Raw genomic sequence first — 144,179 nt, forward strand, 5'->3', positions numbered from 1 at the left:
AATAAATAAATAAATGTGGAAAAAAAACTGATTTTTTATTATACTTTTCTGATTTATATCTGCGACAAAAAAAAAACATTTTTTTTGTCCAAGTTTCTACTGCATTGTAGTGCTATTGGACTCCTGTTGATAAAGATATTGGAATCGCGTTTAACTTTAAATTTTGGTAAGTTATACCACGGCTTTAATTACTATTAAATTAAAACTCATGTAATGTTTCCTACGTTATATTTTCAGCCTTAATCATGATCTATTAATTTTGTCGGCTGTTTCGTCAAGTAATCAGTTACATGATTTCAATATAATTAATACATGATAATATTAAAATCTTTTTCTTTTTTTTTCAAAATTAATGTGAATATTTGTCTATCGAACGCATTCGGATGCTGCGTACATGTTCATCTTTTATGCCAACAATACTAGACAGTACGGGAACCGACGGAAGTATGTTTTTATTTACGAAATAGAGCGAATTTTACGTTAACTTACACAATGCACAATTTTTAAAGAATAAAAAAAAACATGCTTTAAAACAATTAAAAATTGTTCGCTATTTGCGGCAAAATTGGATCATTCTATCAGGAGAATTATCATTTTGCATATATGGAAAAGCCTACTTTACCTGTACCTGATTGGGTGTTTACTCAGCATCCAGTCAATGGGTGAATACACTTTGTAAAAGGGGTAGCAGGATTGTCGAAATTCTCAGCGAGTTAGTTCCACGCTATCTTTGGCATATGAAAGTACCGCAAATTAGTAGACTTTATGTAGCACTTTACGATTATATAAACATGTGTATTTGATAAGAACCTTTAGATTGTTCTGAACATTTGATTTTTATTACTACGAATTCAAAGGAATAATTGTCCCTAAAATAAATGTGCTATTCCAATTAGGACAAACTTCGGGATACTTTTAGACTTTTCGTGCAGGGGTTTTAGTGCTTTCCAACATTCCAAATAGTTGCTTGGACTTCTTACACTCTTTTTGGGACTGTTTCGTTTATTTCCAGGTAAGGAATTTGTGTTTTAAGAATAGAACGAGTTCATTCTAGGCTTACGTGAAATTTTCAGAACCGTAGGTAAATAAACAAGTCTGAAATTAACAGATAGCAGACGTCAATTTGGATCTTCGAGTATGCCATTTTGTTTTTGTACATGTCTTATTGATCGTTGGTGCTGATAAGCCTACGTACTTTCCACAAATTGGTTCACAGGATAGGTCAAGGCTGTAGGTAGGTATTTCTAGAAGTTCTGTATTTACGCTTTGTGTTATTTACAATACTAAAAACATCAACGCAGAATTGTGAGTGTTTATAAGATCTGCGTATTTAAGCCTTGTTTTACGTATTTACTAAACAACTATTATTAAGAAAGAAACTTGTTTTTCACGGCACATTTTAACACTGCGCTTTGTTCAGTCTCACAAAGAGGATTTGATATAACATCAATTCTGTACTTTTTTTGTCAACTTGCTTTATTTATATCTAAAGATATATTTATATCTGCTGCTGTGTTTTGTGAATTGTTAGAAGTGTTGTTTGTTGTTTTCAGATTTCATTGTTTTGTCTTAACAATTCAAGATGTCAGATAATGAAGACCAGTAAGTATTTTAAATGTTGTATCTTTTCAGCATGTCTGTTACCTTCAGTATATGTTAAATTAACCACAAATAGGACCTTTCCTGTTGCCTTCATTCTATATAATTATGTCTGTTGCCTTCAGTATTGTTAAATTAATCACAAAAAGGACATTTCCTGTTGCCTTCATTCTACATAATTATGTCTGTTGCCTTCAGTATTGTTAATTTAATCACAAATAGGACATTTCCTGTTCCCTTAATTCTATATAATTATGTCTGTTGCCTTCAGTGTTGTTAAATTAATCACAATGAGGACCTTGTCTGTTGCCTTCATTCAATATAATTATGTCTGTTGCCTTCAGTATTTGTTAAATTAACCACAAGTAGGGCTATCTCTGTTGTTCATTCTATATTTTTCCTTTTCAGTTTGCCTGTTGCCTTCAATATTTTACATTTTATTAACCACATTTTTTTCAAGGATTTTGGGAACATAACCCATACCCATGGAATTGGGAATTTAAGCACTGTTATGTTAAAAAAAGCTTTCTTACTCATATTAGAATCACATTTATTCTGTTGCCTTCATTCTTTGATTCACCTTTTTAGTGTATTTCTGTTACCTTCAGTACATGCATTGTTTTTACTTTCTATAACAGAGCAACAGATAAGCTTTTAAAGTGAATTGGGTATTACTCCATCATTTCCTTTGGAATTGGGTATTAGCTCCATTTAATTGGGTATTCCAAAACTCAATACCCTATGATTTCAAGATCAATTGGGTATTCAATTATGAAGATATGAATTTTATGGTTTCAATATCAACAAATTTAAACTGTTTTAAAAAGAAAATAGGATTAGCAATTTACTAGAACTTTTCACAATTGTTTTATTTTTTATATAAAATGCTCATGTTATATTTCATAATATTTTTAACAAGTTTGTTTTCTGACTGATTTTTGATTATTTACGACTGTTTTGTTTTAAATCATTTTCCCTTTTGTATGACGCAATAATGCTTTCTATTGATACAGCTGGGACCTACTTATTGACGGTCTCCGCAAAATCAACTGTCTCTGCCGGTCTGTACAGACCGTCGACCTGAGAGATAAATCGACGGTCTCATGCTTAATTGATATAGCTAAGTCGGTCTTTGGAGACCAGGGACCGTCGAAGACCGGAGACTGTTGATTAGTTAGCATTAATTCGGGAATATTCTGATACTGCATGCATATCGATATAATTTGTCGAGAACTACGACAGATTAATTTTGCGGTGATGAAAATGAAAATACGCACAGGTTTTTAAGACAATTGCGTATTTTATTTTTTTTAATGGGTTTTGATACGCATTCTTAAAAAATCAATTGCGTATTTTATAAAATTAATTGCGTAAATACGCAAATACGCACCTTATCTGTTGCTCTGTATAAAATCACAATGACTCTGTTGCCTTCATTCCTTGCTTAATCAGTCTTTTTTAGTATGCTCCTGTTGCATTTAGTATTATACTTATTTACGAACTGTTAAAAAAACCAACTACTATTTTACTTTGTTGCCTTCAATAGCTACCCAACACTCATACAGTATCATATTTATTGAATTTTTTATAGTCTTTTACTTTCAGTAGTGTACTCATTTTGTATTTATCACATCAAGTACTTCAATATTTAAAAGTAATTTTTCTTTACCTTTTTTAAAAAGTCAAATGTAACTAATTAATACGAAGGTGAAGGAAATGGGGGGTAGAAATTAGCAAAGTTTTTACCTGTCTGACTGTCTGTCCTTGCACTAACTGGTCAATGCAGTGGTTTTTTTTTTATTGACAAAAAGCAGAACATATACCCAACTTGCTTTCCTTGGCATTTTGATAGATATTTTATTGTCTGACTATTCCTGCAGGATGGGCCTTTACTTACGGGGTTGGGGGTAAGGGTTTTTGATAATCCAAAAGTCCCAGCTATCCCCATTGGGGTGTGGCGTAATTGACTGGGGTAAAAAAAATACACATGCAAAAATGTAAGCTACGTTTTACTTTAGGGTGAAAAGTGCTTAAATAAAAATTTATGATTAGCATTACCAGGTTAAATTCATTTTTGATTCAGTCAAAAATTGGCATTTCCAGGTTAAATATGGATTCTGGCAAAAATTGGCATTGCCAGGGTCAATTTGGATTCTGTTAAAAATTGGCATTACCAGGTTAAATAAAATTATGGATTCTGTCAATAATTGACATTGCCAGGTTAAATATGGATTCTGTCAAAAATTGGCATTGCCAGGGTCAATTTGGATTCTGTTAAAAATTGGCATTACCAGGTTAAATAAAATTATGGATTCTGTCAATAATTGACATTGCCAGGTTAAATATGGATTCTGTCAAAAATTGGCATTTAGATTCAGTAAAAAATTGGCATTACCAGGTTAAATATGGATTCTGTCAAAAATCGGCATTACCAGGTTAAATATAGATTCTGTCAAAAATTGACATTTGGATTCAGTAAAATATTGGCATTGCCAGGTTTAATATGGATTCTGTCATAAAATAGACATTACCAGGTTAATTTGGATTCTGTCAAAAATCGGCATTACCAGGTTAAGTATGGATTGTCAAAAAATGGGATTACTAGGTTCAATTTAGGTTGATTCAAAAATTGGCATTACCAGGTTAATTTGGATTCTGTCAAACTTGCCTTCTGTTATTTTTTTATTGCATTTAAGCAGTATTCAGCATACAAGTCAGTTTGAAGTAAGGTATATTTGCATGAATGTAGACAATATTCTATAGATGCAAGCATCATCAGGTCTTTTTCATCATTTTACGTTTTCCTCTGATGAGTGCTTATGGAATATGGGAAGAAGAAAAAAAAGTTGCTAAAAGTAATAATCAAAACTTTTCTTAATATATGTTAAAGAATTTGTTGATTCACCTTAATTGTCTGTTTTCTTTTTTTTTTGTCAATTTTTTTTTGTATTAAATGATACCCTAAAAAATGGCTGCTTCTTTTGTCACGGGAATTCCTTCCTTATTTCATATAAATTACTACAATTTTGTGGTCAACCCTCAAAATGTTCTTTGTAATATCCCTAAAGTTAATAAATTGGACCATTCCTAAACTGAAGATGGACAAGTCCATTATAGAAATTCTGCAGATTTAGGATTTGATATAGAACATCTCTAAGAAATTTTTAGAAATAAAGGTACATGGTATTATAACATACCATTGGAAGTTTAGAAATTCCCCCCAAAATCTTCTAGTTTTCCAATATATACATAGCATGAAGTCTGGCAGATCTATAAATACACTCACACACCCACAGACTATGTGGTGTAATGTAGGAGAGAAACAGTTCTAGGTAGATTAGTAAATGATTACTGTCTTTAAGGAACATGAGGAATGGCTATATCATGTGATGATTTCTGTAATACTGTATGCTGCTAACCAATCAATAATCTGTTGTAAATATCAGTTACATATTAATGATGCAAAACTTACACACACACATTGATTTATTTATGCCCTGCATGAAACTAAATTTTTGTTGTTAAATCGTTAAGGAAAAGAGAAATACAGCGAAATTCATTATATTCATCCCACTTTTAATTAATGCCCCATCCATATTTCATTTTTTTTTCAAAAATAAAATTGAAGAGGCAGAGCCTCGTTACCACCGTAAACAGTTACCCTCGAGCTAGATATTTCGGTCTGTACCGGCAGCCAGTGTAAGATTCTTATAATATTATATGATGTAATAAATTAGATATAAAATTAATTGCAGTAAGGGCTATAGATTGATCAGGGCAGCTGTACCCTGGCCTACTATGACAAAATGTTTTATTAATGTGCTTGTATTTATTGGAACAGTTTCAGTCATTTGAAAAAAACGAAGGAATTAGAATTTAAATTGAAAAGTTTTGGAAAAAAGACACTATGTGGATATTATCAGTCTACTCTTGAAACAAAAGAAGATCAAAACTTCGTCAAATTAGGAATGCCTTCTTTTCTGAAGGAGATGACGTTATAGTTGAAGCATGCATGATAATTGATATTAAAGAATTAAATTTTTCTTAAGTTATCTTTATTATTCAACATCTCATTTTTCCACGGAGGTTATTTTAAATATATATATATAAAGGTCTGAAACTGTTCTTGACTGTTAATGTTTATTGCTAAAATGTTAATTGCTTTATTTATATATCAGTATGCATGAATGACATTGTTTAAGTTAATGGATATTGTATGTTCAATATATAATTATTCATATATATATTATTGTTTGCTAATTTGCATAATAGAGGGCAGGCTGAAGATGGGGGCGGAGAGTAAGTATTCTATATATAGTAACAGCTTTAGTTTAGATAGAACCCCTGGTCTTATAGTCTTTATTTTTAGAGTAAATGTTTTTTAGCAGTGCTGCAAGTTTTTATGCATTTCTGGCTTGAACATTTTTTTCTCAAAGTATTTCCAGAAATAAAAGTATACTAAGCCAGTCAAGGTTTGTTTATTTAGACCACACAAGATGGGAAAATAGGCAGATTGGATAAAAAAAATCAACATCAAGATTTTTTCATTGAATTAACCCTTAAACTGCTGGAATTTAAAGTAATTAGCCTTAAAGTCACCAGTATCAGGCCAGGCCAGTCTGCTCATCCATGCAGTCTGGCAAGGCGTGTTACTGTGGCTCACATTTTGCATTTTGATATTTTTAATCTCTTTAACCTTGAATGGACTGATTGGCTCCTTGTCTAAGTTGTAGTCATCATTGAATTCTTTTTCTTCTATTACTTACATAAAATTTGATATTTCATTTTGGAAAATATAATATAATTTCCTGGAATTGATAAATGATGTAAAATAATATGAAATACATAAACCCATATATTGAAAAGTTTCAAAAATAAGTCTAAGGTGTAGTGTTATTGATTTTTTTATAAATTAAATTATTATGTATACAACAATATAAAAATGTTTCATGTTTACTATAAAGATGGATTGGAATCATAAGAAAGGAGAAAGATAATAAAATCTGTTCTTGATATCTTATTCAGCATATGTTTTCAATAAGATAATAGTTCGTTGTTCCTGAGACAGAAAAACAGATAGATAAGGAGGGCCCTGGGAGAGGGGGGGGGGGGGATGATGGAATAGCTGTGAGTAATGACTTTAGTAATTAGAAACATGCATAATAAACAATGCCATAAATCTATATCTGATTTATTTACCTGTACAACAGCTATTAACCAAATATTTTAGCAAGGTTACTATCAGTGCTTCTCAGAGTAATATGCCATTTATACCACTGTTGAAAATATTTCAGATGTACAACTGTAAACTAATGACAATCCAGGATATGTCCTTTAGAATATTCGAGATAGATTTGTTTACCAACTCATGACTTAAGAATATGCCAGATATACCACTGTAAACTTATGACAGTCCAGGATATGTCCTTTAGAATATTCGAGATAGATTTGTTTACCAACTCATGACTTAAGAATATGCCAGATATACCACTGTAAACTCATGACAATCCAGGATATGTCCTTTAGAATATTTGAGATAGATTTGTTTACCAACTCATGACTTAAGAATATGCCAGATATACCACTGTAAACTTATGACAATCCAGAATAGTGTCCTTTAGAATATTCGAGATAGATTTGTTTACCAACTCATGACTTAAGAATATGCCAGATATACCACTGTAAACTCATGACAATCCAGGATATGTCCTTTAGAATATTTGAGATAGATTTGTTTACCAACTCATGACTTAAGAATATGCCAGATTATACACTGTAAACTCATGACAATCCAGGATATGTCCTTTAGAATATTTGAGATAGATTTGTTTACCAACTCATGACTTAAGAATATGCCAGATATACCACTGTAAACTCATGACAATCCAGGATATGTTCCTTTAGAATATTTGAGATAGATTTGTTTACCAACTCATGACTTAAGAATATGCCAGATATACCACTGTAAACTCATGACAATCCAGGATATGTCCTTTAGAATATTTGAGATAGATTTGTTTACCAACTCATGACTTAAGAATATGCCAGATATACCACTGTAAACTCATGACAATCCAGTATATGTCCTTTAGAATATTTGAGATAGATTTGTTTACCAACTCATGACTTAAGAATATGCCAGATATACCACTGTAAACTCATGACAATCCAGGATATGTCCTTTAGAATATTCGAGATAGATTTGTTTACCAACTCATGACTTAAGAATATGCCAGATATACCACTGTAAACTCATGACAATCCAGTATATGTCCTTTAGAATATTTGAGATAGATTTGTTTACCAACTCATGACTTAGAATATGCAGATATACCACTGTAAACTCATGACAATCCAGGATATGTCTTTAGAATATTCGAGATAGATTTGTTTACCAACTCATGACTTTAAGAATATGCCAGATATACCACTGTAAACTCATGACAATCCAGGATATGTCCTTTAGAATATTCGAGATAGATTTGTTTACCAACTCATGACTTAAGAATATGCCAGATATACCACTGTAAACTCATGACAATCCAGGATATATCCTTTAGAATATTCGAGATAGATTTGTTTACCAACTCATGACTTAAGAATATGCCAGATATACCACTGTAAACTCATGACAATCCAGGATATGTCCTTTAGAATATTTGAGATAGATTTGTTTACCAACTCATGACTTAAGAATATGCCAGATATACCACTGTAAACTCATGACAATCCAGGATATGTCCTTTAGAATATTTGAGATAGATTTGTTTACCAACTCATGACTTAAGAATATGCCAGATATACCACTGTAAACTCATGACAATCCAGGATATGTCCTTTAGAATATTTGAGATAGATTTGTTTACCAACTCATGACTTAAGAATATGCCAGATATACCACTGTAAACTCATGACAATCCAGTATATGTCCTTTAGAATATTTTGAGATAGATTTGTTTACCAACTCATGACTTAAGAATATGCCAGATATACACTGTAAACTCATGACAATCCAGGATATGTCCTTTAGAATATTTGAGATAGATTTGTTTACCAACTCATGACTTAAGAATATGCCAGATATACCACTGTAAACTCATGACAATCCAGGATATGTCCTTTAGAATATTTGAGATAGATTTGTTTACCAACTCATGACTTAAGAATATGCCAGATATACCACTGTAAACTCATGACAATCCAGGATATGTCCTTTAGAATATTCGAGATAGATTTGTTTACCAACTCATGACTTAAGAATATGCCAGATATACCACTGTAAACTCATGACAATCCAGTATATGTCCTTTAGAATATTCGAGATAGATTTGTTTACCAACTCATGACTTAAGAATATGCCAGATATACCACTGTAAACTCATGACAATCCAGTATATGTCTTTGTAGTGGCACTGGGCTCTAACTTGCTCTAACTTGCTGCACTTTACACTATTGCTGCTAATCAGAACTAAAAGTTCAGTATGAATTCAGTTTCCTTTGTCAATAAATATAAACACTGGTTAAGATTACTTTTAAAATTTGCTCTGTAGCATCCATTTGTCAGTCAAATTTCAGTTTTCTCAAATTAAACATCATATTATTGTCCTCATTTACACAACACCATAGCCAAAAAGTAAACTTTAACATCTTCCCCTGATTAAACCATGGGTTGATCCTAAAATGGTCTTCTATCAAAATTGATCAAAGCTAAATTGTTAGGACAGCGCAAATGTGCCAGGTGATCTTGGCCTGCATTGGTCACTTGGATCAAATTTGTTTCTAACATCAGGCATAGGCTAAAGTTTAGACTAGATTATATAAATTTTGTGTGAAAGATATTATTTGTTGCAATTACTCACATATAAGAAACTTGTTTTATTGTTAAAAACCCTACTGGTCAGAAATTATTAAAAACTTGCAGAGAAGTGTATATAGATGTTGTAGATGATTTTAATCTTTATATTTCAGAGGTAGAAAAATAGTCAAAATCAATGTCTGATTCTAGTTTGGTCTATAACAAGAACGGCAATTAGAATTTTGAAATATACTATTTCTGGATGGAATAATGGTTGATTGAGATCATTATTTAGCCATGCCAACATGCACAGTAAAGCAGTTTTACCAAGCTTTAAACTGTTGGCTTCTGAATCTTAAAATTTGTTATTGTCCAGTTTACAAAAAAACTTCCAAATAAAGATACTCTGGAACTCTGCAAACATGTGTTTACCCCCATCTTATCCAGGAGTACAAACAAATTTTACTGGATAATATAATAGTGATAAACACTCTTTTGTGGATGGATAATAAATAATAATAATAATAAAAATAATAATAATAAAAGTAAAGACTTTATTTATAGAGGCAAGGCAGTTTAGGCAAGCCTAGTCTTCCCTATGAGCCTCTATGGTGAAGATATAACAGTGAAAGAGTGTTCGTACCCTGGATTAGATAGGGATAACCCAATTTGCGGAGCAGTTTTGGATAACCTCTGGAATGTTTTAAGGATGGACACAAGTTTGTAACATTATTTAGCACAGAAATTAAACATTATAATTTTTTTCTTGGAATTCTAGTTTCCCATCCAGAATAAGAATCTTAGAAAATTATTACAATTTTTTTTTTAATCAATTACAAGAAAATAATAGAGAATGTATCTGGTATTGTTATCAACATAACATTTGTAAGGTGCTTTTGACATGCCAGAAATATCTTGATGTAGGAAAAGTAGAAACAGACAGTTTTTATGACTTAACAAAAAGCATGTAAATTTACATGTATGTTGTGCTTTCAGTAGTGAATAGTCGTTTAGATTTATGAACTAATGTATGTCTTTCATTTTTCTGTCTTTATTTTTCAGTCTTTTTGGTCAGAAATTGAAAACGCAATTCAAAAGTTTAAGTTTTTATGTTTTAATAGATGTTATTCAGTTTAAGATATTTGAACTTTGAAGGGATAAGGAAAGAAAGAAAAAAGAACCAGGTCTTATTCCAATTAAAAGTTTAAGATTTTTATCTTTGTACATCTCTGAATAATAATATGAGGAGAGGGACACAAATCTGCTGCTTTTAATCTTAGAATGGTGCTGAAACATGAAATAACTTTAGTTCAGTGTGGATTATTACAGTTCATAATGACTATAGGATAAATTTACTTTTATATAAACACAGTCGAAAGATTAGTCGGTTATTTGGCAAGAGTTTGTACAAAACAGATCACATGGACCGATAAATACACAAGAGTATAATTACTTCTGATAGAATTAACATGGAAACAGACAAAATACAAGAGTCTTTAAACATATTTTCAGAAATTTCTTGGTTTTCTTCTAGCCGTTTTCTTGTTTACTTACAAGACATTGTTGAGATTTAAGTATGATGGGATATAACAGTTTCCTGACAGCAAGCACTGATGGCATGCGTAAACATTTTTATACCTGACTAGCTTTCATTTATGTTTGAGCCGCGTCATGACAAAATCAACATAATGGGTTTGCGACCAGCATGGATCTAGACCAGCCTGCGCATCCGCGCAGTCTGATCAGGATCCATGCTGTTCGCTATCAGTTTCTCTGCTTGTTATAGGGTTTCACCATTTGTAAGTGAACAGCATGGATCCTGATAAGACTGCACTGATGCGCAGGCTGGTCTGGATCCATGCTGGTTGCAAACCCATTATGTTGGTTTTGTTGTGACGTGGCTCATTTATTTTTTACCTTGTCTTTTTTCCCCCCTTCCCCAATTTTTATGTTTGAAACTTTTTTATAAGAGAAGGGATTTTATTCAATTATGTAGTTACACTAGGTGTGAAACATGTTGGTAGGAGTGAAATGTTGATTTTGAGAGGTTAAAGTCAGTGTGATTCATTAGAGTTCAAATTGCATTTTGTCATAGATTTTTTCTCCTTTAACTTTTTTTCAGCTAAAGTAAATTTTGAATTAAGGCTGTTTCATTCACCAAGTGATTATTAATTCAAATGTTTATATCATGCTTATTATTATAGCATATGATAATTTTATATACATTGAACTTTAGTATAAATTTTACCACAGAATCGATAGTGGAATTTGGTTATGATTAAAACATCTTTTAGATGATTGATGTATAACATAAAAAAATTACATCAGTGATTAAGGGGAGGTAATGACTTGATGTTGACTATCCCACCAGTACCATGTCTAGTCAGCCAACATCTTCTTGAAGTATGACCAGCTGATGAATTTGTTCAATTTTAAAATCCCTTAAGTGATTATGGACTGTTCCAAATTCAATATTGTTTAAGTCTATTATCTATGGTTTGTAATAGAATTTTAGGAAATATTTTTTCTTCATAGGAGAAATATAGGGAAAAAGTTCTAGAGGTTTTCTGATGCTTTTTTTTTTAAATATATAAAAAATGCAATTTATAACTGTGAATAGTGAATATTATGTTTGTACTGTTTTAGAGGGGAGACCTTCCAAACGTTTGAAGAGCAACAAAAACGTAAAGAACAGAAACTAGCCGAAGAAATGGAAGAATACAAGGCTATGAGACAGTCAGAAAAGGAGAAGGAGGCCCATGATATCGAGGAACTTAAAAGGAAAAGGGTGAGTAGTAAAGAGGTGTTTCACTGTTTGTCTCATTTTTGGCTCGATTATCCTAAGTATTGTACTTACCCCGACATGAGTGTCGCCATTGCACTCTGGTTCAGAATATACTATGCTCACCCTTAAGTAAAATATTTTAATCACAGAAATTACTTGAAATCTATGATATACTTACTCAGTTTGTCTAAAATTAATGAAAGAATGAATAAACTATGTATGGGAAGCAGTGTTCCTTATTATAGGTCAAGAAAAGTTGGTATTCTCTTTAAAAAACTGCCAGTTTTTCAAATGACACAATATATTTTTATATTGTGACCACCTATAGTGTGTAGAATTTTAAACATAATATAATGTATCTATTTTGTGTGAAGTGAAAACATGTTTATTTTATATTTACAAAGAGACTGTGACTGTAGCAAATACATGTATCAATACTTTCTAATAACAAATTTGAGCACAGTAAATCTATTAGATTTGAGTGCAAGTTGGTATCTCAAAAAATTATGAATGGAATTTTTTGAAAATTAACACACTTGTTTTCTGTATATAAAAGGATGGGCACAGGTCACATAACTCTGAGTTACCTTTTACAGAGTTATTCCCCTTTTTAATACTGCCAAGCATATAGAATAGTCAGACATCTCACTGTATATCCATGTTGAGATGTTTAACATAATTGAAGAAATGCTTTTACAGTTAACATTTAATTTATTTATTTCTCAGACTATGATAAATAGTTATTTGAAAATGTGAAGATATTTTCAAATTCAAGTACAAAATGTTATTAGATATTTTCAAATAATGATTGATCACAGTTTAAGAAATGAGCCGCGTCATGACAAAACCAACATAATGGGTTTGCTACCAGCAAGGATCCAGACCAGCCTGCACATATGCACAGTCTGATAAGGATCCATGCTGTTCGCTTACAAACCCTATAACAAGTAGAGAAACTAATAGTGAACAGCATGAATCCTGATCAGACTGCACGGATGCACATGCTGGTCTGGATCCACGCTGGTCGCAAACCGATTATGTTGGTCTTGTCATGACGTGGCTCAAATAAAGGCATTATTTCTTTTTCCTGCCATTATTTATTACACAAAATAACAAGAGATACACCTGTCCAGTTCTTTATCAATCTATCAATGATACTGTTTTCTTACCAATTGTCCTCCATCAAGCATCCCTCCCACCCCCTCCACCCCATAAAAAAAAAAAAAAAAAAAAAAAAAAAAAAATCACATTGGTAGATTTTTTAGCAAACTTCTCTGTCAATTAAATTTATCAACTAGCTGATATAAGTCAGCTGCTGTTATGTCATAGTTCTGGTGAAGAATTTTCACAGTAGCGTTTCAGGTGAAAATATAACCTTGTTAGGGGACAATAAACATATTTTGGCCACTGGGGAAGCAGCCTATGGCTGTAAAATACAGGGGGGAAATCACTGTTTTCAACCACAGACTTTGCCTATCATTGTAGTGGAATTCAAAGGTCGACATGTTTACTATTTGTTTTGCAGAAAGAGAGACAAGTTGAACGAGCAGAAGAAGAAAAAAGAATGGCAGAACAAAGAAGGGAGGAAGAAGCTCGTAGAAAAGTTGAAGAGGTATTTTTATATGGCTTAAAAATGAAGAAGTTTATTTCAATCTGTTATCAAATGATAATTTGAATCATGAGTAAACAAACCTTGTTTATGATGATAAACAAACTTTGATTTTTTTTGGCTCACTAGAATCAAAGATTTTAAGAAAGGCATTTAGTGAAGGTCAAATGTTTTGGCAGCATATGTGGCCAGGTTTTATCCTCAGATTTTATTGCGTGATTACTTGCTGCAAAGTAACCTTTCGTTCAATTCAAGTAGATTGTCTCCTAGTTTTTTGACAACTTGAAAACTGTTCTAATGAGTGAAAATGCTGTCAAGTGTTTAAATAAAGCAATTGAGTCTTGCCTTAAGCTCTTACTGCTACAACTTTGCAATTTATGCAGAGAAATTTCTCTTATTCCGTTAGAAACGAGGTATAATTTTGGCAATGAAATAAGTATTAGAACATACTTTTGAAGTTAAAAGGTATAAAAATGAAATTAAGAATAGTTATATACAATTGTCAGTTAAGATTTGTCCTTTCGTTACAGGAAGAAAGAAAGAAGAAGAGGGCTGAGGAAGAAGAAAGGAGAAGGAGAGAGAAGGAACGCAGGAGGTTGGAGGCTGAAAAGAGAAAAGGTCCAAAGACCCCAAATTTCACAATCGTAAAGAAAGAGGGTGGAGATGAAGATGAGGATGTAAGTATATTTTTTATCCTGCTACTGCCTATATTATCAGCTAGATAAAGTCTTGCCGGATAAACTTATCTATCTCCAGTCATTACGTCATATGATGACGTCACATGGTTAGCAGCAAAACAAAAAAGCTAAAGCTTGCAAAGATACACTTTCTCGCTCACCGGATAAACCTTCTCCATCCCAACATGAACCATGTATTTTCTATATATACATGTATACATTTACGTCATACTTTCTGTCAGAGATATACCAGTTTTTCATTTGTATTGGAGGAACAAAAAGCTAGTAATTAGCTGGACTGTTTGAAAAATAGGGAGAACTGTTTTACTCAGCAAGGTGTCGGCATAACACTTTGCTGAAGTTTTTCCATGCAAGTTGGAATCCCCAAAACTATTGAAGGGAATGGGTTAAAACTTCACACACTTAATTGAGGTCACTATCAAAGAAAGATAACATTGACAGAACTATTGCCTTTTTCTCACTAAAATTCTACAAAATCAGAGCTCTTGTTTTGTTATCAAGCTCTGAGAAAAGTGGAGCACACTGTACTACCAACAGCTCTTGTTTTTCTGATGGAACTATTTGGCCTTCCACAATGTAGCTAGATAGGTTCCCGACTTAAACAAATTAATCTTCTATAGAGGGATTAAGCCCACAGCTTAAATAATAAGAAGAATTCTTGTTATATTAGTAGAACAATTCTGGTAAAAAGATTTAAGGTTCATGTAATATTTACATTTTATGTTCAGTGAAAAACTAATGTACGTGGATTTTAAGTGCAGTTTGCAATGTGTAAATTACCTTCTTTCACTTCACAATATTTTACTTTTAAATATATGTTTTTTTTAAAAATGTTCATGAAAATTAGCAGAAATCTGGAGGCATGCTGCTTTAAGTAGAATAACAAAGGAATGCTTGCATTCAGGTTCATTAATTTGATGAAATATGTTACACTTCAGTAGACAATATGCAAAATCTGTACTTTTATTTTAATGAACTATAGTAATCTTTGTTAGAATGTGGTTAAATTGGAAGACAATTTTCCAAAAGACTGCTGCAATTACTTAAACCAATTCTTTCCAAAACAGGAGGAGAAGAAATCTCCACAAAAGACAAAGGAGGAACTGGAGAAGGACAAACAGAATGCACTGACGTCAAGAATCACACCTCTGGCCGATACCTCTAGTATGAGCACTGACCAGCTTACAGAACTGGCGAGAAATTTACACGAACAAATCAGAATACTTGTCACAAGTATGTATGATACAGAGGACCGCTATAAGAGGCAACAGTATGATGTAAGTTGATTGGTCTATACTTGAATAACCTTAAGTCTGCTGACAGCATTTAATTCTACCGGTGTATGCTGTCTAATCATTGTTTGCACTGGCACCTATTCAAGCAGTACTTATTGTGAAATATCCCCCTGCAAAATAATTAATGCCATTTCCCCTAAAAATGAATGGTTATACCCAGATAAAAAAATGAACAAGTCTGTTTAAGATATTTAGCATGTTCAGGGTTAATTCATGTATTCAGTAACTGCTTGAATGTCTCTTTCAAGATAGATGAAAGATTTCTTATTAACCAGGTTTTTAAATTTTTAAAAATCCTGTATATTAGGTTGTGTAGGCAGATGGGCTAATGGGCAGGTGGGCATAAAACAAGATGTTTTCCAGTTAATAAAGTTTAGTTTTACTTGCTTTAATTTAAGTTTGGAATGAGATATTTTAAGGAATCTTGGGTGTGTAGCATTGTCATGTTTTCTTGTTATTTAACGTGTCTATTTAATCTAAACCTATATTTACCATCTGTTTATCTCTTTAGCCAAAATGTACAGTCAAACGTGTATTAAGCGACCAGGCAAGGGAAACACCCAAAACGGTCGCTTAATGAAACGGTCTCTTAAGACAGTCAGCGTGATATAAAAGTCAAAATTTATAAATGACATCTTTTTTATTCGGTGGGATTGTTTTTCAACTTCATTTTTATATAAATGTTGAAACAAGTACGCCCTGATAATCTAAATGGATGCAAATGTAAAAAATAACTTTCTGATATTTATTGACAAAACAGTTTCAAGATCCATTACGTACATGTTTGACATTTTTTCCAGAATTTTTTAACTTCTCCGTTGTTTTTCCTTGTCTCCAACACGAAAACCCTATTAGTGAAGACGTTTTCGGTTGTGCATTTTTTTTCATTTGAAATAAACAAGCTACATCTATTTGTTACGATTAATTTAATGGCTGATCAAGTTCAAGGTCAATTCAAGTCTAAATGTCAACAAGCGAAGCGTATACACCATCTCAGTATGGGCGGAGCTTTGCATTGTTTATCCGATATTATTGGATAATACACGTCACGCGTATACTTAACTTCATTTGCATACGCTAAAATGGTATGGGAAATACCAGAGTTTTTCACACGTTTATTGTTGTGTTTTGATTGTTGACACTTGTGACTTAACGAGGTGGCGTTCTCTAAAAACACAATTACTTGACAGGTAAAAGTGGTCGTTTAATGAAAAGATTGATGTCAATTAGGTGACTATTTAGCGGTCGCTGGTCGCGTTGAGCAAAAGTCGCTTAATACATTAAAGATATAGAGAGAAAATGATCGGGGGGAATTTAAAGTGGTCGTTTAAGACAAAAGTCGCTTAATACACGTGGTCGCATGGGCAAGTTAGACTGTAGATAATAGATTCAGAAATTGTTGTATGACATACAATATAGCCTTATAAATCTGTATTTCCTCTATAATTGAAGAGTTTAGTTAAACTGAACATGCTTAGATAATTATATTACTCCATTTATATAGAAAGATATTTTGTTCTGTATTTTAGTTCTTTAACTATCTATGTTTGAAGTTGATATGAAACCATTTCTTTTTGCTTGTAGATTGTTGAGTTACAAGAGAGAGCTAGGGCCATGAGTAAAACGTAAGTCTTAATCATTGGTGGTATTTAGAAGTGTTTTTATGGCTAATTTTGCGCAAAAATTTGACCCCATTGTATTTATCAAAAAGTATCTATATTTCTGTTTAGTCACCATTAAAATCTCTTTCATAAGTTGAAAATTAAAAAGTAAATGTATTTTTATAACTAAAGTTTGATTTAGATTTAATTTGTAGTTTTATAAAGAATAAAAACAAGAAATAAATGATTTTCCTGGGTTTTTGAAGCCCTTGTCTATCAGTTATGCTGTACAGTTGTCATGCTTTATGAGTGTATGTAAGTATACTGATGAATCAGTGGAATGTGGGGACATCCATGTCTTATTATGCCCCAGAAAAGCTTTTATTTTTATTTTTCAAAAGCTTTTTAATTTTGGTGAAATTTTTTAGTTTCCAAAACGTTACTCATTGGCTAATACCTGAATCATCTTTTTCATCTGTTGCTTTACATTCTTCAGGTAACAAGCATCTAAGATTCTAAATCAATTATTTAAACATTAAACAATTCATGTTTACCTTTTCAAAAAAAGTAAAAAAGTTATTTGTTTCTAAGGCATAATGTGCCTTAACAGTGAGATTTTTTTCCCTTCTCCAAGGAAGTTGTCAATATAGAATGTGAAATTCTTTTAAGGCAAAACTCAGTGCTTTAATATCGATTCCAAAATCTGTTTATTTATGCCCTTTGAAATGTTATATTTTACAGCAAGAAGAAGGGAATTACATGTGTCCAGTACGACGATACGTAAGTAGTCTTTGAAATTTATTTAATAGATATCTACATTTTATGTAACACTTTAACATTTAGGTCATTCTGCCATGTGAATAAGTCGTAATGCTTACGCAAATTAGCACATTTTCGAATAAGCCTGATACTGACCAGAACTCGGTACCCGTTGGGAGTGCTATAACTTACTTGCATCATTCACATTTCACTACAAATCAAACAGTTGTAAATTTTTACAAATAGAACATTTTTGGTAACTCGATATTAGTACAAATACTATCACATGCTTAAGAAAGTGTAGTTAGCTACCCTACTAGTGTATGAGGCGTGAGGTTGTTGGTTATACTCTGGTACAACTTGAAATTCTTACCTTGATATTCCCTAAAATTGATAATGGACAGTTCCAAAATGGAAATTGGAAAAGTCCATTTAAGAAATTCAGCAGATGAAGGGTTTTAGAATAAAATCATTGTTGTATATTGTTATATTTTTAGATATGACAGAATGAACGACAGATTTTCCAATGCTCCTGTAAGTATAATAAATATTTTCTTTGATTTTTTTTATAAAGTCAACTTAAGATTATCGTTATAAGATAAATAATTATACAACATGTTAGTTATAAACAAAGTTGTTGGTTTCTGCCTGAGTGTATTTCTTGTCACTGACTAATGGTTTAAACACTTTATCCTGCTGATTTTGTATTTAACAGACTAGTTCAGTTTGAATTCTTTGATTTGTGAGCTTGAGGGATTTTCAATATCAAAGTATTGAAATTTTGTAGCTAATAGTATAAGATGTTAGAGTGCTAAGGCTAGCCAGTGGTGTAGATGTCATAGGCTGGCCTGGGTCAACATTCGAACCAGTGGTATAGATGTGTACGCTGGCCTGGCTCATGATCCACACTGTTGGTAAGGGCAGTGGTGCCCTTGTGGTTCAGGTGTCTGTCTCTCAACCCAGACATCATGGGTTTGAGCCCTACTTGGTTCACAACCATGTTTCTTCATATGACACCAGTACTGGTTGGTTCCAGGAAGTGGACTCGAAAGTGATTAATATAATTTCAGGGCTCACGCTGTCGGTCGCCATAGTCGCCATTTGCGATTATTTTATAAGATTGGCGATTATTTTTGCATTTTGGCTACAAAATCTGGCGATTATTTTTTTCTTCGAACAGTGTTAATATAAGGTGTAAAGATCGATAATGAATGCAGTAGACCCAATTAACACCAGCGGGGTGCATTTAATTGAGTGTCAACTTTTTACCGGTCACGTGCTGCTAACTATATTGCCCGAGGTGAAAAAATACATGCGAGATGTATAATTGTATAAGTACTTTAAAGATATTGTCCAGCATTTATAATAGCCATCAAATATCCATCAATTCGCCACAAAAAATCGTTTTAAAATTGATAAACTGGATATTGACTTACCCAAAATTTACCGTGAAATGCATTAATTGCTGCAAATTTTGATTTTTTTTTGTTTTAAGCTATTTGACTAAATCGCAAGTTGAAAACAATGGTAAAATATTTAAAAAGTATTAACTTCCAAACAACTATTTGCACAACAACCAAAATTGTGAATATTTCTTCAGAAAACAGGAAAAATCCGATTGTCACATATTTTCGCGACACCGATAATTTTGATATTTATTTAAAAGTGAAATAAGCTATGTTCTGTTTAAAAATCTTTACTTCTATGGCAGAAAATTTGTATTACATTGGTGATGATGATATTTTTCAGTAAATTATTCAGAAAAAAGGCTGCATTCTGTGAATGAGTTTGCAAACTCGTGTTATTTCTATAGGCTAATATGACCTAGATCTACTCCAGTTCTGTGTGAAATGTGGAAATTGACAGTGGTTATAGCTGACAAAATTTGATAAGAACAAACAACACAAGTTGTCTGATAACAGCATTATGTAAAGTTATAATGAATCTTTAATATTGTTGTTATACAGTAATTATACTAATTATAACGTTTTTATTCTGTTCTATAATAACAATTAAAGTTGTGGTTCTATTTAAAAAAAGGTAGTTATCAATATACACAAATGCATCAGTTTTTTTGAGAATCCTTATAAAACTAAAAAAAATTATATCTGTAATGTTTATTTAATCAACTGTTTATGTTGTTAATCGCTTATTCGTGAATAGTCCGCTGAACTTTTGGCTATTATTTTTTTAAGTTGAAATTATTGGCTATTATTTTATTTGAGCCAGTGTGAGCCCTGTAATTTGCAAGAACTTGTTTTGCAATCGAGCTTGAATAAATATGTTTAAAACCACACTGTTGGTAAAACGTGTAGGCTAGCTTGGCTCAACATCTGAACCACTGGTATAGATGTCATAGGCTAGCCTGGCTCAAGAATAAACCTGTAGTACAGAGTAGTAGTCTGGTCTGGCTTAAGACCTCAAGACATTGTTGTCACTGCACATAGTACTGTAGTAAAACATCCTTTGTTTATCTTGACTATGTTATATATAAATATGTATCATTCTCAATTTCTAATATGATCTTTTAGTAAAATTGCCATAATTGATTGTGTGGTATATATTTAAATGTTAATATTAATATTGTTCACCAATAAAAGTGTGGTGTTAAAAGATACTCGACATTATCCTGCTATCGTAAGAAACTATTCTAATATTGTTCTGATTTGCAGGGAATAATTTTTGAAAGAAAACTTTCTTTTACCATACAAATTTGGCACAAATGACTGGAGCAGTTAAATATGTTCTATGATATTTTCCTAATTCATTTGGAAGATCCTTTTGTAGACTAGAAATTGAACACTGTATTTTTTTTCTGCAAATTTTGATCTTTTCAGCCTAAAATTCTTGTTGCAAATAAATATGAAGCAAATACGGACCGCAGGACATGGAAAGAAAAGCTTGATAGTTTTGGCAAGGTAATTTTGTGTGTGAAACCATTCATCATTTACCATCCATCATCATGTTTAATAAATCATGTTTTATTTTTCTCTTCTCTTTCACTCATTGATCAATGGGTGTGCCCTTATCCACACCGATCAAAAACCGAAAAATAGCCCAAAATTCTGCTGTGTAGTAAATATGAAAGGCACACCGACGATCGATCGTTCGACCAGCGCTACAAACTTTACGAGGAGCTGTCCGCAGACAAACCACTTCCAGAGCTGCTGAGAATACAGGCGTTTGGTGTGGAGCGAGCCTACGATGAATATTAATCTGTTACCATAGCAACGTGTCAAGGGTCAAAAGGTGATTTTTGGATGGCATGAGATACATACACAAAAAGCAAACATCAGATACAAAAACAAAAATGTGACCTTGACCCTATTCTGCATGTGAGATAAAAACATGCTTGATAACTCACTTACGACCATATATAATAGATACTTTTAACTTAATTCTGTATCTGTGAAAGAAATGGGTCAGCCTCTACAATGTTTTTTTTTTTAAAGAATTTAAGTACAAATTGAATTATTAAAAAAAGTTTGATATTCCGGGGGGTGGGGGGGGATTATTAAATGATTATGTCATGATGTGTTTTTCACATTTAGGCTTTCAAAAACTTTTGTTAGAAAGTTAAAACTTTTGCTTTGAATGTCACATTCAATATGACTTAAAACTGATCTTTATAAGATAAATTTGGTTTGTTATGATTTGCAGAAATATTGAACAAATTTGAAAATTATAAAGAAAATTTCTTGTATATCGGGTTTGATGGGGGTGATGATTGTAAAGAGAAAAAAGCTAATTATATGAATGTTACTTTTAAGTTCTTTTGTTTGACCACATTTATTTCTTGATAATGTTGTTACGATGAAATAAAACTGAAGGCTGGCCCATTTCTACTTTCTTTCCTCTGATTATTATTCATTATATTGTAAAAAACACGTCTCGTTTAGAATGGAAAGTGTTTCTATATCTTCATTTTAACATTTTCATCTTTTGTAGTCAATCGATTTACTTAACAAAAAAGTATGATTATAATTTTAATACCTAAAAGAAACTGGACTCTTTCATAAATCAGTATTTTGTCAGTAAGATTCTATTCTACGATGTGTATAATTTGATTATTATACTTTGTAAATACAGTGGATGATTTTAAATAATTTTTCGATGACAAAACCAAGACTTTAGTTTAAGTTTAAAACTTTATTTAATAATTTGCCCATTTTGTTCAAAGTATCTTCTTTTCCTAAATGTATATTTATTTTCTTCCTCTTAACTATAAAACAGATTTTTGTCAGACATTTCATGCTTATTTAATGAACTCTTAATTTACATGTATAAAGGTATTTCTAACTTGCGTTTCTTGATCGTTAATTCTTACTTCAACTTCTGGCACATTTTTAAGGCTTTTTGCATATTAAAATTGAAGTTTGATACAACCCAAGAACTTATATAATTAAAATTGTAACAAAAACAGTTTTTCAATATAGCGTGATTTTTGTCTAATATTTAATTCATTTTGTCAGAGCTTCAAGCAGCTGTCTTTAGGCTTTTTTTACCCTATTCCCTGTTAAGGCAGCTCCACCCTATATATAGATAGTTCCACCCCTTTTTCTATGCAGCTCCACCCCTTTTATAGAAATCCCACCCTTTTAAGTCTACAAGACTATCCCCTTTATTAGGCAGCCCTCCAGTATGTTTCTGGAGCTAATTTTCCTCTCATTTTCCCCCTGCATGGCCTTGCCCTATACATCCAAACCTATGTTATTTTTTGTTAGAATTGCATAATTTGTATTTCATTGAATTGGCATAGGAATTCCTAATTTCATTAGACATTTCAAGAATCATTCTTTAGTATAGTTGAGGCTGGAAATAGAGATTTACCATTCTAGTTTATTGTGTGATTATTCTGTTTCGTTCTTTGTATTTATTTTTGAACACTTTTCTTCTGATTTCTGTATGTACATATTAACAGTTTATGTTTTTTATTTTGAAAATTAAAGAAAAATTGATGCACAAAATTAATGAGAAAGATTGGCTGAAGCACAAGAAATTGCTGTCTGGCAATAAATGGCTTACTTTACTGTATATAACAAAATTAATATGATAAAAAGCAAATTTGTTTTAAGTTTGGTTTTTTTTTCTGTTTAACTTTCTTTAAGTTTTGCTTTAATTTTAACATCAGTCATTATGTATAACGATAATAGACTTAGCGGATATGTTTGCATTTTGCCATATATATTTCTTTCTATATTTATCTTTTTCACTGCTTAGATTTGATAGACACATTCTTACTCCAACTTAAAGCTATGCATGCATACAACCAAAATGTATTTTATGGATTTAAAACAACACTGTCATAACTATATGAACCTTAAGGACAAGTTACAACATGGTCATGTCTAGAAACAACCTAAAGAGCAAGTTGTAACATGAACAAAGCTCAATGAACCTATAGAGCCAGTTATAACATGGTCATTTATCAATGAATCTATAGAGCTAGGTATAACATGATAATTTATCAATGAACCTATAGAGCCAGTTATAACATGGCCATTACTCAATGAACCTATAGAGCCAGTTATAACATGGCCATTACTCAATGAACCTATAGAGCCAGTTATAACATGGCCATTTATCAATGAACCTATAGAGCCAGTTATAACATGGCCATTACTCAATGAACCTATAGAGTCAGTTATAACATGGCCATTACTAAATGAACCTTGGAGCCAGTTATAACATGACCATTTATCAATGAGCCTATAGAGCCAGATATAACATGACCATTTATCAATGAACTTATAGAGCCAGTTATAACATGGCCATTGCTCAATGAACCTATAGAGTAAAATAAAACATGGCCATTGCTCAATGAACCTATAGAGTAAAATAAAACATGGCCATTACTAAATAAACCTAAAGAGCCAGTTTTAACAAGGCCATTACTAAATAAACCTATAGAGCCAGTTATAACATGGCCATTACTAAATGAACCTATAGAGCAAGTTATAACATGGCCATTACTCAATGAACCAATAGAGCAAGTTATAACGTGGCCATTACTCAATGAACCTATAGCACCAGTTATAACGTGGCCATTGCTCAATGAACCTATAGAGTAAAATAAAACATGGCCATTACTCAATGATCTAAAATGAAGTCATTACTCATGAGTTGTAACAGTGTTGTCCCAAAATAATTTTTTTTTTATCAAGTTAGATATTTCTTGTCTTACATAATAATTACATTTATGTAAGTTTTAAATCAAAATATTTGGTTGTTCATCAAAGTATATGACCATTAATTTAAACAAAATGTGCAATTTGCGATTAATATCAAGGTTTTATTTATTTGCAAACATTGAAATTATGTGGTTTTAAGGTATTCAAATGGCTCATTTCTAAATATAGATCTTTTGAAATTTGAATAAATTATGCAGATTTGTTTTGATGACTTAATTTTTTGGATCATGTTTTTTTTTTCTTTTTGGGTCATGAGAACGATTATATCAAACTAATGTAAATTGCACATTTAGAATATTCTAATGAACCTACTACCCCACGAATTGCTGCCTCACACACTGTTTAACCTCTACAAGGGTCAGGGTACAGTTGGTGCATACAGGGTTGTCCTTATATCTAATATAGCTTGTGCAACTAAACCTGTCATTATTTTTTTGAAAGTAAAAGCAAATAGGTACCGGTATATCAAAACGTGTGTATTATACATGTTTTAATTTGTGTTGAAATTGTTTTTGAGTTTTTCTTTACAGACAGTGCATATAGAACTGTCTTGAGTTCATTTACAGTTAGTGCATAATGATGTGTCTCAAATTCTTAAAATAAAATCAAATTTTAAAACACTGTATGCGTCAGTTTGTATGATGTTTTATTTTTGTGGAACATTATGCTATTGTATACATGAAGATATGTGTATCGTATATTCTTGTAATCAGTAGAGTTCTGGTGTCCCTAATTATTCCATCTCCAAACCTTTTTTATTTCCTATTTCTTAAATATTCAAACAATAATGGAAGCTAAACCATGTGTTATTATTTAAGAGCATGAATTTTACGATTTCTATACAGCTGCTTGAAGAATTAATCCAAGGGAGGTAATAGAACCTGAAGTATCGATCAGCTTGTATTTTTTATAATTTCATTAGTAACTTTAATTAAATTCATTAGGCGTCAGGAGTCCGCATTGAAAATTTTTTTTTTTTCCTATTTAAAAGCTTGTATTTACTTACAAGTGGATAGAAGTGTAATTTTGGTATTTGTTCAGGGATAACCCATATACTGCTGAATTAGTTTAATCTGCTGTCAAACTTGTTTCCAGTAAAGTTGTGCGGAGTCCCTTTAAAGAAAAGGATATAGAGAAAAACAAAATGAGCCGCACCATGACAAAACCAACATAGTGCGTTTGCGACCAGCATGGATCCAGACCAGCCTGCGCGTCCGCGCAGTCTGATCAAGATCCATGCTGTTCGCTATCAGTTTCTCTTCCTGTTATAGGGTTGGTAAGCGAACAGCATGGATCCTGATTAGACTGTGAGGATGCGGAGGCTGGTCTGGATCCAGGCTGGTCGCAAACTCACTATGTTGGTTTTGTCATGGTGCGGCTCAAATATAGTTTACATGACCATACAGGGGATTTGTTTTTCAGGAGCTATTACCTCGAGCTTGTGTTTTACGTAGGGATGGTTCAATGCAAAACTGTGGTAACTTAATGAATTTTAGTAACAAATTTATATGTATCCATAGTATTGTGATTTGAGCTGAAATACTGATAAATAAACAAACGGTATGAATAAATATTCTTGTAAAATAACTTCTGTTTTTTACAAAGAAACGTGTATATTCTTACTTAGAATTCTTTTTATAGGGAATTTTAAATTTGTTTTTAAATGCATTTCTGACAACGTTTGTAGTTTTTGTTGTAATCGTTTTACTGTTTGTAATTTGTAAACTTTAAAAAAAATGTTGTTATATGTACTGAGGTAAGTAAAAAATTCAGTATCATTTAATGAAATTTGGTTATTTCGTTCATTTTGATTTTATGTATAAACTCTTATCCTGCTGTTGGAAAACAGAATAGTTCTACTCTAATTCTAAAGTCAAATGTGGAAAAAAAGAATCCAGTTCAAGTACATGTATAGCAGAATTCCATTTCAAAGAATGTAGTGTTGGATTAATTTCATACATGCATCATTTATGTCATCATCTTGCATATTTATAAATAGATTATCTAGATCGTATTTTTTTGCCTAGTTTATTTTTTTTTCAAATTTAAATTTAAACCATCACGTTTTCGATCATTATTTTCATGCATCATTACATAGTTTTATATGTTTATATTAAATTGTATTTATAATAGAGATCACTTTTAATAAGCAATTTTTAAAAAAAATGGTTAAATTTAGTAAAATGATTATAAAAGACAAGTTTTTAATTTCGGTGCCAATATGTTTTGTACTTTCTAGTCTAGAACAGTTTCAGCTCAAAGGTTGTCATGATTCAATATGAGATTTAGCAGAGTTAATTATAGAATTAAATTTTAGAGCTAATATGGGTCCAATATAGATTATGCTATCTGAAACCTTCAGTTATTATTAATGAGAGAGCCAATAATGGGTCCAATATGGCTGTACTAGCAGTTTATTATTCTGTAATAAAATGAGATTAAAACTTTGAAGTCAATATGGGTCCAATATAGATATTAATTACTTTCTTCATTGATTATTAATTAGGGAGCCAAAAATGGGTACAATATGGCTCTTCTGGCAGGTTTTATTATTCTGTATTTCTTTCATGTTTTAATGAGATTTAAATTTTGGTACAAATATGGGACCAACATAGATTACTTTTTTTTTTATTCTGTAAACTTAATAAGGGAGTCAATCATGGGTCCGATACGGCTTTTAGGGCAGGTTCTATCATTCTGTATGACTGACATGCTTTCATTCTCTTTGCAGGAAGATCTTATAGACGTCAGTAAAATGTATAACGACTATCTCAATGACAATTATAACTATCTTACAGGAGGATATTGATTTATCCCTGAAAACTTATTATGCGTTTGCATGTAAGTATTAGCCTTGCTGTGTTACAAAGACGCGCTGACGTCCTCGCTAGTGTAAACTTGGGATAGCCAACTTGCTCTGCATTCACTAAAATCATGACCGTTTTATTTTTTTTTACTTTTTTCAAATGTTTTATTCATTATTGTACTTTTTAGTTTGTTTTTTATGTTAGCTTTTTTTTTTTTTTCTTTATTTATATTTTATCTTAATTTTGCTTTATTTTCTTTTGTTTTCAACATTTTTTTTCCCTAATTTATTTTGGGAAAATCGTTTTAATTTTGATTTGGAAATTTGCTTAGTTATAACTAATTAAATTAATTGGCTGGCATTAAATGTTGTACCATCACACTTGTATGTGATATTAAAACTAAATTCAGATGGCCTTTATTGCATTTTGCTTATATGTGAATTAATTTTTTCATTTTCAACTTATTTGAGAAAATTATACACAATGTGAAAATGGTTTTTGAGTGTGTCTCAAGGCTTTTTACTCTGCCAAACATTTTCCTTTATTTTTATAAAGCTGGAAGGGGAATTCTGAATGTATGAGTAGTCACTACTTCTCTGGTAGTATACATACATTCAGAACCTGTGTTCCAGTGTTTATTGTAATTTTGCTTGCTTCTGTTTTGTTGCATTAAATTAAAATTGATCAAAAATAGGAGGTCATCATATTAATAATAGTGTTTTAGCGGCCAAATATAGATTTGTAGTTATTATAATATTATAAAAAATTCTGTACTTTTTAAAACTTAGCAGTACATGGGTCTTCCAATGTGAAAAAAAACACAATGTCTGAGACATTGGACTAGCAAGTCAAGCCTGCAGAAGTTTCTCTCTGGTTAAAGTTCTATACAGAACTAAAGTCCTATGCTATTTATTAGTGATCTGATTAATCAAGCTTTTTGATTGGTCAAAACTGAAGAGCATTGTACCCAATACTGATGAAGCACATAGTGTTATAAATAGATTGCTATATTTAGTTGCATTATGTAAATTAGGTGCTGTAGAGCAAAGCTGAATTTTACGTAATATTGTGAATGGAGACTAATATTTACAAGCGACTTACTTCAAATAGCCTTATGAAGCCGATTATTTCATGTTTTAAGAAAATAATGAGTGTTTATTAGTGTTATTGAAGCAAGCACCACATACTGACTGCAGAAGATTGTTTCACTGCTCTTAATATAGTGGCTTTCTAGTGTGATTGCTAGTCCAATATACAAAGGCCAGGCACCCGTTTTGTTTATTCTTAAGAATGATAGAAGTTACGTTCCTGCCTCAGATGAACAAATGGAAAATTTCCTGCTATAAGTCTCACAAGTTGTGTCAAATGTTCAAATGATAGATTTTCTGCTTACAGTCCGGCAAGTTATATCTTAGATGGTAGTGGCAAATGATAAATTCCCGGCTAAAACCCTTGCAAGTTTTGTCCCCTACTACGACAGTTCAATTATTAATTTTCTGCTTAATTTTTTGCACTGAACATTGCCTTGCAATTTTAGCACCAAAACAAAAACAAAACCACTCCAGTGAATTGACATTGGAATGGTAAAAAACGTGACTCGTTTCCCCTCCCTTTCCCTTCCCTTCCTCAAGGTTAAAAAACTGTTCGTAATATGATTTTTTGGACGATATCGCAACTGGAAAAAAACACTTGAAAATTGTTGTTAGTTTGTTTTTTTATTTTGCAAAATATGAAAGATCGAAAGAACCATTACCTGGTATCTGAGCTTTGAGTCTGGTCAATAATCTATCTTGATTTTTTTTTCAAGCAATGCTGTTAGTTTATGTGCTTATTTAATATCTAATAAAGCAACACAAAGCAAGCCAGTTTTTGAATTTCATTGCTTTTATAGAAGGGCACGCATACATACATATATATATTATAAACTGCGATGCTTAGTTTTGAGCCAGCGCTGAAATTAATGCTTATGAAAGCAGAGAGCAAGCTAAAATTATAAAATTCAAATCGGCACAAATCTCTAAAATTTGAAAATTAGTGGTATATATTTACCCAAAATTTATATGCAAAACTCAATACCGGTCTTTAAAAGAATACCACAAAATGGCTGAGTAGAAGTTGTTGTTGTTGTTTAATTAAATGTTGTAGTTTTGCCATTTGATTATTATTTTTCTTATTTTCATTTGTTTTAATTTTCACACTGATTACAGTTAAATATATAATTATTTTCTTTTTTTCCCAAAGAATTTTAATAAAAAAGAATTTTTATTTTCTTCTTGCGATATTTAAGATATTTGTTTATTAAAAAAAAATGAAAAGAGAAAAAATGTCCTAAAATGGTAAATTATCCCAAGGGTATACAAGCGAGAGTGTAGCTATATTGTCAATTAGCATGCGGGCACTGCTAGCGCACTTTAATATACATGTAGTCTCTATAACACATTGCTGGTTATTATAATAAATATGTAATACAAGTAGTTCTGGAAAGAAAAAATTCTGTAAAAAAAATAGTTCTGAAAAAAAAAATTATATTAAAAAAGTAGTTCTGAAAATGAAAAAAAAATGGGGAAAAAGTAGTTCTTCATTGTATTGTAAGAAAAATATTTTAAACTGTGTTACACAGATGAAAAGATTAAATATTATTGGGAAGGGGTCTATATATTTAATGGAATGACATGCACTATTTGCAGAAGTCTATGACTTGATCATTTGTGTAAGAAAGTTTATTTGGGACATTTGTGTTCCATTTTAACTTTAAGCTGCAGTCCGATAGTCCCATACAGAATCTACTCTAGCAACCAGTGCTGACCAGGATCAGCCGCGCATACATGCCGTCCGATCGTAGTTGGTACAGTTCGTTTTCAGCCAGTAAATTTTTTTAATTTTCCCTTAATTTCTTAAATGATCATTTCCAATTTGTCTGTTAAAAGATTGTCAAATCAAGTTAAGATGTAGCTTTGTAAGGGATAGGATACAAATAGAAAAACTTGTTGAGAACTTAAAATACCAGCAATGTGTAACAACAGAGAACTAAAAATTTGCATAACATTAATAATGATTACTGAATGCTAACTAGATATATCTTCAACGACTCACAATCGTGACAAGATGTGTATTTACAAATACAAAAAATGAATAACATAATTCTTTAACATATCTATGCAACAAACTTGCATACGTACGTGTTTTTTAGTAGAACTAAAATTTTGCAGAGCATCGACTTTTTGTTTGTTTAACGACACTTTGTGTATGAGATTAGATTACTAGCTGATTTGAGCCGCGTCATGACAAAACCAACATAATGGGTTTGCAACCAGCATGGATCCAGACCAGCCTGCGCATCCGCACAGTCTGATCAGGATCCATGCTGTTCGCTATCAGTTTCTTTACTTGTTATAGGGTCTGTAAGCGAACAGCATGGATCCTGATCAGACTGCGCGGATGCGCAGGCTGGTCTGGATCCATGCTGGTCGCAAACACATTATGTTGGTTTTGTCATGACGCGGCTCATTTATAAAAAAGAATCACTGAAAAAAACAACACAGTAGAATAGAAATACCACACCTGCTAATGTCCACATAGCTTTTATATAATTATTGGCTGAAAAAAAATGGTTTTTTGATAAACGTATACACTTTTTAAAAAGTATTTTAAGTTAAAGACATGATTGAAAATTTGGTAGACAATTTTGTGAGAGTTTATTTGGAGAGAGCTTTTTGAGTTGAAAAGATTTTGATAATATATATTTTTGAATAGAAAAGATTTGATACATGTAATTTTGTTATTATATTGTGCATTTTTATTGTAGAATTTGGTGATAGATTTTGAAGTGACTCTGGTATAAAAATGCGTTGATAAATAATTATATTCTGATATAAATGAACTAGGTTCCTTTACTCTTGTCTGCTTGCGAGAGCTTATAGAAAAGTTACAGTTTTTGGATATATCAAACAGGCAATTTCACTTGGAGAATATGTTCTATGGCGTGCAATTTCAGCATTCATCAGCTATGAAAGACAGCCATATACACGATACATATGTTGCAGTTGAAAAATAGTCGAGGGATGCTGAAAAAGTTACCTAGGGCAAATTCTTGCTCAGATATTGGATATAATAAATTGATGTATTTATCAATTACTTTAAGATAATATATTTGTTATCTATTTGCCTTATCTTTTGATTTTTCAGACATTTTTGTTTTAACAGAACTTCATAATTATTGGGTTTACTGTATAAGTGGGTATTTCCGTGTGTTGAAAAGTTAGCAAATTTAAAATTTCCAGACATTTCGCATGCGGAAATATAAGCAATTCACCAATCTTTGAGTAGCTCGAAAACTGAAAACAGTTTGGGTAATATTTATGTTAGAGGAAATTTTAGCGATTTTTTTAGTCAATTTGTGAAATTCGCCAATATTTTCGTATCGCTAACTTAACCATTTATGTGGTATTTTGTGATATGTGCTTAATCTACAAGATGTGATGATGCAAATTAAGGTCAACATGGTTTTGGTTATATTGTTTGTTACATATGGCCAAGATTACTCTTTGTAGATTTAGTAAACCAATTTAGCTCAATGAATTTGTAACAAGGGGTCACTGGTACATTCCTGACATGACGTAAAAAAGTTTTTCGTTAAAAATAGTTTTTTGTGGGAATTGACCTGGGACATTAATTGTCAATTGTCTCTCACTGCTGATTTTAATATCATGTGGGATTAAGTCACCTGCAGATAAATTGGTATTTACTGGTTAGATATCCAAGCAAGTCAAGTTATTCCTGCATGGTCGTAAGAGGTGACTAAATGGGTTCAAACATCTGGAGTCAATGCATCTCTTAGCTCCAGCAGGTGAGGTGGTTTTGATGCCTTGTGTGTATAGTTTCCTATACTGTGTTGGTGAACCATAAACCAACCAAACAAACAAATGCATCATGCACAGGTCGGGTTAAGAATTACATATTTTGTGGTAACAAGTTGTGCGACTGTCAGTTTCAAAATTTGACATTTTGTAATCATATCATGTAGAGGTAGAAGTTCATATTCTGTGATCTCTTGACTTGAAGAACTGCTATACCTTTCCTGTTTTGTGATGATAAATGGGCAAGCAGAGGTCAGTTGTAGAAAACAATATGCACATTTAATCAGAATTGGCATAGGCCAAATACCAAAACTTAACAAGACATGTAGATGTCCGGTTCAAAATTTCACTTTCGGTGATGACAAGACTACATTGGTCAAAACTTCACATGTTGTGGTCACAAGACTTTCATAGGTCAAAAGGTCACATAACTTGCAGATGTTAAAACTTCATATATTGTGGTCACAGGATCTACATTGATCAAAACTTCACATGTTGTGGCCACAATACCTACATTGATCAAAACTTCACATATTGTGACCACAAGACCTACATTGGTCAAAACCTCACATTTTGTGTTGACAAGACCTCCATTGGTCAATCTTTACATTTGTGGTCACAAGACTTCATAGGTCAACTCTTTACATTTTTTGGTCACAAGAGCATCAAAGGTCAAAACTTTACATTTTGTGATCACAAGAAATGCAAAGTCAAAACTTCACATTTTGTGGTTCACAAGAGCTTTATAGGTCAAAACTTCACATTTTGTGATCACAAGAAATGCAAAGTCAAAACTTCACATTTTGTGGATCACAAGAGCTTTATAGGTCAAAACTTCACTTTTTGTGGTCACAAGACCTTCATAGTTTTGTGGTCACAAGAGCTTTATAGGTCAAAACTTAACATTTTGTGGTCACAAGACCTCCATAGGTCAAAATTTCACATTTTGTGGTCACAAGAGCTTTATAGGTCAAAACTTCACATTTTGTGGTCACAAGAAATCCATAGGTCAAAACTTCACATTTTGTGCTCACAAGACCTTCACAGGACAAATCTTACCATTTTGTGCTGACAAGATAACATTTTGTGCTCATAAGACCTACATAAGTCAAAACTTCACATTTTGTGGTCACAAGACTTCATAGGTCAAAACTTTACATTTTGTGATCACAAGAAATGCAAAGTCAAAACTTCACATTTTGTGGTTCACAAGAGCTTTATAGGTCAAAACTTCACATTTTGTGGTCACAAGACCTTCATAGGTTTTGTGGTCACAAGACCTCCATAGGTCAAAATTTCACATTTTGTGGTCACAAGAGCTTTATAGGTCAAAACTTCACATTTTGTGGTCACAAGAAATCCATAGGTCAAAACTTCACATTTTGTGCTCACAAGACCTTCACAAGACAAATCTTACCATTTTGTGCTGACAAGATAACATTTCGTGCTCATAAGACCTACATAAGTCAAAACTTCACATTTTGTTGTCACAAGACTTGCAGAGTTCAAATGCCAAAAGGTTTTTTTACATGACTAGAAGGGGCAGAGGTCATTATAGCCTGAATTTCACATTTTAAATTCACTAATGGCATAGGCCAGATGCAAGATCACAATACATCAAAATGGCTTATTTTAGGATCACAAGAGTTAAGAGTTCAAAGCTCAGCTTTGCACCGTTGATTTTTGAATTAAAGTATAAAGTTATTGAAGACACACATTCTCCTTGTGACTGAGGGGTTGTGTGAGGGCATCAGAATTGCAACCAGCGTTTATCCCTGTGTGATAGAAATGGGTTTGAATTACTGGAGTCTATGCATCTCTAAGCTCCAGCAAGTGAGATGGTATTGACATTTAGTGTTACTTTAAGTTTGTAACACCCAAGGTTAGCCAAAATCCGTTTTTCTGTTTCTGCAACATATGACCTAAACTGTGTTGGTGTGGCGTGAAACCAAATACAACAAGAAGACAGATTTAAAATGGCTCATAAGCCAAGGAACAAAAGTGAAGCGTTCTGTGGTTTGTTCAAGATACAAGAAAATACATTTTACTTCGGATACATTTAAACAGAAAACACTAACTCATGAGCTATTTTCCGACAAACATATGTAAATGTATAAACAAAAGTAAAGCAGATAAAAATTGTAAGCATAAGCACATCTAAGTACATGGATTCATTACACTACCTTTGAAAAATTGGTCAATTATTCATTTCTTTCCTCTAAGTTGACCCATTATGAAGTGATGTTAAAACAATTATTGTTTTGAAGATAATTAAGCTCTCCTGTTGTTTAACCATACAACATGCGTTATGTGTTCTTCTATTTACAGAGTGTTCAAGCTTTTTTCCTCCACTTTTCGTACCTACTCCATTCAGCAGCAGTTTTCCATGGCCACAGAATCAACGCAACAAAAAAACCCAAAAAACTTTTACTTCTTGTTTATAGAAATTCCATGTGTTTAACATAATAAACTTTTTCAATGTAAAAATTTTTAAACGGAAGACAACCATGACAGACATGTTTTTGCAAGTTACTATCAGTGTTTTCTGAACCAGAGGCTACAAATATTCTTTTGAAAACTTTATTGTAGTGGTTTTAACAACTTTTAGTGTACACACTTTTAAGTTTTATGCTTGTCATTTTGTGTGTTAGCAACTTTTAACCAACTGTTAATTTGATGAGCAGCTGTGCACAAAAATATATATAGACTGTACTGTAGAAAGGTAATTGTACTTGCTTCAAAAACATTAATTGATTCCGTTAATTGAAAATCATCTTTCGTACATTAAAGAATGGCTGTTAATTATGGAAGATTTGCCAACTGCCACAGTCTAAAAAAATTATTTCTGATGACACAGTCTAAAAAACTAATTTCTAGTGCCACAGTCTAAAAAATTATTTGTAATATTTAAAATGTGAAGCAGTCTAAACTTAAACAAACTCATACCTTTTCTTACCTTTATAAGAACAGACTGGTTTTTTTTATGTCATGCTTTTGATATTTTGTGGCCAGCTAATGATTACAAGGATTTTGCAAGTTATTGTGAAATGAATGGAGAAGAAAGTAGGGTATCTTGTTCTCTGTTTTGTTTATAAGCTTATTGTTCTTAAAAAAAATGTTAGATCATTTTTATTGATGTTGAAATTAAAGTGCAATATATTTAATTATATTTCTTTTGACCCTTGACACCTGATTATAATGTATTATATATAAATGTATTTATTCATGTATACTTTTCATGTTTATAATGAAAATGTGTGAATGTGTTCTTTTGAAAAAAAACATACTTCGGCTTTAAAACTCGAGGGAAAAATGAAACCTGTTTTTATATTCTATTTTGTTTTTCGCTGTTTATCAAATTTCATCAGTAAAAAAAAAATTTTGCAGATAATATCATTTTATTTTTGTGAGAAAAATAACTTTTTTTTTTCGAGGCTTTGTTAAAAAAAGAAAAAAAAGACAGGTGAATTCAGGTCTTTCAGATGTCTTTTTACAATACTCATGTCACATTCGCTGCCAGTTTTTTCTCACAGAAATAATCTGGTTTCCCTCGTAAATCAGTCATTGACAGAAAAAGCGGCATTTTAATTTGTTTTATGTGTACATGTGCTCATGCAAGCTTGCCTGTAGTTTTAATCAAAGGTAGTGTGCCTTATTTACCACCCAGTATTTGAAAATAAAATTGCTGCCTTTATAACAATGTACTTTGTTCTTCATTTGGCCAAATTATAAAAAAAATAATTTATATAGAGGAATTATGCATTGTTTACAGCTAATTTAATGTAGGAGTCTGTCCCATTGCTTTGGAACTGTTTAAAATATTTAGATGATTATGAATTCTGACCAAGGTAAATCTGTTTATTTAAGATTCTGTGACTCAAACCGTGGCACTTTGTTGGTATATTATCTTTAGCTCACTGGTCAGAGCTTTAAGAATCAATGGATGTCCATGTATTCATAATGTATGTTTCTACTAAAAATGCAGGACAAGAAAATCCAACTAAATTTGACTCTGACTAGTTGACCTTTAAGGTCAAATTATTGAACTTTTTGATCTATTGATAGATCTATTGACTTCATATTTAGATACATTTTAAGGGTACAACCTCTATGTTTTTTTTAAAAAAAAATGACCTTGACCTTGAAGGTTAAATTATTGAATTTTCAAGTATTTTTGCTACAACTCACAAAGGAATGGTTTTTCTTCATACTTGGACAAGACCATATGACCTTTAGAGCTTTAAATGACCTTGACTGCCAAGGTTAAATTATTAAATTTTGCTTGAATTGTCTTAATTTTGATATGTCTGTATGGATTTGATTTATACTTAAAAAGACCAAACAAACATATTTATTATATATGATTTCGATGTGACATTGACCTTGACTATCTAGGTCAAATTAATAAAATTAATTTGTTATAAATTGATTATCTTTATATTTAGACACAACATTGTTTAGGATAAAGCCTTTATGTATATCAAACTCAAATTGGCATTGGCTCATGTATGACCTTGACCTTAAAGGGCAAATTGTTGAATTTTCACGGATTTTTGCAATTACTGGCTGTAACTTTGTCGTTAATTTATGAATTATCAAAATAACCCTCTATACATCTTTCTAAAAGAATAAACTGATTTTGATCTTCAGCTTTAAATGACCTTGACCGTCATGGTCATAGATATGGCCTTCACCTTAACTGTCAAGATCAAATGATTAAATTTTGTTTATTATCCCCGGCCGAATGAATTGGGAGAGGGATATTGTTTTGGCGTTGTCCATCCAAATTTCGTTTCCGCGTTAGTTCACTGCAACTACTGGCTGGAATTCAACGAAACTTTATGGGAACCTTCAATACCAAGAGTTAGCGTATTGTTGCCTTGTTCCAGTCACACTTTAACTCAGAATTATGGCCCTTGATTAGTTATGCAGTATGCATCTAGAGCAATAATCGATTCTGAGCTACTTCTCTGCAACAACTGGCTGGAATTCCACGAACTTTATGGGAACCTTCAATGCCAAGAGGAAATGCGCATATCCTCTTTGTTCCTCTCAGACCCTTCGGAGTTAGGGCCCTTGATTAGTTATGCAGTATACATATAGAGCAATAATCGTTTCTGCGCTACTTCTCTGCAACTACTGGCTGGAATTCAACGAAACTTTGATTTCAAGAAGACTTTATGGGAACCATCAATATGAAAAGGAAATCTTCATGCCATGATAGATTTATGTGAATAAAGCCTTATGTCTCCAGTTGTTGTACTCGGCGGGGGATATAAATTCAACAAAAACAAATTTGCTTGTATTTTCTTAATTTTGGAATTTATTTATGGTATAATTCATATTTGGAGAAAATATAAGTGTGACTAGACCGACTAAAGGGAAAAATATTTTTTTCCTTTTTTTTTTAAAGATTTGTTTAAACCTTTTATTTGTTAAAAGTCGAGCGTTGCCCTCGTCCGGCGGTGGCTCTTGTTAATCTTTGTAATAACTTTTTCATTTATAGATGGATTTGATTCATTCTTTGATAAAAACAATACCTATATAAGAAAACCGACATGTTAAGTGATTCAAATTTGACATCGACCTTAAAATGGTCGAATGTGGCCCCTTGCGGTGGCTCTTCAAGTCTTGTTACGATCCAAACTCGCCGACACTGTTATGGTAATATGATGACATTCCATCTTTATTCGTGGAGAAAGAACTCTAGTGCCCCTTCGTTCATTATTCTGGGCACGAGCGGGTACCTGAGTTGAATCTTCCGTTAACAAGCTAAAAGCTTCCTTACATAAAAAATATCGAAAACTCCATGGCGAGATTCGAACGAAGTTGCGAATTTTACTACAGAGGTCCATTGTAAAATGGTGATCACCTGCTTCAAATAACTTGTCAAAATACTAAAACTAAGTTATACTCCATTGATACAAAAAATTACCCAGTTTGCCGCATATGCATCCATACATTCGTAGCAACTGTATTCATTATAAATAGGGAATCAACAGTGATTATTTCAATCAACGTAGGCTAGATGAATTTATTTAAATTTTGCCAGTTGATCGTTCAGAAGCATGCCTGCTGTTATTATGAGACCCGTGCAGACGACACTAGGTTTGCCGTTCAGTTCTTATTTCATAAGATAAAATGTATTGTCCAAATTGAAAGATGGACAATTCCGCTTAAGAAATCTAGCCTGTTAAGTTTTTCCATTTGTCATAATACATTACATCATGGAGCTAAATATAGTATGTATATCTGTGATTATATCTAAATAAACATTTAGCTTAATTCTGTAGTGAACAGTTATAAACTTTTAATGAAAGTGCAAAATGCTGTTCGTTCTATTTTGCCCATATATGTATATAGCATGGAAAAAAATCGAATCATGGACCGCACACATTATGATGTAAGGCTATATGTGTATATACGCTTACAATACGGTTTTTAACTGTATAGCAGCTCATTATAGGGAGGGTTATAAATTAAGTGATTTACCGGCGTATACCTTTAAATTTCTGTATTGTTGTGCACGGCGTACACAAAGGTTGATCTGTCGCTATTTTATCACATTTTAATTGTATCTCGCTCGGATTACAAGATATTTGATGTGCATATCCGGCCTTCAATTGCAATTTGGTGTTGAAAAACTCCTAGATGAACTTGATATAGCGTTCGTCATTATTTCAAATTATAGAGTGTATACAGTGAACACACAAAAGCCGTACTTAAATTTGAAACCGTGCTCAGTTCCGGTGTATAGGAGCTAGACATGTATATTTAGGTATATAATATTTTCTCCTCCTTTATTTTGATTGACACGAGGGATGTGTGTAAGTGGAATTGTAGCTGCACCACGTGCATAACATTCTAGTTATTTTTGGGGGGAAAAAGCACAGGCACGAGTATCGGACATGGGAAGAAAAAAATATGACCAGATTGATAAAAGACCCTGTGTTCATCTTAAATTTGGCACTCCCCCCCCCCCAAAAAAAAAAAAAAGAAATGAAAAATATGACCCCCTTGAAAAATATACTGTACTATAAGTTAACTTGACACATTTAAGATGAACACAGGGGTTGATCATTTTTTCTTCTTCCCAGGTCCGATACTCGTGCCTGTAGGAAAAAATATAATACTCTGTATCGTAGTGTCCAAAAAAATAATAGCTGACTTTCTGTTATTCCACCAATAATTTATCTTTCAACCTGCGAACTTATTAATTCAATAGCTGACATTCGCCCTTATTAGGTATACATTTTCGTTTTTTTTTGTTCTTAATGGTAATGCCATTGTATTGATACAGAAGACGCTCCGACTACAAATTATTTACTTGGTTTACGCTACGTCAAACTCATCATCTGTATAGATAGTTATGTCCGGCGTAATTATGACTAAGTATTCAATAAAATATGTCATTTGCGATTTGTATCCTTATAATATTGTGTTAAGTTTTTTTCTCTCTAAAAACAATCATGTGAGTAAAAAAAATTATAAAGTTCGAGCGTCAACGGTCTATGGTGACTGATTTGTGCCATCTCGTATTTTCGCTCCGCGGGCACGTTGATACGACTAAGATTAGTGGTGACATTGTCGCATTTTCTTCACGGAGGCGAACATACAACAAAGTAGTGACTGTCGCACCATGCGGCTGATTTGTGCCATGATTTTCGCTCTGCGGGGCGGCAGATTTGTGCCAAAAACGTGATATTTTGTCGTACTTTCGCTCATCGTGGCACAGATTAAAAGCACGATAATACTTTCGCCTCGTTTTTGATACACGTGTATTGCTTGACCTTCTGCATTCTAAATGTTTTAATAACGGTTATAAAATATATGTCTTTTTAAATTTAATTAGCACCCTTATATTTGGATACAAAAAAAAATACACGATGTTTAAACGCTTTATTAATTTATTTATATTTTTAGCAAGCAACGCACGTGGTCCTTGAATCTAAAATTGTAGTTGATTGATAAATTGATTGATTGATTGATTGATTGATTGATTGAATGAATGAATGAATGAATTATTGATTGATTGCACATTTGCAATTTTCTACACTTTAACATGATAACCTTGACTAAATCCTCTAACTGATAACGGGCATCTCTTAAATAAAGTACTGTACTTAAATTTTTATTTTTAAGGCAATTCCATTTTTAATCGTTTCTTTCTCCATCTTTTATAACCGTTCTGATGCATTTTTTGCACGGGCAAATTTCTTTAAACTAAATACGGTACAGCTGTATTTATAAATCGGAGCATAAAATATATAAACCATGTATCGAAGTACGGTTGCTGCGAACACTCCCTGAAATAACCTGAAATAACAACATAATGGTTTGGTTAACAGGCGCATCTCATGCGTAATATTTTATGAATGGGAGTGATTCGTACAAACATATAATTGCACTATACTGTACAGTATTTGCTGTTAAAATGAACAAAAACAGAAGCGTTCTTGTAAACGAAATAAATTAATGTTCAAACTATAAGCGGAAATTATGTTGAAGCAGATAAATTTGATAAATAGGAAAGATTTAAGAAATAAATACAGTTGGATTTACTTCAAGGAAATATAAAAGTTTAAAAGAAGAGAAAGATATTTTAACAACAGTTTGTATATAGATAAAGTGATATTCGATTTTTGTACAATTTTCAAGGCTACACACCGCACGCGAGCTCGTGCTGAAGAAGTAAGTATTAGTGTTTATTTTCTTTTTATGTACATTAATTTTAAATTCATACATTAACTAAAATGATGTAATTATGTAAATGTATATTTCATTAATTTCATACTGTATTAGCAGCTTTATTTATTTCTGTATCACAACTGTATTTTATCTTTATGCTTCCGTATTTAATAACAGTACAAATACTAAGGTGAAACACGTTAATTTTGAATATGTGCATGCAATTAATCGAATTAATTTTAAAGTAATGCTATGTCTGGAGTGGAGTGTTCATGAAAATTGAATGGACCACATTTCAAAGTTAGACTAGCGACAAAAAATGAAAATTTAAGAGCAAACTTTTCTTCTCACTCAGATTATGACATTTCAATCAATCAATCAGTCAATCGATCGATCTACCAAAATCAATCAATCAATCAAGCTTCCAATCATTCAAGCAAGCAATCATCCATCAATCAAGTAATAAATCAATCAATCAACCAATCAATCAATCAACCATTATTTTTCAACATATCAATCAATCACATTATCAATTCATAACGAACAACGGACGACAAATGCGTGCAATACATGTATAATAAAATATTTCATAATCTAGATATATATAACATACTTAAATTAAAGTGTGTATTTGTATTCTTTATATTTTTCAAAAATCTCGACAATAGTTCAACAAGTTACAATAATTGATAACTGTGATCCCTTATCTGACCCCTTTCCGGTACCAGATCCTTAAAAAAACGAAAGGATCCCGTTTCCGGTTGTAGTCAACAAATTGCAACCCTTTATATATGTATATTTTTACAACTTTACAATATTTATACCAATTGTTCCTTCAGTGGGATTTTTTTTTTCAAATTTAGATTATGTCTATTTTGTTTTTTCAAACTAAATAGGTGTCTCGTTTATTATCCTAATATATAGCAATTTTTTTAAGTAAAGTTATTGCCAATTTCTAATAAAAAAATGCGATTATTATTTCATTTCTTTTACAATATTTCACATCTACTTTTCAATTTAATTTCGGGAGCTCGAGCCTTCCTTTGTACCGGTCAAGTCCGGAAGCGCCTGAAAGAGATTGAATATGGTGGAAATGACCAGAACATGTACTACACGAATGCAGGGTGATTTTTTTTGGTACATGTACATTATTTCACAAGATTTTTTTCTTCTTTTTTTTCATATTTTTAGATTTAAAATTTTGTTGAATCGCTTTATATAAAATACAAACAAAACCCCACAAATTCCCTACATTTCTGACTCACGGGCTCATGTCGGGCTATATATAGATAACCTGCAATATTTGGATAATGATAGCTTTGAAGTAGTCACAGGTTATCATTTTTCTTTTCTTTTTTAAAGAGATCATTGAGGGGATAATAAAAATTTGAATAGTATTTTTCCGGTTGCATCATTTCTAAAATAATTCGACAGGTTCAAAATTTTAAACATAACTGTCATTTTAAGGATAATCTTTCCATAGGTAAGACTTTAGTGTCCACAGTTTTGTTATAATATTACCTGAGCAAGGTAAATTTTTGCATTGTCTTTACCTTTTTAACTTTAAAGTAAGTTCTTCACATTCTTGTGTGTAATAATACAATACATTAACAATATCATAAATCTACGCGAGGTATAATGTAACCTTTTTCTTTTGTTAATTTTTTTCTTCTGTTTTTTGTTGTTTTGGTTATTTTTTGTTTGTTTGTTTTCTAGTCTGTTTTTGTTTTTGTATCCTATAACAAAATTATAATCATCATCGGACTGGGGAGAGGCTTGTCACACTTTATGAAATAAAGGATAAATATGATATTTTAAGAGAAAAAAGGAAATATTTAAATCATTGGATTATGTATTTCATAGCAGACGATATGCTTAAAGAATCATATTACGTTAAAATTTAATTCAATCTAAAAATGTATGTCACGATTTATTATTATCTATAATCACAGTTCAGATAACTTTAACTTATAAGCTCGACCATTCTGTTGTAGTCATCCCGGCGGCGTCGTCGTCGTCACACTTTGGTTAAGTTTTTGCGTTCAAGTTGGTATCTGCAAAAGTACTAAAGGGAATGGATTCAAACTTCGCTTGTGATATTCTAACGTGATGGGGACAAGTTCCAGAACTTTGATTAAAAATTTATTTAGTTAGTTATATCCCTTTTTTTACTGTCGAGCACTGACTGAATAGTCGAGCGGCCCGTCTTACGGACACCTCTTGTTTTATATACCGTTCTCGTCTCTAACGCGAAATTTTGATTTCAATCAATTTACTAAGTTCATAATAAATAAATGAATAAAATAATAAATAAGATAATGAATGAATAAATAAATAAATAAATACATAAATAAATAGTAATAAAAATCCTAAATTTATTGAGATTTCTGTTTAACATATTAGATGTTATTAAACCAAATAAGTTGGACATATAAATCCGTAAATATGACATAACAAACCTCAAACATTCATATTAATGTTGATAAAGAAAAAATAATCTACAAACGGACAAATTAAGTGATTTAAAGTTTAAACACAAAGACACAAAGTACCGATAATATGTTAAACAAACATTTACTTTGCATTGACATGGAAGAATTATGGTAATAAGAATGATGAGTAAAGATTATTTATAGATTTCTTTAAAGGCCCAGTTACATGCCTCAGAAACGAATAAAATGCAACCTTGAGTTTAAAATGATTAAATTATGGTTTTAGAACAGGTTAGAAGCTTGTTACACGAAGAAAGTAGTAATAAATGTGAAATTATTTGTCATAAAGTAGTATTTTGACTCCAATGTAAAATACTAAATTACTATATAACCGTACAAATTGTCAAAAAGCAACCGAAAAAAAGAGATGTATTAAGTAATTTAAAACTTTTTGAAATTATAAAGTGCACAGAAAAAAAGCTTTTAAGAAAAGGAAAACAAAAACATTTCCAAGGCATAAATGGGCCCTTAACTATTTACATGTCGTGCTTAAATTTGTATTCTTGAACATTTGTTAACTCATCTAGGGACGTGAAGCTTCAGTTTTATTAAATCACATACATGTGACAACACAATAAAAATGCATATACAGTACATGTATTTGCACTGATTCAACTTTAGCAGAAAATAATGTTTTGGATGTCGATTCGAAAACAGAAAATTGATGTACACCAAATTATTTTTGTTGACACAGTGGCCGACATTTATTAATTCGTGATATGTAATATTGTATAAACCAAATATCCGCATGTCATTTTGTAAGATAGTCTGGCGTTAGCTGCTTAAATAGAAAGTCACATGTACATTTTATCAAACGGCATTTATTTAATACCAATAAATGAAATAGGAAAATTGAGATCATAACAAACCCCCACCCAAATAAATAAATAAAAAGTAGATAAAAAAATGGGAAAAAAAGATTTAAAAAAATACTACTTTTCTACGAAAATATGGAAAAAAAAACTCTGGACAAGCCTTTGTGTATTCTATTTTTTATAATTTTTATACGAAAATTAGGAAACCTCAAAACACGCTTAGAACATGCAACTGTATTTTAATTATGATGCATGTTATGAAATGTAAGAAAATCTTTAACAAGCAGAAGGTGCGCTGGTTTCCGGTCCCATCATGCATCAGTTGGAGCGCAGCGTTGAATATCGTCTGCACCTGTATCCGGTGGCGAATGTTTTACAATGAACATGAAATTACAATTATAAAAAAGAAAAAAGCGAGACTCGAAAAAAATGTCCGCTTCTTTTTTTATTTTTGGACAGCCGATAACGAAACTTTTAAAACTTCTGTTATCCGAGTGTTCTTTTTTAATTAAATGTAAACTTGAGCAAAATAAATGACATGGCAAAACAGTAGTTCGATTTCAAAGCACAGAAATTCACGTGATATGTTCAAATAGGAAAAGATAACAGGAAACAAAGTTTCGATTGATATTTCTACTTCTTTACAAAAATATATATATCTTATTCTACAAAGAAAGATCCATAGAAAAAAAAGAAGAAAAAAAAGAAAGAAACCATAATGTTTAAACAAAATTGTAATGTATTCTATAGAAAATTAAACTGAAAAAAAAAATCGAAAAAAAAAATCAGTTTATAAAGGTACTCCAAAGAATTTCTTTTTGACACCACGGGACTGAGAACCTCATGTACCTTTAATTTGATGAAGTTCTGGACCAATATCAGATCATTTGCTCATTCCGTTTGTCAAGAATGCAAGAATGGTTGTTTTAATTGTGAAAACAGGGTTTTTTTTACCTGGGTGCAGCTCATTTTTAGGAGACAAAATACCTTTTCATAAAGATGTCATTTAGTCAGGCGTTCCTTTTTGAACGAAATAAAACGCTACGAATGTCTTAAATAAAGACTATCACTTAAAACAATACATGTATTTTAAAATAGATTATTTTATTATATTCTTATAAATGAAATATTGAGAAATATTGATGAAAGAAAATGAGTAATTTAATTTTCTGTATTTTTACGTATTATTCACTACAGTGAAACATAATTATTTTCTGTTTTCTCTGGTGTCTTGTCGAACTACTTTCTTCTAATTTCAGTCAAATATTCACAATTCAAGGGAAGGGGTCTTTCAAATTGTAATGTCAAGAAAGAGGTAAAATGTGTATGATAAACAGAAAATTCAATTGTTTATTTTACTACAAATACAGGATTTATTTTCACCGAGTGGTATGAAAATAGATATTTCATGAGAGGTGATAAAAATGGATGATGTGTTTAAACATCTATATATAACTTTTTCTTAATTATTTATCATGCATTTCATCAATTTTACATTTATAGAAAATAAAATAATTCGAACGAAATCTGTAATAAAAAATCCTGATAAAATAATTCGAACGAAATCTGTAATAAAAAATCCTGATAAAATAATTCGAACGAAATCTGTAATAAAAAAATCCTGATAAAATAATTCGAACGAAATCTGTAATAAAAAAATCCTGATTTTAAGCCTTACACAATCATATAGTAAAGTTATATACAAATAATTCAATGTATTGTAACCGTATCCCAAGGCAAAAAAGCAATATTTATATGCGTGTCTCACTCCACACTCTTTCCCGCTTTTAGTGAAAAATGAAAGACCGTGTAATATTGAAATCGTAGCATAAAAAAAAAGGAGGCGGGCCGTTAAGGTAGAACGCGACACTTACCGAACTTTTTGAAAAGTGAACCAAATTTCAGATTAGATTCCGTTGATCTTATTCCAGTAGTTTTAGCCATTTTGAGTACATATGACGTGAATAAACCACTATATTATTATTACATATATTATTATCATCATCATCATCATCATCATTATTATGATTATTATTATTATTATTATTTTTATTATTATTATTATTATTATTATTATTATTATTATTTTTATTATTATTATTATTTATTATTATTATTTCTGTTATTATTATTATTATTATTATAATCATTATTATTATTATTATTATTATTATTATTATTATTTTTATTATTATTATTATTATTATTATTATTATTATTTATTATTATTATTATTATTATTTATTATTTATTATTATTATTATTATTATAATTATTATTATTATTATCATTTTAAGACAGTCCTTTCTATTTGCAAGAAACTAGGGAAGTTGTGGGTATGTGAAACATTTGTTTTTGGTACGTAAAAAGCAGGAAGTTAGACCAGGCGAATCGTTTGAATGGAAATCAAAGTGCAATAAATTTGCTGAACGATGAGTCACGCCTGCAAAATTCCGTGATAATTTCTTTGTAGATCTCTTTTAATCCTCAAGAGTCAGAAATTGAATTCATGGGATAGGTGGAATAGGAAATAACTTCTTCTTTTACAATAAACATGCATCTTTGCAGATGATAAAAAAATTCCTACAATAAAAATAACTTGACTGAACTATATTTATCAAACTTCTGCAAATAATTGTTGCGAAAAAAAAAATCAAAATTCAGTCTAGAGAAAATTTGAAAATTGCCGGAAATATTTCACTATATGTGAATATTTCTACATGAATTGATATGATTTTGCTAACGTTTAAGAACTAAAAAGATTTTTTAAGTTGTCAAAGTTAAAGAACCATTTATTTAGTGGATTTTGCTGATATTTCTTTTTTTAGATACTTAGATCAAAGTTTCGTATTATATGGGTAAAATTAAGAAAGAAAAAGATCACTGTTCTATGCAAAAATATCATTTTGTATAATAAAGAAGTTCATAGATCATTTAACGTTTAGTTTACATCTTAAAGTCCACTGCAGAATACGCATGCGCTAAGTATAACTAAGGTTGCTATTGGATTGTTGAACTGTGAAAAAGTTCTATATAATTATACTGAAACCGTAGACAGAAAAAAAAAACAACATATATTGTAAGTCACAGCTAAGTAATATCTCCAATTTCGTTTCCGTATTTTACAGGATATAAAAGTTTCCGTATTTTACAGAATATAAAGTTTCCGTATTTTACAGGATATAAAAGTATGGAGATGGCGTCCCAAGCAGCGTACCTTCTGCTTGTTTTAGGAACCGGAAGTTTTGTTGCATGTAACGAAATGATGTATTGTCCGGAAGGGAAGTATCAGCCGGAAGACGGAGCCCCTTGTATAGAATGTTCCCGCTGTCCTGACAACCAGATCGTGCGCGAGACATGTTGGCAACGACGAGACACCGTGTGTGGCACATTCACGGAATTCCAGCCATTTCACCGTGAAAATGACTTGGATATTGCTAATAATGATAACAGTGCAAATGATTTAAACCACGTGACGCACAAAGACGCTAACCCGACAAGTTCTTGGCAGACTGCCAGTATAGCGATGATTGTGCTTTTGTCGGTAACCACCGTGATCTGCGCCGTACTCATTGGCACCGTCTGCTACAGATGTCGTCGGGATAACAAAGATGGTCTGATGATTTACGTTGACAAAGGTATACTATGTGTTCAAACTATAACATATGTGCTCAATTTGACGCCTTATTCTGAATATCCAAGACCGTTTAAAACTTTTCATACATAATGAATATTTAACAAAGATTTGTGTAATTTTACATTTATTATTCCCTGCATCAAAATACCAAAAAACATTTTTTTTTGTCAAATTTATCGGTATTTAAGTTTCTTAAAAATAACTTTGTTTGGGGAAATTCAAATGTCGCATTAATGTGACAATAAGCTGAACGACTTTATGTCGTGACCGGAATAATGTTACTAGTATGCGATGATGGGGGAGAATGTTGCAACAATGTTATAATAGGAAATAAAATAGATGTATCAAGAGATGTAGATATCATTGTTATCTATGTATGTGGATGTATTATATGCACTCAAAGTGATGATATATAGATGTTACACTATTGAAAGAATGCTTTTTATCTTAAAATGGGTCTTTGTTTTAAACGCGCGTAATTGCGAGTCCCTTTATATATCAAAATTGTAACTTTGTATAATTGTGTGTAAATAAGGTACCGGTTCCGTCCCAGTGTATCAAAAGTTTACGTTACAAACGGCATTTAAAATTAATTGTCGTGTTTATGTAATGCTTCGTTGGCGGAAATGATTCTGCGTACAATAAAAACCACAAAAAAAAAATGATTTTATTAAAAAGATTTTAAACTAAAAAGCGTGTTTCAGAATTCATTGTTCGAAACTTTGCCATTTTTTATTAACACAAGTAGTCAAATTTGATTTTTACTGAATTCAATGCAGAAAAAGACAAATTTAAAAAAATAAATAAAGAAAGAAATGTCTCCAACCCCCAACCCCGTTGTGCTTTACATTAAACTTTGATTCATTTTTGTGTCATTTTTACACAATTTAAAAGCTTTATATTAATCATCTATATCAAATGTCTTTAAATAACAATTTCAGTCTGCCAAAAGGGGGTTACGAAAACTATTAAATGTCTATAAAAATTGTATTTTGATTTCGCCCGGTATCTCAAATGACTGATTGTTACGAAAGATACATTTGTTAAGCCATATTTTATGTAAATTGAGTGGAAACATTGTCAAATAGGATACTGTTTATATACTTCATGCCTTCAAGCGATACTTTTGTATCAAATGAAAAAGAATTTGTCACCGATGAATGAAAAGACTTCAACTATTGGGTAATTGATTTATAAATCACAATGTCATGAAACGGACGACTCTTTTATGTACGGTCGCACGGCAACTTAAAAAAACACTAAAGTTTCAGGCGCAGATATTGATATATTTCAATAAATTATCTTTTTTTTTTTTTAAATAAATGACTCATAGAAATCCCCGTTAAATTATAACCACGTTCAGCGTGTATAAACTGGCCAAACATTTTGTCTTGTTGTTGTTGATGCTTTAATTCATTCCAAAAATTCTGAAAATGGAGAAGAATATTTAGCATTTCGAACAAATTGTAGATTTAAAACGAGACAAAAGCAATTAATGGTCTATTTAGTCATATAGCATTATAAAACTTTTTTAAGCTTGACTTTTTTATCGAAGAAAAAATACAGGTTTTGTTACAATTATGTCGGCGTTCCCGTTGACGCTGCTGTTGTCGTCCCCAAAACTTTAACGTTGATCATAACTTTTTTAGTTCTTAGTGTATTGTGTTCATCCTTGGCCACAACAACCCTTGAAACAAGATCAGACTTAATTTGACCTTCATTAATAAATGACCTTGTCCTTTGAGGTATAATGTCTAAATTTTGCTTGATTTTTTCTATTGGTGCTAAAATTTTGTTATTTTTGACTGGATTGTCTTCAAACTTGAACAATCTTTTAGAATAGACCTAGAATTTACTAGAAATTAACCAGACAGAACTTTATTTTAAATCAAAAAATTTACCTTTTTAAATTGAAGGTCAAAATTTTTGAAATTTTTCCCTTTTTAAATGGTTTGCAAAATTGGCCCTTAAAATTTTTTATAAATGAATGGGGTTTTACTTTTATATTAAAAAACAAAAAATTTTTTAAAATTTAAAAAACCTTCCCTGGGATAAACAAACTCAAAAATTGGGCCCTTTGGGGCTTTATTACCTTGGCATTGAAGGTTAAATTATTCAGTTTTCGCTATAATTGACTAAATTAATGTATAGGTTATCTTCAAATTTTGACAAAAACAACCGTTTGGACAAAACCGTCTAAAAGGCTGATCTGACCTTGACCTTTAAATATCCTTGACCTTCAAGGTCAAATTATTGAATTTTGTTAAATTGTGATAATTCTGTTATTTATGTACGGATTTGATTTATGTTGGGACAAAACAAAACTTGCTACCAAACAAGCAAATTGAATGATTAAGATGTGACATTGGCCTTTATTTGACCTTTACTGTCAATGTGAAATTAATGAAATGCTCCTAGTTTTTGTGTCGCCTTATAGGGGTTACTTTTGTCGGCGGCGTCGGCAGCGTCGTTGTCGGCGTCCCCTAAAGCTTGTTCGGAGCATAACTCAGTCACTATAAGTCTGATTGACTTCAAACTTGGTATGCATGCTTCTTTCAATAACTCAAAGTGCAGTGCACAAGGACCGGTACTCTGCACTTTCTAATTTTTGAGTTATTGCCCTTTGTTAATTTTCATACTTTATTTTTGTCCGGGCCATTTCTCCTAATGTATAAAAGCCATGGACTTGAAACTTCATAGGATGATAGGTCTCATTAAGAAGAAGTGCATTGCACAAGAATAGGTACTCTGCATTTTTTATTTTTTGAGTTATTGCCCTTTGTTTATTTTCATACTTTAATTTTGTCCGGGCCATTTCTACTTAAGTATAATGGTTATTTTCATACTTTAATTTTGTCCGGGCCATTTCTCCTTAAGTATAAAAGCTATAGACTTGAAACTTCATAGGATGATCGATCTCATTAAGAAGAAGTGCAGTGCACAAGAATCGGTACTCTGCATTGCTTAATTTTTGAGGTATGGCCCTTTGTTAATATTCATAGTTAATTTTTGTCCAGGCCATTTCTCCGAAAGTATAAAAGTTATGGACTTGAAACTTCATAGGATGATAGATCTCATTAAGAAAAAGCGCAGTGCATAAGAACTGATACTCTGCATTTCTTATTTTATGAGTTATTGCCCTTTGTTGATTTTCTTACTTTATTTTTGTCCTGGTCATTTCTCCTCAAGTATGAAAGCTATGGACTTGAAACATCATAGAATGATAGATCTTATTGATAAGAAGTGCAGTGCACAGAAACTGCTGCTCTGCACTTATTATTTTTTTAGCTATTGCCCTTTGCTATTTTTAATATTTCATTTTTGTCCTGGCCATTTCTCCTAAACTACATTGTTCACAAGGCGACACATCCGACCCGCGGAGTTCTAGTTTTTTTTTGTTTTGCTGTAACTGGCTGTAACTTTGTTTTCTTTTATAAATGGGGTAATTTTGTAATTAGATACAACCGCTTTTAGGTCAGGATCTTCGTATATCAAACTGACCTTGAAACAAACGAACGTGACCTTGAAGGTCAAATTATCGAATTTTCAATGATTATTGCTATAATTTGTTGTAACATAATCAATCATTGGATTATCTTCATACTTGGACAAAGCAACATTTTGGACAAAAAATTCCAAAAGGATCATTCTGACTTTGTTACGGATTTGATTCATACGTGGAAAAAACAACACTGTGACTAAAAGGACATGTTGAATGATTTAGATATGATATTGACCGTCAAGGTCAGGTGATTGAATGTTGCTTATGTTTTTTTTTTAACTTTGTCATTTATTTATGGAAATTATTAATACTTCGACAAAACAACAAGTGTGACTAGACCGACCTATTAAGATAGAAAAACGCCATTTCTGCATGGTGTTGTGCGATTACATTGTTGGTGTACTCCGTAGACTATCGGAACGCGTCCGGACGATTATTCATAATATTCGGAAATAGAAGCATCGGTCCAGTTTCGGTTTGGACTGCCATATAAATGTTTATATTGGTATTAAAAAGTAGCACTTAATTAACAAATATTATGTCAAAATCTACCAGTATCATTAATGTTGCTTCGTACATTGTATCAACTTCCAGAATTTCCTTTTTCAGACTCTACGGAAGCCCCGTCACCCGGATGTAGCGATGCTGTGTCCCGATGCTCTGCAAACACAGATGATATCATCAAAACATCACCGAAACATAGCGGAAGTCGACGCCAAAACGTGCACAAAATCGAGAGAAAAGACGAAAAACATCCGAGAGGCAACCATAAGATTCAACAGTTTGAAATTTCAGAAAGCCAACTCACTACCTGAAGTGTTCAAGATTAATGTTAAAACGTTGTAAATGTTTGTTTGTGGGGATTTTCTTCAAGCGCATCTGTGATTTATATGTTATTTTTAGATTATGTGTAAAAATTACTTCCAAACGAGGCTCGCTCCGCCGGAAATAGGAACAGGACGTGCTATGTTGACATGGCGGAACATAAAAGAGTAATGCCGGAAAAAGACGGCCGTTTAAACTTAATTTATGTTGTTAAATGAAAATATTTTACGACATATCCAAACATGTTTTGTGTCTTATAAATAGAGTGAGTAATGGTGTTTATTGAATTTCCGCTTATTGTTATTATCCCCCGCCGATGGAATCGGGAGGGGGATATAGTTTTGGCGTTGTCCGTCCGTCCTTCCGTCCGTCCATCCGTCCGTCCGTCCGTCCGTCCGAATTTCGTTTCCGGAGTAGTTCTCTGCAACTACTGGCTAGAATTCAACGAAACTTTATGGGAATCATCAATATCAAGAGGAGATGCGCATATCGTCGGCTTGTTCCGGTCCGACCCTTTAACTCTGAGTTATGGCCCTTGATTAGTTATGTAGTATGCATATAGAGTAAAAATCGTTTCCGGAGTAGTTCTCTGCAACTACTGGCTGGAATTGAACGAAACTTTATGGGAATCATCAATACCAAGAGGAGATGCGCATATCGTCGGCTTGTTCCAGTCAGACACTTTAACTCAGAGTTATGGCCCTTGATTAGTTATGCAGTATGCATATGGAGTAAAAATCGTTTCCGCGCTACTTCTCTGCAACTACTGGCTGGAATTCAACAAAACTTTATGGGAACCTTCAATACCAAGAGGAGATGAGCATATCGTCGGCTTGTTCCGGTCAGAAACTTTAACTCAGAGTTATGGCACTTGATTAGTTATGCAATATGCATATGGAGTAAAAATCGTTTCCGGAGTAGTTCTCTGCAACTACTGGCTGGAATTCAACGAAACTTTATGGGAATCATCAATATCAAGAGGAGATGCGCATATCGTTGGCTTGTTCCGGTCAGACTCTTTAACTCAGAGTTATGGCCCTTGATGAGTTATGTAGTATGCATATAGAGTAAAAATCATTTCCGCACTACTTCTCTGCAACTACTGGCTGGAATTCAACGAAACTTTATGGGAACCTTCAATACCAAAAGGAGATGCGCATATCGTCGGCTTGTTCCGGTCAGACACTTTAACTCAGAGTTATGGCCCTTGATTAGTTATGCAGTATGCATATGGAGTAAAAATCGTTTCCGCGCTACTATTCTGCAACTACTGGCTGGAATTCAACGAAACTTTATGGGAACCTTCAATACCAGGAGGAGATGTGCATATCGTCGGCTTGTTTCGGTCAGACACTTTAACTCAGAGTTATGGCCCTTGATTAGTTATGCAGTATCCATATAGAAAAATATTTGTTTCCTCGCTACTTCTCTGCTACTACTGGCTGGAATTCAATGAAACTTTATGGGATACTAAGAGGAGATGTGCATATAGTCGCCTTGTTCCAGTCAGATACTTATAACTCAGATTTATGGCCCTTGATTAGTTATGTAGTATGCATACATCTCATTGGCATTTCCAGATTTTACTATTTAACACAAAGTTATGGCTCAGTTATTGCCCTGAATATTTATCAAGTTCAAAGAATATTACTGTTTATGCCATGATTAATATATAAATAAAGCTCTATGTACTCAGTTGTTGTGTTAATAATAACCAGTACTCGGCGGGGGATATAAATTCAACGAATTTGCTTGTTTTTTTATTGTAATCTGACAATGGTTTGTGTGTAAACTATTGAATCTATATGTCATCATAACTATTCAAGCATAACTAGAAGGTAATGCAAGCATTCGGGTTCACGCCTACTTACAGAAAGAATAATTATGTTATAGTATTTATCTGTAAAAATAAATGTAAAAATTGAACTTAATTAATTAAGATTCTAATAGTGTATGTTTAAATATAATTATGTTAGTTACATATATTCTACGTTGTTAAGGTAACAATCAACCTGTTGTTTACCCTCAACTAACTCTAAGCCTGCCTTGACCATAAGTGAAGAACCAAACCAGTTCGCACACACCTGGAATCTAACCTGTTTACTATTGACAAATCAAATACAGAAATCTCTTAAAGGGACTCCACTGAGTCTTTTGACATGACGAGAATGGAAATAATTGTGCGAGATAAGATTTCTATTTGATGTAGGTCTAGACTAATAACTTGTGTGCCAAATTTCAGATCATTCGCTCACTCCGTTTTTCTAGAATAAATACTCCGAATGTGAAAAACTACTCAAAATTGAAAAGCGTTGCAACGCTTTTTACTCAAATCGGGATTAGAATATCGGGAAAGTACGATTTTCACTAATTTTTGAGTATATTGCTTATCTTTTCGTTTAAAGGGCCAAAGCTAAACTATGTAAGAAATTCAAATTTTATGCTTTTATGCTTTTGGACCTCAGTGAAGTTCCCTTAAAGTTGAATGGACATATCTGGTATCGAAATTTGCAAACACGTATTGATTACACTATAGTTCACATTTAATTGAAATTTGATTATACTCAGAATTAATTTTTAGTGTAAATAGTAGAGAAATGAAAAGCGAATGTTGCGGACATGAATATTTGTATGGAACGCCATTCCAACATACACCATAAGACGTTACTTTAGGTCCATAGGGTCTCGAAGACTTTCGTTGTTCCGTAGACTAAGTGGGCGCAACCGATACTGATAACTGGCACGCAATTATTATCAAAATAAGTTTATAAAAATTACAAGTCTGCCAAATTTCTTAGCTTTCTTATTCAAAACATTTTTTTGCACATTTTGATATAAAATTTGTTAATATAGTGTTGCAGTAAGTTGTTAGAATCTCAAAGAGTTTCAAAGTGCAAACTTTCTTCCGAAAGCCGGTGTATTTCATTATGAGATTTGTAACATGGAATTTCAGATATTTCTGTTATCCAACATGATCAACTTAAGTAGAAAAAGGTATTTTTTTTTATAAAAAGACGTTTTTTCTCGATAGATCTGTACATGTACACATCAACAATCAATGTTACACAATACATAATGTTATTTTGTTAAAACTGTTGTTTTCTTGTTGTTGTTCATTTTTTTGTGAGATATTTGTATTTTTTCATCTTCTTGTATAATCTCAAAAATCTCATCTCAAGAATATCATAATTCTAATTAGTTTTCAATAAAATATGATATCATTTTGTAGAGTTTTGCGCATTCTACTTGTGGAACAATACCAGCTAAGTACGTTCTCACACGCATGGTTTGATGAGTCATAAGGCATTCCATACCTAGTTCATTTATTTAACAGCTGTTTGACTTTTGTTGTAAACATTGAAGCAACAAAGAAACTTACCGAGCGTTTGATCTTATTTCCACGGCTGTAACAATTCAAGCTATTGTGTAATAAAATGTTTTGATTCTCCGAGCGTAAACGTAATTGTGTTTGTTTTATGAATTAATGATATGTGTTAATGTAAATATAGTTTAGCTACATATGTAACAATGTTTCCAAATCATATACGCCTCCAAACACGACGTGAAGACATTGGTGGTATGCGTCTTGAACTAAAACGAGTCCGACGTACCTGTAAACCCTGGTCGGCCTTCTTAATTTGTTTCACACCCAGCAGTGTGTCTTTAATGGGTAGCAGTGTGTTTTTGAAAAGTACTAAAACAAATATGAAAATTTTGGCTATAGATGCTTTTCACATAGCAATAATTACCTCCCCTGGCCGCCAATTGTTGGGGGTCATTCCCAATATATTATATGCTTTAAATGAAAGCCGTCAGATAAAATTGTTTACATATTGGTGCTATAATAATATTTTGCTGCATATGTATAAAAAATAATTAATGTAAATCACCTGTTTTATAATTATAAAATTTAATATGAATAAGGCAAAGCCTCAAAGCGAGCTCCTTGTAGTATAAAATAAGGCAAAGCCTATGAACGGGAAAGTCGGTTAAAATAATCGTTCATTTTTATTTTACATTTTCTGTTTTAAAGGTGTCATTCGGTATTTTATGCACTGCTTCCGTTTATTCTGGTTCCCTGTCATGGTTCCTATAAAAGTGCGCAGGACACCAGTCTACGCATCCGTTTTCAATTAGAATTCCTGCTTTTATCGTTATCTTGTAATTCGAAAAGGTGCGATGTGTCAATTTTGCAGTACTTCCGGTGAAAGTTTTCAAAGCCATCACTCTCTAGCAGGTACTCGCGTTTCCGTAAAGCTCGCTTTGCGAGCAAGCCCTTCGGGCCACTTCGAGCACGCTATAAAATAATTTTCATATTTTGTGAATTATACCTTAAATGGCTGCCACTTTTGGCAAGGGAAGTAAATATTGTAAAAAATCTGGAACTATATTCTGACATTTCATAATACAAAGGGTATTGTCATTTTACAATTTTATAAAGACTCGCTTGAGCTTAAAAGGTCCATTAAGCCTCAACAATTTTATTTTTCAAAGGATTTTTATCTTTGGTGTTCAGTTACAGTTTCAAAGAACAGTTCTTATTTGCCATATAGCTCGAGACGGTAATTCGTGACCTCAGTTGTACATACTTTGATATGACTTTTATCTTACTTCCATATATGTGAAAAAATAAGATGAATATAAAATAACAGCAGACGTTTTACTTTAATGCGTGCTAAACGTAGATTAAGATGCATACTATTTTAGGGATTGATTATTACTTGACAAAAATTTGCGAGTTTCGTAACATACGATTGCGTGTTTTTCTCCCGTAACAAACCTTCTAAACCATCCTAAAAATGAAAATAATAACTAACATAATTACACAATGAATTTAATTATTTAATTCAAATAGAAAATCACCAATTATTCTTTGTTCTTTTTCAACAAGAAACACATAATGAGAACGTGTAATTAAATATTTGGAACAAAAATGACACAAAAGTAGGCAAATCTTAATTTGATACTCAGAAGAAAGGAAAGGGCAAATTTATTTCGACCTTTCGGGATATTTCTGGTTCAGTAAGAATCAATACAGATCTACGTGCATTCCGCTAAAAAGATAACATTTCGCATTTCTTAACACAATCTCATCTCTTGAAAAACAGACCTCATATTAATTTCTGCGAAGTATAACACGAAATTATTCAAATTCTTTTTCCTCCAGCTGTTTACCGTTCGTCTATGACTTCTGGAGAAATATAGAACAGTTTAAGAGAGGATTTCATAAACAACTTGACAGGAAATTGGCTCGTCTGGTCGCTACCTCGGCACCGCTACACGGTAACAGCACACCATGAAACTTTCTATTATCTGAAATTAAAATTGAATATATTTTTTAATGCAAGCAACAGAGCTGTGTACGGTGTTCCGTTTGGACAATCGTGACTTTAATTTATATTTTACGCACGCTATGGTGTAAACCTAAAGGTACGATGACGAAAAATGCGATGAAACGATGGTGAATTCGCGATAACGCGATTGTATGTTGGGGAACGCGATGTTATATCGCATTTTCATCATTTTGACCATTTGCCATCGTGTCATCTAGATTATACCATCGTGTTATCGTTAACTTCAGCATCGTGCCATCGCGTTTACACCTTCGTGGTTTACACTATCCATTATAGCAATCACATTTATAATTAAATTAATTATTTAAATTTTTTTTTATTTCTTTCCTTTCTTCCAATTCTATTATAATTTTGGTCTACAATTCTTTATGATGTCACGATTTATATGACGTCAAATATCAATCATTAAAAACACTTTTCCAGGGCATAATCTTAACAGCTAGTGATTTACCTGAAACCCATTACAGCATTTGTGTTATTTAACTTACAGGTGGAAGTGCGGTGTGGTGGGATAGGAGGTGGGGGTAAATGTTAATGGGACGCTCAGCTCCCCACCCCAAACACCCGTACGGTATCTTTAAATAAAACCCGTTCGGGATCATACTTTTGAATGAAAAATTAGGTATTTCAACTTACAAGGTAAGCAGATATTGCCAGGGTGGACCAGCCAACCAGCACCAATATGAAACTTAATTTATTCACCACTGGATGTAAACAGCCCTGAAAAAAATCAAAATAAACAGGTGTCAGAGTATAGCATATCTATAAAATCCTGAGGGTGCTTAGGAAATCACTTACGATGCTTCCAAAATACTTATAACATAGGCGTGGCTGTTCGGAAATTGACGTAATACTGAACTAGAATCTAACCACATAAAGATATTGAAAAATAATGGTAAAATTCCATAAATGTTTCTATAAGCTAAGAAAGGAAATTTTAACTTATTCAACCCTAATAATACTCAGTGCTCCTCTGCATTCGATCAGTGGCCTCCCCTTTGTAGTAAAGGCAAAATTATTATACTAAAATACAAGAGAAATCTATTTGATTTGAGTCGATTGAAATAATTCTGTAACCTTCAATTTATAACGTTTAACAAACAAAAGATAGAAAAACAGAAGAGACGATACAAACTTAAACAACAAACCACTACCATGCAAAATAATGATGATGATGATAATAATAATAATAATAATAATAATAATGATAATAATAATAATGATGATAATAATATGAATAATAATGACAATAATAACAATACAAGAAAAAATATAATAATAATAGAAATAATAATAATAATAATAACAAACTCATAATAATTATAATAATAGTGAAAAATAATACACTCATAATAATAATAATAATAATTATAATAATGATAATAATAATAGTAAAAATGATGATGATGATGATGATGATAATAATGATTGTCATGATGATGAAGATGATGATGATAACATAAATGATGTTAATAATAACAATAAAACATTGTAGTGTTGTAAGGAAAAAAAATCCAAAAAACTTATGATTATGTTGGTAGATCTTAAGCATCCATTATTAATTATTTCAAAATTTTGAACATTTTAGTAACATAGTTACGTAAATATACTACCTGACTGTATATTTCTGGACTGTTAGATAAATCTAGACTACAATTATTGTGTTTACAGCAGGAAGAAGGGTAGGCGTGGTATCCCCTAGCAACCAGACTACGTGCTCTAATATTGTACGCTGTGCCGGACCAATCACTGTGGTTCCGTACCCCGCAACATTCGTACTGTAATGATAAGAAAAAAAACAATTATGGTAAGAAATAAAACAATTTTGGTTACAGATATATTTGAAGAATATTTTCTGTACAAATTTGAGGAGCGGCAATATATGTTTAAAACTCAGGAGTGACCTTTATAGACCTATATTTGATTATTCGAAAAGCAGACTCAAATGTGAGTAACATACTTTGTTTTTTTTTACAATCTAGCTTGAAAGAAAACTGTTTTAATAATAACAATAATAATAATAATAATAATAATAATAATAATAAATATAAAAAATAGATAAAAATAATTTATAAAATAAAAAAAATAAAAATAAAAATACAACAAAGAAAAAAAAACGCAACAAAAATTCAAGGGAGACAACACACACTGTTGAAGTTTACAGATTTAAGATAATATGCCAGCACTGAATATTGAGCAGGTATCATGTTTACTAGATACTATTTAAAAGTAAAAAGAAAAATCTGCACCACCACGCACAGAAAACCTGATATTCAAAATAAATAAATATGAAAAACACGAATGCCAGTGACCATAAATTTTAAATAACAAAGAATAACGCAATCATTATTGTTGTGCCAAGTGTCTTCACAAGTTTTCCTGATTTTCAGAGTGTGTCTTATGGCTAATGGAAATTCCAGACTCGATTAACACTTCCTCTAAAATTCTAAGCCAAAAGAGAATGAGTTTTTAATTAATGATCCTATAAATGACTCCGACACCGTTTCAAGCTCACGATTTTGATGAATGTTAATGATAATTGTTCTTAAAGGCACATTATGCCTCTGAAAAGTTTTTATTTTTATTTCTCAAAAGCTTTTTAATTCTGGTTTACTTTTTTAGAATCCAAAAAGTTACTCAGAACCATCTTTTTCATCTGTTTTCTTTTTGCCAATAAGTACAGTTATAGTGAATTAGTATTTTGTATGGAAGTCAAAATACCACTTCATTTACATTTTGCTACATTTATAACAAATTATTTCACATTTATCGCTACTTTCTTTAGGAAACAAACATTTCACATTCTCTAAAACTATAAATTTCATGATTGTCCTTTCTAAAGAAGTAAAACTTTATTTGAGCCGTGTCATGACAAAACAAACATAATGGGTTTGCGACCAGCATGGATCCAGACCAGCCTGCGCCTCCGCGCAGTCTGATCAGGATCCATGCTGTTCACTTACCGACCCTAAAACAAGTAAAGACACTGATAGCCCTGATCAGACTGCGCAGAGGCGCAGGCTGGTCTGGATCCATGCTGGTCGCAAACCCATTATGTTGGTTTTGTCGTGACGCGGCTCATTTATCTTGTGCATAAGGTGATAATATATATTTATTGCTCCTTGTAAGACAGGTGCTTTTTTATTTTTTTCTAGACGTGGAAAGTAACGAAACGAAACGGAATGCACCGGTGTTTTAAAGATTTTTTACGAATTATTGATAAATTTATGACCATAACTCTATTCAATGCAATAAATCAAGTTGTTTATTGAAATTGTAATTTACATAAATTTAGCAATTTTAGGGTGAAGATGACGTATCTTTAACATAATCAATCGGAACTTTTCGGCCTTTTCTGTCAATCTTCGGACAGGGACCTCGAACACAATATAGTATGAATATACAGAGCAGATACGGTATTTCGGTCTAACCTACGCTAAGAAACTATCGTTATTATAGATAATACCTGAGGACGTTCCGATTGTAACATATTCTTACCGTTTTTTGAAGATTATCAATCGCCTCTGTTATATCCTCGTCATACATGTATTTATATGATGACGTCACATTTAGTCTGTATCTTACATGAGATTCCACCTGGAAATATGTACATGTAAAATGTTACATGAAATAAAAATAATATTGTTTTAAAGGCCCATTATGCCTCAGAAATGCTATCATTTTTATTTCACAAAATCTTTAAATTTTTGGCATCTTGTTACAGTTTCCAAGAAATACCAAGAAATACACATTTGCCACATTAGATTAACTTTCTTCTCTCGCTTTATTAGCAATTGGTATAATTATAGTGAATTAGTGTTTTGTATGGAAATCAAAATACTACTTGTTTACATTTTGCTACCTTTACTACACATCACTGCACGTTCAGCGCTACTTTCTTCAGCTGTTCAACATCTAACATACTCTAAATCCATTATTGAAACATTATTGACACATGTTTGACATTTCTTAAGAATTTTATAAATATGGGTTTCTGAGGCATAATGTACCTTTAATGTTTTAAAGTTAATTCACATATATTCATTTTGAAAGCGTTCAATTGAAAATGACAATCTGATCCCCTCGGCTAGCTTCGCAATAGACCTCTGACATACTAAGGCGACTGGTTGGAATATGGTAAAATGGCGGCCTCCATGTGCCACCTTTTTTGTGGCAAAAGTTTGAGATATGTTTCTTTTATACAGTGGAAGAAAGAATAACAATGATATTTTGAAACTGATTACAATCAAGTCCCTTTCTAAATCAGGAAAAGACAAAAGTTTGCAGTAGTTGTAGGACTTGTGCTACTTTCTCGCGAACGAACACTGCCTTATAACCCAGACGAATATCGTCTTTTACAAGATATAGCCAGAGCGAGACGATGTCTTGGCCGCCATCTTTAAAGACGTCATATTCAAGATTGAGGAGTTTAGATTTGAAGAATCTATTTGATATACATGAAATTGTCACAGATGTACAGAGGGAAAATGTTTGAATATAAGCAAACCCTTTAACCTTGTTTGAATAATTAGCCTTTGAAAAGGATAGTTTAAATTTTCTTGATAATTCTTTTATCAGGTCAGTCGTCCTGCATTAGTTGTTTGCGGTATTTATTTTGTATTATTCACAAAGAGGGTGGTTTAAACCTGACTTAAAAGTAAAAGCAAACGTTTTGCCGAGGTAGATCAAGGTTGTAGTTCAAAGATGCAAGGTTTGTGCCAACATTTGCTTTATAATGTATACAGTTTGTCGGTATAAATGATTCACTTTGATACCACACAATCATCAAAGAGAAACTAGCACTGAAGTTTTGTTAATATTTAGAGGATCTTTACTCAAAAGAATAAACATTTCGTAGGTTAAATAGATAATAAAGAGAGTATATTTACAATGATGTGATAAAACAATCACTTTCTTCATACCGCTTTGTGAACTTTGGATAACTTTGGGTTAAATTGCGGTCACAGAATATTCCTTTCTTCTAAATTACAGTGCTTTCCGAAAGGCAAAACTCATGACAAATGGATCATGGGTTCAATAAAATATATTCATGATATGCACAATCAAAGATACGTTGCCAAATGACAAACTGTACGAGAAAAAAAGAAAGAAAGAAAGAAAATAAAGAAAGAAAGAAAAAAAAGAAAGAAAGAAAAGAAAGAAAGAAAGATAGAAAGAAAGAAAGAAAGAAAGAAAGAAAGAAAGAAATATATGCGGTCACTATCCCAGGATGCGTCTTGGCTTACCTATAGGAAACATAACAACCACAAGGTGTCCTTATGTGCTAGAACCCCCTCCGCCCCCACCCTCCGCGCATGCGCACCTTGAGTCTTAATGAACATAACAGCATTGATTTAGCTTTATGAACAATAAAACCTTATTCTAATCATCTTAAAGTTATCTTTTTATATTAGTGTAGTTGTTTGAATACCACTAACACAAGCGCTTTTCATATTAAATAGAAAGGACTCGCAGAAAAGCGTAAGTTTAACCTATATACAAAAGCATTCATTGGAGTATATTTAAAAACACATATCTGACCTTTAATAAAAAAACAACATATGTTTGACCTGCATTTAAAATCATAAGTCGGACTGTCATATGAAGACCTTCGTTTGACATTCTTTTAAAATCATATGACTTCGGATCATTTTGACCTACCTTTGAAAGTACAAACATTTATTTAACCGTTTATTAAAACGTAAATTATATATCTAAATAAATTTGGTCTATTTACCTCGTCATTTAAAAGAAATGATTTGACACACGTTGCTACATCTGCGGCTAAAACACAAATTATGCAAAACCAGTACTGAAAAAGAAAACAAACCAATCGGAACATCTCTACTTTTATCAATGATAACCTTATCCTTATCCGAATACTGACGGAAAGGGCTGAAAACTTGCGATTGAAAACAAGTCAACTACTGACTATAAAGAATTTACCATATCCGTTACTTTTAAGTTTGATGTATCGTAAACTTTTGAATTATATTATTCAAATGCTTAACATGATTTTGGGTGATGTCAAAGTTGTCTGCATTATTATGAAATATAAAACATAATTATATCAATTCTTTAAATAATACAGGGGCCTTCGAATAACAAATTACATATCACAGACTAAGAATCATTTGTCTATCGCTGTTGTGGGTTCGAGCTCCGGTATGGACACTGAAGTCTTTCTACATGTACAAGCTGATGGAAATTCGGTGTAAGTCTATCATGGCCGATGAAGAACGGATCGGCACCTAAAGAAGGAATCTCCCCTTTTCATAGGGACGTAAAGTCTCCTTACATAAAATCTAGTAACTATTTTTACAAGTACATGTACTTACAAACGCTAAAAGACATCTATTTTCTGCAAATATTGCTAAACACCCAATAACTCCAAATATAACAACAGCTCCGCCGGAAATGATGAGTAGATACGCCGGAAGAACAAAATGCGCATGATCAAGAGCGGCCCGGAAGTCGTGTAATGTAAGGTACAACCAAATACCTAAGCCAAGAAATCCGACACCTGCAAACTATAAGAGAAATACATTTTAGTATAATGATTTATCATATCTTTAAGATTAAAGCAGTTATACAAAAATATTTAACGATATATTTAACGATATTTAAACGATAGAGATGAACAAGCGGCATGGTTAAATACACAGGGGGACATGGCGGACAAGGACCACGAGGGTATATCTTTAAAAGTTGCCGAGGACGAGCAAAGACAATAATAATGTATTCCCGTCCTTTTTTAATTTAAAAGATACCTTGATGTTTTGTTACAGATTGTCAGAAATATCAGCAAGAGGGAAATCTCAAGAAGAAGAAACAATATGAAATGAGATTCACCCGTTCTTAGTCAATTTCCACCCAATTTGATTTAACTTTTTTCACACATGACTCACATACTATAAGATATTCTAAAAATGTTATATTTAACAATAAAAAGACTAAAAGAAATCGATTTTCTCTTATAAAAAGGTAATTTGGCATTTGCTGACATTAAAGGCCCATTATGCCCCAACAATGATATTTAGATAGATCTTTTTTCAGTTTTTTTTTGTGTCAAGTTATTGTGTACAAAAAAGTTTCTCATTTGGTAATTAAGTCAATTACCTGAAACAATTTTTGCTGCTGTTGCCATTTGGCAATTATTACAGTTCTAGTTTTGGTGATTTATGTCTTTTTGTATGGAAGTCAAAATACTTCTTTGTTTACATTTTGATACTTTTATGATGTTCTATTTTCTTCAGGTGATGTCAGCGCATCTAAAATGCTCTAAAACAGTTATCTAAAAATTTAAAATTCTCAAGGACAAGTTTTTAATTTCTGAGGCATTATGTGCCTTTAACGCACTTCTTCCAGAAATCCGAAACTCTAACGACGTAAAAGTTTAGTACATGTATAATGTTATTCTAGTTTCTAGTTTCGCATGACGCTCTAGAAAATCCATAATATCATCATGCTCTTTGTGATTTAAAAGGAATTTAAACGTACTCAGCCTTTAACATATAATAATTTTATTAAAAGCGAAATGAAACAGTGTGTGGTGACATCTCTCGCCCCTCGGTGAGCACGTCGTTGTGAGGAAATGTTTTAACCTTTTCCCTCACATAGACGTGTTTTTATGGCTTTTTTGCCCCCCCCCCCTTTTTTTGAGGCCTAAAACAGTGAAAAAATGCCCTATTTAGGCCCGAAACACTGTTTTTCGTTTGAGAAATGTTGTTGAAAAAAGTGACCACTTTTTCGGCGCGGCCCCCAATCCAAATGTTACATTAAGGGGTTGCACACCCCCCCCCCCTTCTGTTTGGGGGGTTTGAAGGACGGCGGTAGTTCCTCTCATCGCCAAGAAAATTTTGGACATGTGACAGGCTACAAATGGCCTCAGGTCGATCTTAGGGTAACTAGTAACCGACGCTGAGAAGCCTTTAACTCTATCTCAATTCATTGAGAAGTTGCAGCACTTTGAAATCAGTTTTGATGGAAAAAAACACAATGCAAAATAGTGATTTATGGCAATTTTGAGACGTCCCCCCGTTGCCATGGTAACAGGAAATTTACGATTGAGCATAAAGGCTATGGTCTAGTCAACATGTGTGCCAAGTTTCATCAGTATTGAATCATTTTTCATAGTTTCATAGTAGTTTGAACTTGTTACAGGAGGCTTTTCAATGAAAACGGCCATTTTTCGCAATATGCTCATGCGGTAAAAGGTTTATTAAGAACCAATGCCACGTTTAAGATTTCAAGTTTTCTTTCGTTTCTACAAGTAACGTTTAATGTGGCACGGAACTAGCTGCCAATGTGCTGACTGAAGACGAGGGGACCAGGAAGGTACTAGAGTGCGTGTGCTACTACCCTTTAAATTTAAAGGGTAGATTGTTTAATAAATCTATTGAAATTTGTACCATGCATTTTTTTTGATAATTTTTGTTGATTTATTTTATTTTTCCTTCAAAATTAAGAAAAGTTTTATTCTAGTTTGAAAAATATAAGAGTGCACTAGCATCCAAACTTGGCAGGGACACATATTTTATTCTCCTTTCCGCTAGGGTTCTTTCAAAGATACAACTTCAAATTATCGTCTGCAGATACTTCAAAAGTCAATATTTAAACATTAGCTGTCTTTTAAGAGGTTAAACAACATTAATATTCTGTCACCGGACACTAAGGTTATTTTAAAGGCGAATTTCACGGGAAAACGTGTTAAGAATGTGTTTTGACGGCGACATCCGAAACTGCGGACATCCTTAAATATTTCTGTAGCCAAGAAAAAAGCCACGCGCTTTGGTATTTAATACGGATAGCAGTACCAGTAATTTATTGCGCTAATCGTTTGTTTTTGTTAAATTAAGAGGTTTGTATCTAATACGTATACTTCATGTAGAGTTAATGGCGTTTTAAATAGTTATTTATAGTAACACTTTCCTTAATTTTGCTGTCAGATATAAAAACATATATATTATATTAAGATTATATGCAAAACAAACGTACTCGATACATACGTCAAATAATATAATAAGTTTTTACGCATACGGAATAATCATGATGAATACGTCACTTAAAAGGCACATTTGAGCCGTGTCACGACAAAACCAACATAATGGGTTTGCGATCAGCATGGATCCAGACCAGCCTGCGCATCCGCGCAGTCTGATCAGGATCCATGCTGTTCGCTATCAGTTTCTCTAATAGAGTTGTTAAGCGAACAGCATGGATCCTGATCAGACTGCGCGGATGCGCAGGCTGGTCTGGATCCATGCTGGTCGCAAACCCATTATGTTGGTTTTGTCGTGACACGGCTCATTTATACATTATGTCTCCGAAATCCACATTTATTAGAAATGTCAAACATGTATTAAATAATGTTTTAACCATAGATTGAGAGTATGTTAAATTTTAAACAGCTAAATAAAGTAGCGCTGAATATGCAAGAAAGTGTCGTGAAGGCAGCAAAATGTAAACAAAGCAAGATTTGACTTCCAAACAAAATATTAATTCAGTATAATTATATCAATTGCCAACAAAGCAAAATAAGATAGTTATCTATATGGCAAATGAGTATTTTTTTGAAATAGTAACAAATAACAGTAATAAGATACCAACAATTTAAAGTCATAGTGAAATAAAAATGATAGCATTTCTAAGGCATAATGGGCCTTTAACTTATTTTGCGATAAAACAATGACTAAAAGTTAGCCATCACTATTTGTACCAGTGATATAGTTGCCATTTTAATTTCAAAATGCATGTCCGAAAAGAAAATTAGTCTTATTATAATGCTATATACACAGTATATAAACGATTTGTACCCAAACCGGATCTTGTGAGAAGATCTCAACATCACTTCAGTACAAACAGGCGGGGTGACCGATAAAACTTTTTAAGACGGCTTGCATTTAATCTGAGACAGTATGTAAACATTTGAATCATGTTAAGAAATATTTTTTCTTTGCTTATAGATACATTTATATCCAGCTTCTTTAAATTAATGCGCATAAAACTCTCTGCTCTTCGCTACGTGTTTTGTTTATGTCAACACACGCCGATAACACAAGCAAATTTATGCCTAAAATTGTTTTATTTCACTATAACTCATATCTGAATCTTAACTTTATTGTCTAAACTTGTCTTACCGCACAGACACTTGTGTGGATATCTTTGAATATTGATAAAAACATAGTAAATAATAGAGGCGAACATTCTGATAACTGTACCCGTCTTGCTAAAACAATTTTAATGATCTGTACCCTACTTGTGTTTTCACTGAACCATAGCTTGCGAGTCACTTTTGATGATTTTTTATTGTTTTTGTCCTATGTTCCAAATTATATCTTGCAGAATATGAAGTTATTGTGTCACAAGAGCATGACACATCTTTTATTTCTATATAAGTAACCAATACTGCACATGAATGGACCTTCATCATGTTCTCACTTTCCACGGAAATACAAGCATAAAGTAGCTGGTAATACGAATTAGAAAGAAAATTATTTCTTGACAGGAATTATCAACCAACAAATCTTATCTTCATTTACCATTCATTTTTCTTTGAAAAGATATATTTAGCTAAGATGTAACATAAGTACTATAAACGTTTCTACTATTAAGTTCAACGTCTTGACGTGACCGTTATATAACGTCACATATCAATCCATTCTCCTCGAAAGATCATCACAGGATTACTTATTTCAACATGTTGAAAGCTTTACACGTACCGTTGATTTCATTATGCTTTTTGAAACACGGTTTTATATTCTCATAAATGCCTTGAGTTTCTATTTCTTACATGCGCGACTAGGACCACTCATAATAAATCATTTTAAGGAGTTTCCTGCATATTGTTGTTAAATGTGTAAAAGGTAGTTTTCACTCTTGCAAGTTTATTTCCACTTATTTTTAAATAGTAAACAGTCTTACCAGTGTCTAAGACCACCTGTTAGTTTTCTTTTCACACAACTTGAAAAGTTTATCATTGGCTATCATAAGTGATATTAAGTCAAAAGATATATATAAATCCAGTTCCTTTCTATAAATTGCCATATACATGTATTTCAGATGGATTTTGATGAATCATTTGTAGTTGAGGGTCTTGACAGTAGCTTTCGTGTAACAAACATTCCCCTGAAAACACAACTTAAATGTGGGATCTGTGGAATAATTTGACTCCAAGTTTAAACTAAAACTCTTAGTCATCTGTACTAAAACGTATCTTTTGTCGATGTGTGAACATCTTTAACAGGCGATTTGATTTTTTGACATTTCTTGATTGGAGATTATTTTTCAAGTCCTTCTTGTCTTGAAACTTTTACTGTTTTTGTAATATCATTTGCTTTAAAAGTCCTTATTTATTTTTTTCAATTCTTTTGGAATAATTCTTACGTCTTTGGAGTATGATTTTAATGTTTATGCTATTGTTGTCAAACTGAGAAATTGTTATTTTAAGCTTTAAATTTGTTCTTATGTCAAAACTGTGAACAATAGTGTTTCCGATTTTTTTTAAGAGAAAGTGGGCAATTAACACGACTGAATTCTTCCATTTTGCCTGTCAATAAACATATAAATACGTTAAATGATAAACGTTCTCTCCATTAAATCTTTTAAAATACTCACAAGTCAGGGTACAGATAAAATTCGTAAACTCACAAGTAGGGTTCACAATCACCAGCAAGTAACGTTCAGTTTACGGAATTGACCTCCTTGGTTAAACTCTTAATTTAATGTTCCAAATACAGCAATTTTTTTTGCAGATGACTAAATTATCATTTGTTATTGATTATTTTAGTAGTTCGATATCACAATTCAATGTTTAACTAAATAAACCTTGAAATAAGACAGATTTTTGTTCGTGTTCAGTGTTGATCACATGAAAGCAGTTCGTGAGTTTCGATTATTTTATAGCTTTAATGTTAACATTGATATTTTGCATAACTTAAACGTTTAATAAAGTTTCTCTTCTATGATATAAATAAAGATTTACTAACCTAACGTCCATAAGTATCAATATAAATACCAATATATTAAATAAGTCAAGCGTCAGAAAATGGTTGACACTGACATCTTCTCACAAGATCCGGTTGGGGTTCAAATCGTTTATATACTGTGATATATGTATGGAAATAAAAAATCAATTTCTTAAAAAATGCTCTTTCACAATCAACTAAAATACAAAAAAAGGCCGCCAAAATTTTATCACCATTGTGTATGAAGAGCTCTTACTTTATATGAGCGGCGTCACGACAAAACCAACATAATGGGTTTGCGACCAGCATGGATCCAGACCAGCCTACGCATCCGCACAGTCTGATCAGGATCCATGCTGTTCGCTTACAAACTCTATAATAAGTACAGAAACCGATAGCGAACAGCATGGATCCTGATCAAACTGCGCGGATGCGCAGGCTGGTCTGGACCCATGCTGGTCCCAAACCCATTATGTTGGTTTTGTCGTGACGCGGCTCATATGTAGTTTTAAATTCTTGCTTTATCTAACAGATTTACATCATTCCAAGTAAAACAGGGTCTTTCAAAATGAAAGACCCTACGTAAAAGCAATGCTTTTTAACATTTTTCTTATATATTTTTTTTGATATTTCCAAAAGGTGTATTTTTAAAAAGGAGGAAATTTTCATAAATTTTTAAGTCAGAAGAAGAGGCACATAAATTTTTGTATTGTTTATTAAATAAAGTTTTTTATGTCGTAATTTCCATCACACAAATTCTGTTACTTTTTAAAATATTAGATACTTTAATTACTTTACAAGATTTAAACATAAAATTCCGATTGTTTGATATTGTTTATTTCCAACATACGTAACATCATGTAATCTTAAGGTTTACAAGGCGTGTTTGTGTACATGTATATCTTTTTTAGTTCCTTCAAGTTTTAAAAAAAGAATTCAGTTTATATAATAGGCCCATTACAAGTAATATGTTTTAGAGGCACGTCGCAATCTGCCTATATACATGCAGCTGGTATATTTGTTTATATATTGACAATTACTTCTGAGTTACCTCCCTTCCAGACGCCCGCCCACGCCTTATAATTGATATAAACAAGCGTCTATAATGTAAAACAAAAACGATGTAAGTAATGCAAGCGTCTGGTGAAAATACTGAAGGAACCAAAACATCCTTTCGATTGTTTACCGCCTGTTTAATCAGAAATTTAAATCCATTTACATTCCAATTCGAAACACAAGTTGCGTAACTTATCAGTGAATAAACAGTTTTGAAGGAAGTAAGTGAAGATTAAGGAGTATCAACGACTAAAAAAGAACCTCATAAATGTGACTCAGGGTCGTGGTATGACTATAGCCACCTGTCGATTTCAAGATTAAAACCAAAATAATGAGAGAAAATCGGATTTTTTTGATAAATTTGCAAAAACTCCCAACCCCCCATCCCCCCCAAATGCAGTATAGAATTCTGCAAAAAAAACTAGAGATAACTACTTTTATCTGTTCCTAAAAATGAACATTATACATACACACAGATCTCACAACGGAATAACAATTCTATATGTTCTACGGACTGATTACATGCATTTCTGTTACACCGCAGTAAAAAGTAGTTCTTTTGAACTATTTGCAAACAATGCCCATCTTTATAGTTTTCAATGTCAATGCGCTGGTTCTTCGAGAGAGAACTAAACAGTATCAATAAATAATGTTTCAAAATTCAAAAAATCGCGTTCCATGCTTTGATATTAGCCTCTTCTTGTGCAAGAATATGCAATGTACTTTTGTTTGTATCTACAAATATCATTGGGGAAAGATTATTTTATGTTATTGCAATAACTAATGTCACGTTTTTGTTTTGTTTTGTTAAAGACAATTTAGATGTCAAATATGTTGTATGAAAAACAAATTATTTAATGAAGGTGAGTAAATAGTATTGTTTTTTGCTGTTTGTGTTCGTGTTTTTTGGCAATACTGACACCTTAACATTTGCAATTGGTACTTCCTATTCCCACGGTAGTACGTTTGACTAAAAAAGTACACCCAACAACAACAACAAAACTTTCCTCGTTTACGCAAAAAATTGCGTGCTTGTTTACAAGTTACGTCAGATGTTTGTTTTGAACAACATTGATAATTCAAACAGAAAGTGTTTTGGAGGAGGATTGTTTTGGCGTCCTAAGAATCTATCTATATTTAGAAATAACAATCACGCCTCTCGCGAGTTTAATTTACATGAAGTCCATGTGCTCTTCAGTTTGTTCATTATCCGAAGTTTGTCGAAAAGAGCCAAAAAGTCACGAGTGGGATATAGCAAGTAAACGGTTACAGGACTTCAGATATATTAATTAAATTTCACAAGAAATATTTGATCTTGTTTCTCATGGCCCGGTTAATATCTAATTTGTACGGAGTTATAGCCCTTAGCTTATTTAAAGTGCAATGGTCTGTAATGGAAGGTCTGTAATGCAATAATCAATAACGTTGAAAGCAACTAAAGAATTATATCTGGAAAATATTGGAAAGAGTGTGAATCATGATCCAATATTATGTATGTTTATATACAAAAGAATGTTCAAGAACAAAATATTATTTTTATCATATACAAATGTTATCATATAGATATTCATACTAAATCACTTAAAACTTTATCATCATTTTCTTTTTAAGAAATACTTTATAAGAAAATCCAACAGATACATTTATATCGTTTTTATCAATATTTGAAACTCTTTTGCAAAATTTGTCAATTGCATGTAGACCAATCCACTTTAAAGCGCGTATCTTTAATGAAAATCGTTTTTTATGTGGTGGTTCTGATTTAAGATGTTGTTTTTTTGGTTATTATACAGATATAAAGTTGCTTTTTTGCCACAAGAAAGCTAAAACACAAAGATTCTCAATAGTTATTAATGTTTTTGCATTCTCGTTGCGAAAAAATGGCATGACGTAAATCAGCCACCATAAGATAAGCTTTTAGCATTATGTAAATGGTTCATGATCATTCCTCTAAGTATTACGTATATATGAACATGAATGTGACGTCATTAATTGTTATGTCTGAGAGAAAATTAAATGATTCGTATTTTTTTCCAAATTAAATGATTGTTAACAAATAATGTCATGACGCCTCGGCAATCGACGATTTTGTGTTCATGTTTCCACTCAATATCACCCTAAATTTTGCATCTTTAACGTACAGAAAGAATCACAGCTGTGCAATTTCATTCTATTTATTAAGCTAGCTTAAATGCAAAAAAAATCAAATTGAATGAAGCATATTGCGTATTTCAATCAAATAAAACCCTACTTACCCAGAATATAACGTTAAAGAATGCCAAAAACGTCTTCAGCGTCCGTCCAGGTGCACGTTTCCTCATTTTTGACGTAGAAAGTATTTCGTATTTAACACAGTACAGTCAGTTTCGTTGACATATTTAAATAAACATTTAATTACAACAACAAAAACTTAGTCCGTTAATTAAAACACACGATGAATAAAAGAAAACTTTAATCCCTTAAAAAAAAGAAAAATGTTATATCAAAGTAGACAATTTCTCTCTGAAGTACAGGCTGTCACTTTTAAGAATAATTTTGTAGCTAATTGAGACAGTCTTATTCGGTTATCTGTCTACAATATGCAAGTATACATCTTATCTGTTAGACAAAACTTAAGACCAGGTTTTGTTTAAACAGGGTAGCGTTGATTAATGAAATGTCGAATGTATAATACCACATTATGTACCTCTTCACTAAGTTATATGGTCATCTAATTGGCAATTTACGTGGTATTACGTGGTAGTTGTGTCGTATACAGTATGTATATAGTTACTATACGAGGCCCACGCCACATATGTTTTATTGTTTGTTTAATGGGTAGTTGTTAATGGACCACACGTTCATTAAAACATAGATCAGACATATAAACTTTCTGTTTTACATTAGGACTTAAACTTTTGAAAGAACGAACAATTATATAAAGAACATGACGCATTGCTTTAATTTTGCAGCCTGCTGTCGGCATCGGATTCTATTCAAGCTGCCATAATATGAGCCGCGTCACGACAAAACCGACATAATTGGTTTGCGACAAGCATGGATCCAGACCAGCCTGCGCATCCGCGCAGTCTGATCAGGATCCATGCTGTTCGCTATCAGTTTCTCTACTTGTAATAGGGTTGGTAAGCGAACAGCATGGATCCTGATCAGTCTGCGCGGATGCGCAGGCTGATCTGGATCCATGCTGGTCGCAAACCCATTATGTTGGTTTTGTCGTGACGCGGCTCATATATATACCAAAATCAGCCAGCACACCCGCGTCATCTGATAATGGTCCGTCATTTTTTCGCTTTACAGTCTGTTCATAGTTTAAAACATTCCCTATAATTGACGAATACTTCTGTCCATATAGACAGATGGACAAGTCCATTTTAGATATTAAGGTAAGGTTTAGATATGCACAGATGCTAGAATTGACATTTTTTTATGAAAAAATATGGTATAAATATATACCATCATCGGTGCAAATAGACGAAATATGCTGCGTTCCATAAAATACAAAAAAGAAAGACAGAAGATGACTCAGAATTGAGATCTTTATTTTCTTTTACTTTTAACACTTGCAATGTTTGAAGAATAAAATGCATCTGTCAAATGAAAAACACACATTAATTTCGAAATTCGTGTTGAAAATTTCAAGGCCAATTAAAATGTTAATTAAAATAAACATGTGTTGGTATGTGGATAGTTATATGTCTGAATTAACTCACAGATTTTAGATAAAATCTAACAAAATTTAAAAATTACCGTCAATATGGCGTGTGCTATGGTTAAAGCTGACTGTTCATAATATTCGATATAAGTCATACATGTACATGTATTAAAATAAATAAATATATGACGTATTTAATATATAATTGACTGTCAACGAGAATATAGGTTTTCAATTAGTTCGGTTGGGAATTACGTCGCACCGACACAGTATAGGTCATATGGTGGCTTTCTAGCTTTACTGGTGGAGGAAGACCCTCAGGTGCCCTTCCGTACATTATTTCAGGCACGAACGGGCACCTGAGTAGAACCACCTTCGTTCCGTAAGCTAGCTGGATATGTATCTAAATACATGTACATGTACTAACTTGGCTCTATACTGGTGGCACATGTCACACACTTAAAAAGCAAAGTGCCTTACTTAACACATAGACATTTGTAAGCCAAGTCATTTTTTTAACAGCCGCCATTTCTAAAGTACTATATTTAAAAGATAATCGAAAATTGTAAAATAAAAAAATGGAAGGATTGTTTTTATCTGACTTCCACGTTCATAGGCTTTGCCTACTTTCATATTATTAATTGATATGAATCTTGGTTGTGTAAACTTTGAAAATGTTGCCATATTTGTTGAGTAGAGCATCCTTTACTCTGTCGTCTAGTACTGAACGAATCTGTAGTATATTAACATTATATTGTGCAAATACGAACACGAATATTCGTATATATTGTGCAAATACGAATTAAAATATTCGTATATATCGAGCAAATGATAGAATCAGGGTCATTTTACATATGTAGAAAATGTAACTTTTACCGTGATTGAAAAGATCTCTTTAATATCACAGGGACTAAAAATTTTAGCAGTATATGATGTAGTCAGTGATTGTGAAAATTAATATAAAATATTCGTCCAGGGCTATGGGAATTAGTCCTTTAAATCAATCGTAACAACTCGGCAATCTCCGTCAAGTTCGAATTCTTGAAGTCGCCCGAGGTGTTCCGATTGCCTTTAAATGCCAGATGCTTTGAAAAATGTAAACATTACTTCATATGAGCCGCGTCACGACAAAACCAACATAATGGGTTTGCGACCAGCATGGATCCAGACCAGCCTGCGCATCCGCGCAGTCTGATCAGGATCCATGCTGTTCGCTTACCAACCTTATTACAAGTAGAGAAACTGATAGCGAACAGCATGGATCCTGATCAGACTGCGCGGATGCGCAGGCTGGTCTAGATCCATGCTGGTCGCAAATACACTATGTTGGTTTTGTCGTGACGTGGCTCATATATTATTCAAGAGATCAATGTAGTCACCTGGTAATGATCGATTTAAACCTTCCAGGCAAGTTATTGTGATTATTTTTAGCTTTTTGAAATTATTTTGAGAATAATTTACAGAGAAATGTTTCAGTATTTTTGTACAGAATAAATTACTTTCTGTTTAATTTTTCAAAAAAATAAATAAAAATAATGAGGTATCTGTAACGAGAATTACATATTGAATTGTTTAACATATTATCAGAGTATTTTAAAGAAGATTATTACTCATCCAGTAAAGAATACAAACAACTTTCCAGGAGAATAAACAGTCTCTTCATACCTCAAGATACTTTAAAACTAATTATGACTCATTGTTATAACATTTGTAGGATTTCTACTTAAGTCATCAGGTATATTACATATATTTGTAGTTGTACTAATTACCTAATCATAGAAAATAAAGCCGGAACACACGCACAAGGCAGATCATACATTATGAAAAAGAAAAAAAAACAGCCACATCATAGTTATCTCCCTTTAAACGCATTGCTATAAAACAAATACACATGAACTAGCTCTTAAATATTGGTATAACATATGAATGAAATAAAATGATAAAAAAGTCATTTAAGTGTTTAAATTAAACACAGAGTGAGCATGCGCCAAACATTACTTCCGTTGCTATGAAAATATGGCCATGTCTGGCAAAAACTCGCGCTTATTTGTTTTAAATCCATCTTTGTAGTTAAATAAAACATGTTTATATTTTGATATTGATATCACTTAAAAATTAGTTGCTAATGATAATTTTGTACCATAAACAAACTGTTGTTAACATGTAATATATGTCCATAATTTGAAATCATTCTCTCAGTCCGATTCCATAGAATATTTATTTTTATTTTGCATATTGCCATAAAAAGAATAGCGATGCAAGATTTTTCTTCTTCTGAAGATACAAAATTCATAAAGTAATTACGAAATAAAATAAATATTTCATTAGTGACAGTAGCCACGAGTGCAATATAATAATTTTCAACTACAAGATGAAAATAAATCTTGTATTTATAGAAAAAACTTGAATTTTCTTTTTATCATATATAATAATAAAAATGGCTGAAGAGCAGATACCCGTATAGAAGAATTGTATTTGCCCTCCTTAAAATGACGTAAAGCTATGACTATAATGAACTAAGATTTATACGTAATTAATATCTAACATACCATCTTTTAAATAAAGCTGTACTTATTATAGCAAATTATTGTACCCTGTCAATGTCCTTAATTTAAAAAAAAGAGAAAAAAAAAGGATTCGCTTCTCCCAAAAGTGTAACGTACGATAAAGCCAAAATTAAGCCGTTATAATACTTGTCCGGAAACTGGTATTGTCCGGAAACTGGTTCCTACCCAGTACGGTATTTTTTCACACTTGTACGTAAAACATACATAAGTGTAGGTTATCATATATTAATGGATTAATAGGTTGGGGAAAAAGGATGTTTTCACACACTACAGAATCTATCACTCATCCAGATATTCAATCTTATATCAGTCTGTTACTATTTGTAACAGCATGCCTGCAATTTCTAACAACTTTCCACGAAAAAGGAACACCTGTTAAAATCAGGAAAAGATATACCAGCTAGGGATAAATATGTGAAAATTGTTTATACAATAAGTATAACATTAAACTATAAAAAAGCAAACTTCATTGCTAAATTGAAAATAATTGGAAAATAAGTTGAAGGTCATTGAACCATTCATATTAGTTTTTCCATAATGTATAACAAATATTAGTGTTTGAAATTATTTTTTTGTCCAATAGAATTGCAGTATTTTAAATGAAAACATTTACTTAAGTAAATGGACTAAAATTTTAATTAGTTTTGTAAATCGACAGTTTTATAGAAAATTAATTCAGACTCTAAACATTTCTGACGTTCACAGGTAGTTGGTTCAATTCTCTAATAGAATAATGAAGACGGATCTAGAAATGAATTGAGTGTTACAATGTATGTTTCTGCACAGATATATAAACATATATATTTAGCTCCATGGTTTCTGGAATTGGGACCATTTCTTGGATTATTTTTAGGAGTGACATCATCAACAGATTTGACAATTTAGTAAAGTTAAAGGGAATATTTTGGATGAATTTGACATTTTTACGGAAGATGAACGTATTCCTAGCTTTTGTATCCTTCACAGAGTAATGCACTATATCCTTTAGCAATCGCAACTTTTCGGTTCTTTCCGGCAGTCTTCGGATAGACGATAGCCGAGGTCGTTCCGATTGTACCCTTTAGGTTATCCTGGACGTCCGATCGTTTCCGGTTGTAAATCAAGAACTGAAAATATTTCTATGTATTTAAATTCCATTTTAAAAACAATAAAGCCAATAACACATAATTTATCTTTCTTTATCAGGGACACTTCGGATTTTATTGCTAAAGTTTGGTAGATGTACATGTAAAGAGCATATTATCATATTGTACCAAAACGTCTCTGTTGATTGTATATCAAAATACTTTGAAAAATAAAACTTCAGTGTAAATAAGTAAGGCTGACGATTCGTTTCCCGGTCTTCTATTTTTAGAAACGTTATAAATAGCTCGCGGGACGCTGTGTTGAGAGAGACTTAATTAAAAGTGATATGATACACCTTTTTAAGACAAATTAAAATTACTCAAATAGTTCGTTTGATACAACAATGAATGTTTTTCCAACAAAAAATAAAAGCGGAAGGCCGCTTTAATACGAGTATGCTGTCTAAACTTAAGGAGTAACAGATTACACAAAGTAACACAGAGTAACACAAAACTAACACAATAAGCCGACGTCAAAGAAAAATTTAAATGTTTATTATATGTTCATTAACATGTTTAATAAAACATTCAACTCCGTCTAATAATACAAATCATACTAAATGCTAAACACATAGAACAAATCTCAACCTTTTGAATTTCTACCTATTGAACTCCAGTGCACTGCCTATGGTCATGTCCGGGTTTTAATTTCGGATCAATCAATTCCTACTTTTTTGGACTTTTGGTATCAAAAAATTAGAATTAGGACCAGACTGTATGTATGTACCTAATAACTAACTTAGCGTTATACTCGTGGCATACGTTCGTTTCTATTGTTTTAACTCCCTCAGCAAAATATCTTACATAACATTTACACTTGTTCCACTATTTTTCAATCTTGTCATCCCAAAACAAATTTCATTCTTTACAACAATGCACAATAAAAACAGTCAAAACAATTCTATACAATCAACACATGGTTGAAGGTCAAACCCAAGGTCACCGGAAGTACGTGCAATTTCTTCGCTGGTTCCCGTCTTCTAGAATAAAATCTCTTGTTCTTTTGATTTTTTCCATAATACAAGAGATAGGGCTATACCTATCAGCTGAAATTGTAAAATAAAATATTCTTTTTTTTTTACAATACGAGTAAATTTCAAATTTTAGCCTGTTTGCGGCAATTGAATCTACCAGATTCAGCCGGAATATTAACAAGAAATGACGTAATCGACGACAAACAATTATGTTGACGTTTTATCATTTGACCTATGTAAGCTGGAAAATCTTTAAGCCTATGTCGTAAGTGCTACTAGTTCAACCTCGGTTGGCTCGAACTACCGATCTCTTATGATTGAAAATAGTGAAAACAGAAATAAGACATTTTACATACAAGAAATTACCTCAGAACTACTAATCCTCGATAACTCCTATGATGAAGGATATCAAAGACTTTCATGATATCAAAAACAACAAAATCTTTCATGGTATAAAGCAACAATGTCTTTCATTATATAAAGCAACAATGTCTTTCATGATATCAAAATTAACAAAGTCTTTCATGATATCAAAAGCAACAAAGTATTTCATAATATAAAAAACAACAATGTCTTTCGTGATATCAAAATCAATTATGTATTTCATGATATCAAAAGCGACAGAGTTTTTCATGATATCAAAAGTTACAAAGTATTTCGTGATATCAAAAGCAACAAAGTCTTTCATTATACCAAAAGCAGCAGATGTTTAATGATATCAAAAGCAACAGAGATTAAGAGCCAAGTTCCTCAAGTAATTTTATCAACACGAATTTTAACGTTCAACCGATTTTATGACTTGCAAAGAACGCTAGCATTTGTGGTCCATTCTTCAATATTGAGATAAGAATTAGAATTAAATATGTAACGTGAAATGGGACACATACCTGGACCATGGCGACGGACAAGCAAACAGCCCCTACTATAAGTAAGTTTGTCTTCAGAATAGACTCTAGTTCCGTTACACATCCCTGGAAAAGAAAAATTATCACATTTGGTTATTTCGCTACACATAACTTCATCAATGATACCTAGCATAACGTTAAGTATTGATCTAGATAGATTTTGCAATGAAAAAGTACACTCTTCAAAAAACTTCACTGAGGTTTGAAAGCATAACTACATATAATTTGAAATCCTTGCAGAGATCAATTTGGCACTTAAAACAGAGAAAAATGCAATGGATAATAAGAAATACATCTAGACTGACTTTTAATGCTATTCTTAGCCTGTTTTGAGTTAAAAGTGTAAATATACTCTCGATTTGAAGGACATTTTGCCTAATTGAACGATTTTTCCTAGAGTGATTGATATAAATTTTTGCACATAAGTTATTACTCCAAACCTTAAAAAAATGATATACAAATATCGAAACAGAATTTCCAGTACCATTAAGTCAAAACAACTGCAATACTGTCCCTTAATAAATGTTGTAAATTTCCTGTTGCTGTGTTGGATAATTTGGTAAGTCCATGCAGGACTACTGTTTGACTGCAAAATGATAAAAACAAACTTAACCATTCGTGTTTTCGCGTTTAGGATGCGCAGTAAGTTTCAAAAACGAAAAGTGAATTTTACCTCGGAGTGGATTTTCGTGTCGTCAAAGTCATCATTGCAACCGGATACAAGCATATCCTTGCAACATGATATAGGCATTTTGCTGGTTCCACGCTCGGTGGCCTTGTCAGCGTCTTTGAAGTAGGCTGATACAGCCCAATCTCCCGGTTCTGTGTAACCGCAGCACTTGATCTATAATACAAATACATATTTAAAAAAACAAATGGTATAAATTCAGCTAACTTCGACGTTTTCCATAACTGTTCACATCTATTTATAGAAAGCGGTGTGTAGGAGCACATTTATCTCGGAGCACATTTGTTTCAGAGGTGTGACAGATTTGCTGGTAAAAATTCATATTTAAGATAGTCTTAATGTCAAAAAAACAAACCCAGCAGAGTTCCTTTTAAGATAGTGAAAGGCTTTTATAGGTCAACGGAAAAATGAACTTGCGTTTTGTAATTATAGTCTAGCTATAACTAATTTTGTTTGGGTTAAAAAAATGGATAAATTATACCTTTTGTTGTAGTATGTTAATCCCTGTAGTAACGGCGTTATATTCCTTGTAGCCATATTTGTTGAGAAGAGCATCCTTTACCCTGTCATCTAGTACTGAACGAATCTGTAGAATATTAACATTGTATGTATTAAAAACAGTTATGTACATGTATTTACATTTTCTACAGACATATCAGTTTGACCCTAACTGAATACTCTATTGCTCTTTGTGGTTTGCGTGCGTGCGTGTGTGTGTGAGTTTTGTAATGGAGGTGTACATATTTTGAATCTGAAAAAGTCCATTACTTGTTTCAGGAAAACTTTCCAGAGATCAGTTCATTCTGTATAATTTCATCAAAATTTACCAAATAGTTGGGGAATAGATCTCGTTTAAAGGGTTTCCTTTTTTAGCTCTGGCGGTCATCTTGTTCAGAAGACTAAATCATTTAAGCACTTGTTGGTAGGTGACCGCTATAGTTTATATCACTTAATTGGTTGCAGGTGTTTAGGAAGAGCATTAGTGCTAACGACGCGGTGACCCGACGACGGACACAGGAGGTCTAATCACAATAGCCTCACCTTGAGCACGTTTAATAAACAGAATAACACGCGTATCCTTCATCATTTACCTCAATCATGTCTTAAACACGTTACATTCCATCGGAATCATGGTTATAACAACTTGCGAGAATTCTCTACTAAAGTCACCGGGTATATAACATATATATCGCATAATCTGTAATTGATGACTACATACCTTATTTCATAAGAAAATAAAACCGATGGATCATGATCCCAGCGAGGAGGCCTCTACCAGGGAAAAGCCAGATCAAGGCAGCATCACTTATTACTATGGAAAAAGAAAAAACAAACAGACACATTAAAGTTATCTCCCTTAAAAAGCCTTGCCGAAAATGTTAAACTTTAATACTTACTTGTGTTGTGGTTTATTGTCAAAATATTTGCTCTTTAACTGTCGGTATAACTTATGAATGATTTAATCATATAGCTTTACTAATTAGATTAAATGCAGAACGAGCATGCGCGAAATATTACTTCCGTTCCTATGGAAATATCGCAATATAGATACGTTTATTTCCCAAAAACTAACGCTAATAATTAAATCGATCTTGTTAATTAAAGAAAAACAGGTCAATTTTTCAATATTAATACTAATTTATAATAATTGAATTTTGTTTATAAAATATTTTATGGACAAGATGGTTCAATGGCAGCTATATCTTTGTTAATAGTAATTTCTATAGTAAATTTTTAGCTTCTTTCCATGTATTAACTCGTTTCATTAAATAGTAAATCTTGCGCATGTGCAGCTCATTCTTCTTTGAGAACAGATAAAACGATATGTAAATTATTCTTCAACCTTTTGTTACATATTTATTAGTGGACAATATTTTCGAATAAGTTTATTGTACTACATATGGTGAAAATATTTTAATTATGATACATTGCTTGAAATCGTTCTTATTTTTACAATTCATACAGACATCTTTAAATAACAAGAGATATAAGAAAATAAACCAATGAATCGTTTACTATGTCAAAGATATATGCATTTTTTAAAAGATCAGTGAACACGTGGTTTTCATTTAAATCTATTTTAGAATGTTGCATATTTTTCATGAAGCAACTTATAACTGAAAGAGGTAAATGTTACAGAAACTGCCGATTATGTACGGATATATTCTAATGATTTTACCAGAAGTAGAAGTTTTCTGCTTTCTTCAATTGCTCCAACACAACCGGCCATCGCGATGAAAACGACCATACCCCCACCAGCTATGGCCACGTATGCCGCCATATTGATTAAGGAGGAACCAATGAGCTCTTCATATTGCGCCCTTACAAATAGTACAAACACACCTATTCCAGCAGTTCCAAGACCAGCCAACTAAAGCATAAAATATAATGTATATGAAATGTCAATTTCCTATACTATAATACATGTAACAGTACAACAACACATACCGATCACTTGTACCATACAGTACAGTCTTAATCCAACGTCAGTACAAAGGCTTGTCCCCCCAAACCTCGAACAGGTGACCGTCTATCGATAAGGAGTCCCTTGTCCTAACCAAGAAAAGGAACAAGTTTTATAAGGAGTGGACGGACACTGGACCGATTGTTCTAATGGTTCATGATTAAATGATTACTGTAAACAAGAAAAAGTTGAATCAATGATTAAAAAAAAAAAATTAAATGTTTAAAGGTTTTAAAAGGGGTTAAAATTTTGATATACAAACTTAAGAGCAATAAGAAAGTTTTATTCACTTAGAACGACAAATTAACATAGAACTACTGTATAAAAGGAATCATCTAATGCATGTAGGTACTACAGTAGAGGGTATTAAAACTGAACCAAAATACGATCAGTGTTCCTTAAGGCTTATGACCCCTTTGTACACCTGATTTTTAAGAATTTTTCGATACTCCTTCAATACAGTATACTGCAGTGTTTTGTCACTATTGATCTAAAATTGTTGAAAAATTCTAAAATTTATGAAAAATCCACAAAAAAAAAGAAAGAAAAAAGGGAAAAAAGAGATCTAGATATAAAACAACAACAAAAAACAACAACATCTACAGTATCACATGTGCAGATCTAATGGGTACACTGCACAATACTTCATAAAATCGTGTTATAACAAATAGCTTTGATATTAAATCTGAGTGCCAAATATCAATGACGTAATTCTCAGTAATGACGTCATTTAATCTAATTTAATGTTAAAAAATAAATAATAAATCTTTGTGTCGCTAAATCTAGATTATCTTATGGCATATAGATCTAGTCTATGTATAATCGTTCTTAGTGGAATCAGATGAAGAATTTATTGAGAACAACCTAGGACTGAATATATTAAACAGTGACGTCAATCTCAATGTTAGATTTTTATCATTACCGTACCTAAAGGTTTAAAAAAAACGTTATTATATCTAGAATAGATAAGAATTCAAATTGAATACAAACTTACAACAAAAAACAAATTAAAGATGATAAGAAGAGTCTTTGTTACTGCCTCGGAACACATCATTGCAAGAAAATACTCGTTTTGTTTCAATAACCTTCAGTAGCTTTTCTTTGCAGGCGAATGTTTGCAAATGGGGTATAAGCCTTCAAGGGATGTAACTCTTATCAATTTTATATGAGCCCATGTAGAAAATCGTGATTTTTTAATAGATCTATTTTAGAAAAAAAAATATCAAAAGCATATAGACTCTATAATGAGATAGCCTCTAATTAATAAATAAAGTAACTATGTAAAAAATTCGTAAAGCGAAATCATTTTAATGAGCTAAGATTTACTAGCATAGGCCTACAGTAGCGTTGTACTTGATATACTGTATAGCCAGTTATTTTGTAGATCTAAATGTTTATTTAAAGATCTGTCAGTGTCCGTCATTAAAAAAAGAATTAATTTCCTCCTCCAAGTGTATCGTACCGTAATTTTTTTCGAATTTATGCATAAAAAATCAATAAACTATTTGCGCTTAAGTAAGGGAAATAACTCGAGTTTCACAGGCATACACATATCTATACAGTCATTATCTCTCTTTAGTTTTGATGAAACATTGAAATAAACATTTATTTTGCTGCATTTGTGTTTTGTCTTCAATACGAGAACTAAGAAATAGAATAAGGGCTGAGCCATGGTTTATATTATCAGTTATATAGATGTTTTTCAATCAAATTCGGTATTTTCTAGTATTTTCAGTAGGCTATAAAATTATAACCCGAGCCTCTAAATTGGGGCTTAATTCAAATAACCTTTTATATCTTTTATATATGGCCATATAACTTGTTAGACATCTCTATAATAAATTTATATAATACAGCAGAATCATTTTATTTGAGAAAAAGCCAAAATTACTTCATTAATTGACAGCAGCCGCGTATATAGTTTATATAAACAGCGCCATTATCCAATGAAAATCGTTGTTACAAACCTCCATTATTGTTACATGCAAAGATAAATTAAAAAATGTTACATTGTCGAGCGAGTGTAATGGAAAAGAAGGAAATTAAGTTTGAATGAGTATATTTATAAAATGTAATACCCACCCATACTTAACTAGCAACACTTGATTGAAATTTGCCTACTTGAAGATTTTTATCTCATGTCTGAAGTAGACAAATTATTCAGATAAAAAAATTAAAATGTTTGCACAACAAAAATGATATTAACCGTTTATTACGAGACTATATAACAAAATATACGATGCCAAAATATCTCTGTTTCCAATGTAATGATTCAATGAAGACATGGCTTATGGGGACCTTTTTCATTGGGTATTACGCCACACTAACACAGTATAGGTCATATGGCGACTTAACATCTGTCACGGTGGAGGAAGACCTCAGGTGCCCTTCCGTGCTTTATTTCAAGCACATACGTGCACCGGAGTAGAACCACCGACATTCCGTCAGCTAGCTGGATATCTGTCTCACATGTAAGAATTTTATGTCAAATAATTAAAATTCTTTGAACACTACTTAAATCAACTTCTCAACATTTTGAATTGAATAAGTCCATCTGTGGCATGCCCAAACAGGGAATTTTTGGTCTGTCTTTATTATTCACTTGTTTATATTTAGTCTAGCTCTTTAAGATTATTGATCACCTGTTAGTTGTACATAGTAATGAAAACTTCCGTTTAACACAGAAGCTAGTTGGCGCTTATATGAATAGATGTTCCAATTTTTCATTGCTTTTCCTGTTGAAAAAAACCCACTTAAAAAAAATGACGCATTCTCAAATTTCCATTCCATACTTTTTGTTTCAGAACCATATATCCGCGTCATCTTATGACGAAAGTATTGCTCGCAAATAAAGTCGAATTTTTCCTTGTGTCAACTTCTTAGCGTTACTACGTAGACTACAGATTTTACCCACAATTACCAGTGACAAGACCAAGCATGGAAAAAGGGGGGCTTTTAAGGCTATCCCGTTGCACTGTTTGCGCTTCTCCACACAGTACCACTTTTTTTTTGAAATTATACACCTGAAATAATAATAGGCTTTGTCCAAAGACTATATAGATGGACAAGTCCATTTAGATAATTTTAGCATTGGGTTATTAAATGTCACGTATTTTATATCGATGCTATAAATTTATACATTACAATGCATTAAAATGTGCACTTGACTTTCTATATAATCTATATTACCATTCCAAAAATCATAAATTAAATTCTTTTTTCATCACTAAACATATTGATTCGTTTATTGCTTTTGATTGCACCATTTAATCACGCCGATCATCGTTAATGTCGTCTTTGGTGGGTCTTACCAGCTTTTCTAGATGGAGGCATCGTCGGATCATACACGCTTGATTAACATCTTATGTTCTGATAAAATGTGAAATTGGTTCCCGGCCGTGCGGTATTCAGACGACTTGTAGTGGAGGAAGACCTCAGGTGCTCATTCGTACGTATCATGATTTCAGGCACAAGCGGGAATAGGATAGGTAGCACCCTAACAGACCTTCCGGAAGGTCAAGCGTGCATGGATACGGTTATGCTCAGAATGCCAAAGTCCGAGATGAGACTTCGACCCTACCAGCAACAAAGGGCAAGTGATTTTTAAGTCATCGGCGACCGTTAACCGCATCGATTAAAAAGATATATATATAAAGATTCAATAATTACTATATATTTATGACTTTGTATCTGTTGAGATACGCATTGCCGGTACTGTTATGCAAAAAATGAAGTTAAATCTATCCGTTATATCAAAGGGTTTAAAGCTATCTCATGAAATATTGTTAGGGAATGTATTGACAGTAAAACTATGTTTTTTTCACAATCTTTTGCTGAATTCTCGAAAGAATTGTAACAAATTAAAGCATGTAAATGAAAATGGTATAACAATTCCGGAGCAAAATACTATACTGCCTTTTTAAGGAATGTTTTACCGTTTAGCAATAATTCCGCGCATGCGCCATTCGCTCTTAAGAAAATATACAAACACTTCTTGTTTCGTATAACTTAAGTATTCGCTATCTATTTTCCTGAAAAGTCTACCAATTCATTAATTTCTATTTTCTTGTAATGAATTTGTAAAGATGGATTTTCTATAGCAGAGCTTATTTTATGCAGTAGAAGAGAAAATATCAAGACGATTTATTAGGCTAGTTAAACTATTAAACTGTTGATGAGAACAAATATATTCTTGCATGTTTTTGAAGAAAGTGTTTGTGCATCATTTAAAACCAATTTCTCACCAATTACTCACGTCAAATTTATGAATATCTCGTGCATCTATTCGACATCTAGATAGTTAAGACATATGTTGTGCAATTAACCAACAGCAGTGTTACCTAGGCATGCGTGTTGCATTATTTAATATATATCAGGAATGTAGAGGTGTGTTTTGAGGAAATTGTGCTAGTATTTTTGTCCAAAATTTTAACATTTTACATTTTTCTGAACAAGAGACTTTCTTAAAATTTTTATTTGTATACTTCATTATAATTAATTAACTGTTAATGATAAAAGATACCATTAAACAAAAAAAAAAATAAATAAATAAAAAAATAAAAAAAAATAATAATAACATCTTAAAGTAATTAAAGGGTTTTTCGGAAGACTGGGCCCATGTCATTTTTGTGGTGCGGTTTATAGTTTTTAACTGAACAAAAACAGAAAAAATTTGGGAAAGAATATTTTTAAAATTCAAAACCCCCCTAAAGCAAAAAAAGATCGGCAATTAACCAACATCAGTGCTACTTATAGGAATATGTGCTGTTGTTTTTCTTACAGAATATAATATACCAAGAATGCTTAGTTGCGCTTCTTAAAGGATGTAAGAATATTTTATGAAGTTTATAAAATGTAAAATTATGCTGTTTTGATAATTTTATGGCCGATTCTCCAAAGGGTTGTAAATAAAACATCTCTGTTATTCAACACACACGCATATAATATGTAAACCCAATGAAATGTTCTGGAGCAAAATATTATGCTGTTAATTTAAGAAGGATTTTAATCGTTTAACTAAGAAGTTTTGCATCGACTTTTCACTCTGAATGGTATTTGTGGCGCTGTAATATGTCGCAACGACGCTCAATGTCGCATTTGCCGCTGTATGTCACACCATTGTCGCTAAATATCGCAACCGCCGATAAATGTCTCACAATAAATTGCCGTTAAATGTCGTAATGACGACGTTAAATGTCGCACAACTTTTTCCTTACCGTAAAACGTTAATTAACGCTACCATAAATGTCGCAATATGTAAATTCATGTTAAACAACTGGTATGTTATGCAAGTGATCTTGGGATTAGCTGCCTATAAGATATGTGATGAACAAAATAATTTGTAGAAACTGTCATTTTAGTCGTCGGTATTATAAATTGACGACCACAATTTATGCTTAAGAGCCTCTTGGCAATAAAATACTTTTGTATAAGTTTTTTTTTTCCTATTTACCAACCCAGATGTCTTGGATTTGAGGTACGACATCAACTTTAGATGTATCTAAACATATTGAGAAGTTTTATTCTAAAAAATCCCATTTAAAATTCAATCTCATATCAGAACTTTTATATTTTGCGTCGATCGTTTATCTACAAGCATGTTTGCCTGCGGTTTTATCGGTGTTACAGGTATTATATAAATAACACATGGGTTTGTGGGTAACAGTAAAAATATCATCCCGAGGAAAATACTGTTACCCGAGGCGTAGATGAGGGTAACAGTATTTTTACGAGGGATGATATTTTTACTGTTACTCACAAACCCATGTGTTATTTATTTTATTACCCCGAACAAAAATACTGAGATGATCTGAAATTGTCAACTAAATCTAACTGTAACAAAAATAAACCAAGAATAACAATAACTAAACTGTCCTTACCTTTTAAGTTTTAAGTGTACTTTACCGTAGGCCTACTTGAGAAGTTTTCTTTTCTTTCATTCTTTAAGCAAGTGATGATATCTACAAATCATAAACATACAATAAGCTAGGTTTTATTTAGGAAACAAAACACTAACCCATTTACACGGTTATGATCTGTGAAATCGGATCCTTCTGTTTCCAGAATATTCTTAACATGGTTTTTGACAAAATAACGATGATATCCTATGTCCACCATATCTGTAACGTTTCACTGACTAAATTTGTTAAATAATCCTTTGTTGCATGCTTAAATCGTCTGTATGTTCCAGTTTGACACATTATTTACATTGCAATTACTTCCGTTGAAAACGGATGTTCACTTTTCGACTATTCAGGAAAAAGATACTTTATACGCGAAAAGCTCACCAGGGTGCAAACAACTAAATTTTATGAGTGTCATAGGGACTCAAGAGGAGAAATTGATGTCCTATCGGGGTTTAACGTTGAAAATAAGAATGAATCGAGAACAAAATGGCGGCCATTTCATTTCATTTTATTTAGGAAATAGACCACGTGACCTCTTAAAAAATACTGTTACCTATGTAACAGTACAAAATTCTTAGTCACGTGCACAGGCGCTTGTCACATAATCAAATATTTTACATAATCGGTCTATATATGTATATAAAGATATAAGGCCCCCAACGAAACAAAAACATCATGCGGAACAAACAAGAATAATGCTGAAAGAAACAACCAGATCACGGTTATCTCTTTCTGGTCGCCATCTGAAAGGATCAATCCAAGCGTTAAAGCTTTTTATTTCATTAAAATTCTTCAAATAGTAAAGAAATGAGTAAAAGTTTCAGAAAATGCCAATATTTTCAATCCATGTCGTTTTCGACGTCCAATCTAATCATGTATACAAACACGATTTCTGGTCGATTTCTACGAAATAAATAGAAAACATCTAAAATTTCCTCATAAAATTCATAAACAAACTCTTTTTCTATCAATCTGCGAAGTCTAAATTGAACTAGAGTCCTCTTTGTACTCAAATATTTAAAAAATATTGGTTGTAGAAGCGGAGGTCAAGTAAAGTGCGCCATTTGTAATTTGAAGTGACAGATAAATGAAGCAAAGAAATAGTATTATACGATTGGTTAATAGTATTCCGGTAATTATCTTAACCAATCAAATCCTTAAATAATATTCAGAGCGGAACAGTATATACATGCGCTATACATGGCGATAAAATACTGTCACAAGCGAGATCCTTGTGTATTTTTAATGAAATGCGTACGAAGACGGCATTTGATCAGTGAAAACTTCGCAGATCGATAGGAAAAGAGTTTGTTTATGGAACGTACGTGGAAATTCTAGCCGATTTTTGTTTTTTTCCGTAAAAATCGATCAGAAATCGTGTTTGTATACATGAATGGACTGGACGTCGAAAACGACATGAATTGAAAATAATGGCATTTTGCGAAACTTTTCCCAATTTCTTTGCTATTTGAGGGATTTAATGAAATAAAAAGCGTTGGCACTTGGATTGGTCCTTTCAGATGGCGACCAGAAAGAGATAACCGTGATCTGGTCGTTTATTGCAGCAGTGTTCTTGTTTGTTTTGCATGATGTTTTTGTTTCGTTGGGGGCCTTATATCTTTATATACATATATAGACCGATTATGTAAAATATTTGATTATGTGACTAGCGCCTGTGGTCACGTGGTACACTTGCATTAACAGTAAAAATAACTCCCAGAGGCCTATGGGAAATTAGCATTACGAAAAAAGTGAGGGGTAATAAAATGTACTATGCCACAATCAGATTGTAGTTTTCTTTTTTTTTACAAATTTCATTGAAGCAATTATAATTTTAGGTCACGTGCCCAGTATGTCTTTTCTTAAGAATGTTACAGGCGTCCAATCGAAGCTGTCGGTAATGACGAAAATTGAAAAGTGGCTTACATTCTAACAGAAAATCAAGCTCAATTTTTATTTTCCTTTTCCGAATTGAGCCTTATTCACAAATGAGGCTTTATATTATCATCTGTAAATTTTTCTCATGACAGAAAGCGGAAGTTTCATCGAAAAAGCTTTTTTTGCTATTGACACGCATTTACAGGACAAAAACAAAATATTCACTATGACCAAATTTTTTTCCCTTGTATGTAAGTAATCTGTTATGTCACTAACTGTTCTTAGACATGGGGATATTTTTTTTATATTTTCATGTAATGTAAAATGGCATTAGATTTATGGATTTCGGTTGATTTGAAATTACATGGACTGTGTGTCATTAAAAAGTGTTTCTTCCATGCATCTATCGCATTGATAACCTTTTCCATCTTGATAAAATATAACAAATGAAATTTAAAGGAAAATCCTTCAGATAAATATACAGACAATAAGGCAGATTGAAAACTGTATAATAGAATTTGTTTAAACTTTGATCAGTTGTGTTAATATGACAACTGTTAATAACACTGCACCTTTTCATCTCTGGAACCAAACTGAATTTACCAGAATTGAGATACATGCAAGGCATGATGCACACCCGTGCATCCGTGCAGACCTGGGACTAAAAATGTAACTTTCTATCCCATGTGCTGACTGAACCGGATCTGTACTTATGACTTCCAAACTTTTGAAATTTCTCTCTTGATATTCACATATTGATAGATAGTTATAAAAAATGGCAGCTTGAAAAAGGAGTCTTACCAGTGTCAGAATTATCGACTGCGTAAGTTCAATAATCTTTTTTTTGAAGTCCATCATATTACCGTTTCTGTTACAGTAGGATAATAAGTCTATAAGGATATAGAAATTAAATGCTTACGTTATGGCAAAAATACCCCCAGGATAAAAAGAAATTATCTCCCTTATAGTTTGCAAAAAAACAATAATTCTATTATACACACTGAATAAAAAGTAGAAAATAATGTAAACTCATAATCTTCCAATAAATTATATATTATCTCCTTGAAATTTCATAGCGGACATAAAAGGACGAAAACTGATACCCACCTGGTTTGCATTACTATTGTTGTATATAAACCAATTTAAAAATGTACATAAAGTTAGCCTCCTTATTAATAACAATAAGGAAAAGGCATATTTTTCAGTCTGCCCTTTTTTCAAAAAGGGCGGACAACTCTTTGTCCCTTTCTCAAAGAGAAGGGGAATGCTGTGATGCGTGTATGTGGTCGCACGGTCACTTTCCTGCCAAATGTCCTCGATGCATGTATGTGGTCGCATGGTCGAATATTACTAATAAATGACAATGTTTTCTATATAATTATCTGTAAACATAATTTAAATATTCTTAAACAAAAATTGAAACTCGTGAATAATTTAAAATTCGTAAATTCTGAATAGGAATTGAAAAACTGAAAAAGGAATTTTTAATTATAACATCCTAATTATGACTTCGATACTTCTAAAAAGATACAAATTACTAGAAAAGTTTACTCATAATTAGGAAAAATAAACCAAGAGCTTTAAAAGCCTAACTAGAAGAGATAAAAACTATTATTAGGAAATACTATATAAAATCTGTACTAGGACTAATAAGCAGCGTCCAAAGCCTACATAAAATTTAATTTGAACTTTGTAACTTCTAGTTAGGTTTTTAAACAAATAAGAATACTGGTAATTAGGAGATGCAAATTAATTTTCAGACATTAAAACGTCGCACTAACACAATTAAGTTCATATCTTTACTGGTGAAGGAAAACCGTGTGCTACTCCGTGCACTTGAGTTTGCAACGTAAACTAGCTGGATACCTTCTTCACATGAAATCCTAAATCTCTGGTGGGATTTCAACCCACAGTCGTAAAGCTGCGGTCAGACTTACTTCCGGCAGGGTCCAGGACCACTCCGGTAAGGTACTGGGATACGTTAATTCCCAACTTACACCCAGGATGCGTCCCAGACAACCCAAGCAAGGCCCAGGAAACACTATGGTTCATGTCGGTCGTTTCGAATGACGCCGACAGAATCCCTGGTCGATTTAGACAGAGGTCCGGCAGGGCCCTTGTAGAACCCCGGTGGGTTGAATACGAGGGAAAATGATGACGTTGATACAATATAATTTAAAAGATATTTTCCCCTATTTAATAAATAATTCATTAATCCTTATGAAAAACTGGGTATGGTGGCTGATTTGGTACGCCGCTTTTGTGCGTCTAGTTGGCGCTAGCGACAATACGACAACGCGTTAAACGGCGCTTTGTCGTCTTTCGTCTTGCCATCCTGTCGCTACAAACACGACAAAGTGCTAAACGTCGCGCTGTCATTTTGTCGCCCTGTCTCTAACGTGGCACGCCAAACGGCGCGTTGTCGTGCGGCTAGTAAGGCAATCCTTCAATTTGAACCGAGCGAATGCCGGATGTTCCCGGATCATCCCGGACGTTTCCGGCAGAGTTACGGATTACCCCGGATGTCTATCGGGGCTATACCGGGATGTAAGTGATACCACAGCGTAAGAGGCAATAAAGATGGACATTATTAGTTCGCAAAGCAATAAACTTAAAAGATCTGTATTTTATGCACCTACCATGTACCGTAATTGCCCTTTAATTAATTGTTTTTATATTTCAAGTACATTTAAAGTTAATAAGTGTTTGGAATTATTTTTTGTCCAATAGAATTGCAATATTTCAAATGAATCGTTACGGTAACACATTTACTTCGGTAAATCGGCAAACTGTTCATAAAAATAATTTAAAACACCAAGCTGGTTAAAATTCAATAGTACGATTTACAAATTTTAACCTATACTTGGTCTATAATGGAAAGTATGCACTACAACAGATTATCATGTTGATAGTATAAACTATCATGTGTAATAACAAACCATGGAAGAAATATTATATATTATGTGGATGTTGATTATATTAATAACACATGGGTTTGTGGGTAACAGTAAAATATCATCCCGAGGGAAATATTGTTACCAGATTTTATACTGGTACAAATTTCTTAGTCACGTGGTACACTTGCATTAACGTTATAAATAACTCCCAGTTGCCTATGGGAAATTAAAATTACACAAAATGTGTGGGGTATGAAAAAAAATCTTGTAGAACAAAATAATATTGGTAATTCATCATATAAATATCATATTCAATCATGTAGAACTAGTTAAACATTTTTTTTTCAAGAAATATTTTTTAAGAATATCCAAATGATACGTTTATAATGTTTTGGATTTGAACCCACAGCGGTGAGAGGTATGTGGTTCGAAGTCAATGCCTTAACCATTCGGCCACGGACGCCCCACATTGAATTATCTCACTGATGATTCAGAAACCATGTGTTATTGGTAGTGGGTCATATGCGGAGAAATTGGTAGTTACTGCAGCTGGTAAGTTTTTAGGATATGAAACGACCATCGAGATATTACCAAAAAACGTAAAAATCGGCCTAAAACAAACATAACATGTTGATAGTGTTTCATGCAATAAATATGAACTGACGCGGGCATAGAGTGTTTAACACATAACATGTGCTGCGATTAATTACTTCACGATACTTCATGTCAGACGTATGTGGGGGCGTCCGTGGTCATGTGGTTAAGGCCGTTGACTTCAAACCACTTGCCCCCCACCGCTGTGGGTTCGAATACGGACAAGAACTTTGGATTTGTTTATGTTAGTAAGTTATCCAGCTAGCTTACGGAATGTCGGCTACTCAGGTGCCTGTTCGTGCCTGAAGTGATGCACGGAAGGGCATTTGAGGTCTACCTCCACCAGTAAAGCTGGATCCTCGCCATATGACCTATACTGTGTAGGTGTGACGTTAAACCCAATTAAACAAACACATCAGACGTGTGTAGGCAGATATCAAAAAAGTTAGTAATAGTTATATTACTTATTCACATCCAATCTGTCAATATGTCATTCTATTATACAAACATACATTTTAATTTACGTTAAAAATAAATTATTGATTTCATCATCTTTTAAAGACATGTTGAACTTTAGTCTTGTAAGTTTGTTTGTTGTTGTTTTTCATGTATAAACAAAATATGTATATTTATACCTGGTATGCTTTCCTTACATGAACAGGTGCTTTTCTTTCGTGTCAAGTTGTTAGACATTGCAGGCATGTTGTTACACACAGGAACCGACTGACATAAGATGAGTTGATGGTAGATGGATGAGTGATAAATGTTGCATTGCTTGAAAAACATCCGTTTTCACCATACCGCCTCCATCTACATAATGATGCAACTACAGGTAACTGCTTTCATAGTACAGCATAAAATTAAGTTTTAATCAGTTATTGCGCCTTGCAAGATAATGGAAACAAATTAGTATTATTTTGGTATCTTGTCTTTCGGCACAATGTTCGTTATACATTTTGTTTTAATATAAATGTAACATTGCTCGGTTAGTTGGTTATTTTTAGCTCTCTAGCTTTAATATAGGAGACGAGTCCAGGTGCAAATAAATGTATTATTTGAGCAAAGCCAATTTGATTGACCCGAAGACCTGTTCCTGGATAAAGCTCGATGACAACTTAAATATCTTCAGCGGAATTCAAGCCCCACAGGGTATATGAGACATATTGTTTGAAGTTAATATCATTAACCACACAGCAAAGTAAGAGCCTGTAAGTATAATGTTTAAAATACTATAATAAAGCGCGTGATTACCTTTTTAAATGCCAGTTCATTGTAGAATCGTCGATAACATAAAGCTTTAGTTTTTAACAATAGTATAAGGTTCAAAGTATTCAAAGACCGAACGCCTTTGCCATAACAAACGAGTATTTTGGTCTACTTATAACACTGTACAGCGTCACAATATATGTATGTGAGGTCATTTACAATAAGTACTGAGGTCTTTCTAGTGATGGGGATTATTGTTATTGCATATTTAAACGCATGCCCTACCGTAATAATGAAAAAGTGTCGTTCGCATAAATACAGAATAAAGCTTATATGTCTGGCTTTAATTGAATTTACGACGCTAGAAAAGTAACAAGTTGTATACAACAATCTGTGCTTACCTTGATGAAGATAACTGATATGTTACACATAAATACTATTGAATGAATGAGAACTAATTAACTCGGAATCAGCGGCAAGATAAACCGGTTATTCAGTGCGGTGATTGACTCCATGTCGATAAATACTTTAGCTTGTCTTGCAGTAATATGTTACGATGCAACTTACCACTCTTAACTCAATTATGTGCTTTTCATCTGCCTATTCCATTTGTTATTTCATGGTGTCACAAGGACAATAATCACAGAAAAGAATGAGTCGAAATATACAGTTATATATTGCTTTATCTCATATCCGTGCCGCTTTTGCGACTCCGTAAATATGGTATTGCACGATCGTACTTATAACATTTTTTGAAGTGATGTCATTTGCTTTGTACAAACATCGTAAAATAGAGAAAAGCAGAATCCCTAAAAAAAAACTCAACACGGCAATATTGAAAATGTTGCAGGCTTGGTTTGATTGAGCCCTATATATAGCCATTAATGCAAAACAATGTGTACCAATGTTTTTTTTTTTTACATAATTGCTATGTAGGAATTCGAGTATTACGTCAATGGAATCTCTTTATGGAGTGATCTGACTAAGTTATAGTATAGCAAACCTTAAACGATAATTCATTTTTATGTTTATTTTCTTATTGGTTTTTATTAGAAGTTCTGAATAGTTTCGCCTTTAAGAGAAGTACATTATATGTAACGTTGTCATTCGATAAATACTTTAAACTGAATTCATATTGCATCATTGAAAAATCTTGCATATGTCTCATATATTTCTAAATTTTAATGCATTTTATTGTCAAATAATAAGTACCTTAGACATAGATAGATCATGTCACGTTCCATATATTGTATATCGTTGATTTGTCTACTTTCGAAAACTCTTTGAAGATGGGAAATGTTTGAAGATTGATTGGAAGGCGTTAATTGATTGTTTATTCGTAATGGTCTGTTTATTATAAAGCTTCTGTATGGAGATAGGTAGATAATTTCTTCAAATAACCTGAGGTTATATCTAATGAAATGTTGAAAGAAGAAGTGGTGTTATTGTTTACAAGAAAATACTTCAAAAGTAAATATTTTAACTTTCTTTCAGTGGCAAAAATGTAAAAATCGATATTTCACTCTTGCTGAAAAAGAGAGCTAAAATATCATTATCCTTTTTTTTATCTACGAACAGTGCTTAATTCGCTGATACATCTATTTGATTCGATAATAATTTCTTGTATGAAAATCTTTGATTTTCACTAATTGTGCTGTGTATTAAAGAGTATAACAGTATGGTATGAAAGACCAACATCTAAGGAAGTATTGTTAGTCTATTCAAAAAGTCTGGGAACGGGATTTTTTCTCGGAAGCAACGAAAACATGAAATACTTGAAAATTTTGTGACAAAGGAAATCGCATAACAAAAGCGTTTCATTTCTGGTATGCATCTCATTGATTAAAATAACATTATCTATTAAAAATAATTTTCATTATGAGCCCGGAAACGCATTTTATGATTCCAAATTGACCAAAGTGGTACAGGTTCAAATATAACCATTGAACAACAGTTTTATTTGACATTTGATTGCCGCGTATCTACAGCATTGTATAAAGCTTGTTGTTTAAATGTAAATTAATTAATCACCGTTCACCGAACAATTCCTTTTGATAAGGAGAAAATAACAGAAAGTTGGCCACCAGATAATAGTAATTCTCTTTGATTATGTAATAAGAATAGAGAATGAAAGTTAACGTGACAAATCCAATAATTCCAACAAAATTAACATTATTCAGCAAAGTATATATAAACTATGAAGTGCTACTTTGTCGGAGAAAATTAAGTGATTTACGAAGTAAATGCATAATGTGACATATATCTATAAATCATAACAACATTTCTATTGATGCAATGGATTGAATCGTAAATGTTATTTACACTAAAAAGTTTTTGATTATTATATTTACACAAATGTAATTATACATGGTAACTTACTATTAACTGCTTCCCTATAAACTCTTATATAACTGCTTGACGAATATTCTAAAACCAAAGGATTGTAGCGAAAAATTAGGTAAGAAGTTTCTTTGCAACACTTTACTGTATAGGCCTTAAAATTGGAAAAACCTTAATCGCGACTTTGAGCCTTGATAATTTATTGCATAGATAAACGCGGACTAGTTTTTTTGAATGATTGGCTGTTCATATACATATACAATTTTATAATTATACTATAAAAATCTGGAGAAAGAATGATCCCTTGGAATCATTATTCACAACAACATTACATGAAATCGCAGTCTCGGTTTTATTGAGTCTGGACATGAGGGATAGTACAACATCCGTCACGCCCCTTAACACCGGCTTGGACGATACTCTATTTTAAAAGTGCTGGAACCAATGATCCCGAAGGACCAGAAAAATATAAGTACACTGAAAAACGTTTATTAAGAGGTGTTGTAAGTTAATGCAAAATCTATTTGTCAGCTGTTAAATGATATTATGGGAAGCTGTTACTTTTTGTTATAACATGAAGCGTATAAGAGTTTTTACAGAAAAAAAACAGAACAAAATTATCATTTCATAACAACGAGCAAGCATTTGCCTAGTTTTAAAGATTCAAACATGTTTAGTTTAAACATATTTTTATTATGCTAAATTAAAAAATCAAACATTGATGCACTTTTTAATATTTTAAAAAATGTGTCAAATTTGTCAACATATCTGTATTAATTTCCGTCTGTTTTCTTTTCTAAAACGAGTAAGATATGTAACCATGAACTCTTATTTTAATCACTTTTGAAATAGTTTCAAGTACAATACATAAAACACTTTTGAAAAACCAACTTCTAAAGTATATGTTCTACGGATTTGGTTCAGTGTGTAGTAATTTTTACCCTTTATTCAATAATTTTAGACATTGCATTGCAAAAAAGCTTGCAATTGTAATTATTTTCTCATAAAATTAGTTGCACACATTTTGCACGAGTATCTTGTTGATGTAATTTGTAAAACCGCCAAGTGTTTATTGGTAGCAAAAAATACTGAACAGACTTTGCACCAAAGTAAATAAAGCATTTGGCAAAAATATGAGATGATATTACTGTATCCATTAAAATGTTTTGTTTTTGCCATGTAAAGGTAAGCACTAAATATGACTAACATTTTTCTTGATAATAATATATACATTTTTTTAATAAAAAAAGACCCCAAAACATTCATCTTTTATGTAGATGTGTGGGACTGCAGCGGGTTTTACATTTTTTCACTGAGCGAAAGATAAAATATTTATTCATGAAGTATTTTTCTTGTAATCCATGTATAGTTAAACTTCTTCTTTCAATATTTCATTAGATGTAACCCAGGATTATCTACCTGTTTCTATACAGAAACTTTATAATAATCATACCATTAAGAATAAACAATCAATTAACACCCCAATAAATTTTCAAGCATTTCCTATCTTCAAAGAGTTCTGAAATGCGGACAAATCAACTATACATTAAGTGTGGAACGCGACTTGATTGATGTATGTCAAAAGAAAACTTACATAGTTTAAAAAAAAAGGAAATGCATTATAATTTGAAGTTATGAGAGATGTACAATATTATTCTAAAATGCATATGTTTCATTCTTTGTTTTATTGAATGTTAAAAAGTAAATAAAGCATTATTTGTATAGACAAACTATCATTTAAATGATCGTTTTTCTTGAGACATAGATATAAACCAATAGTGTATGGTTAATAATTTTCTTTGTTTTTCAAACTTTAGTTTTTCAGATCTTCAAATGATAAAAAAATCTATACCACAATTCTATATTTAACAACATACTTGTGTCAACGATCTAAAATCAAAGCACAGAAGGCGCTGAATTTGTTAGGGTCTCAGAATGTCAGAAAGGTGAAGGTTGTGAGATTGTAAACCAATTTGTTTGTATAGAGTCACCAATGCTGTTTCCAGTGTTATAACTATAGTAAATTGGATATAAGACTAATTGCAACACTGATATTCAATTCAATATTTATTTGGCTTAAAAAAATGAGATGAGTTGCCTTCACTGGGATTTGAACTCCAAACCTCTCGCTTCCAAATCGAGCGTGTAAACCCCTCGACCACGGAAAAGTTAGAAGTAAACCATAATATTCTAAATTAGGATTTGTAACCCTTATTAATTTCGATATACATGTATTTTGTTCACGGTAAACCTGTTGTTTGACACTGATGTAAATAATCCTATAAGCATGTATATCTATAAGAATAACACAATATTAGAAATCTTCGACCAATCGGAAACTATTTTTTTCCTTACGAAAATTAATGCGCCTGTCATTTGACAATCTTTACGCAGTGATATCCCCTTAAGTTTTCGGCGTTAGTGTACATATAAAGGGAAGTAACCGCTTCGAGGAATTTGAACTACTTTCGGTATTTGCAAATATGCACACCAGGGTCTGAAATTTCGCTACCATTATTTGATTGGTCTGACGACCCAAACAAATAAAAAAGGTAAATGCTAAAGATCATAATATCTAGCACAACTGGCTAATCATTTACTATGCAATTTATCATTTGAGTTTCATCCAAATTTTTCATACACCATTTAGAAGTTTAGACAGTCAAATAATTCTCAGTAATTCAGCACGAGCAGGGTTGTTTGAAGTATGCATCTGTGATTGCCTAAACTTAATCAGCAAAGGAAATAACGTTTGTTATGAAAGTAATACATTTCAGTATTTTGATTACTCTTTTACATAATGATATATTGCCTTATTATCATTGGATCAAATACTAGTAAATTAATTACAGGAATTTCTTTGTTTATTAAAATGTGTTAAAATGTAAATTTTAAGCACAATGATGAGGGGTAATGCCGTAGTGAAAAAACAACATATAACTGAACTCTAATTAAAGGTATCTTGTTTTTTATTATAAACATTGAATTAAATTAAGCAACAACACAAGAAGATAAAGTATTTATCGACATAGAGTCAGTCACTGCACTGATTAATCGGGTTATATCGTCGCTGATTTCACTTAATAAGTTCTGATTCACATTCAATGGTAGATATGTATGAAAGATCAATTACCTGTCTAAGGAAAGCAGCGATGCTTCGTAAAACTTTAGTTAGGTAGAATCCAAAGCAAAATTTCAAGTTTCTGCCGTCAATTCTAAGCAATAAATCTGACAATTCTTCTGCTGAAAATGAATTTTAAAGGTAATTAGTTATTTAAATCACCACATCCAAGATCTTCTCTGGCATTTCGTAACTTTGGCTATATTTTGAATGGTGTGCTACCTTATTATTTTTAACGTTGCAAATGATATATTCAAAGTAATTTTTCTAAGAATAAAAATAGGTTATATTTTGTTGCATTTTCTTAATAATGTAGAAAAAGTGATTCATTTTCATGAGCAAAATTTTGCTCTATTCAGTCTTGCAGATATCATTGGGTTTTTGGTAAAAGAATGTGACAGAATGTATTTTAAACTGACAATGCGAGACATTTAAAGTTAATGTTTTTAATTTCAGTAATTAATTCATTGAGTTTACAAATTTTATTGAAGGGAAATTTTATGTAAATAAAAATCAATATGTTCTTTGTGATAAGATCGTTGTAGCTGATTTCTTGTTTGCTTTCAAATCTTGTCAATGAGGATTTAGTCGAATTCTATAACTGAAAAAGTGGACAAAAATGAATAATGTCCTTTTAAACATGAACATCCGGGATCACACTTGGCTTTGTTGTTAGTAAAAATTATAACAGAATTATTTTAAGTTCGATTGTGTTGGAAGCTATAAGCTTATTGAAACACTCTCGAATTAGTTCCTGGAACAAACCAGTACTAACCAATGAACGTAAAGTTTCTTGCTCAAGGAAACAACGACTTGCTCCTGGAAATGGTAATAGTGACTTGTAATATTGGTATAGTACTCCCCGCGGGTACCGCGTCCTTGCCCATTCCGATGTATTCAGAAAATTTGTTTCTTAACACATTGAATGCCACCAAATACTGTTTCCACCATTAAAGTGAATGTGGAAGTCCTGCATTTTGGAATTTGGATAGAAATTGTTAGAAATTTTTTTCATTTCAAATAAATTCTGTAATTGATAGGAAAATCCAAAGCTGCCCGTGTGTGTTGCAAATTCTTCTTTATTTTACCCAATATTTAACGGTTAAACTTACAATTTCATGTTCTGACAAGTGAAGGTCGTCTGCTGAAACTGTAGTGACGTCATATTCTGTTACAAAAAATTATACTGAAGCCAAAAAGGAACATACCACGGTACCGTAGTGTTCTCCGTTAAAGCTCCCATTCAAAACATGGCTGACTGACCATAGATGTTTCTAATTTAAATCTTTGAGTTATTCTATGAATGACATGTGTATATCAAAGTCAAGATGCGACAGCTAAACACAATTCAATAAAATAGTAAATGCAAGTCCTTTTTATTTGTACAATTTGCTGGAAATATTAAGAACAGTGGTACCATAGGGGACCATCCTATTAGGTTATAGGTAAATCGTTGAAGTTCTAACAATGCAAAACATCTATTACTCTTATAATAAATTATCTTCTCTCAGTCTATTGACATTTGTAACAAGGTGCCTGCAACATCTAACAACTTGACACAAAGTAGGAGCACCTGTTAATTTTAGGAAATGCATATATACAATGTATGACATTTTCTCATGGAACAAGATCTTATATTCAGAACTATTTTGCATTTTTTATCACTGCCTTCGCATTTGATTTACGTGTTGTATCTAAACCACTCTTTGTATGCGCATGCCGGACTTCAAATACTTGACATGGCTCGTTCAACACTTATTTCTTATTTTCTATATGTCTTTGCATTTATTTAAGACTTTATTTAAAGGTTTTTCAAGGGTTTTGCTTTTTTACATGTCTAAAGAAACGTTTCTTAAAACTTATGTAGCATAACTCTCTCCGTCAATGTCCCTCAAGCAAACCATTATATTTCTGATGTTAAAATGCATTTTAAAGACAGCCAGCCATTTAAATCTAGAATTATTATCACCAAATTCAAGAAATCCTCCCTGACCTTTCGTAACTGTAGTTATATTAAGTGTGGTGTACCACCTAATAACTGTTCTAACGTTGAAATTGCAAATTAAAAACTTAAGGTAATATATTTAAAGTAATCCTTCTAAGAAGAAAGGTGATGCTTTTGTTAAATTTTGTACAAAAGCTAGAAAAATTTATGCATTTTTATGAATAACAGTTAGCTCTTTTCAGACATGCAGAGATCATTAGGTATTTAGGAAAAGACTAGGACAGAATGTATTTTAAACTGAAAATACGACACTTTTAAAGTTACTGTATTGAATTGCAGTAAAAAGTATTGTGTATTTGAGTATACAAACTTAATTAAAGGTAGATTTATAAACTTTACAGCCAGTTGTACTTTATGCGCTATTTTATAAAGGGATTAGAGCGTTTTAGCTGATGTCTTGTTTTCTTTCAATCTTGTTAATGAGGAGGGTTCAGTCGCAATTCCTTAACTGAAAAAGAGCGTCGGACAAAAATGGTTAATTTCCTTTTAAACATGAACATCCAGGATCTTATCTGGCTTTGTGGTTATTCAAAACTTAATAACTAAATATTTTAAGTTTACCAATATAAAAAAAGTGACTTGTTGTTATGAGTATATTTTTCTGGTCCTTCGGGATCACTGATCCCAGCACATTAAGCGTTGAAGACCGAGTACCGCTCAAGCATGTGCTATATATTTGCACTTTTTTCAAGGAAGCAAGAACTATGTTTTACTTTTGATCTCTGCGTACAAATAAGATGCTTGAGAGAAATTTGTATACGCATGCCAAACTTCAAATACAAATTAAATGGAATTGCATCTTTTTAAATGTGTTTGACATCCATAGGTAAACACTTATTTCTAGATTTCATTGCATTTATTTCAGATTCCATTCTTGTGATGAATTTAATCGTAATTTATATTTTTTTTTATTAAGACAACACAATAAAAAAGCCTGCTTGTACAAACGTTGAAATAAATACGGTTGTTATTGGTAAAAAATATAAAAAAGCGAGTACCCTTCAAAATTTCCAAAACATATAATATCTTGCACGGAATCCTAGAAATATTTTTTGGTACTGATAGAAAATTATATTTTATGGCTGTCTAGATACCGAAAAGACGCATTAAACCTTCATAAATTTCCCATGACTCATCGGTTTTAAATGATGCAAACCTTTTCTCCTTAAATATGAAAGAGTTTGTTGCCAATAAAAGATTAATAGTATAGTTATGCACATGAATTATCTTGCTGTTTTTTTCCAGCTGCATTAAAATATAATTTTTTTATTAATATGTAAGAGACAAAAGTCAATCTGATTTCATCGGCTTTTATACTTTGCAAGATACCTCTGACATAAAAAGCCGACATATATTGGAACTACTTCCAGTCACAATGTGCTACTTTTGTTGCATAAGTGATAGAGATATGTTCCGTTTATACAGTGAGAGAAAGAATGTATACTATTTTGAAAATAATGATAGTCAGTTTCCCTTTTAAATCGAGCAAAGTCAAAGTTTGCAGAAATTGTGGGAGTTGTGTTACTTTATTCGCGGACGAACACTGCCTTATAACCCAGGCGATGTATACGAGAAAAGTCGATGTTTTACGATTGTGACACCAAAAATTGAAATTTATCTTCTCCAACTTGCTAAAAGAATATTTGTCAAAGTTATTCGTTTTGTTGAAACATACACTTTGATATTTCTATTTAAAGATTTTACAAAATTGAGCAGTAATATTACGAATATCATTTCAAGAAAGCATACAATCTCTTATTTTGATAATTTAATTTTTTAGTTTCAAACGTGGTTGACATAACTGAAATGAAAGCGAAGTATACTTACAAAATTGTTAGTGTTTTTGGTTGAAATTGTGAAAAAATACCAAAAATTATTGCACAACATTTACGTATTAAAATGCTTCTTAATTTAAATTTTAACCCTTCTATAAATGTCACATGAAAGTCTTTAAAATGTAAACATTGATTTGTTTTGAATATCTTTATACTTACTAACACTTCACTTTAACAAGCCATGCAAATCGTTTCTTATTGCTATATGAAGGCTATTAGTAATTATTATAAAGTTTTTTCAACCGCGAACTGCAGGTTCTTTACCAAAACAGTTTTATAGTTCATGTCCGGTATGTTTAAAAAATATTCCGCAATTTCAATGTTTACCTAAAGAAACTTTCCTCTCGTATGACATGTATTTACTGACAAGAAATTTGATTTGTAAAAATACGTTTTCATTTTTCTCTTTCAATTTATCACCATTTACCTTAAATACCAACTTGCAAATTTGCAGAATCCGTAAAGTATATATTGTCCTGCATATACAATGTACTTTCATAACATTATTTGATGTAAAAAAAGAAGACACGTAAAGGCGACATAAAACCAATAGTTAGAAGATAATTGGGGTACCAAATCTTTCATAATTGCAAGATTTTCTCATTAATAGATCATAGTTTGTTACTGTTTGGATCAATCATCTTCCGTGATCATATGTGTATTTTAACATATGTTTACAGGTGATAAATAGCGATATTATTTGACAATTTGATCCCATTTCTACTGCCAGAAGAGAGTATTATATAAGTGATCAATCGGAAGCATTAATCACAACAAAATTACAAGAAAATTGCACACTTATTTTGATTGAGTCTAATCTGTAGATGAGGAATAATAAAAAGTGAAAAAATTCCCCAGGCCCCTTAGCACCGGTTTGAGCGGTACTATATTTTCGACACTTGAAAGTGGTAAAATTAATGATCTCGAAGGACCAGAAAAACATAACAACATTAAAATGCAATACGAGGCTGTAACTTTTTACAGCTGCCACATGGCACTTGGCACCTATTGTTCTGAAGTATAAAAATCTAGAAAAAGAGGGATCCGTCGGAAGTTTAAATCACAACAAAATTATATGAAAATTGCAGACTCGGTCTGATTGAGTCTATGCATGAGGGAAAAATGAAAAAGTGCAACATCCCCCAAGCCCCCTAGCACCGATCTGAGTTGAACTCAATTTACAACACCTAAAAGGTGCTTGAATCAATATCCCCCCCGAAAGATTAATGAAATGCCGCGATTTATATTTTCTTTTAGAAATAAGTTCTTATTAAATCATGTTAACCATGCATTATAATGTTCACGTCAGCAATAAATCAGGGGAGCACACTCTTGCATTCCTTAGTATAATTTCAAAAACTTGAAATTTCAATAATTGTAAGTAAATCGATGCAATTGTTTTGAAAAGATATAATACAATGCCAATTATATCACAGTACAAGCATATTAATTAGCTGTAAGTCTGTTCGTACCTGTAACAACATGCCATCATTTTCTAGCAACATGGAACCATAGAGGAGCACCTGTTTTTTGTCAGAAAGTGCATAACAAAAAAGAAAACATATTGTTACAGATCTGAAGAGGCTAAAACGTCATAGAATAAGCCGCAATGCAGCGAATGAACATGTTGATCGACTTAATTACTAAAAAAGAATACATCTTTAATTGCTTCATGGGAGGTTGAATTTAATAATCATTCCATATCTGTTTTGTTAATTAAGAACTATGACCGCATTACTAAATGGCATAGTCAGAGTTCGAATGATCTAATTACTTTAATATATTTTTTTCTGCATCCGGTTCCAATACCAAGCCACCAATTAACCTTTTTATTTGTTTAAACGTATCTTTTATCATTAACAATCAGTTAATCGTAATGAAGAATTCAAATAAAATGTCAAAAAGTCTCTTGTTCAGAACGATGTTACAAATAATAGACACATATACTAGCACAAATTTCCTCAAAACACACCTCTACATTCCTGATATATATTATACAATGCAACACGCATTCCAAGGTAACACCGCTGTTGGTTAATTGCAAAACGTATTTCTTAACTATCTAGACGTCGAATAGATGCACGAGATATTCATAAAATAGTGAAAAACAGAAAACAGAAATTTGACGTAAGTAATTGGTGGGTAATTGGTTTTAAATGATGCAAATAATTTCTTCAAAAACTTGAAAGAATATTTTTGTTCTCAACGGGAGTTTAATTGTTTAACTATCTCAATAAATCGTCTTGATTTTCTTTCTTCTGCTTAAATTGAAAAGGAGCTTTGTATTTGTTGATTGTTGCTTACATTAATTTCAAAAAGCAAACTCTATCTGAACAGATTAGTATTATCATTTTTATTATTTTTGTTTTATGAAATAATGAGATAAGTGAATATATGGAAATTATACTTCAATTTTGTGAAAAACACGTAGACTGATTAAGCTAGATAAATTTTTTAATTGTGTTACCCTAAAATTAAATCGCAACATTTTGCTCCTCAATAATATTGACATTGACATCTTATGACTTGTTTTCATATTTTAATATTATCTTGCGACATACATGGGAACTACTTTAAGTCACATGTGCTACCTTTGTTGCAAAAATGAATGCAGACTAGGTTTGATTTAGTCTGGTCTGTACATAAGGAATAAAAAAGCGGAAATTTCCCTTGGCCCCCTAGTAACGACTAAATTTTAAACATTTCAAAGTGCTAAAATGAATGACCCCGAAGGACCAGAAAATATAACAACATTGACGTTAAATACGAGGCTGTAACTTTTTACAGCTGCCACAAGGCACTTGCATCTGCAGTGTTGTGATGCATAAAAATATAAAAATGGTGTGTCGCGTCATGAAAATTGCAGAATCAGTTTAATTGAAACTGTACATGAGGGAAAATGAAATGCAATATCCCTCAGGCCACCTAGCACTAATTTTTTCTACACTTAAAAGTGCTTGAATCAAATGTTCCGAATGACTAATCAACTGCCGCGATTGCTATTTTTCTTTTAGAAATATGTTCTTATTATAGCATGCTAACCATGCATTATATTTTACACTAAGTCTTCAGCAATAAATCAGGAACAACACTTTTGCATTCTTAAGTATCATTACATAAATTAAAATTTCAATAATTGTAAGTACAAGCATATTAATTAGTTGTAAGTCTGTTTGTACCTGTTACAACATGCCTTCAATTACTGGCAATATGGAACGATAGAAGAGCACCTGTTTTCTGTCAGAAAGTGCATACCAAAAAAGAAAACACATTGTTACAGATTAGAAGAGGCTAAAATGTCATAGATTAAGCAGCAGCAAACGAACATGTTGATCGACTTTATAACTGAAAAAGAATACCTCTTTAATTGATTTATTGGAGGTTGTTTTAATTATCTTTCCATATCTGTTTTGTTAATTAAGAACTATGACCGCATTACTAAATGGCATCTTCAGAGTTCGAATAATCTAATGACTTTAAGATTTTTTCAGCATCCGGTTCCATTACCAAGCCACCAATTAACCTTTTTATTTGTTTAAACGTATCTTTTATCATTAACAATTAATTAATTGTAATGAAGTATTCAAATAAAATCTCAAGAAAGTCTCTTGTTCAGAGCGATGTAAAATGTTACAAATAATAGACAAATATACTAGCACAAATTTCCTCAAAAACACCTCTACATTCCTGATATATATTATACAACACAGCGCGCATTCCTAGGTAACACTGCTGTTGGTTAATTGCAGAACATATTTTTTTAACTATCTAGACGTCGAATAGATGCACGAGATATTCATAAATTTGACGTGAGTAATTGGTTTTAAATGATGCAAATACTTTCTTCTAAAACATGAAAGAATATATGTGAACTCAACGAGAGTTTAATTGTTTAACTAGCTTAATAAATCACCTTGTTTTGTTTCTGCTGCATTAATTGAAAAGGAGCTTTGTTTTTGCTGATAACATTTATTCAAAAGCAAACTCTATCTGTACCTATTTGTTAAACAGATTATCATTTTTATTTTCTTTTGGTTCTGAAATAGTGAGATAATATATGGAAATTATACTTTAATGTAGTAAAAATCACTGAGACTGATTAGGTTAGATAAATATCTTTATTTTGTTACTCTAAAATTCAATCGCAATCTAGTTCCTCATCCACGTGAATTTAATGAAATTAACCTTGACATCGAATGAACTTGGTATTATGTTGCGACAATCCATGTACCCTTTAATCTGAACTGAATCTTAATTCTAGTTTACAATGTTGCACTTTCACGCGGCCATTCAAACATCGTCAGCGAGTTCCTTAGAATAGTGTTTTTATATCTCTTAACATTTTATTATTTTATACTTGACATAGAATTTGGCCATAAAAGCTATATACTATTCTTTGCAAAAACTGAACAAAGATTCTGCTAATATTTCAGATTGTAAAAATTGAGCATTAAGGTTTAAAAAATGATTCCTAAGGTGATTTTTATACATTCGGGCGCACTTTTTTCTTCCTTAACCAAATAGAATATAACACTGTCTTCTCCTCTTTACCGTATACTGTACACGACATTCACTTAAAAATTACCATTGTATTGAAAATCATCCGTATAGTCATTTCACTTTGTTCAACATTAAACAAATATTATTAGCACCTGCTTTTCTACTTTACCAAAAGAAATATAAAAATAGATATGTAGGAATAAAAATGGTTATTGAAAGGTCAAGTGTGTTTAATACATTAGATATTTTATTTCATAATTTTTGTACCCTAGAAATCGCTCCTGACTTATCTTTTGCACTATTTTTGCAGACTAATTGAAAAAACATGCCATCATTTTCAAGGCAGATACCAAATAACTTTCTTAGTTAAAAGAGACCCATTCATCATTTAGTCATATCTAATGTCTGGATCTTTACTGCTGTTCTTTGATTGTTTCTGGGTCAACTTTTTATACAAGGACTGTTTATATTATACAGGATCCTAAATTAATCTACACATCACATACATAGTGATTTTGATTTGTTTTCTTGTGGTATTCACACCTTGGTGTCAAAAGAATTGGGGCAAAATGTATGAACTTGTTCAGATTAACCGAAATGACACAGAACTTGAGAAAAGGTTTAGAAAGCAAACGATAAGATTTTATATTAGAAGAAAGCAACCTGATATAATATATAGAGGATATTGAATGAGTGTAAGTTCAATACTGAATTTATTGCACGAGTTGAATAAAATTATATTATGCGAGCCTCAGGCGAGCATAATATTATTTTATTCAACGAGTGCAATAAATTCAGTAATGAACTTACACGAATTTAATATTCTATTTATCACATACCAAAAATAAAGACCGTTTAAGGTGAAATAAAAGTCATATTTCATTGACGCGCCTATAGTATAACGCTAACATTTAGCACGTTTTTACACTATGTTTGAATAACGCTAATGACGTCACGTCAAAATATATGCACGGCCGTGCAATACCATATTTACGGAGTCGCAAAATCGGCACGGGTGTGTGATAAATTAGATTATGACAAAGTTCTAACCAATTTGTTTCAGCATATGTCTAAAATAGAGAAAATAGGAATTAAAGAAAATCCAAAACGGCAAAATTCAAATTGTTGCAAGCTCGGTTTGATTGAGCCTGTTCATGAACGAAACTGTCAAGTGCAATTTTCCGTCCACGACCCCTAGCACCGGCTTAAGCAGAATTCAACAATTAAACATGAAATGACAAAATTTTGAATTAAGAAACATCTGTAGATGTATTCATACGGCGACACTACATATCCATTGACATAAAATATCAAAAATAATATTTCTTCATTTTCTTACAACTAAAAGCATTGTTCTCGTACATGGGTCATATGAATGAAAGGGATATTTTATCCATCCAAAAGTTAATGGTAAACTAAAAGTAACTAAAATAAATTAATTTTTTTACCAATTACCACTGTGACCTACAAAATATCTATAAATATACTTTAAGTATCGGTTATGTTCAATGGATAAAAATGGAACAGTCTTTTTATATTTTAGTTCGTTTTTATGTTATCCTAAACATTTATGAATATCAGTCATTTTTCAATCGCTATTAAAACAGTCATTTGTAATTTACAACTAATTTATCTAAGTTTGACAATGATAAAATTAGCATAATGCCACTTTGAAAGAAACAAATTGTGTTTTAGTTTTATATGACACTAAGATATTCTATTTTAAAAGCAATTATTGTATAAATTGATAGCATAAATTCAATGAATATCTATCTATATAAGTGGGATTTACTTTCTCGCATCATCCGTTTCTTATACAAATAAATTGTGTAACATACATAATTATAGTTGGCAGCAATTAATTTTATGATCTGTTCTGGCAGGGACTTGTTAGGGCCGGTTTATTTTTACCTGTAGTATTTTGGCTTCGATTTTCATTTTTATTGCATTTTTGTTTTGTAATTGATGGTCGAAATAAGCTTTTACAAAATAAACACAAAACATAAAGGAAACACAAATCATAAAATAATTTGAATGTCTAACAGGCTTTTAGTGTTTAATTAAGGATTGAGTTTTAAGGAACTCCACTGAGGTCCAATAGCCTAAAATAATAAATTTTGAAATCTTTCTTTAATCAACTGGTACATTTGGATATGAAACCAAGCAATAGATGATATATAAATATACAAGGTATTAAATTGATTATCGATTTTTATACGATTTTTGGCCGATTAGAGTAAAAAGCGTTTAAACGGTTTTCATTTATTAGGCCAATTTGCACAATAAAATTTATTATTTCTGGGAAAGGGAGTGAGCGAATGATCTGAAATTTTGTAGATGAGTTATTGGTCTAGACATAAATCTAGTTATACGAAAATCTTGAAAAATATTTTCGTTCCCTTCACTTCAAAAAACCTCCCTTAACATTTCAGATGTAAATTCAAAGAATAACTTATATAATAAGTATATGTTTTTACGACATCTCAAACAATGGTTATTTCTTATCATATTGTTGAAAAAGTAACGTAGTTCCCCGTGATGTCATTTAACGTTTTGATCACAATAATTTATTTTGGTGCACTAATAGAATAAAAAAGAACACTATTTTTTTAATCTCTTTATTACATTTAAAATACAAATGAATTATTTTCTACAGTGACAAAATAAAACATGTACTGTTACTAAATATATTTGTAGTCACGGTAATATTTTGTTATTATCTAATTCAATAAAAAGGCTATTTATAGACGATAGTAAAAATATTCCCAAGGTAATTTTTCATTATAGTCTAACTCAATATAACGATACTATCTTTTTCATACTCTATTTTTACTGTCCCCATGAAAGCAATCATACTTAATTCTAAGTTAAACCCACATACTGTTTCTATATGTCATGTTGTTACTATTGTAAACTGACTGGAATATAAAAGTGCTTCTTGTTGTTGCTGTTAACAAGAAAAAGAATTAAAACACATGATTTGATGAGTAAAAGTCAACTAAATCTAGGTTAAGTTTTAGATATGAAAATAAAACGAACATTATTTATTTCCTAATTATTATCTTTTTTAGAAATCTAAAGTAATAATGACATACTTGTTGAAATATAGGATCAGATTTTAATCATAGGTCAATCCTTAAATGTATTCTAATTATCAGACATATTTTGCAATCATATTATTACGGTAGTACACTTTATTTTTTAACGGATCTCAAATGAGTGCATTATTTTCTTATTATTTCCAATATGATAACCTTTGTCTTTGTTTACATTAAAAGTCGTATGATAGAACTTCTTTTTATCCGCTTTATTTTCAGGATGAATATTTGTTGCATTTAGTAATAAATTAGTTTAGTTAAAAAAGTATAAAGATTTATAGCAGTATTTAAGAAAAAAATCACAATAAAAGAGAAGGTATATTTCGTTCACATTCATATCACAATATGAAGTAGACATCCTTAGTAGAAGTATGTTCAAAGAACGGTGATACTAACGTGTTTTTTGCAAGTACGTTTTCGTCCACTAACTGACAAGCTTTTGGCATGTTTGTTTCCAGTACGTTTTCATTAAGAAAACTAGCTAACGAGTTGTTTGCAGCATTGGCAGGGAATTGTTAGTCTGACAGGTTACTATTTTGAATTCATGATTCATCTTTAATGTCATTTTCGAAAGGTGTACAACATAGATGCGTAAATGCTCTCTGCATAAGAGTATATAAAGAATATGGCAATGTGAGCTTTTACAACTGCATCCATAAGAAAGGTTTTGTTTTTTTGGAAAGTGAAGGGAAGCACTAAATGTGAATATTATTAGTAGAATTTTTTGAAACATAGATATGTTAAAAGTGCATACATTGTATCTGTGTTTTGTAAAGTCATAAACTAATTGTAAATGATTTCAATATTATTTTTGTGTTCCTTATTATTTATAAAAAGCGTTTCTTGATATTAAGCATTATACCCTTAAACGTAATTCGTATATGCACAACTAACTGTAGTGAAAGTTAGTTCGCTTTCATTTATCCAATAAATAAATCATCAAAGATCAACTTATTAAAATAACATGAAGCTTTCATACTCTTTACAATTTAAAGACTTATACCTTCTAGTATTTCAAAGAAGTTAAACTTCCTGCTTCATTTCGTAAATCATATATATGTACGACAAAATGGTACTTCATATTTACGGTGATACTTTGCTGTAAATATGTTGTTTTCTTTTTTGTTTTTGTTTTCTATTTATTGCCAATTATTCTTATTAATATGTTGTTCATAAAAGAGTTTCTATGTGTAAGCTGATTAGAGGTAATACAACTCACGGCTTGGATTTATTACAATTCTTAGTTATCTTTTATAACGTAAATTTAAAGTCTCACTTAAAGTGAGGGGGGGGGGGGCGGTTAATATTTGCCCATGTACATATGGTTAGCAGCGTTGGCCTGTGAATCGGGCGACTGGACTGGTTCTCAGTTACGATGTGATTGTACGGTCATTCGCACTATACGTCTGCTCTGGCCTGTATAAAAGTTATCAGTTCCTTGCGAAAGTGACGGCAACTAGTACTGGAAAACTGCTTTACAGCATGCCAAGGAACGATGCGGTGGCTAAACTGTCCTCTGATAATTTCAATGTGACTTACGGCCGTGATCCCTGTCCCCTAAAATAAGACAAAAAAAATCAACAAGACCAAATGAGAGGATATATAAATGTTTTGTTTTTCTTTAGAAACAAGTATTGAATATATATAAACATTTTTTATTTCATTTTTAAGACACTCTATTTTGCGAATAATTACATCAGTTCAATGAAAGCATTATTTCTAAATACATTAAACAATGTTCTTATAAAATTTCGCATTTATCGAAAGAAATCGGTGCTTTAGCTTTACTAATCAAAATTTTATTAAACATTAATTTCAGTTCAGCTCTCTTTTTAACATGTGTGGTATTCCATGTATCTCATTTTTCATTTATCACTGCGTGAAAGATTAAATATTTATTTTTTTGAAATAGTTTCTGGTTAACACAAGAACTTACATATTACCTCAACATTTCATTAGATATAACCTCAGGTTATTTGAAGAAATTATCTACCTATTTCCATACAGAAGCTTTATAATAAACAGACCATTACGAATAAACAATCAATTAACGCCTTCCAATCAATCTTCAAACATTTCCCATCTTCAAAGAATTCTGAAATGCGGGCAAATCATCGATACATAAAGTGTAGAACGCGATTTGATTGGTGTATGTCAGAAGAAAACTAACATAGATCAGTATGATTTGAAATAAAATACATCGAAATTTGAAAAGAAATTCGAGATATACTAAATATTTAAATATTCTCTGAATCTATAGAATATCAAAGTAATGAATAAAGTGCATTTTTGTAACAGGCAAATGATACCTAAAAGAAAGCAAATTCCATCACATTTGATGGTTCTTAAATAATATTACTTAATTTTTGAACATAAGTTATACATATATATGTGACAGTTACGCTCACTTCAATTCTTACTTCATGTTTTACTTTGAAACATTTTGTTATATAATGAATTGAATTTTTATTCTATTTTTGCAATGTAAATTACTTACTAATGTAAACTAATAATTTATAATAAAAAACTATTATAAGTTTGTTGAAATGCCGAAGTTTTTTTAAAGTTGAACTTTCCAACTGAGAGAATCATCATTGTAGGACTTAGAATATAACCGAATTACATTTATAGTTCCATTCAACACTATTAATTAAAATATGCTTCACCAGTTCATATTCATGCAAAAAACTCATGTATGCGCTTTTGAACAAAATACTTCATCAGGAAGAGACATTTTCAGCTTTATTTCTGAGAATAATATTAACACCTACATACGAAGTTACATTTTTAAACCTACCAATTTTCCTTGCAAACTTAATTGCATTCAAATTGAGTATGATTTGTTTAGTTCTGTCTTAAAGAATCGTCATTTCATAACTTACAAGATACTCACGTGTTTTTAAATTTCAAGACCATAATAGCTCATAAGGATTATTGAAACAATAAATCATTTTTGTTAGGAATGATATTACTTGAATTAACACTTCATTTTCATACATTAATTTTTTTATATCAATATAATCTAAATATATTTACTAAGTTTAGGAAAATGAAAAATTATATTCAGCTGTGTAGTTGTGTAGGAATATAAAATCTCGGGCGCTAAAACTTTCAGAAGAAACCCGTATAAGATAACTTTAGCGCTTAGGTACATCGATTCATCTACTGGATTAAGCCATAATTCGAAAAAAAGCAATAAGTAATTATCGGCATGGAGACAATCTCCGCACTGAATGATCGTTAAGTAGCAAGTATTCATCGAGTGAATTACTTCTAATTCACATCCAGTAAAAGATATGCATTATATAATTAATTATTTCTATCTAGATAGAGTTTTCTGGTACTTTAAGAACGTTGTAATTGTAATTAAAGCCAGACATACAAGCTTTATTTCGTACCTATGCGACCGACACATTTGTATTACTTTCGATAGTGCGTGCATATAAAATGCATTAAGTGCAAAATAAAATGCTCGTAAATAGAAAAGCTTGCGTACCGACTTTAATTTAACTCTGATCAAGATCCTCACACATATTGAGCGACTATAGAATATGACAACAAAGATTTAAAGAACTTTGAAGGCAAGAGAAAGGCTTATGTATGAAGCATTATCCTCCCAATTAGACTTCAGAATCCTTTGAATAATTTGATAAACAAAATGGTCACAAATAATCTGTTTGCGTACTTTGAAACATTTCAAATTCAGGATCTGACTTTGAATAGTTTACTAACTATGCCATATTAATTTAATTCTTACTTGCTAGATAGACATCCAGCTATATGCACAACAAGCCATGATGTCAATCAAATTTGCGTCTGCTTGAAATAGTGCATTTGCTACATACATCTAGATGGAAAGGTACCAATTTCCCTGCTATATAATTTTTAACAAAAATCAACAACTTTCATAGCCCTTAAAAACTTACTACCAAAATAAAAAAAACATTTGTTTTCACCATCAAATTAGAACAATTTCTTATAACAATACTATGGTTGTAGGTAAATGGAAGTAAACCTTAAGGATGTTATAGGTTGAAATAAGAATGTTTTCACACACTGAATCATCATCTATCACTCATTCAGATATTCAATCTTCTGACAGTCTGTTAGTATTTGTAACAGCATGCCTGCATTTTCTAACAACAAACCACAAAAAAGGAATACCTGTGATAATCAGGAAAAAATGCCAGGGATAAATATGTGAAAATTGTTTATACAATAAAGATCATCAAACTAACTTTTAAGAAAGAAACTTCATTGATGCATTTGATAAATTTGACTTTGTCCTATAATGTTTTGAAAATGATTAAGTCAATATCATTCTCCCATTATGTTTAACAAATATAAATATATGACTGTATTGTTAATATCATTGCAAGAGATGGGAGCTGTTGTAGTTGGAATTGTTAATAACTCCTAAAACATTCTAAACAAAAGGGAGAGCTGCAAGATGACTAAAAACAACAGTATTTTCAAAAGAACAACAGAAAACAGAAATCACGCCTTGGATTTATGACAATTCAAATTTCATAGTAGTTTTTTCAGTGATCTATAAATATATTTTATAAGGTAATTAAATCTTTGACGTTGAAATGTTGAAATTGATGAAAATGACAGGTTTTGTTTGAATTGAATTAAACAAAAAATTACACATATCAAATATATCAGAATCTATAAATATTATACTTTATAGAAATTAATCCGTCGACAGGAACAGTGACACAAATAAAAGTAATTTATTGTATATGTATTGCAACCTTCGTGAATATTAATTTTTTATCTCCTGATAAATGCATTTAATTTTTCCGGCCGAAGTATAAAATAAGTGAATTAGTATATTGCATGGAAGTCAAAATACTAATTTGTTTACATTTTGTTAGCTTTATGACACAATTCTGCAATTTCAGAAATATTTTCTTCAGTTGTTAAACATTTACCATACTCTAAATTCATTATTAAAACATTTTAAACGCGTGTTTGCTATAATCGTAAATATAGAAATTATATATTATGATCAACATAATAAAACTAATTTGCAATAAATAGTTGGCTAAATGGTTGTAACGCAGCTATGTTACAAATGTTTTGATATTTGCTAGTGAACATTAATACTCAATAACAAAATAAAATAGGTATAACAAGCATATCTGCATTGCAAATAGGTCTTTGATATCGTTAATAGTAAGTAATATATGTTGGCATTTATTTGTTTTGTTTTATACTTTTCATTTAGAATTAGCCTCCATGTCTGCTCTTTAAATCTCTCTTACTTAAACTTATCGCCGAATTCCAATTTATTTACATAATTTGTAAATATTTTGGCTGTGTTTTATGTTTGATTGTTTCTTACTCATAATCGTATGTGAAGTTAAAATCTAGAAGTCGCTTATGTTAAAATAATTCACTTTCATCCTGCACTATTTTTGAAGACTGATTGAAAAAACATACCATCATTTTTAAGGCAGAATTTCACATTCACAGGAGAATTATACCCAATAACTTTCTTAGTTCAAAGAGGCCCATTCATCATTTGCCATATCTAATGTCTTGATCTTTACTGCTGTTCTTTGATTGTTTCTGGGTCAACTTATTATACAAGGACTGTTTATATTATACAGGATCCTAAATTAATCTACACATCACATACATAGTGATTTTGATTTGTTTTCTTGTGGTATTCACACCTTGGTGTCAAAAGAATTGGGGCGAAATGTATGAACTTGTTCAGATTAACCGAAATGACACAGAACTTGAGAAAAGGTATTGAAAGCAAACGATAAGAAGAAGAAATTGAACATTTTTTTATATTAGAAGAAAGCAACCTGATATAATATATTAGATTATGATGAAGTTCTAACCAATTTGTTTCAGCATATGTGTAAAATAGAGAAAATAGGAATTCCTAAAGAAAATCCAAACGGCAAAATTGAAATTGTTGCAAGCTCGGTTTTATTGAGCCTGTTCATGAACGAAACTGTCAAGTGCAATTTTCCGTCCACGACCCCTAGCACCGGCTTAAGCAGAATTCAACAATTAAACATGAAATGGCAAAATTTTTGAATTAAGAAACATCTGTAGATGTATTCATACGGCGACACTACATATCCATTGACATAAAATATCAAAAATAATATTTCTTCATTTTCTTACAACTAAAAGTATTGTACATGGGTCATATGAATGAAAGGGATATTATATCCATCCAAAAGTTAATGGTAAATTAAAAGTAACTAAAATAAATTAATTTTTAACCAATTACCACTGTGACCTACAAAAAGATCTATAAATATACTTTGGAAAGTATCGGTTATGTTCAATGGATTAAAAATGGGACAGTCTTTTTATATTTTAGTCCGTTTTTATATTATCCTAAACATTTATGAATATCAGTCATTTTTCAATCGCCATTAAAACAGTCATTTGTAATTTACAACTAATTAATCTAAGTTTGACAATCATAAAATGAGCATAATGCCATTTTAAAAGCAACAAAATGTGTTTTATTTTTATCTGACACTTAGATATTCTATTTTAAAAGCAATTATTGTTAGAATTGATAGCATAAATTCAATGAATATGTATATATATAAGTGGGATTAACTTTCTCGTATCATTCATGTTTGGGTGCAAATTTATTGTGTAAACATACATAATTGTAGTTGGCAGCAATTATTTTTATTATCTTTTCTGGCAAGAACTTGTTAGGGACGGTTTATTTTCACCTGTAGTATTTTGGCTTCGATTTTCATTTTTATTGCATTTTTGTTTTGTTATTGATGGTCGAAATAAGTTTTTACAAAATAAACACAAAACATTAAGGAAAAACACAAATCATAAAATAATTTGAATGTCTAACAGGCTTTTTTAGTGTTAAATTAAGGATTAAGTTTTAAGGAACTCCACTGAGGTCCAATAGCCTTAAATAATAAATTTTGAAATCTTTCTTTAATCAACTGGTACATTTAAATTTGACACCAAGCAATAGATGATATGTAAATATACAAGGTATTAAATTGATAATCGATTTTTATGCGATTTTTGGCCGATTTAAGTGAAAAGCGTTTAAACGGTTTTCATTTATTGGGCCAATTTGCACAATAAAATTTATTATTTCTGGGAAACGGAGTGAGCGAATGATCTGAAATTTTGTAGATGAGTTATTGGTCTAGACATAAATCTAGTTATACATGTACGAAAATCTTGAACAATATTTTCGTTCCCTTCACTTCAAAAAACCTCCCTTAACATTTCAGATGTAAATTCAAAGAATAACTTATATAATAATTATATGTTTTTACGACATCTCAAACAATGGTTATTTCTTATCATATTGTTGAAAAAGTAACATAGTTTCCCGTGATGTCATTCAACGTTTTGATCACAATAATTTATTTTGGTGCACTAATAGAATAAAAATAAAGTTTCCTTTTAAAAGGAAAGGCTTGCACAGTTGTGCCTTCATCCCAACCCTTTAAAATTGTTTTTTTTTTGTTTCAATTTATTATCACAATTTTTTTGAATTACGGTTTTTGAATATCATAAAGTGTTTATTTAGTTGTTTTTTTTTTTTGTAAAAACAAATATTTTTTGTCAAAACGATTTGAAATCTATTCTCTATTGTATAAAACTTATAAAGAAAATAATCAATCATAAAAATACTAACTATTCTATCATATTGAAAAGGAAACAAGTATGCACATTTCATTTCCAGAGAAATCATTCGTTTTTGCAGTTGCTAATTTCATTTATATAGCATCTTTATGGACAAGTAAATGCACTAAAATACTATGTTACGTGGTACCAATTAATAAGCATGTATCAACTATGTTACACGACCACAGATACGATGCGCTAACGTGGTAAGGTTAATGATATGCATGGGCTATTTTTAGATTACCTCACTGCGTTCATTAGATCTAAATATAACTCGATCATGCACTAATATTCTGTGTGATTTGGTAAGCAAGACCACCCTTTGGAGACGTAACCATCCTCTATTGTATCAGGTATATATGTTAATATACGTACCTGATTGTATAAAACTAATACAGACAAAAACAATTATAAAAGAAACTAACTTTTGCGTCTTGAAAAAGAATTGAAACGGAACAATTTCGTTTATAATTTATTACGGTTTAAACCGATAAATCAAGTAAAAATAGAAATCCTATTTATATAAACAAACTGGGATTACCGAAGTAACTAAAATAGCTTAGATTTCCGTAATATTACTTCGTCTGATTCCGCAGTATGACGGAATCGCCCGAATTGTCACGATTGCAATCGGAACTACATCGGCTATAATCATTAAACCGAAGAGTGACGGAAAGGGCCAAAAGGTTGCGATTGGCACGATTGCAGCTGGTTTCTCGTTCAATCATGCACTAACAAATGTAAGCAGGAAACCACCTAACCGGAACAACTTTTCCAAAACAAATGGGCTTGCAGCTGTGGCTGCAAGCCAAAAACACTATTTTTTAATCTCTCTATTACATTTAAAATACAAATGAATCATTTTCTACAACCTGTTGCAGTGACAAAATAAAACATGTACTGTTACTGAAAATGACTAAAGATATGTGGCAGTTTTAACCATGGTTTTGTCATTGGTCAATAAATACATCTATTATATTACTAAGGTTCAGCTTAGTTCAAACGAACTGTCATTTCTTAATAAAGTAAAACATTGCATTAAGAACTCATCCAGAAGTAAACAATATTCTTCCTTTATCAACAGAAGTAAAACAAGTAGACACGATAATAATTCATTATTATATAATTAAATAAAAAGGCTAATAGTAAACAAATTATTCCCACGGTATTTTTTCTATCTCAAGATAACGATACTATCTTTTTTCATACTTAATCTTGACGGTCCCCATGAAAACATTCATACTTAGTTTTAAGTTAAACCCGAGTATTGTTTATATGTCATGTTGTTTTTATTGCAGACTGACTGGAAAATAAAAGTGGTTGCTGTTGTTGTTAACAAGATAAAGAATTAAAACACAGGACTTAATAAGTAAAAGTCAAACTAAATCAAGGTCAAGTTTTAGATATGAAAGTAAGACGTACATTGTTCATTTCCTAATTATTATCTTTTTAGAAATCGAAAGTACAAATGACATACCTGTTGGCGACATTTTGGATCAGATTTTAATCTTAGGTCAATCCTTGAATGTATTCTCATTATCAGACATATTTTGCTATCATAATATTACGGCAGTACACTCTATTTTATAACGGATCTCAAATAAATGCATTTTTTTTCTTTTTATTTCCAATAAAATAACTTTTGTCTTTGTTAACATCAAAAGTCGCATGGAAGAACTTCTTTCAATATGTTTTATTTTCAGGATGAATATTTGTTGCATTTAGTAATAAATTAGTTTCGTTGTTTAGTTAAAGGATATAAATATTTATAGAAGAATTTATGAAAAGTATTGCAAAATAAAAGAGAAGGTATATTTCGTTCATGTTTGCATCACAAACCAAAAGGAAGGCAGTCATCCTTAGTAGAAGTTATGTTAAAAGAATACGATGATACTTACGTGTGTGTGAGTTTTTTCTTCAAGTACGTTTTCGTTACATCAAACTAACTGACAATCTTTTGGCATGTTTGTTTCCAGTACGTTTTCATTAAGAAACTAGCTAACGAGTTGTTAGCAGCATTGGCAGGGAATAGTTAGAATTGTTAGTCTGACAGGTTACTATTTTGACCTTATGATTCATCTTTAATGTCATTTTCGAGAGGTGTACAAAAATAGATGCGTAAATGTTCTGTGCATAAGAGTATATAAAGCATATAGCAATATGAGCTTTTACAATTTCATCCATAAAGAAGGTTTTGTTTTTTTGTGAAAAGTGAGGGGAAGCACTAAATGTGAATAAATAATTTGCATTACAATCATTATAAGTAGAAGTATTTGAAACATAGATATGTTTAAAGTGTATACATTGTATCTGTGTTTTGTAAATAGTAATACCAAGCTTTTGTGCGGTGCTGATAAACGGCAATAAAAACGTTGCCTTTATGACAAAATTAAAATTGTTCAATTACTTTTTTGGCTTTATAGCATTTTGGTCAATTTGAAATCTCATACAATTTTTGTACTATATGATACAATTAGATATTCAAATAATAAATCTCTATAAACCATTAATATATAACAGCTATTTTACTCAGGTGAATAAAATTAAGGCCCACAAGTGATATTTTTTTAACATTTACGATCTTCTCACTTTTATGATACTTAAATTGAATATTTATACACCCCCGAAAAACCTTAATATACTATGCTAATTTTAAGGTAAGTTTAATACATGTGTATATTGACATTCAGTAAAAACATTATAAACCTGAATAAAAATCTATTGTAAAATCGAAATTTAGATATAAATTAATAACATTTAATACATAAAATGCAATGTGTAATTAATTAATGACATCACACCACACTTGTTTGTATATGCAAATTTGCTTGTAATCAAGTTTGATTGTTATTATTATTCCCGAGTTATTGTGTTATTGAATATAGAAGTTGACTGGCAAAAATAAAATACATGTAACATAACAGCATGGCATTCATTAAGGCAACTATTTATTGCCAATTATTCTTATTTATATGTTGATTATAATAGAGAACTAGTTTATATGTGTAAACTGATTAGAGTGCAAACTGATTAGAGGTAATACAATTCACAGCTTGGATTTATTACAATTCTTTATTATCTTTTAAAAAAGTGAATTTGAAGTTCCACTTAAGGTGAGGGGGTGGTAGATATATGCCACTGTACATATGTCCAGTTGTCAAGTACAGTCCGGCTTGCTGCATTGGTCTGTAAATCGGGCGACCGAACTGGTTATCAGTTTCGTTGTGATTGAACGGTCATTCGTACTGTACGTCTGCTCTAGCCTGTATAAAAGTTATCAGTAACGGCAACTAGTACTGGAAAACTGCTTAACATCATGCCAAGGAACGATGCGATGGCTAAACTGTGATCTGGTAATTTCAAATGTGACTTACTACCGTGATCCCTGTCCCCTAAAATAAGACAAAAAAAATCAACAAGAACAAATGAGAGGAAATAAATACTTGCTTCTTTGCATAAAACTAAAGGAAAATATTATTTTTTTTATTTGATTTTCAACACACTCTATGCCACCCACGAATAATTACATTACTTCAATGAAAGCATTATTTCTATATAATCATATTCATATAAAAATTCGCATTCATCGAAACAAGTCGGTGCTTCTGTTTAACTAATTTAAATTTTATTAAACATTCATGTCAGTTTATCTCTCTCTTTAACATGTGTGGTATTCCATGTATCTCATTTTTCATTTATCATTGCGTGAAAGATTAAATATTTATTTTTGAAATATTTTCTGGTTAACACAAGAACTCCATATTACTTCAACATTTCATTAGATGTAACCTCAGGTTATTTGAAGAATTTATCTACCTATCTCCATACAGAAGCTTTATAATAAACAGACCATTACGAATAAACAATCAATTAACCGCTTTCCAATCAATCTTCAAGTATTTCCTATCTTCAAAGAGTTCTGAAATGCGGGCAAATCAACGGTACATAAAGCTTGGAACGCGACTTGATTGATGTATGTCGGAAGAAAACTAACACAAGGAAAGGTATGATTTGATATAAAATGCATCGAAATTTGAAAAGTAATAAGAGACATACTAAATATTGAAATATTCTCTGAATTTAGCGAATATCAAAGTAATGAATATTATGCATTTCTATTGCAGGCAAATGAAACCTTAAGGGAATAAAGCAAATACCATCACATTTCATGCTTCTTAAATAATATAACTTAAATTTTGGAACATAAGAATCCTTTTTTTTGTAATACATATATATGTGACAGTTACGCTCACTTTAATTCTTACTTCATGTTTTATTTTGAAACATTTTGATATATAATACATTGAATTTTATTCTCTTTCTTTTGCAATATAAATTAACTAATGTTAACTAAACCTAATGGTAATTATAAACAATCCAAAACGATTATAAGTTCGTTTAAATGCTGAATTTCTTTGAAAGATGAACTTTCCAATTGATAGAATCATCATTGAAGGAACGTACGGAAACACTTAGAATATAACCGAATTACATTTTTAGCTCCATTTAATACTTAAAGTTTGCGTGTTGAAATTTGCTTCACCAATTCATATTCATGCAAAACATGCCTTTTGAACAAAATACTTCATCAGGGAGAGACATTTTCAGCTTTATTTGTGAGAAAAATATTTACACCTGAACGTTTTCATCTAAATTAGAAATTACATTTTTAAACTTATTAGTTTTCCTTGCAAATTTAATTGCATTGAAACTAAGTATAATTTGTTTAGTTCTGTTTGAAAAGTCTTTTTATTTTAATAGAATTGTCATTTCATAACTTACAAGATACTCGGGTGTTAGTGGTCACATTTCAAGACCATTAAAGCTCATAAGGCTTATAATAAATCAAATTGTGTGTTAGGAATGATATGACTTGAAATAACATATTATTTATATCATAGCAATGTAATTACATATTAAATTCACTAAGTTTAAGAAATTAAACAGTTAGCTGTGCAGTTGTGTAGGAATATAAACTATCTCGGGCGAAAAACTTTCAGAAGAAACCCGTATAAGAGAACTTTTAACGCTTAGGTACATCGATTCATTATTAGATCCATTGAACTTGATTAAGCCATAATTCACAAAAAAAGAAAAGAAAGATAAAAAGAAGCAATAAGTAATTATGGGCATGGAGACAATCTCCGCACTGAATGATCGTAAAGTAGCAAGTATTCATCGAGTGAATTACTTCTAATTCACATCCAGTAAAAGATATGCATTATATAATTAATTATTTCCATCTAGATTTTCAGGGATTTCTGGTATTTTTACAACGTTGAAATTGTGATTAAAGCCAGACATACAGGTTTTATTTTTTCGACACATTTGTATTACTTTCGATAGTGTGTGCATATAAAATGCATTAAGTGCAAAATAAAATGCTCGTAAATAGAAAAGCTTGCGTACCGAGTTTAATTTAACTCTGATCAAGATCCTTACGTGTATTGAGCGGCTATAGAATATGACAACAAAGATTAAAGAACTTTGAAGGCCAGAGAAAGGCATATGTACGAAGCATTATGCTCACAATTAGACTTCGGAATCCTTTGAATGATTTGATACACAAATAACTTCATGTCATTTGGTTTTCTGTGTTAAACTAGCAACAATTGTACATTGAAGATAAGTTGCCATAAATGATTTACACTGTTTGTGTATTTTGAAACATTTAAATCCAGAATCTGACTTTGAATAGTTTACAAACTTTATCATATGAGTTTGTTTTCCGCCGTTGAATTGAATCTCTCTTTTTCGGTATACGTAGACAACCAGCTATATGCAGAAATAAGCTTTGATGTCAATTTGCATCTGCTTGAAAAAGTGCATTTGCTGCATACATCTAGATGGAAGGTACCAATTGTCCTGGCAATATAACACATTTAACTTAGCAAAATCAGAAACAAAAAATCAACCACTTTAATAGTTTTAAAAACTTACTACCAGGATAAAAAATGATTCATTTTCATCATCAAATTAAACAATATCTTATAACAATATAACAATACTATTGTTGTAGGTAAATGGAGGACAACCTAGGTAAAGGATGTTAAAGGTTGAAAAAGGATGTATCATCATCTATCACTCATCCAGATATTCAATCTTCTGACAGTCTGTTACTATTTGTAACAACATACCTGCATTTTCTAACAGCTAACCACAAAAAAGGAACACCTGTGAACATCAGGAAAAAAAATGCCAGGGATAAATATGTGAAAATTGTTTATACATAAAAGATCATCAAACAAACTTTTATGAAAGAAACTTCATTGCTTAATTTGACCTTTTTTTCAGTGATCTATAAATATAATATTTTAGGTAGTTAATTTTTGGACGTTGAATTGATGATAATGACAGGCATTGTTTTATTTGAATTGAATTAATCAAAAGTTTACACATATCAATTTTATTAGAATCTATAACTTAAATACTTAATAGTAATTAATCCATCACCAGGAACAGTGGCACAAATAAAAGTAATTTATTGTAAATGTATTGCAACCTTCGTGAATATTAATTTTATATCTCCTGAGGAATGCGTTTGATTTTTCCGGCCGAAGTCTAAAATTAGTACATTAACATTTTGTATGGAAGTCAAACTACTAATTTGTTTATATTTCACAATTTTGCAATTTCAGAACTATTTTCTTCAGTTGTTAAACATTTACCATGCTCTAAATACATTGTTAAAACATTAAACGCGTGCTTGATATTTCCAAAGAATTAACAAAAATACAGATTTCTGAGGCATAATAATTCCTGCTTATCTGTTAAAAAATTAAGAAATATCACAACTATGTTTCTTTGATTCTAAGATTCTTTGTAAAGAAGTAGCACGTTTGTTGTACTTATCACATCACGTAATAAAATCTAATTAAATAAATGAATTATCATAAATGCCAGCCGAGATTTCTGTTTTCTGTCTCTGGAAAATATTGTTTTTGCTATAATCGTAAATATAGAAATTATACATTATGATCAACATAATAAAACTAATTGGCAATAAATAGTTGGCTATATGTTTGTAACGCAGCTATTTTACAAATGTTTTGATAATTGCTAGTGAGCTTCTATATTCAATTACAAAATAACATAGGTATTATCAAGCATATCTGTATTGCAAATAAGTCTTTGATATCGTTAATAGTAAGTAATATATGTTGGCATTTATTAGTTTTGTTTTATACTTTTCATTTAGAATTAGCCTCCATGTCTGCACTTTAAATCTCTCTTACTTAAACTTATCGCCGAATTCCAATTTATTTACATAATTTGTAAATATTTTGGCTGTGTTTTATGTTTGATTGTTTCTTACACATAATCGTATGTGAAGTTAAAATCTAGAAGTCGCCTGTGTTAAAATGATTCACTTTCATTCTGATGATTATGGCTTACTTTTAGAAACCCAAAGACATAACCACCTCATGTACTCCACTTTCCTGAGATCACTCTAGAGGCATCAATTAACCTCTTTGTAAGAATTAAGTGGTGAATCTCATTGATTTCTAACTGCAAAAGTTCTCATTCATTAAATGTCTGGTGAAAATGTTATGTATCAACATTTTCCCGCCTTTTTTATAAGTATTTCTGCCATATGTGTATTTTAATTTTCTCCTTGTTTAAAGCTTTTTTTTCTGTCACATTTGGTTATACAATATTCTCGATATGTCAAACATAAGGCGAATCATTGACGATAATGTGCAAAGGTAAATTCAATATTAACACAAAACTTTAAACAAATGATAAAATAGTATTTATATCAACGAATAAAAAATGAATATTTGTTTCCCTGGATCTAGATATTGTATTGTTCTTAATTTGTTTAAGATTGTCTTATGGTTTCTTAGGATTGATCTTGAGATGTAACCCTATGTCTAGATTTATACATGACACATTCTTAGCTGATATTGTATTTTTTTTCTCAAATTTCTGCTGTCTTCAGGTCTAATTATTTACTGTTAATCTGAAATCATTTCAAGAGTAAATGGGAAACAAGTTTTGGCCGTGGCACAGTTGTTGGAATTTTTTATATTGGTGTTTATAACTTTTCAATGTAAAGTTTTGTTGAGGTCGGGATGATTATGTCATCTTATTTAAAAATTGTGTTTGCAAGTGAATTAAGTCAAATTAGTTCGGAAAAAAATTGTTTTTGTCTACGTCATTTTGAACATCCGCCTAGTTGATGTAAATAACGAAGACACTCAAAGGTGTAATTAACCAATAGTTAGAAGATTATTGGGATATCAAATCTTTCATAATTGCAAAATGTTCTCATTAATAGATCATAGTTTGTTACTGTTTAGATCAATCACTTTGAACTTCCGTGATCATTTGTGCATATTGTGCATTTTAACATATGTTTACAGGTGATAAATAGCAATGTTATTTGAAAATTTGATCCCATTTCTTCCGACAGAAGAGAATAGTAATCACTCGGAAGGATTTATCACAACAATATTACAAGAACATTGCAGACTAGGTTTGATACATCAGGAATAATAAAACGTGAAAAATTCCTCAGGCTTCCCTCCTAGTAACGACTTGAGCGGGTTTTTAAAACACTTAAAAATACTAGAATTAATGATCCCGAAGGACCAGAACATTTTTATCAACATTTAAATGAAGTGCGAGACTGTAACTTTTAAAAGCTGCAACACGGCACTTTGGCACCTGTTGTTGTGATGTATAAAAATCTGGAGAAAGAGTGATCCGTCGGAAGTATAAATCACAATAAAATAACATGAAAATTGCAGACTCGGTTTGATTGAGTCTGTACATGAGGGAAAATGAAAAAGTGCAACATCCTTCAGGCCCCTAGCTTCGACCTGAGTTGAACTCAATTTTCAACACATAAAAGTGCTTGGATCAAATATCCCTCCCGAAAAACTAATGAAATGCTGCGATTTCTATTTTCTTTTAGAAATATGTTGTTATTATATCACGTTAACCATGCATTATAACTTTTCACTTCGGATCACATTCTTGCTTTCTTACGTATCATTACATAAACTTAAAATTTCAATAATTGTAAGAATATGTTTTGAACAGAGATACATACAATGCCATTTATATCACGGTACAACCATATGAATTAGCTGCATGTACCTGTAACAACATGCTTGCAATTTCTAGCAACATAGCACGATTGAGGAGCACCTGTTTTCTGCCAGAAAGTGCATACCAAAAAAGAAAACATTTTGTTACAGATTTGAAGAGGCTTAAACGTCATAGAATAAGCTACACTGCAGCGAACGAACATGTTGATCGACTTAATTACTGGAAAGGAACACCTCTTTAATTGATTTATGGGATGTTGAATTTCATAAACATTCCATATCTGTTTTATTAATTAAGAACTATGACCGCATTACTAAATGGCATAGTCAGACATCGAATGATCTAATTACTTTAATATTTTTTCTGCATCCGGTTCCATTACCTAGCCACCAATTAACCTTTTTATTTGTTTAAACGTATATTTTATCATTACCAATCAATTAATTGTTAGAAGTATAAAAATAAAACCTTGAGAAGGTCTCTTATTCAGAGCGATGTAAAGTGTTACAAATAATAGACAAAGTACCTTGAACAAATATCCTCAAAACTCACCTCTACATTCCTGATATATATTATATAATGCAACAAACATTCCTGGGTAACACTGCTGTTGGTTAATTGCACAACATAGTTCTTAACTATCTAGACGTCGAATAGATGTACGAATGTTCATAAATTTGACGCGAGTAATTGGTTTTAAATGATGCAAATACTTTCTTCTAAAAACATGTATGTGTTCTCAACGAGAGTTTAATTGTTTAACTAGCTCAATAATTCGTCTAGATATTTCTTTCTGTTGCATAAATTGAAAAGGAGTTTTGTTTTTGTTGAGTGTTGCTAATATTTAATTCAAAAAGCGTACTCTATCTGTACCTTTTTGTAAAACAGATTACTATTATCATTTTTATTTATTTTTTGTTTTATGACATAAGGAGATATGTATATATATGGAAAATATACTTTAATGTTGTAAAAATCACGAAGCCTGATTAAGCTAGATAAATATATTAATTGTGTTACCCTAAAATTAAATCGAAACATTTTGCTCCTCAATAATATTGACATCGACATCGTATAATTGTTATCTTGGTCGTATGTTGCGACAATGCATGTACCCTTTCATCTGAACTGAATCGTAATTCTAGTTTACATGATGCACTTCATCACGCCCATTCAAACAACGTCAGTAATTTCCTTATAATAGTGTTTTTATATCTCTTAAGATTTAATTATTTTACCCTTGACATAGAATTTGGACATAAAAGCTATGTAGTATTGTGAGTTAACAACTGAACGAAAGAATCCGCTAATATTTAAGACTGCAAAAATGAACCTTAAGGTTCTTAAAATGATTCCTAAGGTGATTTTTATAACAATCAGATGGCATTTTTTCCTCAAAAACCAAATAGAATATTAAACTAACTTTTAGTCTTTAGCGTACACTGTACACGACATACACTTAAAAGTTCCCTCTGTATTGAATAGCATTCGTATATCCATTCCACTTTTGTTAAACAGTGAACGAATTATATTAACATCTGCTTTTCTACTTTACCAAAAGGAATATAAAACTAGATATGTAGGAATAAGAATGGTTATTGAAAGGTCAAGTGTGTTTAATACATTAGATATTTTATTTCATAATTTTTGTACCCTAGAAATCGCTCCTGACTTATCTTTTGCACTATTTTTGCAGACTAATTGAAAAAACATGCCATCATTTTTAAGGCAGAATTTCACATTCACAGGGGAATTATACCTAATAACTTTCATCATTTTGCCATATCTAATGTCTGGATCTTAACTGATGTCGTTTGGTTATTTCTGGGTCATATTTTCAACTTATTATACAAGGACTGTTTATATTATCTTTGACCCATTTTGAATCTGTACATCACAAACATCGTGATTTTAATTTGATTTGTTTTTTATGGTATTCAAAAAAATTGGGGCGTAATGTATGAACTTGCTCAGATTAACCGAATTGACACAGAATATAAGTAAAGATATTGAAAGCAAACGAAATGAACATGTTTTATGTTTTTATATTGGATAAAAACAACCTTACATAATATATTAGAATATGACGAAGTTCCAACCAATTTGTTTCAACATATGTGTAAGACAATTCATGATGGATCTTTTAAATTGCCACTACTTACTTGAAAACTAATGTATCACGATTATCATGATAAAAGTGTAGACAGGTACAATTTTAGAAAATTATAAGAATAATAATTGCCTAAATCATTCTTGATAATAGAATAATATCTTATGTTTCTATGTGTTTTTCTTACTTTTGTAAACCTCCCATTGGAATAAAGTATCAAAAATAATATTTCTTCATTTTCTTACAACTTACAGCATTATTTACAAGTTTCATCACATCTATTTACATTTTAGGCCGCAGTTTTTATATCATCCTAAACATTTATGATTATCAATCATTTTTCAATAGTCATTAAAACAGTCATTTGAAATATACAACTAATTCATCGCAGATTGAGAGTGATAAAATGAGCATAATGTTACATGTGTGTTTTATTTTCATATGAAACTAAGATATTTTATTTTAAAAGCAATTATTGTATGAAATAATAGAATAATATCAATGAATTTATCTATATTAGTGGGATAAACTTTCTCGTATCATTCATGTTTGGGTACAAATTAATTGTGAAAACATACATAATTGTTATAATTGTTATTGGCAGCAATTATTTTTATTATCTGTTCTGGCATGAACTTGTTAGGGACGGTTTATTTTTACCTGTAATATTTTGGCTTTGATTTTCATTTTCATTGATTGCATTTTTGGTTTGTAATTGATGGTCGAAATAATCATTTACAAAAGAAACATAAAACATAAAGGTTACACAAAACTTTAAATTATTTGAATGTCTAACAGGCATTTTAGAGGTAAAGTTTGCAATAAATATATGATTCCGAGGTGAATTCAAAGGATTCAATTGAAATAAAAATAAATACATGTATATGTTTCTTCCACATATCAAACAAAAATTATTTCTTATCATATTGTTGAAAAAAGTATTATAGTTCCCGTGATGTCATTTATCTTTTGATAACGAGAATTTTTTGTGTGAAATAATAAAATAAAAATAAAAGCACTAAATTATTTTTTAAAATATCTTGACTGTATTTTAAATACATATAAATCATTTTTAAATTCATCTAAATTATTTTCTGAAAGCTGTCGCAGTGACAAAATAAAACCTGTACTGTTTCTTAATATATTTTAAGTAGTCCCAGTTTTCATTGGTCATATAGTACATCAATTATATTACTAAGTAAAAACTTAGTTCAAACGACTTGTCATGTCTTAATGAAGACAAACATTGCATTAAGAAATTGATCAGGTTTTTATAGATGATAGTAAATTAATTATTTCCACACGGTAATTTTACATAATTGTGTTACTCAATATAACAACACTACCTAAGCCATTTGTTTTGGATAAGTTGTTCCGGTTAGGTGGTTTCCTGCGCATGATTGAACGGGAAACAAGCTGCAATCGTGCCAATCGCAACTTTTCGGCCTTTTCCGTCACTCTTCAGATTAATGATAATAGCCGAGGTAGCTCCGATTGCAATCATGACAATTCGGGCGATTCCGTCATACTGCGGAATCAGACGAAGTAATATTACGGAAATCTAAGCTATTTTAGTTACTTCGGTAATCCCAGTTTGTTTATATAAATAGGATTTCTATTTTTACTTGATTCCGTTTCAATTCTTTTTCAAGACGCAAATGTTAGTTTCTTTTATAATTGGTTTTTGTCTTTATTAGATTTATACAATAGAGAATGGTTACTGTTGTAGTATTCCGTCTCCAAAGGGCGGTCCTGCTGACCAAAAGATCGTGGCCGAATCACGCAGAATATTAGTGCATGATCAAGTTATATTTAGATCTATACCCTTAAACGTAATTCGTATATGCAAATTTAACTGTAGTAAAAGTTAGTTCGCTTTCATTTATGCAATAAATAAATCATCAAAGATCAAAGTCACAAGGACTTTCCTAATTATGTAAACATATAACATGAAGCTTTCATACTCTTTACAATTTGAAGACTTATACTTCCAAGTATTTCAAACAAGTTAAACTTCCTGCTTTATTGGCGTCCGCGCCGAAGCGCGGCGCCTCTTATGGAATGAAATCAGATTTTGTGAAAGGGCGACAGCAACTTCTCGAGCCTTTTAGTCGGACATAATAAAAGCCGATCATTCCGATCAGTATGAGGGTGCTTGATTATTAATTAAAAATGAAATGTCGCGATATATACAATGAATAGCGAACTGGAGAATTTCGCAATGCACACATTTTCAAATGAAATAACCTTTTCCGTCAATAAATCGCGCTCTTCGGGGTAGTTTTATTTATCATTTTGTAGTACACAGTGGGTTATTATGGTACATGTATCCGAAAGCTGAATAGCATGATGAGTTGATGACCTAAATATTCCGAAAATCTATTTATAGAGAGATGTACTCCTATCTCTCCTTGACCGGGATTTACTAGTGACCGTCGAATAGTATCACACGTTTATTGTCCGGTCTCTCCCGGTTTTGGAGTAGATTAGTAGATGTTTGATATCGTTACAGAACAGAACAAATATTTTACAGTTATATAAGTTTTTTTCAAAATGAATGTTTGTCACTTAGTTTGGTTACAATAATTAATAAACACAGATCAACTCTCAAATTTATTGATTATTATTATACATAAACATACAATTCGAAAAAAACAAACCCAACAACAACAATAGCATGTTTTATTTTATCTATATGAGATAAAAACAATAAATATGTACAATAATTGAGAAAAAAGGTACATTTTTATGGTATTAACATGACACTATCAACTTTGAAACATTTTATTTAATTTGTTATTCGTGTTTTGTAAAGATGCCGAGGAATTATTCAAAGTTACAAAATAGATTTTATGAATTATTCAATTGATTGATAATTTAAGAAATGATAAAGAAAAATACAAATGTACATGTATATGGTTTAAGAATAAACAATATTATATATTGAAAGATTAACCATAATTTACTGACTTTTTCCAGTTAAGTTTTTACTTATAATCGTCGGTCAATATGACAATTGAATTCTTAAAATAGTAGTAAAGGTATTAAAATAGCACATAAAACACAAAAAAGAAAAGAAAACAATATTCATAAAATCTGTATTTTTTTTAATAAAATAGATATTACAATTATTGTATAATAAACAATTATGCTCAACATGATCAACATGGTAATGTAACCAGTGTCATATTGTTAGTAAGTGTGAACAGATACCTTTAGAGGGGGTCTTCGCTAATAGCGATAACATAATAAGGGACAATTACACAAGTGTGGTGTTGATCATGCATTACACATACAGATTATAAATGATTGTATACATGTTTATTCGTTGCTATTAATAACCACGATCATAAAGAAATAACAAGTAATATTCTAATCTCTAGCATGCCAATCAAAGTTAATAATGAACAATGTCTTTCGTCCTTTCATTCATAAGTGATATACAATTCTGGTAAAAACCAATTAACCATTGAAAAGTTTATAATCATATATCTACTAGTTCATCTTCACCTGCTGCATTTCTTGCTTGGACGCCCTTTGATGCTTTGCATCAATGCTTTTCTTGTTATACTTTACAAGCCTTTGATTTTGAACAAACAGTAATGTAAGAAAAATAAGGGAAGCTATTAATAGTAAATTACTATGTCTAATTACACATAACTGAATGTAATTTACGAAACTTATTGAATATAACAAGAATTGTATGATTCAATTAATTGCAACAGGAGAACTGTTAATAGATGTTTGTCTTATAATGAATGCATTTATTTCGAAAATCATATTTATGTTCCGACAAAACGGTACTTCATTTTTTTCAGTGATACTTTGCTGTAAATAATTTGTTTTCTTTTTGTTGTGATTATTGGCTTTGTCACAAACTTTAATACGTAAACAAATACAAGTGCGCCCAGTTGTTGATCATTTGACTGGACGGTGGTCTTTTTAAATCAAATGCTATCATCTTAGACAGTTTTATGAACAGTAAAAAAAAACTATTGTGCAGAGTTGATAAACGGCATTTAAATCAAATACAATTTTTGTACTATATGATGCAAATAGCTATTCAAATAATAAATCTCTATAAACCATTAACCAATAACAGCTATTTTACTCAGGTGAATAAAATTAAAGCCCACAAGTGATATTTTTTAACATCTATGATCTCCTCACTTTCATGATACTTAAATTGAATATTTATACACCCCCAAAAAACCTTAATATATTATGCTAATTTTAAGGTAAGTTTAATACATGTGTATATTGACATTCAGTAAAAACATTATAAACTTGAATAAAAATCTATTGTAAAATCGAAATTTAGATATAAATTAATAACATTTAATACATAAAATGCAATGTGTAATTAATTAATGACATCACACCACACTTGTTTGTATATGCAAATTTGCTTGTAATCAAGTTTGATTGTAATTATTATTCCCGAGTTATTGTGTTATTGAATATAGAAAATAAAATACATGTAACATAACAGCATGGCATTCATTAAGGCAACTATTTATTGCCAATTATTCTTATTTATATGTTGATTATAATAGAGAACTAGTTTCCATGTGTAAGCTGATTAGAAGTTATACAACTCACGGCTTGGATTTATTACAATTCTTACTTATCTTTTTTAGAGTGAATTTGAAGTCCCACTTAAGGTGAGGGGTTTTGGTTTGATATTTGCCCCTTTTACTAGTCCAAATTTTCAAGTAACCCCCGGTTAAAAAGGTTTTTGGGCTGTGAATCGGGATGGACGGTGGTAGTTCACTTTCGTTGTAATTGATCACGAAATCGTTTCTACGGCCATTTGCACTGTACGTCTGCTGTGGCATATAGGGAAGTAATCATTTCCTTTCAAAAATGAAGGCAATTATTACTGGTTAACTGCTTGACATCACTTGACATCATGCACAGGAAACAACAACAACAACTTTCGATGAATGCAAATTTTTATAAGAATATGATTTAATGTATATAGGTGCTTCAGTTCAACTAATCAAAATTTTATTAAACATTTTCATTTCAGTTCAACTCTCTCTTTAACATGTGTGGTATTCCATGTATCTCATTTTCATTTATCATAGTGCGAAAGATTAAATATTTATTTTTGAAATATTTTCTGGTTAATACAAGAACTCCATATTACTTCAACATTTCATTAGATATAACCTCAGGTTATTTGAAGAAATTATCTACCTATCTCCATACAGAAGCTTTATAATAAACAGACCATTACGAATAAACAATCAATTAACGCCTTCCAATCAATCTTCAAACATTTCCTATCTTCAAAGAGTTCTGAAATGCGGGCAAATCAACGATACATAAAGTGTGGAACGCGACTTGATTGATGTATGTCAGAAGAAAACTAACATAGAGATGTATATGATTTGGAATAAAATGCATCGAAATTTGAAAAGTAATCAGAGATATACTAGATATTTAAATTTTGATATGTTAATTCTCTGAATTTGTAGAATATCAAAATGATAAAGATAGTGCATTAATGAGACCTTCAGGGAATAAATCAAATACCATTACATTTCATGCCTCACAAAATATCTTGAACTTAATTATAAAACATAATCAAACATGAAAAGCATTAATCCCGACGCAATTATATTTTAAGTTTTTCATATTGACAAAAAAACAAACAAAGCAAAACACCAAAAAAAAAAAAAAAAAAAAAAAACCAACAAAAAACAACAACACCAAAACAGCTTAAATGTTGGATATGTGATATTTAAGCACACACTTATTCTTACTCCATAAATTTCTTTGCATTATTCAACTTATGTTAACTAAACCTAATGGTAATTATAAACAATCCAAATTCGTTTAAATGCTGAAGTTCTTAGAGAGTTGAAGTTTTCAAATGAGAGAATCATCATAGCATGAACGTACGGAAACACTTAGAATGTAACCGAATTATATTTATAGCTCAATTCAATACAATTTATTAAAATATGCTTCGCCAATTCATATTAATGCAAAAAACATATATGTACATTTGCTAACTTACTTCTGTTTGAAAAGTCTTTTTTTTATAGAATCTTCATTTTATTACTTACAAGATATTCTTGTGTTAGTGGTCAAATTTCAAGACCATAATAGCTCATAAGGCTTATCATAAATCAAATTGTGTATTAGGAATGATATAACTTGAAATAACATATTATTATCAAAACAATCTTATTACATATTACATGCACTAAGTTTAAGCTGTGCAGTTGTGTAGGAATATAAACTATCTCGGACGAAAAACTTTCAAAAGAAACCCGTATAAGAAAGAGAACTTTTAGCACCTAGGTACATCGATTCATTATTAGATCCATTGAACTTGATTAAGCCATAATTCAGAAAAGGAATAAGTAATAATCGGCATGGAGACAATCTCCGCACTGAATAATCGTTAAGTAGCAAGTATTCGTCGAGTGAATTACTTCTGATTCCATCCGGTAAAAGATATGTATATATAATCAATTATTTCTATCTAGATTTTCAGGGATTTCTGGTACTTTTACAACTTTGGAATTGTAATTGTAATTAAAGCCAGACACACAAGCTTTATTTCGTACCTATGCGACCGACATATTTGTATTACTTTCGATAGTGCGTGCATATAAAATGCATTAAGTGCAAAATTAAATGCTCGTAAATAGGAAAGCTTGCCTACCGAGTTTAATTAAACTCTGATCAAGATCCTTACATATATTGTGCGGCTATAGAATATCACAACAAAGATTAAAGAACTGTGAAGGCCAGAGAAAGGCTTATGTATGAAGCATTATCCTCGCAATAAGACTTCGGAATCCTTTCGATAATTTGATAAAGAAAATGGCCACAAATGATCTGTTTGTGTATTAAGGAACATTTAAAATCCAGAATCTGACTTTAAATAGTTTATAAACTTTACCTTATGTGTTTGTTTTCCGCCGTTGAATTAAATTCTCTCTTTTTCGGTAGACATCCAGCTTTATGCAGAAACAAGCGTTGATATCAGTGTCTGTGTCAGGCACCACATCTGAGTCTTTTGGTGTATCAGCTGGAGTACCTCAAGGATCTGTCTTAGGGCCCATTTTATTCTTGATCTATATAAATGATTTACCTTTACATCTTGAACACTCAGAAATGGATATGTTTGCAGATGATGCTACAATTAGTGCTACAGTATATTCCACTGAAACTTTAAATGTAAAACTTCAAAAAGACCTACACTCTAATCAAGAATGGTGCACTCACAGTGCTATGATATCTAATACAGACAAAACTAAAGCTTTGTACATATCAGCCTCAAAAAAGACCCAACATTACACTCATGCATTAACAAGTACACCACTTCAATTACTTAACAATAATATAGAGTTCACTAAATCAGAAAAGTTTCTTGGAGTACAAGTTGACAATTGCCTAACGTGGAAACTTCAAGTGGAACAAACAATAAAGAAATGCAATAGTAATCTCTATCTTCTTTTAAGGTTAAAACAATATCTCAATTTACATGCCAGGAAACTTTTCTATAATGCCTATATTTTAACTCATATAGACTATTGCTGTTCAATTTGGGGAAATTGCTCAAAAGAACTTCTTGAGAGAATGCTAAAATTTCAAAAACGAGCAGCTCGCATTATTCTAGATAAAGCTGCAGATGCACCATCTGAACCTCTTTTCAAAGAATTAAGATGGATGAAATTTAATGACAGGGTTGAGTACCAAAAAGGCTATCCTGATATACAAAATCATTACATGAAGAAAACTCACCATGCTACATGAAAGAAAAATTTTCATTTTGTCTCAACTTTACATAACAGAAATCTCAGATCAACAAACAATCTTAATCTACATGTCCCTTAACCTAATCTTGAGTTTTACCGTGAATCACTTTCTTATTCTGGAACTAAAATCTGTAATTATATACCACTCTATGTACGTCATTCTGAAAGTACTGAAAAATTAAAAAAAACTTGCATAAAGTGGAAGTACTCTGGTTAAACCAGTACCATAGTATTATGTTTGTATAATTATGTTTACTGCAGTTTTCATTGTTAATGGTTAATATTTATGTTTAGTTTGTCATTGCATTTATAACTAGTTAATGCTATGTTTTATAATATTACATTGTCTTTTGTACAATTATTTGATGTAAATATGTTGTAAATATGTTGAGGTACATATGGAAGATCGTTTTAGCGAATTTGTAGCCTCATTAAATAAAGCCTTTATTATTATTATTATTATCAATCAAATTTGCATCTGCTTGAAAAAGTGCATTTGCTGCATACATCTAGATGGAATGTACCAATTGTCCTGGCAATATAACACTTTTAACTCAGCAAAATCAGAAACAAAAAATCAACCACTTTAATAGCTCTTAAAAAATTACTACCAGGATAAAAAATGATTCAATTTTCACATCAAATTAAACAATATCTTATAACAATATAAACAATATATTGTTGTAGGTAAATGGAGGACAACCTAGGTAAAGGATGTTTAAAGGTTGAAAAAGGATGTATCATCATTATCACCATCCAGATATTTCAATCCTTCTGACAGTCCTGTTACTATTTGTAAAACTGCCTGCATTTTCTAACAAGCAAACCACAAAAAAGGAACCACCTGTGAACATCAGGAAAAAAAAAGCCAGGGATAAATATGTTTGAAAAATTTTTATACAATAAAAATCATTCAAACTAACTTTTTTAAAAAGAAACTCAATTCGTAGATTCGACTTTAGTCCTATTAAGTTTTGAAAATAATTAAATTAATATTGTTTTTCCCATTATGTTTAACAAATACAAATTTATGACTGCGCTATTCAATGTCATTGCAAGAGATGGTAGCTGTTGTAGTTGGAATTGTTAATAACTTCTAAAACGTTCTGGACAAAAGGCTGAACTACAAGATAACTGCAAAAACAGTATTTAAAAAAAAAAAAAAAAAAAAAAAACAGCAGAAAACAGAAAATGACACCTTGAATATATGACAATTCAATTTTCATAGTAGTTTTTTCAGTGATCTATAAATATATTTTATAAGGTAATTAAATCCTTTGACGTTTGAAATGTTGAAATTGATGGAAAAATGACAGGTTTTGTTTGAATTTGAATTAAACAAAAAATTACACATATCACAAATATATCAGAATCTATAAATATATATTTACTTATAGAAATTAATCCGTCGACAGGAACAGTGACACAAATAAAAAGTAATTTATTTGTATATGTATTGCAACCTTCGTGAATATTAATTTTTTTATCTCCTGATAAATGCATTTAATTTTTCCGGCCGAAGTAGTTATAAATAAGTGAAATTAGTATATTGCATGGAAGTCAAAATACTAATTTGTTTTTAAAATTTTGTTTGCTTTATACCAATTCTGCAAATTTTAGAAAAATTTTCTTTAGTTGTTAAAACATTACCAACTTAAATTTTATTATTAAAAAATTTTTAAACGCCCTGTTTTCTATTTTTCCCTAAATAAGAAATTTATTTTATGATCAACTAAAAAATAATTTTCAATAAAAATTGGGTTAAAAAGGTTTTAAAGCACATGGGTTTCAAAAGTTTTTATAGGGGTAGTGAAAAAATTAAATTTCTCAATAACAAAAAAAAATAGGTATAAAAAGCATAAACTGCAAAGCAAATAGTCTTGAAAAATCGTTTAAAAGTAAGTAAAATAAAGTTGGCAAATTTTTTTTGTTTTTTTTTATAACGTTTTCATTTAGAATTAGCCTCCATGTCTGCACTTTAAATCTCTCTTACTTAAACTTTATCGCCGAATTCCAATTTATTTACATAATTTGTAAATATTTTTGGCTGTGTTTTATGTTTGATTGTTTATTACTCATAATCGTATGTGAAGTTAAAATCTAGAAGTCGCTTATGTTAAAATAATTCACTTTAATCCTGGTGATTATGGCTTACTTTTAGGAACCCAAAGTCATAACTACCTCATGTACTCTACTTTCCTAAGATCATTCTAGAGGCATCAATTAACCTCTTTGTAAGAATTAAGTGGTGAATCTCATTGATTTCTAACTGCAAGAGTTCTCATTCATAGATGGAAGTTTGAAAATGTCTGGTGAAAATGTTATGTATTAACCTTTTCCCGCCTTTTAATATGTATATTTCTGCAATATTTTTGTTTTAATTTTATTCTTGTTTAAACCTGATTTCTTTTCTTCCACATTTGGTATACAGAATTCTCGATTTGATTTTTCAAACATCAGTTTGATTTAATGTGTGGCAAATCTTTGACGATTTTGTGCAATGGTAAATTCAATATTAACACAGAACTTTCAACAAAGGATAAAATAGTTTTGATATCAACAAATAAAAAATGAATATTGGTTTCCCTGGATCTAGATCTTCATCTTGTATTGTTGATTTTTCTAGGTCTTCATTTGTTTTAAGATTATCGTATAGTTTCGTAGGATTAATATGGAGATGTAACATTATATCTAAATTTATACATGACACATTCTTTGGCTGATATTATATTTTTTTCAAATTTCTGCCTTTCAGTCTTCAGGTGTAATGATTTACTGTTTACGTCATTTTGCACATGCGCCCATTCATTAAAATAAGGCCGAAATTACATTATGACTAAGATCTTATCAAAATGACATTGAAATACTCTAACTCTTGTAACTATATAAAATAACACAGGCAAAGTACTAGTAACTAGTAATAAAACATTATGACGTTACAAAGGCTTTTTATGTACCATGTACAGCACCAAATTCCGGACGTGTATCCTGAAACTGTCTATATCGCATAGTATGCTATGATTTCAGATTCAATTTGACCAAATCGTTGTAAGTAAAAACATTTTATAGTTTTATTCCATCATGAAAACGAAGTATTGGACTTCTGTCAATCGAAAAAGATTGTTAATTACACTCAGATAAGTATAATTAGACATGGTTACTTACTATTAATTGCTTCCGTTACAGCTCTTATATTACTGCTTTTCAAAAAACCAAAGACTTGTAACGGATAATTAGGCAGGATGTTTCTTTGGAAAACTTGTTTTTATAGGTCTTCACTTTAGAATAAACATAACATAAAGTAGTAAAAGATAAAGTCTGATGTTATGTATTTTTATGACTAAAGAAGTACCTTATTAAGGTTAATATGTGCACAATGAACTTGGTATAATAAGAATCAGATATTGGCATCAACATTATATAATTTCATTCCTTTCATAATTGCAACAAAAACTGTAAATCTCCAATGATAAAGAATTATACAACAGAACTTGAACTGGAAATTTTTCAATTGGTCATAATTTCATATCTTTTCAGTTTTATCTTAATATCTGTTATTTCTTAATTGTATAACTGACAAATTGTTTATTTTTCATGGTGTTTACTTAATAAAACTTTCGTTAGCTGTTATTTATAGATCATTAATAATTTGAATGACCGAATCATATTGTGTAATTGAATATACATGTATATCTATATCTTTGAATACTCGGACTTATTATAAGTTAACAGTTCAAAACAACAGCGTAATAATTCCATCTAAGAACTTCTATACGAATATGCATGTGGCCTTTTTTGGATGCATGGAAGAACAAAATAACAAATATAAAGTGTATTCAGTCATAAAGTAAGAACAGCGTAATGATCATGAAATATTAATTGGTACGGATAAAAGTGTAAAAACATCATGTTAAATTAATAAAGTTATATAGACGAATTAATATGGCATTTGTGAAAAAGTCAACACCCCCCCCCAAAAAAAAAAAAACCAAAAAACAAAAAAAAACAACAACAAAAAACAACAACAACAAAAAAAACCCCCAAAAAACCCCAAACACAACAACAACAAGTTTTTATAAGCAATAGTTTACCTCACGATATATCTTTCAGTAAATAGTTTATTTATTATAAGTATAGCAATTAAAATACTTTTATGTGCTTCCTTTTGAAAACTATAATTTTAACCATCATTAACAAAACCAACAACAAAAATGATAATTGGAGCCAAAATACAAACCGGAATATAAACAATCCTAGACCAGTTCCTGCCAGGAAAGATAATTACAATTAATTGCTGCCATCAACAACTTTGTGTGTTTACTCTTAAATATTTTACAATATTTTTTTCTCAATATTTTACATCAAAACTCTTGGACGTTTCGGCTTTACAAACATGAAAAGTTAACTTTCAATGACGCAGACTAATTACATTGACATAAGTTCAAATGCAAATGTGTTTAATTTTACAGTATACTATTTAGAACATTTGAAAATACAATAAGTATTATTTTGTGATATATGGGAATGAGATACATTTTTAAAAAAGTATAAAAAGCTATATTTCTGTTACCTGCAGTTTACAAAATATTTTTTGAATTTTGAAAAAAAAGTTCAAATATGCCTGTGTAAAAGAAATATGTTGGTATATTTATATTCTTGAAATTCTTTTGTTGAACGGTTTAACCTACTTAAAAAAACGCAAAAATATTTTGTCCCTGAACATTTTATTCTGTTTACACACAATTTTCATGCGTGTTACATAACAGAACCATTCTATATTACATTTTTTCCGAGAAAAAAGCCGTAATATTATGGAAACAACATGAGTTTACTGTTTCTATATAATATGACAATATATCAAAAGATATAGCTAAATACCTTTTAAACCATTTTTATAAACACGTTTCTTTCAGGTACACACTTAATATAAAAATGAAAATGATGATTATATTTAGTCAGTACAATGATTTTAGTATCTTTAACCATTCGAACGCTATAGGAATTAAATCTGTATATTTTCAATTTATTTTGTTAGCTTTTTGTTTTCTGTTTAAAATTCGATTAACCTCTCTATGTTCAAATCTTCTGCCCCTATATTAAGTTTTATATCTCGAAAAGCAAAACAATTTAGACTAACAATGAATTTGTCGTATAAAGAAAAGATAACATATAATATGTACTAAGTCAGAATGTTTGACTCACGATTGTCCAATTAAAAGCGACGTTACAAACATGCAATGCAGTATTATACCCAGAAATAAAAAAGTAGGAGTAAAGTTCCAGACATAAGATAAATCTTGATGAAAAAATAGTATCTTTCAGCTTGTAAATTTATCTAATATGATTCTCCTGTAAGTGGGTACCTGTGCCTTGAATAAGGTAATATGCGTTTTCAATTAGTCTGCAAAAATAGTGCAAAAGCTCATTTTAGAGTAATTTCCAAGGTAAGAAAATTATGAAATGAAATATGTGATTGAGAAAACACACTTGACCT

General features: G+C 31.4%; 4 protein-coding genes and 1 long non-coding RNA gene across 10 annotated transcripts; 2 read left to right on the top strand and 3 right to left on the bottom strand.

Annotated features, from left to right (window-relative positions):
* The first annotated feature begins 757 nt into the window (after positions 1-757).
* Positions 758-35,695, top strand: LOC132716632 (troponin T, skeletal muscle-like). 6 transcript variants are annotated; one of them, XM_060699941.1, is made up of 13 exons: positions 758-1,012; positions 1,554-1,602; positions 5,872-5,898; positions 12,041-12,182; positions 13,705-13,791; positions 14,319-14,465; positions 15,554-15,763; positions 17,366-17,406; positions 18,124-18,162; positions 18,639-18,675; positions 21,198-21,390; positions 27,064-27,173; positions 34,324-35,695. In XM_060699941.1, exons 2-11 carry the CDS (start codon positions 1,583-1,585, stop codon positions 21,354-21,356), a joined length of 909 nt encoding a protein of 302 aa, XP_060555924.1. In that variant the 5' UTR covers positions 758-1,012; positions 1,554-1,582; the 3' UTR covers positions 21,357-21,390; positions 27,064-27,173; positions 34,324-35,695. The 6 variants fall into 6 exon arrangements, with proteins under 6 accessions (XP_060555924.1, XP_060555925.1, XP_060555927.1 ...); XM_060699942.1 differs by having other exon boundaries at positions 27,131-27,173; XM_060699944.1 differs by lacking the exon at positions 21,198-21,390 and adding an exon at positions 20,979-21,059 and having other exon boundaries at positions 763-1,012; positions 27,131-27,173.
* LOC132716634 (uncharacterized) lies at positions 28,606-34,324 on the bottom strand. Its single transcript, XR_009623841.1, has 2 exons — positions 32,634-34,324; positions 28,606-32,597 (listed from the first exon to the last, which is right to left on the bottom strand). It is a non-coding gene; the product is annotated as an uncharacterized LOC132716634 (long non-coding RNA).
* A 4,585-nt stretch (positions 35,696-40,280) lies between the features above and the next one.
* Positions 40,281-55,178, top strand: LOC132716636 (uncharacterized). Its single transcript, XM_060699947.1, has 3 exons — positions 40,281-40,686; positions 47,170-47,628; positions 51,739-55,178. The coding sequence occupies exons 2-3, from the start codon at positions 47,181-47,183 to the stop codon at positions 51,942-51,944; spliced, it is 654 nt and encodes a 217-aa protein (XP_060555930.1). The 5' UTR covers positions 40,281-40,686; positions 47,170-47,180; the 3' UTR covers positions 51,945-55,178.
* Positions 55,179-55,319: 141 nt separating this feature from the next.
* Positions 55,320-72,973, bottom strand: LOC132716635 (tetraspanin-3-like). The gene is made up of 7 exons (XM_060699946.1): positions 72,586-72,973; positions 63,647-63,838; positions 63,046-63,120; positions 60,807-60,905; positions 58,922-59,086; positions 57,945-58,028; positions 55,320-57,267 (listed from the first exon to the last, which is right to left on the bottom strand). Exons 1-7 carry the CDS (start codon positions 72,649-72,651, stop codon positions 57,217-57,219), a joined length of 732 nt encoding a protein of 243 aa, XP_060555929.1. The 5' UTR covers positions 72,652-72,973; the 3' UTR covers positions 55,320-57,216.
* Positions 72,974-77,800: 4,827 nt separating this feature from the next.
* LOC132716649 (CD63 antigen-like) lies at positions 77,801-81,340 on the bottom strand. Its single transcript, XM_060699971.1, has 5 exons — positions 81,332-81,340; positions 80,722-80,826; positions 80,226-80,396; positions 79,535-79,618; positions 77,801-78,719 (listed from the first exon to the last, which is right to left on the bottom strand). Exons 1-5 carry the CDS (start codon positions 81,338-81,340, stop codon positions 78,654-78,656), a joined length of 435 nt encoding a protein of 144 aa, XP_060555954.1. The 3' UTR covers positions 77,801-78,653.
* Between the last annotated feature and the right edge of the window lie 62,839 nt (positions 81,341-144,179).

Source organism: Ruditapes philippinarum, unplaced genomic scaffold (genome assembly GCF_026571515.1).
Source record: "Ruditapes philippinarum isolate M1 unplaced genomic scaffold, ASM2657151v2 ctg645_1_1_1_1, whole genome shotgun sequence".
Lineage (NCBI taxonomy): Eukaryota > Metazoa > Mollusca > Bivalvia > Venerida > Veneridae > Ruditapes > Ruditapes philippinarum.

Bases quoted from the DNA above. Each gene is read 5' to 3' on its own strand.
- LOC132716632 (XM_060699941.1), top strand. From the start codon at position 1,583: ATGTCAGATAATGAAGACCA. The intron at 12,183-13,704 runs GTGAGTAGTAAA...TTTGTTTTGCAG, and splicing joins AGGAACTTAAAAGGAAAAGG to AAAGAGAGACAAGTTGAACG. The intron at 14,466-15,553 runs GTAAGTATATTT...TTTCCAAAACAG, and splicing joins GTGGAGATGAAGATGAGGAT to GAGGAGAAGAAATCTCCACA.
- LOC132716636 (XM_060699947.1), top strand. From the start codon at position 47,181: ATGGAGATGGCGTCCCAAGCAGCGTACCTTCTGCTTGTTTTAGGAACC. The intron at 47,629-51,738 runs GTATACTATGTG...TTCCTTTTTCAG, and splicing joins GATGATTTACGTTGACAAAG to ACTCTACGGAAGCCCCGTCA.
- LOC132716635 (XM_060699946.1), bottom strand. From the start codon at position 72,651: ATGAGGAAACGTGCACCTGGACGGACGCTGAAGACGTTTTTGGCATTC. The intron at 63,839-72,585 runs GTAAGTAGGGTT...TTTCTCTTATAG, and splicing joins TCTTTAACGTTATATTCTGG to TTTGCAGGTGTCGGATTTCT. The intron at 60,906-63,045 runs GTAAATAGACCA...ACATATTTCCAG, and splicing joins CATTTCTTTTAAATGACGAG to GTGGAATCTCATGTAAGATA.
- LOC132716649 (XM_060699971.1), bottom strand. The intron at 80,397-80,721 runs GTATAATTTATC...TTTGTATTATAG, and splicing joins TTAACATACTACAACAAAAG to ATCAAGTGCTGCGGTTACAC. The intron at 79,619-80,225 runs GTAAAATTCACT...TTTCTTTTCCAG, and splicing joins ACACGAAAATCCACTCCGAG to GGATGTGTAACGGAACTAGA.